The 144,179-nt window shown below is 42.6% G+C and overlaps 2 long non-coding RNA genes across 9 annotated transcripts; one reads left to right on the top strand and one right to left on the bottom strand.

Moving 5' to 3' along the window:
• Nucleotides 1-51,298: 51,298 nt before the first annotated feature.
• On the bottom strand, nt 51,299-135,521 carry LOC311516134. 8 transcript variants are annotated; one of them, XR_014710339.1, is made up of 5 exons: nt 85,961-86,164; nt 70,829-70,864; nt 70,328-70,465; nt 68,614-68,794; nt 51,299-51,383 (listed from the first exon to the last, which is right to left on the bottom strand). It is a non-coding gene; the product is annotated as an uncharacterized lncRNA (long non-coding RNA). The 8 variants fall into 8 exon arrangements; XR_014710337.1 differs by lacking the exons at nt 51,299-51,383; nt 85,961-86,164 and adding exons at nt 105,338-105,466; nt 135,378-135,521 and having other exon boundaries at nt 66,813-68,794; XR_014710338.1 differs by lacking the exons at nt 51,299-51,383; nt 70,829-70,864; nt 85,961-86,164 and adding exons at nt 105,338-105,466; nt 135,378-135,520 and having other exon boundaries at nt 66,813-68,794.
• On the top strand, nt 91,775-110,423 carry LOC311516136. The gene is made up of 2 exons (XR_014710345.1): nt 91,775-91,904; nt 110,225-110,423. It is a non-coding gene; the product is annotated as an uncharacterized lncRNA (long non-coding RNA).
• Nucleotides 135,522-144,179: the final 8,658 nt, after the last annotated feature.

Below are 144,179 nucleotides of genomic sequence, written 5' to 3'. Positions count from 1 at the left end.
GAATTGTATCTAGGTTTCTCATGACCCATTGCTGGCACCCAAACCACTGGACCGTCCCTCCTCATCTTTGTTTGGTGGTGGTGTTTTTTATGTAGGTGTATGTATGTATGTTTAAGTAATAACTTTGGGAATTTATAGTACAGCAATGTACTGATATTGTGTGCTGAGGGTGAGGCTCACAATATATATATTCTGCATTACAAACACGTGTATCTGGCCTAAAATCCTACCCTGAGGTGCTGATACTAGACACCATATCAAACATTAGAGTGATCTGGTGCCAGCAGAAAATCACAGGAAAAGGAGATTCCAAAGCGAGGAGGAAGTGTTAGATAGCATGGCTGGCTCTAATCTGACAGCTCTGTTTCCACTGGATTTCAAGATGTATTTCCTTCCTTGAGGTGTGGCTCAAGTCTCCTCCCTCGGGTTTGCTAATCAGAGTGGCTTCTTCCCCTTGCTCATATGGGTTGGGTCCTAGGTATTTGTTGCAGCTCCTGGGGTCTCCACCCAAGGTGGCTCCACTCTGTGCCTGGGACAGCTGGGTTGCTGTCCCCTGGGGAAAAGACTAACCCTACTGTCACCAGGGTCTAATGGGGGTCACAACTGTGAGTGGTATATTATATCATTAGATTTAACCAAACCAGCAATGCATGTGTGCTGCTGGATCTCTTTATTAGCTCACCATAAAGCCACTGACAGTCCCCTTAGCGCTCCAGTCTGATTTACCACCTAGACCCACTGGACTACTGTGAGGAAAGGTTGTGTCAAAAGTCACCACACACTAGGTTACTCCCAATCTCAAAGAACTGTTCACTCACCCCAGGTCACCAGATGCTCAGGATCTCACCAGAGATAACGCTGCCAGCCAGTGACTTCAGTATCTAACTAAAGTTTATTAGCTAAGAAAGAAATGAGAGTTATTCATAGGTTTAAAGCAGGTAAGTTACACTACAAGTGAATTAAAGCTTGTAAATCCAAAATGTCAGCCGGGATGTTATATCTGCTTGTTTTTACAAATCGCTCTGGGTTTGCCCAAAGAGCATTGCAGACCTCAGTCCTTTATTCAAAATTGTCCTTGTCAAAGTTTATCAGTTCTGAGATGAGGTATGAAAGGTAATCAGGGGGACTTTGTTCTTGCCTTTTATATCTTGACCCCTTTTCTGGAAAAATCCTGACGGTGTCCTCATTGTGTACATGCAGGGTTACATACAGGGTTGCCAACCCTCCAGGATTGTCCTGGAGTCTCCAGGAATTAAAGATTAATCTTTCATTAAAGATATGTCATGTGATGAAGCCTCCAGAAATTCATCCAACCAAAGCTGGCAACTCTAGTTACACGGCTTCAAAGTCTGCATGCTTTTCCACCAGCCCCTCCATTTGAATTGCAAATCTTTGCCAGCCTATTCTACATGGAACAGCGATGTAGTGAGGTGTCTCTGGGACTGACAAGCAGGAGCATTTGTTTATAGTTCTTTTGTTACTCCTGAAATGCTAACCTGTGGGCATTTCCCAGACTCACAATAGGTTTGAGTTACAACCGCATAGGAAAATTTCAAAACTCTACGCTGATACACACATTATAATAATCCCTTGTGGGGATCAGAGACCCATAAACTGTTCTGCTTCTCTCAGCTCCAGACTCAAAAGTTCCCATAGCAAAACTAAACCTAGTGCATGAGTCAGGCTGTCCTCTTTCACCAAGGGACTAAGTAAGCCTGGCTCATCTTTGACACACAAACTGCCTATATAAATCACCCTGTGACCACATCAGAACCCCCATCTCTACTGGCTGTTCTAGAAGTTTCTAGTCTACTCTGTCTCTGCACCAAATTCTAGGCAGGCTCGGAAATGCTGTATGGAGGCTCTGAAACCATAGTAGCTGTAGTCCATCGAGCAGGTCCCCTAGAAGCTCAGTCCAGCGTTCCAGGAACTGACAAACTCCACATGGGGTTACAAAGAAAAATAATGTATTTTTTCCCCAGGAAGAGTTTATAAATGTGATATAAGGGCATGAGAATACTTTGAGACACAAGCTTAAGTTTCAGCAGAGAGGTTTTTTTTATACAATTAAAATAAAAAGTTTGGAAGTAATTTACTGGCTTGAAACACAAAACAAGCTAAAGAAAAGTCTCTCTATTGTAACAAGAAAGACAGACAGTCAACAATGTCTAGGTTCACATCAGAGTCAAGTAAGTGTATGCTCTGGTCATGAATTTCAATAGTTTGAGTACTGGGCTTTTTTAAATCTCTAAGAAAATACAAAAAAATGTTTCTTAAAAAATATTTTCAGGAAGTGAATACAATATGGACATACTCTTCAGATTATCAGAGAGAGATGGAGAACCTTTCTGGTTTTGATAAAAAAGCCCTGCTAGATTTTTTTCTGTATCAAAACTTTCAGCATAAACTAACCAGTTAGAAAGAAAGAAAGAAAGAAAGAAAGAAAGAAAGAAAGAAAGAAAGAAAGAAAGAAAGAAAGAAAGAAAGAAAGAAAGAAAGAAAGAAAGAAAGAAACCTGAAATTCATGCTGCAGCCTCAATAATGCCAACAATGATTAATGTGCTAATTGATGTGGCATTTGTACATCTGCCCATGCTGGAAGCTCGATTCAGCATCATTCTACAGTGTCCAATGGATTGTTTTGTGGTGAGAAGAGTAGAACTGTTTCAGATTAACTGGTTTTTAAGAACAGGTTAGACAAACACTCATCAGGGATGGTCTAGTTATACTTAATCCTGCCTCAGCGCACTGGGGATGGATGAAATGTTCTGTTGAGGTCCCTTCCAGCCCCACATTTCTATTATTCTATTACTCTCCTTTAATTCTTTATTAATAGAATCCTGTAACAGCCATTTCATTATTTTGCCTGGGATCAATGTCAGGATGACCTGGGTCATCCTGTTTACACTTTTAAAATATTGGCTCATTAGCTTGCTTCCACTCTTCTGGAACTTTTCCTCAGCTTCAAGACATATTAAAAATCAGCATCAACAATTAAGAGAGAACCTCGGCCAGCTCTTTTAAAACTTTCTGATGCAAGTTATCTGACCCTGCTGATTTAAAAATGTCTAATTTCAGTAACTCCTGTTTAACATCCTCCTGAATTATTGTTGGAATGAAAAGTATTTTATCATGGTATGATATGTCTATATCATCTAGCTTTTTCCCAAAAATCAGAACAGAACTATTTATGGAAAACATCTGCATTTGCTGCATTATTATTGACAATTCTGCCATTTCCATCTAGCAATGAACCAATACCATTGCTAGGATTTTGTAAATACTTTAAAGAAGTATTAAAGTTTAACGTAAATGCTTTGAAAAAACTCCTGAAGACAAGCCGCGAGTGGAACTAACACTCAGGACTCTAGGCACTGGGTAAGTCTGGGCAGGAAATGCCTCACTGAATTTTCCTGCCTTGCTGGTTCCAGCCTGCATATTTCTCCAAATGGGAGGAGACAATCCTGCCTCTGGTTTCTGTGTATATAATTCTATTGGTTGTACATCCTTCCCTCCCCTATTTACTTTATGAAATAAAAATAAATAAATCAGGAAAAAAATAAAATATATTCTGTCTATTTTAGATATGCCTCTCTTTCTATATACATAGAGATACAACCACCAAGGAACACATTCCAGACCAGATCCTCTGCTACGGCTGGGGACTGCAGGGTGCAGATGGGCATCAGAGAGTACCAAGATAGTGTAAAGGTTCCCCATTGTACTGTCCTGATGGTGGAGCTGCCGTGTGCATGGCCAGTCCCCAGGGGGCCGAACAGCCAGAGGGTTCTTCTGACTTATACTGTCTGCTAACAGTGCCAAAGAGCTAAAACAGAACACAGGAATTAGCATTGAGAAGAGTCATCCCAGCCAAGTCGCCCTTTCTTAGGGCCACATCCTCCACACAAGCAGCAGGAAGAGGTCTGGTATAAGGCCCCTAGCTCATCTGTGCCCCTTGCACTGGGGTGATTCTCCTGGGGCAGAACAGGACAAAGATGGAAATTGCTGGCAGCATGGCTATGCTGCATCCCAGGATGTAGCCCTTTGTGTGCCTGGGAAATATAAGAATTTGACCTACCATTCAAAAAAGTAAAATGTATTTCTGCCAGGCTGTGTTTAGCCCACAGAGCACACAAAGTGACTCTTAAGCCTGCGCAATTTGCAGGTCGCATTCCTATAAGGATAGAACTTGCCTAGAGGCCAGCATGCAGACATCTACTGCAATCATGTATCATCTTTACTGTTAGAAATGCTCCTTCTCATTATGCAGTCTCTAGAGGAACTTGACAGGGCCCAGGCTTATTCCCAAAGAGATAAAAGTTAAAAGGTCACACGTCTGGGTCACAGGTTAAAAGGCAGATAAAACATCCTGCCTTCAGAAGCAAAATCCAAGGTAAATCAAACCAGCTCCCAAGAAATCAAATCAGGCCGAGCTCCAGCGACAGGACACAAATGCCCTTATTTTGAAACTCCTGGTTTCTTTTCTTTTTTTTCCCCCTTCAATGTTTTATTTTATTTTTTTCCAACACAGGTTAAACAAAACAAATCTAAGCATACACAGATAAAAAACAAAGGGACACAAAACTGTGACTGCCTTCCGATGTCTGAAAAAAACCTGGATTTAAATCTGGAAAGATACAATTCTTTATAAAAATTATTACTGTAACCAGATAGGGACACAATTGGTCGACCAGATGGTAATTTTGAGGGGACTTGAAATAACAATGCAGGTAATGCCACGGCTCACTTGCACGTAATAGACCAAAGGCTGAGAAAAGCACCTCCTGCTGAATTTGGACCACATATTTTTACACACAAGATATTGAATAGATAGTATCAGACTCAGTCTCCCAGACAGAATTTCTGCAAATGGAGTGGCAGAGAGATATACACAAACACAGGGCCCAATCTCTTGGCAGATACTACCATGAGGAGCATGCCTACTTAGATCTTGCAAACCCACACCCATATGAGCAGTCCCATTGAGTAAGGACTTCTTGGTGTGATTAAGGGTTTGCAGAATCATCCTTCATTTTTCTCCAATGTGATGCTATGAGTAACACAGAAATACTAGTGCATGGTATACCAGGAGCATGCCTACTTGTGTTTGTGTCTAGCTCCTAAGGTGTTAAAAAAATTAAGAACCATTCCATCTTCAGTTTCATGCATATAGACCCAGCTCCTTTTCCCAATGACAACTATGAGTGTTTTGCCATTTCAGTTGCCTCTTTGCTAGTACTGCCTCTGTACGCAGTTGAACCTTAAGGCCCCAAGCTTTTCAGCACATTACTGATATTAGGAACCAGCCAATTCTGACCTGAACATTATTGAACAGGCGTATGGGAAAGAGTGAAAAAACCCAAATAACTCAAATAGGAATAAATAGGATAATAAAACAGGAATTCTACAGGGATGCCACAGGGGGTCAGTTTCTTTCCATGTGTTGCTCTGCTGGAGAGCACCTAGAAGGGCAGGAAAAAAGGCTTCCTTAAAGGTGAAGTGTAAATGACATTTACACTTTTAATTTACTTCTGCAAACCCACATGTGCTGACTGCTCCCTCTCATTAGACTGATGGTGGCATTCACCCAAATAATTAAGACTGACTTCTAAAACCACGTGGGCCAGCTCTGCTCTTTGATTACATCTTTATAGTGCTCCAGACTGGTTGCCAGCACCATAAGACTAGCATCAGGGTTAGAATGGAAACAAACAAAATCTCTCTACAGTATTTATATGGGCCCATTACAACAGTACCTGAAAATGCCTCACACTCTTTCAGGAGACAAGGTGGGTGAGGTATATCCTGGGACCAACTTGGCTACAACACCATGGCACACCACAGTCTTTAGTGTATGTATCTTCACAACACCCCTAGGAGGTAAACATGTACTGCTAGCCTCATTTTACAGAGGGGTAATTGGCGCACAGAGAGCCTAAGATCTGGATGCACAAAAGGAGCTAGGCATTGTGACGCTGAGCATCACAGTACCTAACCTAGAAAATCACTGGGCTTCACAAAGCCTGAGCTAGGCACTCAGGTTCCCTCTACAATGAATGGGGAAATATAGGCACTTTCTAAAGAGATCCACAGAAGCCACAAGGCTAGGCAGGGAGCCACCTAAACTAATCAATGGGGTGCGGGCTAAGTCCCGCCCACTCACAAAGATAGGCACCTACCTAAATCTAGGCTGCAGGGAGGAGCTTATTTTAGCAAATAATCTTCAACTGTGAACCCTCTCTTGGAGTCAAGTACCTGTGCAGTTTTCGCACAAAGCCAAGAAAGGTTGGGGAGGAGTAGGACCTCCCTCACAACTTTTAGCCCAGTGGATAGGGGACTGCCCTGGGATGTGGGCAAAGGGATTTAAACAGGGATCGAGCACATATCAAGTGTGCGCGCTAACCACTGAGAAACGGGATATTCTGATGTGAGGCTCCCTCAGTCTCTCCTGCTGAGGGAGGGTGGTTAGAGAGAGAATGACTCTATAGCCTGGTAGTTCAAGCACTCACCCAGGAGATGGGAGACCCAGAATCCAGTCCCCTTGCTCCAATGAATCTTTAATTATTTGTCCACAGCTTCACAGGGGACACTGGGGGAGGCCCTTCCCTACATCAGAATATCTCATACCCCTGTGGTTACGGCACTCATCTGAGAGGTGAACTGAGGATCTCCCACTGAGTACCCTAACCCCTGGGATAAACATTATGAGGGAGGTTCTCCTCCTCCTTCCCACCCCACCCCCGCTCCTCCCGCTGTTTTGTATGAATTCTTGCAGGGCTTGATCCAGTAAGCGTGGGCAGAGGATTCCTACTGGATCAGGCCCCACATGTTACTTAGGCAGCCAACGCCTCTCTTACTCTGGTTTGTGGATCATTCTGGGGCTTAGAACGGAAATAGGTGCCTGGACACCTAGAGTGCACATACCCAGAGGCACAAACATAGGCACCTAGGGTACTTTTACTGCAAAAACCTAGGCACCAAGTGAGTTTAGGCATCTACAGGTTCAGCGGGAGAACTATGCATTGCAGTGGAATGAAAACTGGGACTTAGGCATCTCACTCTTTTTGTGCATCTAGGCCTAAATGACTTGCCCAAGATCACACAGGACGTCTATGGCAGAGCAGGGGAGCAAATCCTGGACTCCCAAGTCCCAGGCTACCAAGCTACCCACTGGGTTATTTTTTTTTTTTCCTAACAAAAGGAAGAAAAAAATATCTCAAGAGTTTTACGGAATAAGAGTAATGTATGTTTGTTAAAACACAAAACTTGCTACAAAATTAATTGTTCAGTATTTTAACATAAAAATAAGTTTTCTTTTCCAAATGTTTCCCTTACAAAGAGAGAAGCACCAGCCAGTCTGGGATGTTAAAAGAACATCTAATGTATAGATCTTCAAAAATAAGACTATATTTTGGCTCATGGTAAATGTCGATTAGAAGCAAAACCAACAAATGATTAAAGTTTTTAATCTAGCAGTAGATATTGTGTCCTGGAAATCATTACTATTACAGAACAAGTCCTTTGAGATTCATTTTTGGCTTAAAGATTATCATTAAGCACATTTTAAGACCCTTGAAGTTAGTCTGAAGTTAAATCAATATCTAGTTCGACTTGATTGCAGGCCTTTGTTTAAAATTTCCAAGGGATGCAGCCCAGTTTTCAAATGCCAGGAATTCTTGGGCTGGTTTTAACTAAAGAGTCTTCATTCTGAATTTTGGAATATTGGAATATTCTGGGAAAGCTCCAGAAATGATTCTGCCAGGAATTGAGCAAACAGTTACATAACCGTCCCTTCTAATCTCGGATGTTGACCTAGCTATTCATTCCTTGTTTGCTGTGGTGAGTTCTGTAAATCTAGTTTCCATGGCAGCCATAATCCATGAATAGAGCTGGCTCCATCGGTGGTCAGTTACAACATGCTTTGTCCTTTCTGTGTCCTGTAACTGACTGAATTAAGAGACAGAAAACAAGTGCCTTCAGTAAACATGACCTAATGAGGTCCACAGCTTTCAGCTAATGGGGGCCTAATGGCTTGAAAGGGAATGTAGCTAAACTGCAATATGCTGGGACACTGGCATCTGCTGAAGTGTCATTTTCCACAGAGGTCTCACAAAGGTTTTTAGTTATTTATTTCGATTATTTTATTTACACTAAACTTCCATTCACTTCCTGGATTTTTTAGAGATACATTTATAATTGTGTAAATATGGTATAGTACAAAGGGAGGGATTGAAAGCATTGGTCAGAGCTAAGTATAGTGTGTTCAAGTGCTATCCAGGGTCCCCCCACAATTTTGCAACTCCCCTTTGTTATTGGAAGTTCTAAGCCTCTACAGAACAGAAACTCACCCATTTTATGAAATTGTGCTATGGATCCTTGAGAGACTCCTTGATTCTTGAAAGATATCTTCAAAGGACTCGGATGAGAACCCCACATTTATGTTCATTTGTTAACCAATCAACAGCTGAACCCACTTTTCCAGAGGTCAAAAGAGCAGCATGTTAACTCATTGTTACTAAACTAGCCCCATGTTTCTAAAATCTATTAGCAAAAGGTTTCTGCTGATGATTTTCAAACAAAATTAAACTCTACAAAGAGAAAGAGATGTTCCACTAATTACAAGCAACTTCTTTCATTTCATGCTGAACGATCACATCAATTCATTTCAGTATTAAAATGATTGCTTTATTTGTACTCTCTCATGGCATTTCACAACCATTTAAGAGGATGAAGGTCAAACATTTCCAAAAGCATTTCAAGTCATTAAAACCCTTAGGAAAAAAGTGGCACTATATAAAATTCAATATGTGAAGTGCTTTAAAGTAGACATGTGAAGGGTACTTTGAAGTATAAAAACTGGACGCTAAAATACTTCTTTAAAATACCACCTTTTCTCAGTACATCCACGTCTATTTCCTTCTGATTTGAGGTTTTAAAGTCTTGCTGACGTTTTTCTTTTTCTTATATTAAATATGTTAGATACAATATACAGAAAAACATGCCGTACCGTGTATGAACATTTTGTGAAAACCCCACAAAGTCATTTATTTTGCCATTCAGGATAGAACTGATCCTGTGTTGGTGTTATTTCAATTTTGCAGATCTAACAGAAATCTGGATTGTCTTCATAATAAAGTGTCATTCAAAATGAAGATCTGATTAATAACTCCAAGACCTACAAATAAAATGTGTAGTCTACAAATGGACAAATCCTGCAGTCCTTACTTAGGTAAAACTCTCACTGACTTTATGTAATAAATATTTTACCCACAATTAGCAGATACAGTAGATAGATTTATAGGAATTCCTCTAAAATGGAAAACACAGGCAGACTAATGGAATCTAAAAGAAAGAAAGGAAAGTAACTTTGGACATGGCATGCTTCCCATAAACCCCTGACTGGATAGCTAAAGGAACCTATGGCCCAAAGCCCGGTTGATTACCTTAATTTTAACCAAGAGGCAGCGATAACTAAATACTCTACAAAAATGTTTCCTAACATTGCCATTGAAAAAAAAAAAGTCTTTAACCCTGCCTCCTCAGACACAGGTCTAGTCCTGGACAAATTGCGTTATATATGGAGTAACATATAAACATAAAAGACATACCCTCCAGTGAAAAACTTGCACAACTTTCCAGAATGAGTAGAATTAATCATAAGGAATAATTACAGTTCTAAACTAGAATATTTATGACATTACATAAACCCCATTAAAACAAACTGAATGGCAATAATTTTTAGAAAGGGGAAAGGAGGAAGTGAGGCGGGGGAAAGAAAGCCAATCAAAGTTTATAGTCGAAAAGATAAAAGTCCCTGTGTGTCCGTCATCTTGGAAATCATTACTTCAACCAGCATTTGGGTCTTGTTTATCTCCCTTCCCCAAAACAGGGAGAAAAAGAATATTGCTTATAGAGCTGGTGAACATTTTTTTTTTGTTTGAAAGATTTTTTTTTTTACTAAAAAGTGAGTTCCTTGTGGTGTTCAGAGCAAGACACCCATCAAATACATTCAGGTTGTCCTACCTCCTTTGTGTCCAGTCTGTACCCTCAGAGTTTCTTGTGCACCTCTAGTAATGAGAGACCTCAGCCCACCCTGGCCCTGCCAGTAATGATATGGCCATGCCAGTTTTACCAGCCTACAGCACTAAGAGGCAGCATTTTCTAAAGAGGCCTCACAAAAGTACCTTGTACCAAAATAAATCAGTCTGTTTGGATGATGAGCCACAGGGTTCTAACTTGCTATTTTGGGGTCAAAAATACATTGTTGCACTTGTGGGATGTCCCATTGCATCTTCTCTGCCCAGCGATCTGAGCAGGAGAATGATGGATCATATCTCGTGGCAGATCCTGATATTACTTTGATCATCACTGAACTTCAGTTATTTAAGCTGACCCTCTAAACTCAAAGCATTTCCTAACAGATAATCAAAGTGGGATTCGCTGCCCACTTGTAGCCAAGAATCAGAAGCCAGCAAAGAGGGAGAAAATCCCCTTTAAGCATCCCCTCTTTACAGAAGAGGCTGCTGAATGATGTAGGCCAGTTGTTTTTTGAGCAAACCACTGGCCAGAAGGTAGATTCATAAGCCAAAAAGAGAGATGAAGCCTTTACAAGGGTAAGGTAGGACCTAATGGTAGGAAGAAATCTTTTGCTTAGTTTTGTGATGTAGAAGACAGTGAAATACAGTGTGGAGTAATGTGAGCTACTAAGCAATGAGGATGGATATGGGGGACATCAAGTACTTTCATTCAGGGACAAGAAAATGAGATCCAACTTCTTAGAAATGGAATACTAATGCCTAATAAGTGAACTTTGCAGCATGTGACTCTGTAACAATACTGTGCTCCTTCGTGGCTGTGGGCAGGATGATAGCTATGAAGTCCAAAGCCAGATTTTCAGTTACATGCACACCAATTCTATGTGTAGCTAGCTGATGTGCACAAACAGTAGATAACGTGCCAGAAAATCAGACACAATTACTGGGATCCATCACAGTATTCAATAAAAAAGTCGTACTTTCATGCTACAGAAGCCAGAAGAAAACCCAAAACAATTTTCCACTCTGCCACACAGACTCAGTCAGCCAGAAGCTTGTAAAAGTACACGGGACATCATAAACAGTTTGGATATAGTTGAAAGTGTGTGCTACAAGCATCCATGAAATGCTACACAATCTGCATCAGAATTCCTCTTCTGCAACACTGAAGTGCTTCACTTTACAGATTAGTTAAATCGTCAATAAACTTCTGTTTAGAAAACCTTTTACCCTCTAGCCAGGCACATTCCACGCTTCTTTATGCACCCTGGAAACTAGAGAAAGTTGGGCCTCATGACCAAATATGGGCAGTCACATGGGAAACTGTTTGTTGCACCTTCCTTTTTCATTTTCACCATACACCTAGTGGCAGGCGGCTGTGCACCGTGCTGGATACTTTTCTGCTGCACTGATTTACTCATCTAGGTGTCTGGTAGAGCTTTGCTTTACTAACTTCAGTAGTCAGGCAGTATTTCCTGAACCAGAATGATGGTTTAAGCGAGGTCCTTCCACTGACCTCCCCGTGACACCATACTCATGAATAACCAGGTCTGTTGCTACCCCTCATGCTTAATTTTCTCTGAGGAAATCTTCTGTTAAGGGGCAACAGTTTTCCATTTCAGTGTGAAGCACTACCCAGCTGCTTGTTATTTCACTTGGCTGAGCCTGACAAGCTAATGGTATGTTTGATTTGCACTACAAGTTCCTGCTATAGACATCATTACTTTTATTACAGACGTGGTTCTTGTTAGAGACTCGGCTGTCCATACAAGAAGAAAAATGCACATTTATTTCAGTCAACTTAATGTTTAACTCATTATTTGCAAGTACAGCTCTGGCATGGAGCACAGACTCGGCTTCATTTCTTTTTATTGTATTTCGCTGTCATTTGGGTGGCACACAGGGAAATCATTTTTGCACCTCTGGATATCTGCTTAGGTACTCATTTCTTTAACCTGCCTAAATCCATTGAGAATGATCACATTCCTGATAGCTGGGACTCTCATTACAAGATGCAGTATAATACAGCACAGCTAAACTTCGCTAGATGGTTGATAAATAAAATCTTCTTGATGTAGAAGAAGTAATGGCACCATATTTAACTGAACAGAGTTCAGGATGGACTTTTCCTGATGGTTTGCTTGCTCAGCCGGGTTAAAGGTATTGGATGCCAGACCTGAGAACATATATTTCTGCTGTCTTCTTGCATTGTCAAAAATAGCATCATATTTAAAACCAATATACAGAAAAAAAGGAAACGATTTTTAAAAGACCAAAAGATAATGTAGTCCTCTTAGCTGTTGAAATAGAAGATGGCAGTTTAAATGGCCTGCTGGGTAACCTGGGGCAAGTCACTTCACGGCTCTGTGCCACAGTTTCCCTATCTGTAAAATGGGGATATGTTACTGACTTCCTTTGTGAAGTGCTTTGAGATCTATGAGTGAAAAGCACTACATCAGAGCTAGGAATTATTACTATTATTATTTGTATTTAAAAGTTTGATTGAGCCACAACATCTGAGTGTACTCTTGAGTTCTATTCCTGGCTCTATATTCGATTCATCTTATGAACTTGGGCAAATCATTTGCCCCCACAAGTTCAAATGTGCTTACTGATTTGGGGTGCCCAGTTTGACATACCTGCAATGTCTCACTTTGGACACCCCCAAATAGAAGTGCCCAAAATCAGGGATCACTTATGTTGGCCTTAGCCTCCTTCTGTCTCAATTTTTTCATCTGTAAAATGGGGATAACACTTACCCACAGTATCACACAGGGGCTTTGGGACTTACTATGTAAAAAGTACTTAGATAAAATGCAGCATAGAAAAGCAAAAAATAAATAGGTAAATGTTGCCTAATTTTCCTTTCAGATGGCTGTTGAACTGCTGGGGTGCAAGACGTTAATTCTCAATGTTAGCAAAAGACTGTTGATTTCTCATGCAGAATTTTCTTTAATAAGCATTTTAAGGCCATTGATCTCTTGATCCTGAATACAGCCAGTGTAGGGAGTGTTTCTGCCAGACTGAGTGCTTTGAAGTTCTAAAACTCATAAACCTGGCCATTGCTGGTTGTGGGCTTGTTTTATTTCCATATCTCTCATCTCACTTTAGGACTAGACAGAAGATGACATTATTAATAGGCTGCTCACAAGCACCTAATAGTTTAGGGGAAGGCTTTATATTTCTTCTTTCAAGCAGAGATGAAAGATTGTTAAAAACTCTCTTTTTTTTCCTTGGGGAATTACAGCTCACAAAAGTTCTTGTAACTCTTCACAGCAGCTAGTTTACTACTGGAGGAGGATATTTACTGGGTCGGTTTCTTCCTGCAGCAGGCCTCGGCTTTAATAAACGGTGTCTGTGAGCTACTTTATGCTCGTCATACTTTATTTTGATCTAGCTGTGTGTTTAAGGAGCTGAGGAGAGTGTGTTTTGATGAACTACTTGCACCAGATCTCTGCTTTAGGCCAAAATGTAGACGGGGGTTGTTTTTCTGGTACACTGAAATTTGAAAAGGGGGCAAGTTGCCAAGGCAGTCTGTTAGCTTCTGCTCATTCTGCATTCACATCTGTCTTCACTAAGTTGTTACTGGACCCCCTGGTATATTGTACAGAGCAAGCTCAGGAGAAATGTATAGAAGTCAGAGTTCCTAACAAGGGGGTAGGGAGAGCCAAGAACCTTCAGAACTGGTAGCAGTTTGTTCAGTCAGATTAAGACAGCACCTTGTTCTGGAAATTTTTTTCACATATTTGTCAGCACTAATGCAAAGCTGCTAATAGACAAAGATGAAAAAAGAGAACCTGCCAAGAGGAACTTCCAAATGAATTCCATCGTGAAATCCACATCCCGTTCAAGACGTGCCATAAAACATAGCACAGCTTTTTCTTCTTCCAAACAAAAATTCAAAAACTAATTTAGTACATGATTTAAACTCAGACCACTCTTTTTTCTGTGAGGTCAATTAGCATGAAGCCCCTGTTGAGGTCTGTGATTCTTGCAGTGCAGAGCACAGTTTCAACACACACACAAATCGACATTGGTGTGCATCTCCATGATGTGGTTTCATGGTGCTTAATCATAATCTTAGGGCCCACAAGTGAATCATTTTGCACACATATGTAGTCCCATTAATCTCAATGGGTGAAATTCATCTCACTACACACAGCTTGCACAAGATCTATGCATTAAGTCCTACATAAACCCCATTTGGAGAGCTTGCCTGGGACTTAAGTGGTGCACAGATCTTGTGCTAGCCTTCAGTAGAGAGGTGAGTTTTACACATTGAGACTATGGACTTATCTACGCTACCCGCCGGATTGGCAGGCAGCGATCGATCCAGCGGGGGTCGATTTATCATGTTTAGTATAAATAGTATAGATAGGGCTCTCCCGTCGACTCCGGTTCTCCACCAGAACAAGAAGCGCAAGCGGAGTCGACGGGAGAGCATCAGCTGTCAACTTACTGAAGTGAAGATACCACGGTAAGTAGATCTAAGTATGTCGACTTCAGCTACACTATTCACATAGCTGAAGTTGCGTATCTTAGATCAACCTCACACGGTAGTGTAGACAAGCCTATGTGTTTGAATAAAGTTACTTGCACGTGTAAGTGATTGCAAAATGAAGAACCAGATCTCATTCTGTAGTATATACAGGACTCACAATATCAGTGCTTAGCAAATAACTCCCCTTTGGAGGTGCCATTTTTAAATATACATCTTCACACCCTAGACGCAGATCCAGCTTTCCACAAATGGACAAATTTCCAATTCCTTCTTTGTGTGCTACCTATGCTTGTATGCCCACTATAGAACCAGCAGTGCCAAGGTTTATGGGTTTATTAACTGTGACCAGACACAGGCTAAGTAAGTAAACAGATTAATATGTATTATACAGCATTTGTTCAAAGTTCAGAACTTGTACACACACGTAAAAGTGGTATTTATCCCATGCTCCTACCATGGGAGCTGATTAAAAACAGGATCGTACAAGGTAAGCAGGGCTGTAAAAGACAGCATTAAAGCTTTTTTTTTTTCTGAAGTATCCTGAATAATTGTTACCGGATTTAATGGCTCAGCAACCCATAACTTGCACATAATCTTGAAGGGTTCGGTGGTTTTATGTTGCAACTTGTATTTTATGCCGCAAGAAATGTAAGTGCTTACAAAATTGTTTCTATATTGTATCCAAGACTAAGTATGGCAAGGAGAAGTACTACTGCGCTGTCTATATAGTAAACAAATGGACAGCAAAGAGGTAGTGGCAAGTTAATAATCACATTCTCATGAAGGAGTGTTCTCAAAACTAAGACTCTGATGGTCACTGAAAATATGACACCAGACATGAATTTTGTAGCTTGTAACCTATTTTCTATCTAAACATAGGGGACAGCACGCTATTTTATAATAGCAATATAAAGCTCCAGGTGTTTGTTAATACCATCAGACCTGCCAGTGTTAAGTACTACTGTAAGGCCTGACAGTTTACCACAGTCAAAGTGATGTCAAACAAATTATATTGGCAAAGCTCTTTGGGGATCAAGAACAAGGACCCACCATCACTGTGGGTCACACTTTAAAAAGAGCTGAGAGCCAGATTTCAGAGAACTCAGCATAGCTGGCCAGAAAATGAAAATCCCTTCCTAAAAAATCCCTTCCACAGTTTTGACAAATTTTTCATCCTGAATCAGGATGAAAAGTTAAAAACATGAACATTGTCACAGAAAGGGTTTGGGGGGAACCCAAATGGAATTTTTCAGCTTGCTGACTGCCCAACCTGCAGGTTCTTGTCAATGTCACTTTCTCTGCTCAATCTGAAAGTGACATTGACAAGAACATTGAAGGTTGGCTGCCAAAGACTGAGCACTCAGGCTCTCTGCCTCTCCTGCCCCCGCCCCCATCCCACAGCTGTCTTTCCAGCTCTCTAACTGACCCACCGACCTGATGCATCTCTAGTAGCCAGGCTGAGGGGTGAGAGAGAGGTGGGGAGGTTGAGCTATAATTCTATAGGATGCTCCAAAAAGGCCAATACAAAAATTATTACTTTCCATTAAATTCTCTACTCGTTTCCCATAAGGGTACAGTTTTAATTAAAATGAATATATTTGTTATTTTAAAGGCACATGTCTTCTGTTAATAGTGGTTGGTACTTTTCAGGACTAATTTCACCTTTAAAGTTTTGCATTAGCTTCAAACAGTTTCTCTGAGCATGCTCAATGGAGCAGTAAATGTTCCTTTTCTTGAATCCCTTCCTTTTAAATAAAGAATCCATGACAGTAGCCACATTGCAAGGGCATGACTTGCACAAACATGTAATGCTTTGTTTGTTTGTTTTCTTGCAAGACCACCATGCTTTTTGATAACAGTGCTGTGCCTCACCTCTGACTGATAGCTCGCACGATATTCAAGTTCTGCGTCTTGTCTGAGTAGTAATTGCTGATCACACTGAGCTGTGAAAATGAAAATGTGGTGGAAGTTTGGCCAAGGCTAAACACCCTAACTCTAGAAAAATTGCTTATGAGAGTAGGCACTGAGATATCATGATGATGAGCATGTGACAAACAAATGTGCTCCTCCAGCGACACGGTGCTTGCTATTAACCCATAGAAGCATTGATCCAATATGCATTCAGAGAGAAGAGCAGCACCCAGTGAACACTTCCTTTAAGCAGCTGGGCTTTCCTTGGCGATCTCCCACCCACTTACTGACCACTAGTCCCAAACCCTTTTAGACAGAGATCTGACACAAACACAGCCCAAGATGGAATGGCTGAATTGCCACCTGGAAATACCAAGCAGCATTTTGCAGTAACTCCATAAATGCCCTGTGACACCACTGTAGCTGCTTGGCTGTCACTTACAATTAAAACTATTGCGGGGTTTCCCAAGGGAAATATTAATCATTTAGAAAAGGAAATACTAACAAACACTAAATACACTCCAGCCCATCTGTTTAAATAGCTATCATTTCCAGTGGGGTCACACAATCCAGCTTTTTTTAGAATTTAAAAAAAAGAAGAAAGAAAAAAAAAAGGGCAAAGCAGCTACACTGATGTCAAACCTTCTCCTCAAACACAATTTTATGTTTTTCTTTGACTTACCCTATAAATATTTTTACTACAACATTCAACATTTATGAGATCACCAAGACTTGTAAAAAGGTGAGTAACTGAAAACCAAAGGCTAATACCTACCACAGGGATGCAGGGCTTTTTCTTTCTTTATTTATTTTAAAACAACCCAGTTTATTCTATTAAAATTAGCCAATTGTATTTTATCTGTGATCTATTTACAAAACTGGGTATATATTTTTCCTTTTAATTTCACAACAAATGGCGACCAGAAATTGCATCCAAGCTATTTGTTGGTGCTGTTTCGGAGCACTGTTCTCAAGTTAGATTACTGTGGCTTTTGCCCTGCAGCCAAGCTTCTACAGATTAAATACTCTGGAGCCCAAGTGTGACTCAGGAGCTACAAATCACAGTATTATTGAATCACGGGAATTAGTGGAGTTGGGTAAATTATTTGTTGTGAATAGACCTGACAAGTTTCGTCCTTTTTCTTGTTTGTGACTCACTTGAAAACAGACTTTATCTTTACTAATTTATTCACCCTTCGTATTGCTTGTGCAATCATTTATACATACAGACCTCAGCTTGGGAATTGTTAAGGACATAAGAAGGGCCATATTGGGTCAGAGCAATGGTCTGTCTAGCCCAGAATCATTCTTCCAACAGTGGCCAATGCCAAATGCTTCAGAGGGAATGAACAGAACAGGCAATCAGCAAGTGATCCATCCCTTCCCAGCTTCTGGCAAACAGAGGCTAGCAACACTCTGACCATGCAGTTGCATCCCTGACCATCTTGGCTAATAACCATTGATGGACCTATCCGCCATGTTCATTTCAACCTGATCCACACAACAAAGTGTGACAATGTCTAAACACAGTGGTTAACAGGCATGTCACCAGAGATGAGGTTAAACATAATATGACCAAGTCACCACTAAATAGTGTTCAGCCTCATGTCCGCTATCACAGATGTTAACCACTGCATGCCTTTGGTTAATTTGCTGTTCACTATGCTTGATGAGAAATTGGTCACTTAAGACACATGGGATTTTTCTGCTCTCTGATCAGATAACAATCTTTTTAACGAGTGATGAAAAGCTATTTCCCCAAAGATTGTACAAACAAAAAGCTTTCTACACAAACATTCATGACTAACAAATAAAGAGAGAACTGTGGTGCAATTGAACAGATATCCAGATTATTCACAAACATTGGTTTTAACATATGCAGCTGCTTCTGGAAAAGATCTATTAGGTCAAGTCCACCTGCGTAAGATTGTGGTTCTCTGCAGTATATTTTCTAGTACCTTTTCCAGACTAGCTGTAAATGCTTAAAGTCATGGGAATTCCATCACTCCCTTCTAATCTTACGAGACTGCTCCACAGTCCCAATAGCTGTCAGTGGCCCTGATCCAAAGGCCAATGAAGTCAGCGGGAGTCTTTCCACTGATTTCAGTTAGCTTGGGATCAAGTCCACTGTCTGGGAGATTATCCCAATATTCAGCTCAGATTTTCTTTCTTAATTTCACCCCATTAGGCCTAGGTATCTCGGAACACTCTCAAGAACCCCTTTCCATATTTGCTATTTACACCTTTGAAATATTGTAGAGAGAGCTCTGTCTCTTCGCTCAACATTCTACATTTAGCATCTTTTAATTAGCCTCCTAAATCAATACCTCTAGATCTTTAATCAGCTTTGTTGCTGGTCTCCAAACTCTCTGTAGTTTTAGATATTGAGGTGCCCAGAAATGAATGTAATGCATTATTTTTAAAATATGCTCTTTACCATCTCTCAGGGCACAAAATGCCTCTCCACATTAACTACCCAAGAGCAGAGGTTTGTGGGAGAGATCCATTTAGACGCCTTGCCACCCAGTGGTATCCACAGCCATAATTAAGCAGCCAGGCCCAAATCCACTGAATTCTCCAGAAGTTAGGAATCTAAATACCAGGTGGCTCTGGGCCCCAGGATACCTGTACAATGTGTGGTGAGAGTTGAGTGCCTAAGAATGGAATCCACAAAAGCCAGCACACTGAGCAGAGAGCTGCCTAGACTAGCCAATAGCAAATGCCAAGGGAGCTGAGGGCCTGTCTCTGCTTGGGATTCTCCACTGTGAACCTTTTCCTGGAGTTATGTGCCCACGTTGTGGCAGGGGGGTTGCAAGAAATGAAGGAGGAGGCAGCCAATTCCCTTATAACCTTTAGCCCCGTAGTTAGGGCACATACCCAGATGATGGGAGACCCCAGTTCAATTCCCTCCTCTCTCTGATGTGTAGAAAGGATTTGAACATGGGTCTCTCCCCCAGCCCGAGCATCCTGCCCTAGCCACTGGACGACAGAATCACTCTCACGGTGTCTCTCTGACCCCATGCATATGTAATTATTTATACACTGTTTCAACAGGAGAGCACGAGAGAGACTTACCCCACAGTCCAGTGGTTAGGGCACTCACCTGAGAAGGGATGGGGAACAGAGCACAAATCACTGCTCTACATCAGCCAAAGGGGGGAACTGAACTGCGGTCACCCAGCTCCCAGGTGAGTACCCTAGCCACTGGGCTAAAGATCATAAAGAAGGTTTCCTAATCGTCCCCTTGGCCATTTAGGGTATGTCTACACTGCAATTAAAACCCCACGGCTGGCCCATGCCAGCTGACTCGGGCTCCAGCTAATGGGCTGTTTAATTGTGGTGGAGACATTCAGGCTCAGGCTGGAGCCTGGGGTCTTCGTCCCTGCAAGGTGGGATGGTTCCAGAGCTCAGGCTGCCGCCTGAGCCCAAATGTCTACACTGCAATTAAACAGCCCCTTAGCCCGAGTCCCACGAGCCCGAGTCAGCTGGCACAGGCCAGCTGTGGGTGTCTAACTGCAGTGTAGTCAGACCCTTGGGGTGGGTTTAGGTGTGCTCAGAGAACCCCTCCCAGAGCAGGCCCCACAGGTGGGGGAGGGGCAAGAAGACTAGCTTGAAAATCCCACTGGGGCTTAGGTGTGAGCTAGGTGCCCAGGCACCTAGACTGAGGTGGCTATGCACATGCTCACTGGCGCCTGAGGGACTTTAGTGGTGGAAACTCAGTCACTGTGGGATTGTAGGGAACACCTGGCTTAGGTGGCAGCTGAGCAGGGGGTTCGAGGATTTCAGTGGAGCCCGCACACTGGACTGAGGAGCTAAAGTGGCAGGCGGGTGCCTACATTCTTTTGTGGATCGGGGCCTTGAGGCTCTGGCAACACTATCTAGCTCACAGCACAAAATGTCCCTTCCTCGATCCCACATGCAGAAACTGCTCGAACTCTAACAACCTGCTGCCTTTATCTTTTGTAGCTTTTCTTTTTTCTATTTGGTGTCATTAGATCTCCTTTGCCATGTAAAATATACAACCTACATTTTCAACTACCACACTGGACTGATGCTGCATGGCTCCCTTTAAAGTCAGTGGGAGATGTCCCAGCAGAACTCTGCACAATTCCACAAGTAGAGTACGCTAACGTATGCTAAGATGACTGTAAGCATGAATATGTAACTGTAAATAGTTGCATTTATTCTCAATGGAACTTACAACATAGCCTGTAAGTTACTTGGGAGAAATCCCTGACATCACACTTACATTCCCCTTCACTCGTAGCACAGACTATATGTCCCGTTTTGGCTGGGACAGTCCCCTTTTTCAGCTCTGCCCCAGCCGTCCCTATTTTTTCACCAAAACTGCGCATTTGTTCCAGCTGCAAGGCAGAGTGAAGAGCAGTGGCTGCTTCCCACGGGGTCAGCTGAAGGCAGTGCTGCCCGGCAGCAGGAGAGCGGAGAAATTTGCTGCTGGCAGGCAGTGCTGCCTTCAGAGCTGACCCCCGCCCCTAGGTGGCGAGGTTAGCCCCAGCCCTGCTGCGGGCAGCACAGAGCTCGACAAGTCAGCCCTAGCCGTAGCCGTAGCCCTAGCCCCATCCCCAGCTGCAGGTGGCACGGGGCTCCAGAACTCAGCCCCAGGTGTGGGCGGTGCAAGCCTTGGCAGGTCAGCCCCAGTCCTGGGCGGCGTGGAGCTCAGGGGGTCAGCCCCAGTCCTGGGTGGCTCTTGCAAACCCTGTGAAGGGGGTGGTGACTTGGGTGAGCCTCAGGCTGTCCTGTTTTTATTTTAAGAAATATGGTCACCCTAGCTAGAAGCCCATGAGCCTGTAAATAGAGGCACTCTCAGTTTACATAGGAATGAAGCGTTCTCTTTAAAAGGTGTTGAATCAAGCCAAAAGGTGAATGACATTTTTATGTGAACCTCCTGCTGTTTCACCCTCCCTTCATTCAAATGCCATTGGGGAAAACAGGGAAGCCCCATTTTCTGGCTGAAATGAAAATCAGTATTCAAGGGATAGGAAAGGAAACAAGAAACTGACATTCACTATAAAACACCTACGTTAGAAAGAGTTACGTTGTGGAACTGGAAAAATCCATCTTGTTTTTCTGCATATTGACTCTAACAGTGGTACATTGATTTGGGGGAATGTTTCCTAAGCACATCCCAGGGGAATATGGCTATGTCAAGAGAGGGTTCTCTGACACTAGAGGAGAAGGGAGAAGTGCTGTTCCTCACTTCGTTGCTCTAAGCAAGAAGCAGCCCTAACTGCCATTATACTGAGAGAGAAACTTTGTTCAGCTGATGATATAAATAACATTTACCATTTGGTAACACATGTATTGGCCCTTCCTAGCAGCGCCTTTATCATAGTAACATTTATTTATGAATTATTTGTTTTGTGATTTTCTCTTTTATGCTCTATCCTCAAAAGTCAGCTCCTACATAAGAACATAAGAATAGCCATACTGGGTCAGACCAAAGGTCCATCTAGCCCAGTATCCTGTCTTCCAACAGTGGCCAATGCCAGGTGCTTCCGAGGAAATGAACAGAACAGGCAATCATCAAGTGATCCATCCCCTGTTGCCCATTCCCAGCTTCTGGCAAACAGAGGTTAGGGACACCATCCCCGCCCATCCTGGCTATTAGCCATTGATGGACCTATCCTCCATGAACTTATCCAGTTCTTTTTTTAACCCTTTTATAGTCTGGGCCTTCACAACATCCTTTGGCAAGGAGTTCCACAGTTGACTGTGCATTGTGTGAAAAAATACTTTCCTGCTGCCTATTAATTTCATTTGGTGACCCCTAGTTCTTGTGTTATGCGAAGGAGTAAACAACACTTCCTTATTTACTTTCTCCACACCAGTCATGATTTTACAGACCTCTATCATATCCCCCCTTAATTGTCTCTTTTCCAAGCTGAAAAGTCAGTCTTATTAATCTCTCCTCATATAGCAGCTGTTCCATACCCCTCATAATTTTTGTTGCCCTTTTCTGAACCTTTTCCAATTCCAATATATCTTTTTTGAGATATATTGGATATATTGAATAGGACTGGTCCCAGTACAGACCCCCCCCAGGGGACACCACTATTTACCTCTCTCCATTCTGAAAACTGATCATTTATTCCTACTCTTTGTTTCCTATCTTTTAATCAGTTACCAATCCATGAGAGGACCTTCCCTCTTATCCCATGACAGCTTACATAAGTCACTTTGTAATGGTTGTATTGACTACTAGAGGGGACTGTCAGTATCTGGGGCCATAGGGAGATATTAACTGAGTGATAATTTTTAAGCAGGAGATAGGCAACATTACAGACTAAGGAAATACAACCTAGATGGAGCTACTATAAAGTGGGTGCATACCTGGTTGGAAAACTGTTCCCAGAGAGTAGTTATCAGTAATTCACAGTCAAACTGGAAGAGCATACTGAGTGGGGTCCTGCAGGGATCAGTTCTGGGTCCGGTTCTGTTCAATATCTTCATCAATGATTTAGATAATGTCATAGCAAGTACACTTATAAAGTTTGCTGATGATACCAAGATGGGAGGGGTTGCAAGTACTTTGGAGGATAGGATTAAAATTCAAAATCATCTGGACAAACCAGAGAAATGGTCTGAAGTAAATAGGATGAAATTCAATAAAGATAAATGCAAAAAATGCAAACAGTTCTGTACAAGGACTGTGCCTGCATCTTGTGGGTGCAGAAAGGGAAGCCGGGCTTTACAGACTGAACTAATAAATTTCATTGTTTTTTGTTAGTCAACATTATGTATAAGATTAACCAAATCTCAGAACCAGCCAAAAGTAACTCAGAGATGAGTGGTGATTGCTGATACAGGCAAGTGTAGACTGGCTGATGGGATGTACAGCATTGCTCATTGCTCCCCCTAGTTTTAACAGAGGGAGAGCAACCAGTGAGCAGGGAAGAGGGAAAGAGAAGGAAGAACTAAAATAACCTTAATTATGGAAGGGCCTGATAAGGTCGTGTGGCAAGTGGGGAATGTGAGCATTATTGGTCTGGCATTGCTAGACCTGCTGCTTGTTTGGGAGCATGTTACATCTGGCAAGATCGTAATGAGAACATCATGATCTGAAGGTGTGATCTCTCCATCTCTGAGGGCATCAGTGTTGCCAACTCTCAGGATTTTATCATGAGTTTTGCAATATTTGGTGTTTTTCTTAAAGGTCCAGCTCATGAATTCAAGTGATTACATGAGAATCTCTACTTTCATTTTAAAAAACTAAGTTTTCTAGCCTTCATGGTTGCAGAGAAAAGATTGTAAGATGCAACCCAAGTGCACCCTAAAGGCTCAAAACGGAGAAGGCAAATAAAAAAGAAGCCAACATTTATTCTTTTATAAAATCTCATGATGTTTGAAAACTTGGGGTTGGCTAATGCTGTAGAAATAAACAGGAAAAGCTGGAATCTCTGCTTTCCATGGAAAGAAATGCATGCATAGGATCCATGGGATATTAGACCTTAAGCATTTCACTAGTCCCTCCAATTAACAGTGCTTTTTGGCATTGGCTCAGAATTAAATATAGCAAATCCTGGACCTCAGACCAGTGGTCATTTTCTGTCCTTGTTCCAACTTCTCTCTCTGCTCACAGAACACAGCTTTCCTCAGAACGGTCCCTGTGGGTAGAGTCAGAGAGTGTGCCTGCACTGCCAAGGAAGAGGACCAGTTTCAGCTCCTCGTTCTAATCTCTCGCCCTGCAGCTGAAAGTGTTGCAGAAGCAGTGGACTCAGCCACAGGAAGATTCAGTACCTTACATCACACAACAGTGACCCCTGTACCCAGCCGAGGAATGGTACCGATTCATTCCAAAGGCAACATTATCTAGTTCCACTCCTTGACTGCAGGAATGGTCACTGCTTTGCAGAGACATGAGAGGATGGCTAGAAAATTTGGTGGGTTTTTAGGAGCTCCTGAGCAATGTGGTGGAATTTCCACTCTGCCCCTCCCTGAAAATAAAGTTAATTTAATATTACTGACCCAGGGTGGAGGCTCGGTTAATACAATGTGGGATGCTGACTTGTACGATGTTTCCAGAAAAGAGTAGTCCAGGATCACTCTTCATCAATTTAGTTCTTTTCCTGTCTTGTTGAAGGAAGACAATCCCCAGTTGATGAAGTTGTTTTTACCATGTTCTGAACAATACACAATTCAAGGAGCAACTTCCAGCTGAGACAATGTTCGCACAGCTCCAACTGCCTCACCCAGGAAAAGGCTCAGTTTTGGCTCACTTGGCAAGAGATGATGCCTGTGGAACACAGGGTCCCATTTTGAGTCTGGAGTGTGGCAAGACCATGAGGACACGAATGTTTAGCCCAGTGTTAGGAGGCAGGCAACTCCATTAAGTGACTTAGTGTCTGGACCCTACTTAAGAGACACAACCAGGTCAGCATCTCTCACTGACGCCTTACAAAATGGAGTGGGCTAGTTTGGTGCTTCTTGGCTGGTTCCACATCCTACAGTGCTGGATGTTTCCCTGTGCTCTCCCCAGAGTTCTTCTGATTTTCTTAATCTATTAGAGCTTACATGATGGCTAGTCAAATTAATAAAATTCACTGGACTTTCATCAGAATACATCCTTCCTTTGTCAATTATTGTAGCTCATTGGGAAGAATCTAATGCCAGAACGAGCCCTATGGCAGGCTGCAGTGACAGATGTCATCTCCACTTCTCCAGCAATCATAAATAACCACCTTGGGCAAGAAAGGCCATCTTGAAGTTTAGCAGGGGTAGGATGTGCGAAATGCACCAGCTGTCTTGTGTTTTCAGCCAGGCCATGTTAAGTCTCTTCTCAACAGAGTACTTGCCAAGTGTGGGGAAAATGCACCCCGGCACAAAGTCACCACTTACTTTTATATGCCCTGCGTTCACTCTGCATGGAGAGGATGGCTTGATCCAAGAAGCAGTGGATTCCTCATCCCATCCATGCCCCTCCTATTTACCCCCTCGGCACAGTATCCAGGGATCCCCAGCTGAGCTGAATTATTTGCCCTTTCTTCCTAATCCTACCAGCTTGCATGGCAAAACCAAGTCTACAGAGGTAGGGAGCAGCATTTATCCCTTAAAGAATATAGTTAACAAGTGGTATAAAGAGACAGCCCCAAACCAAAGGCCTGCATCTGAACATTCCAAAGCTTTGGGGAAGTTTGCTCCTGCATTTTGCAGGAAACCCCTATTTCTATAATGGGCTGAACCAGAAGCCTGGATTCAAACACGCTAGAGCTTTGGGAGAGTTTGGATTTAGGTCCAGTCTGTGCACATCATCAACTCAACTTGGAATGATGGTGCTGTAACCATGGCTGCTTAGTTAAGGTTGTGGCCAGCTCTATATTCTAAGCCTGAGGTCAAACACTGTCTAACCTTGCCACCAAGCATAAAAATCAAAAATCTACTTTCAGTTTGAAGTTCTTTATGCATAATCTGAGCCAAGGAGAAATTTTTTTTTTTGGAAGTTCAAAAAAAATCATTGGCAAATCATCCAAGTGAATGTGAAGTTAAAGGGCAGTTGAAACCAGACACATTTCTGACTTTCCTAAAAATACTGTTTCTAGAGAGGAGTGGATTTCAGCAGGTTCATGACAACCTCACCTGGAATACTGTGTGCAGTTCTGGTCTCCTATGCTTAAGAAGGATGAATTCAAACTGGAACAGGTACATAGAAGGGCTACTAGGATGATCCGAGGAATGGAAAACCTGTCTTATGAAAGGAGACTCAAGGAGCTTGGCTTGTTTAGCCTAACTAAAAGAAGGTTGAGGGGAGATATGATTGCTCTCTATAAATATATCAGAGGGATAAATACCGGAGAGGAAGAGGAATTATTTAAGCCCAGTACCAGTGTGGACACAAGAACAAATGGATATAAACTGGTCATTGGAAAGTTTAGATTTGAAATTAGACAAAGGTTTCTAACCATCAGAGGAGTGAAGTTTTGGAATAGCCTTCCAAGGGAAGCAGTGGGGGCAAAAGACCGATCTGGCTTTAAGATTAAACTTGATAAGTTTATGGAGGAGATGGTATGATGGGATAACATGATTTTGGTAATTAATTGATCTTTAAATATTCATGGTAAATAGGCCCAATGGCCTGTGATGGGATGTTAGATGGGGTGGGATCTGAGTTACTACAGAAAATTCTTTCCTGGTTATCTGTCTGGTGAATCTTGCCCATTTGCTCAGGGTTTAGCTGATCGCCACATTTGGGGTTGGGAAGAAATTTTCCTCCAGGGCAGATTGGAAGAGGCCCTGGAGGTTTTTTGCCTTCCTCTGTAGCACGGGTCACGGGTCACTTGCTGGAGGATTCTCTGCTCCTTGAAGTCTTTAAACCACGATTTGAGGACTTCAATAGCTCAGACATAGGGAAGAGGTTTTTCACAGGAGTAGGTGGGTGAGATTCTGTGGCCTGCGTTATGCAGGAGGTCGGACTAGATGATCATAATGGTCCCTTCTGACCTTAGTATCTATGAATCTATGAAATTCAGTGATCCTGTGAAGAGAACATCAAGTCTCAGAGGGAATATTTTAGGTTTTGATTTGCAAACAAGTTAGCTGTCCAATGAGACCCCTACTTTGCTCATATGGTCATCACATTCGGGCATGCAAATTGCTAACTGTGGTAATTTGCACACACATTTACTGGATATGTGCATATAGCCACAGTAATCATGTCTAAAAATTAGGGGTGCACCTCTAAGCAAAGGGCCTGCAAAATGCCTATCCACCACTTATGTTCCACGTCAGTCCTCAGAATAGAGCTTATGTGGGATTTGAAAGGGACAGTGGAGCCTATTCCAGCACTTCCTATGTAGTAAGGTTCTGCTTTATGTAAAACCTCTGCAGCTGGGTGAGACTCATAGCACCAAATCCTGTCCTCATTTACACCCATTAAAACCTATGGATTTAATTCAGTGCAACTGAGATCATAATTTGACCTATTACTTAAAACTACAGTAGGGTTTGGGTTCCATACAAGGCACAGAATACTCCATGCTATAGCAGTGGGTCCCCTGAACACCCTGGTTCAGAGTGACATGATGTGATCATATTAGAACTGGATGAAATTTTTTCGACAAAACTCTTTTCAGTGAAAAATGCAGATTTGGTGACACCAAAATATTACCCTAATTTCACTTTTCCCAAATTGTTTATTTGGGGGTAGTGGGGAATTAAAATCAAAACATTTCTCTTCAACATTTTTTAAATGAAACATTTCCATTCAAAACCACTTTTTGTTTCAAAATTTCCTTTAATTTTATGTTTTAAATATTCAAAACCATTAAAAAATGTTTAAAATCAATATGAAAAATTTAGTTTGACCTGAAATAAAATTGTTTTTCCACTTTTTGAAATTTCCAACTAACCAAAAAATCCATAATTCTCCCAGTGGTAGCTTAGCCCACATCAATATAGTATAAGATGTGGAGGTTCATAAAAGAATACAGACTGCAAAGCAAAAATGAAAATTGAATTAGCCACTGATTTTGGTGCGTGAGGTCAAGTTCTGGGAGATCTTAGGCAAAGCAGGAAATTTCAAGAGAATTTCACAGAGGGAAAGCTTGTTTCTGTGCTGTCTCCCTCACCTACACAGCCTGAGTAAAGAGGCGTTCAGTATACACACCTATACATAAATTTTTGGTTTTGCTTTCCAGTGCACAGTTAAAGATAAGCTCTCAACTAGAGGCAAGATGATAAAAGATTAGTGCAAGAGCTTGAAGTACATGTTCATTGAACTTCTCTCAGACTGGCAAAAGCTTATATTTAGGCAACAACTCCTGACAAGCTTTTAGTATTTCATACAACTAACTCAGGCATGATCTCTAATAGCAAATCATGTATTAGTATCCAGAACACGTTTCCAGTTCCAATAGATATGAAATAGAGATCTGATCTGGTTTCCAATGAACTCAATGGCAAAATTCTTATTCACTTCAATGGGAGGTGGATTGGGCCCTAAAGAAGTAAATAGCACTGATAACGTAAAGCACAGAAATTACTAATCAGGAAATTTTAAATGTATTTAATAACTAATTATGGCATAACATGAAAGGTGACCTTTGGGGGGTTGTGCAGTTGTAAATAGGAGCAGAATTTAGTTGTGTATGTACATTGCATTTACTACTATTCCAGATTCAATATTTGTAACTATTTCAGTGTTAAACATAAGCATACTCCAGGATGTCTAATATTTTAGATTGCATCTTAAGAATTGCCGAGTGAAACTTGTTTTGCTGTATTGAAATAATTCAGTTCCACAAGTCACCTTTGAAAACCCTGATTCTAACTTAGATTTTCCTAACCAAACGGAATTGGTTTATTTAATTTTTTAAACGTGTAAAAATCTACTTTACAAACGTAGCCACTCTGCTCTCCTGCAGCCACCTTGTTTGGAGGGGCACAAAACAATCTAGTGATGTACTGAGTGTGGATCCCGCTCTGGAACGCAACTTCTGTCTTTCAGAGAATGCTGCCCCTCAAGGTAGTAGTGAAGGGGTTATGGCTTTAGCTGACATTCTCAAAAGAAAATACATATGTTTCAAAACCAGATTTACATGGTGGGTAAAATCCTGGTCCCACTGATACCCAGGGCCAAACTCCAATGGGGCCAGGATTTCACCTTCTGTCTTTAAGGGGTCCCCATATTCTCAGGTGCTGCAGCACAGTGGGTTAATCAGGTAGGATTCGGTGAGTTCTGAAATAGCAGCACAGAACAGTGCAAGTTCCGGATGCAGTTTCTTCAGAGAGGGTGTGTGGGCTAGTGCCTACACCCAGGAATTGGCACGCTGAACTGGATCTGCTCAGACCTTGCAGCAAGATCTGGTTTGTGCTGGTGTTCACAGACCAAATCTGGGGACTCGTTCTGTGAAGGGTGGCCATGAACTAGTCCCTTTGTGTTCTCTTGGAAGCAAAATTTCAACAGACCAAAAGAACTGGTCACTTAGAATATCAGGGTTGGAAGGGACCTCAGGAGGTCGTCTAGTCCAACCCCCTGCTCAAAGCAGGACCAATCCCCAATTTTTGCCCCAGATCCCTAAATGGCCCCCTCAAGGATTGAACTCACAATCCTGGGTTTAGCAGGCCAATTCTCAAACCACTAAGCTATCCCTCCCAGGACTTTTTCCTGTTCCAACCCCTATGTGCCCTAGGTGCCTCAGATATCACATTACAAATACCTAGAAGGCTCCCAAGTGCTAGAATGAGCCTCTATTTATTGTTGAACCTTTACTGATCGTTGGTATTGTCAAGGACAGGGTAGTGTCCTGTTTCTCTGTCTTCTATCTTGACAGTGCCAGACAGGGCCACTGTGCTTCCCAAATAACCTAGAGTCTCCTGAAGGCCCTGATTCCCCCCTGCAACCACTTTAGCCAGAGGGAGGGACAGGTGCTACTTCCGCGGCTGCCGCTAAGACTCTGTACCATGCAGCGTGCCATAAAGCTTAGCACAGTAGCAGGGAACCTTGAGTGGTTCCCTAGCAACTGCAGATTAAGCAACAAAGCCCTATAATGTGTAACACATATTATAGCTATGAGGGAACTCCTAGGCTATGGCTGCACTACGAGCAAGAGGTGTGATTGCCCTGCTGGTGTATACATATTCATGCTACACATGCCATGGCTACACTGCTATTTATACTCACACTAGCTTGATGAGAGCTAGCATGGCTATATGTACATGAGGAAGGAAATCACATCCCTAGCTCGCAGTGTAGACATAGCCTTATTAGGAGATTCCATAAGCCTCCAGAGGGGAAACCTGCTTTTACTATTACTTTTTTCCTGTTTGGTTTCTTTGCAATGATCTGAATGGGAAGCTATGAGGTTCTGTAATACTGTTCTTCCTCCACGGTGGATATGTAACAGATAAACTGGATGGGTAAGTTTCTGTTGGGAACTGTAAACCCTTAGCCGCTTTCTGATCAATGAAAGTGTCAAGTTAAAAAGTGGAACAACATAGTAAGGAATAATATTTCCACCAAATCTTCTCGTTCAGTTTGCACTGAAATCAGGCCAGTTTACTTCAGCAGATTTTGGATTCAAAAGTTTCTACAAAATATTTTAAAAGTAATAATTGATACAACAACTAGCATAACCTCTCCCTGTTAGTCCCATTGGAGTTAGATGTAACAGGTCATGGCAGGCTAGACTGGCAGCTTTTATTTACAATAAATATTGTTTAAAACTCCTATGTAAAACTCCAGAGAAGTGCACAGACCTGCTCTGACATTTGGGAAAGAGGTGAAGTCAGGACCCAACTTTAATAAGTGAAAGTGAAAGTACTTTGTTTAAAAAGCTGAAGGTGCACTGATTTGGGGACCTAATTAGCAGTCAGTGATGACCATTATGTTGAGGGGGAGGGAATAACCATTCATACACATTCTTACTTGTGTGGAGATTTGGTACCATGTGAAGATCTTGTATCACACAATTTACATATTCACTACATGAAAAGCTATTTTCAGATATTTGGAACCTCGCTCTCACTGCAAATAAGATCATTGGATATCTTGGACGAATTCATCTCTGTTGTTACTGCACTGTAGACCATGAAGTTATACTCTTATATCAGGTATTCTTTAAAAAGTCTGTATTACATCCTACCAGCCAAATTCGCCTAGCATAATCCCAGTGGAGACAACAATATACTTTATTTTAGCAGACCTTTTGCTTTTTTAGTAGGTGTATTTGCTTAAGTGAGTCCACCTCATCTGTGGAATCTTCTCTTCAGTTCCTTTGGGTTTAACAAGTCATAGGAAATTGGACACTGACAAAAACAAATATCTTCTGGATAGCCATACAGAGGGATATAAAACCACATCCTAATGACAGATATACACTGAACACCAACCGTACCAAAGGGGATCTCAAAAAGTCATTCAAGTAATAGTTGGAATGAATGTCTGCCTACGTCAGAGTCCATTTCTAAGCCTGAAAATAATCAAGAAGGCCCATCTCCAATCACCTACCTTCTCAAATAACCTTTTGATAGCTGCTACTTGTTTTCAAAGGGTAACTGAATAGGAGTTATTGATATAATACTTCAAGATTTCATACGATTCTGTCATTAAAATGAGATCTGGCCCTGGGAAAAATGCCTCCTGCCAAGAACAGGACCGTGAGGAGACAATGGCCATATCTGTGCAGTATATGTCAGCACGCTGCCTTGCCATTTGTCAAAGAAGAGAACATAACCAATTAGGCCCAAACAAAAAGGTGAAACAAACGAGTCAATTTTCTGAAGCTGTTCATATTTAAGAGAGGGGAGGGAAAAGTATGAATTTTATTTTACTTGTCTATAACCAAAGTTTTCAAGTTTTCAAGTCCAGAATCTTTTATTAGCTTGGCAACTCTGCTAAAGGGGAAAAAAGAGAGACATGAATCCGCGACAGGAATTTAAACAAAAAACATTCTTTGCCATTAGCATTTCTTTGATGGTCCTTTGGGTTTATTGTTGTGTGTTAACTTCTGTATAATCACATAATTGCTACAACATTCTTATAAATAATGCATTTGAAAGAGAAAATAAACAGTGTGTCATGTTCTATTCTCCAGTGGATTCTGTGTGGCCTTCTTTGTAGCCCCTTTCTAGCCAGGTCCCTCTTGGTTTTAATTTCATACAAGCCACTTGTGCAGGTGGACATTTCAATGAGCCCATGGTCTGCCAGCTGTTATTGTGCACTACATCAACATAATTCCCAAGTACAATCCCTTCTGTTTTCTCTCCCTTTCAAACACTTAAGAAGTTAAAAAACAAAAGCCCTCAGTATTTGACACAATTTCAGTTCCAAGATCTAAAGCCAGTATTGAGTACAGGTAGAATAAAGAAAACTGCATTTGGATATAAAAACCTGGGATTTTACCCACGTGCCTTTGCCTGGATCTCAACAGTGTTTTATAAACTGTCATTTTTCAGACTTATCTTACTGGATTCTCCTCTTCTGTCAGGGCCTCTGGGTCTGTGCTGGTCTCTTCTGAGTGCAAGTTACCAGGAAACATACTGTATTCAGAGTGTAGCTATAATAAACAGTGGTAAAAAAAGAATAAAAATATAGATCCAAAGGTGTCAGAATCTCTTATTTAGTAAGATAGGGTTATGGGTCTGCTAGTATTTTGACTTCTTCCTCAGGCACATTGATTTACGTTATATTGCTAGAAGTCTCTCACACACAAAGGCCTGCAGCTCACACACTGGTGCTCCAATGAATGCGAAGAGAAAACACAAATCTGAGCTGTCAAGGCTTAGCACTGGACAGTCTGGACACGTGGTTGCTGATCCAGCTGACAGCCTGCGGTCCAACCCAATCCTGTAACTCAGAGACTCATTTGGACCCTGGGTCCAAGGTGTGGCCATATACTACCACTCATGAAGTTGTAAAACTCCCTTCCCTGGATACCAGGGAGGTGTCATCAGTGAAGCATTGCATGCACTGAGTTCTTCACTCAGGTGTCTTCCTCAGTCAGGAAGGGGATGATCTCAGCTGACAGTTCCGAAATGGAGCTGTTGCTTGGGAGAGGCAAATATTAACTCTGTGTGTCCTTTCCTTGTAATATACCATCCTATCACCCTCTCCCATCAGCTGTCCCACCTTCCTTTTCTACCCACCTACTGACAGGGTTCTTTATACACTGGGGATATATCCTGGCCTTCCACTCATTCCTCACATAGTCATTTCATGGGGCTTATTGAGCCCCCAGGCAGCAGTAGCTGCAATGGTCCCTATGTGGCCAAGTGAGACCACTCTCTATGGAGTGGTGCTGGGGGCTGCTCAGGATATGAGGATCTATATTACATGAGGTCCCTGCTCCCTCAAGCAGTTCTGCAGGTCCCAACCATGAAATGACCATCAAGGAACTCCCTTCTCCTGGCACTCTGAGCCTGACTGACCTAACATTTTACAGTCTCACGGCATGTTACACAGACACCATATCTGGAGAAGATACACTATATTCTTTATGCAACAAAAGGAGTTGAAACCCTGCTTTGAGTGCAAAACAGAACCCAACCAGAACACAGAGGTACTACTGTGGCTCCATAATCTCGTTGATGTATAAAACTATAGAGTAAGTCAATTCATAGGCTTGTCTACTCTAGACTTTTTTTTCCCCACCACTGAGGCTACTGGTTCTGCTCCAATAGTGGTAACAAAGATGGAAGCACCAGCAGCTTCCCATGTTTTCACCTAGACCTGCTCTGAACAGAACAGTGTGCTTAAAATGCCAGCAAATCCTTGGAGTTCTCACTACACTTGTGCTTCCGCTGTTGTTACCACCGGTAGAACTGAACCAGTGGTAGCAAGGGTGGGAAACTTGTAGCAAAAAAGCCTGGAGTAGACACAACCTGTGAATGTATAGCTGTAAACAGATCATCTCATATTTCTGAAATCCTCTTCATTGTGAGAAAACCTTTGTCTCTCGAGCCATCATATCAACAGCCTTTCTGTTTCCATGAAAACAGACGTGTGTTTTCTGTTGTCTTTGGGTGATAAGATCAGGCTTTGAACTTCGATCCGCTGATATATAGCAATGTCTGGTAATTCCCTGTTCTAAAAGGAATAAGGGGCACAATAAGAAACGCAGCATTAGTTTTGCCTACATTTGCTTCCTCCGTGACTCATTAGGCACTTAGCCAGTAACTCGTCAGGTGCAAAGGAGCAAGGACCTAAATATGGGCCTCAATGGACCCATATTCCATCTGTAAGGGGTAAGTGTGAACTGCAAGCCAAATTCATTTAGTTCCCTTTACATAATTGTCAGCTTCACTCAAAGCAGTTTCTTCTCCTTGATTGCAAGGAAAGACAGTCAATTGTTGTTCTATTCACTTCATCACATAAACACATCTGACAGGCATGACAGCAACTGCTTGCTAATTATGAGGCAAAATTTGCAGTGCAAGGTTTGTTGTGTCAACGGTCCCTGGAACAATCCTGTGATTGTTTTATGAGAAGATTGGGCAGTCAGGGTTGAGCACTTTCACTTCAATTATCCCCATTTGCTGTCATGGCTTGGAGCTGTTCTAGTGGAATGAAGAGAACAAAATAATGAGCTCTGCTCCCACCCCTGGGAGCAGTATCTGAACCCTGAAGAACTTGGCTGGTCGTATCTTTGCTAGCCACTATTAAAAATATTGTTAGAGTGGTGCCCAGTAGCAGTATTGAAGCTAGCGGTCTGTTAGCACTTCCATGTTATTTCCAGGGTCTTATAACTCAGCTGCAAAGATTTGTGCCAGGGTGAAATTTGACATAAAATCTCAGTCTGGGAAGAGTTCTATTTATTTTACAAAGGATCAACTAATCTAAAAAATAACAGTGTGGAGATTACTAGTTGGTTCATCTGTTTGTTCAAGAATTGCATTTTTTCTAATTATTCTTTCAGGCTATTAAGACAAAATAATTTCTCACACTTGGGAGGGGAAAAAAAACAAGGACAGAATTATTTCATTTAGAAAATGGGATAATTTGAATGTGCATTTGGTACACCAAAAGGATGTTCTTGTCGCTAAAGCACAAGACTGGGACTCAGGAGATTAATAGGTTTTTAAGGCCAGAAGAGATCATTATGATCCTCTAGTCTGACCTGTATATCACAAGCCATAGAATTTTATCAACTCCTGATTATGATTCCTGCCCCAAGCCCATAGTTTCCACTTTAGCTAGAGCATATCTCATAGAGACATGCAGTCTTGATTTAGTTTCTCCAAGTGATATAAATTCCACTATTTCCCCAGGTAAATTGATCCAATGATTAATAACCCTTAATTTAAAAAGTGCACCTTATATCAGATCTCTATTCGTCTGTCTTCAGCTTCCAACTCTTGTTTTGCCTTTGTCTGATCAATTAGACCCCCTTACTATCAGATATTTTCTTACCAATTCCAGAGATCTTGATTCTATTCCCAGCTCTGCCAGAGGCTTCCTGAGTGACATTGGACAAGCCACTTTAATCTCTATGCCTCAATTCCCTCCTCTCTAAAATGGGGATTATAATATTTCCTCGCTTCACAGTGATTTTGGGAGACTAAACCCACTATGGGCCCAATCCTGTAAACGGCTGCGTGCTAATTTCCCATTAGAGTTACCACCTCAGAGGTCTGGGCCATGTGTGGGCCTTGGCAATCCTCAAATGGAAGTTCAAAGCATTATTGTTTTCTGCTCACATCTCATGAAGATTTTCAGTATGTGGACTGAGTGCACTCATTTTGCTGCTGTCCTGGCATAGCAACTCAGAGTATATTGAAACAGCTAAACCTTCCCCAAGTGCACCTTGACACACTAGAAACACTGTAGTCTTTTCTCCTCTATACAGAATCTATGCATATGTACAGATTTAAAAGGTAGACAACTACACTGCAGGAAGCAGGGTATGTCAATAGTCCACATAAATTACCTGAAGTCCCCTCACCGCACTTGGATATTCTAAAATAGATATTAGTGACAAGTACCCATGTCCATGATAGTCTATAAAGACTTTATTGTCAGTGATTCATGTACTGAGGTATATTCTAAGTGCTCATTGACAGATTGTGTCTTTTCTCCTTCCACAGAGATTGCGGGAGCTTTGACTGAAAAAACTCTTAGGTTTATAGATGGGAGGAGAACTAGGGAAAATGTGAGGTTTTGCCAAAGCTCTAGAATATCTAAGCGAGTTCTGTTTATTTTGCATAAACATTTCAGAAGGGTTTTCCCCCCCAAAAAAATAAAAAAAATATTTCTTTCCCCCCTCATCCTTGCTCTACGCCAGGGGTCAGCAACCTTTCAGAAGTGGTGGGCCGAGTCTTTATTTATTCACTTTAATTTAAGGTTTCGCGTGCCAATACTACATTTTAACATTTTTTAGATGGTCTCTCTCTAGAAGTCTATATATTATATAACTAAACTATTGTCGTATGTAAACAAGGTTTTCAAAATGTTTAAGAAGCTTCATTTAAAATTAAATAAAAATGCTGATCTTACGCCGCCGGCCCACTCAGCCCGCTGCCGGCCTGGGGTTCTGTTCACCTAGGCCAGCAGTGGGCTGAGCGGGGCCTGCAGCCAGGACCCCGGCTGGCAAGGAGCTGGCAGCCAGAACCCCAGACCGGCAGTGGGCTGAGCGGGGCCTGTGGCTGGGACCCCAGACCAGCAGTGGGCTGAGAGGCTCAGCCTGCTGCCGTTCTGGGGTTCTGTCCACCAGCTCCTGCCAGCCAGGGTCCCGGCTGCCGGCCCCGCTCAGCCCGCTGCCAGTCTGGGGTCCCAGCCAGTGGTGAGCTGGAGCCGGTTCCCACCGGTTCGCTAGAACCGGTTGTTAAATTTAGAAGCCCTTTTAGAACCAGTTGTTCCGCGAGGGCTTCTAAATTTAACCTGCCAAAAGTGGCACCTTAGGCGCCAACTCCATGGGTGCTCTAGCCCTAGAGCACCCAAGGGGAAAATTTGGTGGGTGCAGAGCACACACTGGCAGCTCCCCTCCCCACCCCACCCCTGGCACGGCCCCGGCCCCGGCCCCAGCTCACCTCCACTCTGCCTCCGCCTCCTCCCCTGAACACACCGTCCCGCTCTGCTTCTTTGCCCCCCCACCCCAGGCTTCCCGCGAATCAGCTGTTCGTGCGGGAAGCCGGGGCGGGCTGAGAAGCAGGCCGCGGCTTCCCACTCAGGCCCAAGGAGGCAGAGGTGAGCTGGGGTGGAGGGGGCGCAAGGAGGGCCGCCCGTGCCACAGCAGGTAATCCGGGGGTGGAGGGTGCGCAGGGGAACCACTCCCCGCCCCAGCTCACCTCTGCCACCCTCGGCCTGAGCGGGAAGCCGCCGCCTGCTTCTCAGCCCTCCTCGGCTTTCCGCCAAACAGCTGATTTGCGGGAAGCCGGGGGGCAGAGAAGCAGAGCAGGGCGGTGCGCTCAGGGGAGGAGGCAGAGCGGAGGTGAGGTGAGCTGGGGCCGGGCGTGGGGCGGGGAGCTGCCGGTGGGTGCTCTGCACCTACCAAATTTTCCCTGTGGGTGCTCCAGCCCCGGAGCACCCAGGGAGTCGGTGCCTAAGGCGCCACTTTTGATGTGATCAGTGCGGGGAGCGGCCGCTCCCCCCCAGCTACACTCCCCCGCCCCTAAGAGCCAGAGGGACCTGCTGGATGCTTCCTGGGAGCTGCCCCAGGTAAGCACCTCCAGGACTCCCCACCTTGCCCCTTGGCAGGTGCCTCTGGCTCTTAGGGGTGGGGTGGGCACCCACTACGGTGGCCCACGAGACCCTCCTGCCCGGTTCTGGGGGAAGTCAGGGGACAGGGGAGGGAGATGGATGGGGCAGGGGGGCATCAAGGAACACGGGGGGGTTGGATGGGGCAGGAGTCCCTGGGGGTGGGGGTGGGCATCGACCCCCTCGTGGGGTGAGGAGGAAACCCGTTGTTAAGATTTTGGCAGCTCATCACTGGTCCCAGCCCTGTCCGCATAGACTAGGTACCTACTTTCTCCCTGGTTCTGGCCCATTCTCTTCCTCTCTCTGCACTGAGATGAGGGTGGGAGTGTGCTGAGAACAGGTCTGGGGGTGAAGGAGCAGGCTGGGGGTTGGGGTGCAGGGTCTGGCCAGGAGCTAGAATGAGGGAGGGGGCTCAGGGTTGGGGCAGGAGGTTTGGGTGTGGAGCGCTTACCTGGGCAGCTCCCATTTGGTGCAAGGGGTGCAGGTGGGAATGTGGGGGGAGGGAGGTGTGCAGGAGCTCCCATTTGGTGCTCAGGGTGGGGGTGGGGATGTGGAGGGTGCAGGAGTCAGGGCAGGGGGCTGGAGGTGTGTGAGGAGGGTGCAGAAGTCAGGCCAGGGAGTTGGAGGGGGCTGGGTATGTGTCGGGGGTGCTGGAGTCAGGGCTGGGGTTGTAGGGGGGTGCAACGGTCTGGGCATGGGGCTGGGGTGTGTGGGGGTGCAGGGGTGAGGGCAGAGGGCTGGGTGTGTGTGAGGAGGGTTCAGAGGTCAGGGCAGAGGGCTGGGGCTGTGGGGAGGTTCAGAGTCAGGGCAGAGGGCTGGGAGGGTGTGAGGGGGGTGCAGGAGTCAGGGCAAAAGGCTGGGGGTGTGGGCTGGGGTCGTGGGGATACTCCCAGCTCCCTGCCCTCAGCGGCTCACGGCAGGGGGCTGGAGGGGATATGCCGATTCCATCCCCTTCCCCAAGGTCCCCGGAGCAGAGAGCGCACAGCAGCTCCGCTTTTCCCTCTCCTGCTCCGTAGCAAGGGCCGTCAGCTGATCGGCCGCAGGGAGGGAGACGAGGATGGGCAGGAACCGCATGCTGGGGGAAAAGGCCGGGGGGAGGTGGAAGCTTGCCTGCCCTGCAAGGAGAGAGCGGTGGGCAGGGGCGGAGAAGAGTGCGCCAGGCCGGGCAGGATTTTTAATGGTACGCTGCTATCCCCGGCAGACAGCAGCGTGCCATTAAAAATTGGCTCGCGTGCCATCTTTGGCACGCGTGCCATAGGTTGCTGACCCCTGCTCTACGCCCCTTAAAGTTCACTGAGGGTTCGATTTCCTCAAGCCAAGAACTTCTAAGGGTTAGAAATGATAGGTTCTCCTATCTATCTGCCAAAGGGGTGCAGGATCAGACAAGGACAGGGGAAGGGAGAGGGGATGGAAATAGAGCAAACAGCGACTCTGAAAACAGTAGGTGTGCAATGTCAGTATTAACCTCAGGGGATGCTAATTCCATGCATCTTACTGTGCAAAGAAAGGGAGAGGCATAGGAGGGCATAGGCATTCAGAGAGGGCATAGGAGTCCCCAGCTGAATGCCTACACATTGGGGCCTAGATTTTCTTGCACCAGTCCTGTTCCTATTTATAATTATAGAAAATAATACACTTCCTTTATTTGTTCATATTTATTTTTAATTTTTAATTTAATATATCATTGTGGTCTTTAGTTGTTTTACACAGCCCACTAAACGAATGTGAAGAATTATCTGAAAATCATTTATACCACCTAACACCTGAATACTAACAGTTTATTTCCCATGATGTGCAAACGCAGTTACAGTCCACATATGAATCCAATTAACAACACAGGCATTTGCATAGTAGATACAACTTCCCAAGGGATTTAAATACCTACATAGGGAGAGGATTTGGCAGTCAAGCGCTCTTTAGTCTAGCAGACAAAGGCATGATGAAAATCAATAGCCGGAAGCTGAAGCTAGATAAATTCAGGCTAGAAATAAGGCATTAATTTTTTAAACAGTGAGAATAACAAATCAGTTCTAAAAGACATGTTGCAGTTCAACCAGGAGTTATGGCCTTGATACAGGAATTGCTGGACAAAATTCTGTGGTTTGTATCTATGCAGGTCAGGCAACCATAGTGGTCTCTTCTGGTTGTAAAATCTATGAGCCATTTGACAGAAAAAAGAGCGTTTGCAAAATTCACACTGAGCCTCAGTCTCTGAATTATCTCAAAGTTCAAGGGTGTTTGTGCCAGAGGATTTGATTTAGGCCCATCTGCAACAGGAACCCTTCACTGCTTTTCAGGTGTAGCTCTTAAATTATTTTACCATTGAGGTAAGGTAACTTAACTTTACAAGGCTAGTTTAGGCCACAGGGCATGTCTAAACTAGGATCAAAGGTGTATTTGTCCAACATCAGTTAAATTACCTTGTGTCCTATTCTAGACACACCCTTAGGCACAGACCCAAGGTAAGCAGTCGTACAGAATCACATCATCCCAAGGGGAGCATTGGGAGGCATTCTCCAGGCATTCCCAGTGGTGCACCTATTATACCTTTTTGTAAGTTGCTCCAGTATGAGTTACTCACTGTGCAGCTGAGCAGCTCCATTGGGTGGGATCATAAGCTAACAGTAAAAAGAAAAGGAGGACTTGTGGCACCTTAGAGACTAACCAATTTATCTGAGCATAAGCTTTCGTGAGCTACAGCTTACTTCATCGGATGCATCACTTGCATCCGATGAAGTGAGCTGTAGCTCACGAAAGCTTATGCTCAGATAAATTGGTTAGTCTCTAAGGTGCCACAAGTCCTCCTTTTCTTTTTGCGAATACAGACTAACACGGCTGTTACTCTGAAAGCTAACAGTAGAGACAGGTTTGAATGCATAAGCCAGTAGTCACAGAGATTGCAGTAGTCAAACATTGTCACCAGCCAATCCGATGCCAGACAGTAGATGTCAGGAACTAGGGGCTGCAGTTGAGCCTGTGACTTAGCTAGCAGATTAATGAACCCAGATGGGCTACAGCAGAACCGCCCGATTGGCTGACCTGCCTGATTGGTTGAAGGGAGCCACTAGGCATGCTCTTAAGCACATCAGCATCAGCAGGTCACCAGCTGATCAAAGCTCACTCCTGCAGCTATGATTGCTCCTGTGGCTGCTTTGTTCCCAGCCTTGCTCCTGACCTGTTCCAGTCCTCTCCAGCCCTGTTCCCCTGCTTGGGTCCTCACTCCAGCTCTGACCACTAGGCCTGACTGTCCACCACTCCAACCACTAGGGCTGACCACTCACGCCGCAGTCTTGACAGTTTCAGCAACCTAAACAAATATGAGAAGGGACAGATTCTACTACTGAGATGGACCCCACTAAAGATAACATCTCCTTATCAGGGCTAGTGGTTGCTTTGCAGAACCTATAGACCCAGATCAATGCCCTGCAGGCACAAGCCACACCATCAATGAGAACCAAAGATTCCACGGCTGGACAAGTTCAATGATGACCATGGAAAGTTCCGTGGATTTTTAAACCAGCTCCATCTCCTGTTCTCATTGCACCCACAGACATATCCTACTGACCAGTCCACAGTGGGACTTATCAGTCTGCTGACTAGGGAGGGATTGGCCTCTCCACTTCTAGAGAAATCTAGTCTCCTGCTGAGCCAGTTCAAGGATTTTGTCCAAGTCATGGCAGTGATTTTCAATGACCCAAGTCATATGCACACAACAGAAGCTGCGCTCGAGGGACTGAAGCAGAGATGCTGGCTAGTCAGTAATTATACCACTGAATTGTGGTGCCTGATGGCAGATGCTGCACGGAATGAGGCCACACAGCACTGTCACTTCCAGCTTGGTTAAACAATGAGTTCAAATATGAGCTGACCTTGGTGGAAACCCTCACCAGTCTGTATTCCCTGATCAACCTATGTATCAAGACTGACAAATGCCTATTGGAATATCATCAAGAAAGTAGGATGGCTTCTCAATCCACACCTGTCTCAATGGCACTGGCCTGCCAATCTCCCTCTCCCAGGCTAGAATCTGAACTCATGTAGCTTGGCACAGCACAGCCCCGCTTCTCTGAGGTGGAGAGCAACCAATGCCAGGTGTCAAGGTAACTATGTCTGTACTGAGAGGAACCTGGACATTTTGCCATGAGCTGCCCTTCAAAGGCCCATCTGTATCTTGGTCAGAAAACACGAGGCACCAGTCCCAATAGAGGGGTCTGGGTTGGGCTGGCATTCCATCCCTCGCTCTTGCCTGCAACTCAGGCACTTGTCGATTGATTCTCTGGCCACATGAATTAGTACTCTGGCAACATCTAATCAGTGCCTGATGGACCTTCAACTTCTGCTTCACCTACAGCACCTCACCATATCAGGGGTCAGCCTGGAAGCACTAGTAGACTCCAGAACCTTCAGTAATTTTATGGATTTGGAGATCACATGAGTGCATAAGATTCCAATGCAGAGCAAGATTTTCCCATGGAGCCCATTGACAGATCCCTCCTTTCATCAGGGCCAGTCATGTAAGTCCTTCAGGGACATTGTGAAAACCTTTAGTTTGGTTTGGTCCACACCCAACATTTCTCAGTTAGTCTCAGCATCACCTGGCTTACCACACATGATCCACACATAAGTTGGAGAGCACGCACGGTGCACTTTAGTTCACCATATTATCAGCAGTCTTGTCTCCCTGAACCCAGTGCCAGATCAGAAGTTCTCTGGAATTTGACCCCAGTTATGCCCTCTGCCCCGGGCTTGTTAGCTCCCACAGCCTCCCTAGCAGTATCAGCTATGCCAAAGAACTTCCAAGACTTTTCTCATGGTTTTGATAAGATGGCTGACATCTTGTCACCTCATCATTGCTATGGCTGTCCCATTGAGCTCAGCCTAAAACTGAGGTTCCCCTTGGCTGTATTCCCTCTCATCACCTGAGTTGCAGATGCTCTGAAAGAACCTGGAAAAGTGGTTCACTCATCCCTCCATGTTCCTCCGTCTTCTTTGTGACTAAGAAAGACAGCTCCCTCCAGCCTTGTGTGGATTACCCGGTATTGAACAAGGTAACTATCAGGAATCAGTACCCCCTACGGCTCATCAATTTGCTCTTTAACAGACTTCACTCCACCAAAAGTCTTCACTGAGCTACACCTCTGTGGGACCTAAAATGTAGTCCAGACATGGGAAAGAGACGAGTAAAAGACTGCATTCCACTCCCAATATGAGCACTTTGAGTACCTATTGATGCCTTTTGGGCTGTGCAACAGTCCAACGACATTCCAACAATTAATTAATGATATCTTTATGGACATATTGGATCAGTTTATTGTTACTTAACTTGACAAAATCCTCAATTTTTCCAAGAACCAGGCCCTTCATGACCAACATAGTGCTGAGTCTTGGAGATGCTCCACCAGAACCACCTCTCCATGAAACTCAAGAAGAGAAAATTTGAACAGAACAAGATTGAGTTCCTTGGATATACTGTTTCTCTCAAAGGGCTAACTATGCATCTGTGCAAGGTAACTGCCATCTCCAACTGGGTGGCTCTGACAGACACACAAGGGGTACAGCAATTCTGGGTTTCGCCAACTTTTACTGGCATTTTGTCCAGGAGTTTTCACATATGGTATCCACAATGACAGTGCTCCTTCGGAAGGGAATCTGATTCATCTGGTCCTCGGAGGCCCAGTGCACCCTCAACCAACTGAAAAAGGCTTTTACCTCAGTCACCATCCTATTCATCCAGACCCACCAGGCCCTTTAGAGTAGAAACCATGCATCTTACTATGCCATTGGAGCAGTGTTATTTCAGCATACAGGTCTCAGCATAACCAACTTCACCTGTTAGCAATTAAGGCAGCTTTTGAAGAATGGCATCACCATCTGGAAGGGGCTCGGTTCCTACTTCACGACCACAAAAACCTAGACTATCTCTGCACAGCCAGACACCTCAATCAGCACCAGATCTGTATCTCCCTCTTTTTTGCCCGATTCAACTTTGTGGTGGCCTTCAGCCTGGGGGCAAGAAATGGAAAAGTAAATGTGCTGTCCCTTAAGAATGAATGGCTGAACCTGGCACTGAACCTTTTTTCACAGTTCCCAAATCATCCAAATTTGTTAGTGTAACAGTAGATAGTTGTCTGATGCTTTCCATTCAGTCCCTGTTGCCTCAAGATCCATTTGCCACCAGATCTGTCAGACATTGGGTAATGCAGATACCCAGGTAAACTTAGCATTCCAGCTGCAGGATAGGATCCTCTATCACAAGGAGTGTATTACATCCCAGAAGGGCAGCCTAGACTTAAGATTCTAAAACTGTGTCATGACACACCACTTGCGGGTCAGTGAATCTAAAATGCTTGGCTTGGTTTCATGGAATTTCTGGCGGCCAAACCTATGCTCTGATGTCAAGAAATATGTAAATTCTTGTGACCTTTGTTCTTGATCCAAGACCCCATGTTCAAAGCTGCTCAGTCTCCTCCAGCCCTTGCCCATTACTCCCCAACCCCAGTCCATCACGTCTCTAGACTTCATTGTGAAGCTGCCCTGTTCTCATGGGTGCACAGTGCTGCTGCTCACAGTCGACCTCCTGAGCAAGATGGAGCATTTTGTTCCTAGCTGCATAATCTCTACTGCCCAGCAAACTAGGCCGTCTTTTTTTTTTAAAATCTCTTCCAGTTGCACGGATTGCCAACTGCTATCGTGTCCAACTCAGGTCCATGGTTAATTTGCCACTTTTGGCATAAGTTTTTCAAGCTCCTGGATGTGGAGCTCCTTACCTCATTGGCGTATCACTGAGAGACCAACAGGCAGATGGAATGCGTCAATCATATCCTTGAACAGTATCTCTGTTGTTTGCTGACTTACCATCACGACAACTGGGTCCCAAGGCTACCATATGCAGAGTTTGCCTACAATAATTAAACCCAGGCCTCCACCCAACAAAGCCCATTCTACACCAATTATGGCTTCCATCCATGCTTTCACCCAGCCCCGGGGTTCCCCAGTACCTGCAGCCACAGATCTGGTTACCCAACTGCACCAAGTACAACACGAACTCAAAGAACATTTGAGGCCTGCTAAAGAAGCTTATAAGTGCCAGGCCAACCAGGATCACCAGGCTGTACCCAACCTTTTAGTAGGGGACAAGTCTGGTTATCAACACGGAACCTCAAATCAATCCACCCATCAGCCAAGTCGGATCACCAATACTTAGGCCCATTCACAATCCTGGAAAAAACTAACCCAGTGACATTTAAGTGCAGCTACCTGAGTCACTGAAGATTCATCCAGTATTCCACGCTTCCCTCTTTAAATTATACACAGAGAACCCACCCCCTATAACCATCCAAGGGCAAAAAGAATACCTTGTCCTGCAAATTCTCTAATCCAGCTGAGTTTGGGGTAAACTCCAGTACCTGGTGAAATGGGAAGGCAATAGCCCAGAAGCTCAAGCCTGGGAATCAGTGGAGAATATCCAAGAGTTGGACCTGCAAAGGAAATTCCACCAAACTCATCCCAAGAAGCCAGGTCTGGGGGGCACTAGAAGGCACCCTTGAAGAGGGGGTATTGTCAGGAATGCTGGCTTGCAGCTGAGCCTGGGACTAACTAGTTCAGTCTCCCAGCAGAGCTCAGGTGTGCTATAGCAGAACAGCCTGATTGGCTGACCTACCTGATTGGTTGAAGGGAAGAAGTAGGCATGCTCTCAAGCCCAACAGCACCAGCAGGTCACCAGATGCTCAGTGCTTATGCCTGCAACTGCAGTTGCTCCTGTGTCTGCCTTGTTCCCAGCTTTGCTCCTGTCCACTCCATCCTTGCTCCCCAGTTTGGTTCCTGATTTTGGCTCTGACCCTCAGCCCTGTCCCTGGCCGCTGACTCCAGCTCCAACCACTAGGCCTGACAGCCCACCATTCCAACCACTTTGCATGACGGCCCATGCCTTGGTCCTAACAGTAGTGATTTATAGGCATCATGTCAAATATTGGTTTTAAGGAAAGGAGAGATTTAAAAGAAAACAAAGTGGTGGCTTTTCCAGTTTTGCCAGGAAGTTCTCCTCAATGGTAAGGTAAGCCTGGAGAAAGCATAAAAGAGCTTGTGGGGAACAGAAGGCAAGTTAAACCTGTATCAGTGCAGAGTGAAGGTGGAAGCTGATGTCATGATAAGAAATGGGATTTGAAAGTTAGGGTGGAGCGAAATGATTGATGTTCTTAAAGATGAGGATAAGAATTTTGTGTAGGGTGCAATGGAGAAAAGGAAGGCAGTGGAGAGACACAAAGAGGATGGAAGTGGGCAAAACAACAGGCCAGAAAGAAGCTCATGAGTAGCATTTTGAATGTACATGAGGGAGCCACAGATGGAGTCAGCAAAGCCAGAGAGGGGGAGATTACAGTAATCAAGATAGCAGATAAAGGCCTGAGTAAGAGTTAAGCAAATAACATGTTGCAAGGAATTTATTCAATACATTTAATCTCCTTTTCTGTTTGTTAATTGTCTGAACAGCTTATAGTTTTCACATAGTTAATTCCTTATTCAAAGTTCATTGTGGAATTAATTCCATGAGTAATTCTTGGCCCGATAATCATTCACAAGCAGGTCATTGCAAGCAATTGATATTTGAAATTCAAGATGAGATGATTCATTTTGCTTTTACATGTAACTGTGTCACACACAAAAAAGTGATCTTTATTGCCTGACACAAGTCATGTGACACAGACCTTGGTTACAAAAGGCTGTGCTTTATCACATGGTAGGGGTTGTACCCACTGACTCTAGTGGCTACTGTTACAGTATCGTGTCACTTCCCTGATTACATGAGTGTAACCTTTAGCATCAAGCAGCAGGTTGTGTGCATACTTGCATTTACAAATTCAAAATTAGATTTCAATGGGTATTCTTCCTTACAGGTCACTGCCAGTAAATTTGTTTGCTAGATTATCTATGGAACATGAACACAAGAAAGGGCCATGAACAGAGCAAAATGACTTCAATTTTTTAGTTGAGTGAAGGCTCAGGGAACAAGTGTGCTGGCAGAAACACTTAGGGAATTACTGAAGGATTTTTAAAGTATTTGCTGAGCTCTACTCAAGAGGTGAGGACAGTTCAGAACTGATTCAGATAAGGATCTACATTTTAGGTGCTAGTGCAAACTGCATTGAAAAGTTAACTAGCCTTTCATTAAGTGAAACTCTGCCTATTACAGCACATAGACAAATCATAGCCAATGGCCCCAATCTCACAGAAATGGGGGTATTAACATTAATCAAAGATAACACAACTTTAACGTATGGTACAGTACAAAGAAAATCAAGCACCCTACTCTGTTAGTGCGCGCTCCTTGCAGCTCCTGTCACCAATGCCATGCTTTATTTTGAAGTGCCATCTCACACATGCCTCAGCTATGAAATGTATCCTGCTTTCTGCACATGGAAACAAATCAAAAGAGCAGAGTTTCAAAGCCAGGGCATCAAGATGAACAATAAACTGACTGAATGAAGAACAATCTCCAGCGTAAACAATAGGTTTTGTTTTAGAGGCAACTTTTATGATTGCTATTCTTTGAAGAAGTGCCTCATTTCAAGTCTCAAGAGCACCCTGAAATCCGGAAAGCAGCCCAAAAGCTGTTCCATTTCAGTGAACTACACGTCTTAACATGACAACTTTATTGCATTTCCTATCCTGGTGGGGATCACTGGAGACTGGAAAATGCATGCTGTCTATGAGGGATCATTAGGAAAGCATTTGGAAGTTGCACAATATCCTCAGAGTTGTATCATTAATAGTTTCCTTTGTGGTCATTCTGAGGAAAAACAGGTTTTCTTAAGCAAATATAAAACTGTTTGAACAAATATCCCCTCCAGCAGTGGACAGGCAGACCCTTGGGAATTCTGAAAGCTCCTTTCTCCCTCCTCCCTCCCAAGAGGAGTTTTTCTAGATTTTTATAGGTAGCAGCATGACGTCTGGTGGTGGCAGAGCCCAGGGGTGGTTGCATGAAAACAAATAGAAACTAACTGGCACCACTTAAACAGATTTCCAGTCTTCCCAGTTACTGTCCTGTTATTAAGTCTGCTACCTCTGGGCTTATTCCCTATCTGCTAGCTAGTGTCCAGTCCTATCTACTCACACCTCTATGCTCCTCCAAGGGTGGTGAGTGAACAACTTTTCATTGCTTTGTGGTGGTTGGCTGGTTGTTTTAGTCATCTCCTGTTATGCTCTGCATGCAAGGAGCCTGTCTACACTCTGGTTGAAGCCCAGCTAGAAATAACCGTAGGTTTGGCAAGATTTCCATAAGCAGTGTGGGAAAGGATTTTGTTTTCTCGAGATCCTTCTGTGCCAAACCATGCTATTCACACTCCCTTGGTAACCTGCTATATGATTTCCGAGAAGGGAGCGATCTGTATCCACATGGATCGGGGAACCGTCCTAGACCCATGCTATAAGCACAAAATAATAATAAAGAAATCCTCCATTGCTTCTCTTTCCCCTTGTGTTTCCATGTTGTCCACATAGATTGTAAGCTCCGAGAGACAGAGACCTGTCTTATTTTCTGTCTGAAAAGCTTAGTGCACTTTGGGGCATTGTATAAATAAAATTCATAAATAAAAATATATACTAATATTATTATTGGTAATAATGAGAATTGATTTGCTCATATGGTTTCAGACACAGTGTGAACAAAGCTTAACCAGCATGACAGCACAGTTTAGCAGTTATTAAAATAAAGTACTATTAATAGATTTTTAAGGCCAGAAAGGACCATTATAATGTCTAATCTGACCTCCTGCATAGCATAAGCCAGGGAATTTCATCCAGTATTCAACAGTGATGTTCCAGGGCATGTCAGAAGCAGTAAATATATATTTTAAACAAAAGGTGCACCAAAAGGAGCTCTGTAGTCTGAAAGCTCCTATCCAAAGCTCATTAAAACCAATTGGAATCTGTCCATTGACTTCCATGGGCTTTGGAGCAGGCCACTGGGGAGACACATTTCTCACTATTTACCAGAGATCATCTTAATTTGAAAGAGTTTTTAAAATTAAATCTCCATTGACTCTTTTGGGTGGTCCCTGCGCTGTTGAATTGGGACCTCATCGAAGCCACAGGGCCAGCTTAGAAACTCTGTGCCAGGTGCCTCCCTGCAATTAGAAGACTAACTTTACATTTACACCTGAAACCAAAACAGGCCTTTGCCTTTGACAGTTTATTCGTGGTCAGAAACGCTTCCCGCCACAATGCTGCCTGGGTTTAGGGAGCTGAGTGAAGCTTTCTCCTGCCACAATATGTGAAAAATCTACCAGTGTTAAAGCTCCATAAATCCTTTGACACCATCACCCCCTGCCATAGTGTGAAAGGCACAAAAATATCCCCCTAACACTTACTAGTACAATCAACACAGGCAGCAAAACACTCTTTGCTAGAGAATCCCAATACACTATAAAACCCACAATCAGTGGCATGGTCTGAATCTATCCCTGTGAGGAATCGCAGTCTTTCTTCAGGATGGAGGTACAGGCTTTACAGTCCACATTTACCTATGTGCAGTGGAAAAAATACCACTGACCAACAAATTGCCAAAAGCATGAGGTAACAAAACCCCGACTTAAATATTTGCAGGTGGCAGACTGAAAGATGCCAGCCTGTAAGCTTGTCATGACTTTTATTTCTGGCAAACTTCAAATATAGTTCTAATAATAACTATTGGCACGTAGTATGAGTCAAAAAGGGGAGGGAGGGATACTGATTAGTTAAAAATTAGATCAACCTGGCTACAGCATTCAGGGCTGTGAAAAATTTCACTCCCTGAGCACCGTAGTTAGGTTGACCTGACTCCCGGGGTAGACAAGGCTAATTCAGGAGAATAATTCTCCACTTCTCGGGAGGATGGATTAACTACCTCAACGGGAAAACCCTTACGTCAGTACAGGAAGCATCTACACTACTGCGCTACAGCTGTGCTACCGTAGAGGCTATAGTGTAGACGTGCGCGTCTTTCCAACAGCGGGTGAGGCCAAAGGAGGCAGGGAACATTCTAAGGAGTGTGCATCCAGGTGCAAAGAAAAGGCTGCAATAATGGGGCACTGGAAATACATGGCAACATTGCTAAAAGGGATGGACAAAGTCCTGGCTGCTACATCCAGTAGTTCAGCCAGATTAAAAAGGCTATACTGATAACATGATTTCTGGAAGAAAGGGACCTTGCTGAACATTTTCCATGTAGAACTGCAGGGCTCCAGATATGTGATAAGACCCAGTATATTCCTCCCAGCACCCAGAGGCATTATGGGCCTGGCTTTGAGCCATTGCAATGCTCACTGACTTCAGTGTTCAGCACCTTTGAAACTCAGACCGTATGCTCCACCCAGGCACTGAACCTTTCTCTCCCCTCCACTGGTGATTTGAGCTGTATCTTGGCCATAAATGGATTGCAGCAAGGCTTTCCAAGCTTTCACCATGAATGAGAAAGTGGTTAAACTGTATTCATACGACACACCAGGAACCACAAATCGTACAACAATTTCAGAAGAGCTTTTCCAGAAATGTTAGCAAGCAGCCACAGAATCCTTTGGGTTGGAGGAAACCCCGCTCTGCCCCTACACTCCATAATGTAGTGTGCACAAAGCAATGGCGTAGGAGTGATCTCACTATTCCTAAACCCTGGAGTTGAAAGCCAAGGAGAGCCAGTGTTCAGGGGCGGGGACAGCTCTGCCTCCTCTTCTAAAATCACAGGGATAACTCACCCTCCTTTCTCTGTCCTGGGACAGCAGCATCCCCTGACAGCTCCTCCTACTTAGCATTTGAAGTGAGAACTCCACCACTTGTTAGGATCTCATTTAACCACCACCGAAACTGCCCTCATTAGATAGCTGTCTCGGCTGGCGTTGCCTACCCAATGCTTAATTTGTAATGAAAGAGGTGCCGGGTTTCAAGCAATTAGATGCTGGGGCTTAAGCAATTTTTTTACTTTCATAACTGACACAGCAAGCCCAGAGGTGCCGGGGCTATGAACTGCCAAGCCTAGAGGTGCTGGTGCTCAGCCCTGGCAAGCCATGGTACAAATTAAACACTGTGCCTATCCCCATTAATGTCTGTACATACACACCCTCCTTAGCAGCTCAGTCCATTGTTTGCCTATTTCCCTAGTTATAGAATTCTTCTTAATATTTCACATACATTTCCCCAGCAACGACACTCCTGTCAGATTTTTAACATTAATTACACAGACAGCACGCTGCAGTCCAGTAATTTCTATATGCTCTTTATGCTCATGTCCCAGAGACCTCTTTGGGGTTAATTTCTTTTATTACCTGAAAAAATATATATAGTATATGACATAGCACAAATAAAGTGGCTGTGAATATGCCAGTACACGCCATTTACAATACAGCTTACTAGTAAACTCACTATCACCAGATTCCTGTTTGGACATTTGTGCAAAGTTTATCTGAACTTGCCCGCATTTCTCTCATCTAGGAATGTGGCTAGAACTATATGAGGAAGTATTTCTTGAAATGTCTGATCTCTTCTGCTTCTGAGCTGGAAATCCCATACAGGGCACCTTTCCCACAGTATGTCGCTATTTGCCTTCCAGGCCTAGCAATACAAAAGGTGGTACAGAAATGGGAGGGTATCGAAGGGTGTGGGAACTGACTCATTGCTTAAAGGTTCGTTTACATTGTTTAACTGAAAATCAAACCCAAATCCAGATTTTAAGCAAAATTTCAGGTTAAACTTTATTTCCTGCCAATGTTGCATTGTCCTCACTTGGGGCCAGGCGCAGTCGAGTCTGCAGTGGTCAGCCTAACATCCCCTGCAAGTGAAAGATAAAATATCATAATAATTATTGCAATGATTTGCTACACTGGAAGGAAGTGGTCTCAGCTGAAATGCATGGATGCTGCATAATACTGCTCTGTCTGGGTCTTTATGTGCCCTCTTTCCCACATCATCCTTTATTTAAGCTACTTACAAATATAAATGCAATTTATTCTCACAACACACTGGTGGGGTAGGGAACTGTGATCCTCATGTGGCTGGTGGGTGGCACAGAGCTGGTCAAAAAGGGAAAATGAAACCCAGGCAAAATTTTATATGAAATGTCCATATTTCATCAAAATTTCAAATTATTTCACCAGCCATGCGGGAGCTGAGGCACAGAGGGGGAAAATTTCAAAAGCAACTAAATGACAAACCCAAATCCCATCTTCGAAAGTGACTTATATGTCTTGGGCGCCATTGAAAATTTTACGCCCAGAGATTGAGTAATTTGCACGAAGTCACAGAGGATATTTGTGGCAAGAATCAAAGCCAGGTCTTCCCAGTTCCAGTCTCCTTTCTACACCAGAAGAGTCTACTTCCACAGGATGCATGCCTGCATAGTTTGCATGCAGCTTTGCCATTCAAAATATTCTGTATCTAATGAGATTGTTTTAAACCAGTGGTTTGTTAAAGCAGCAAAACAAGATACACAGTATTAATTCTAATTGTCATAAGATTGGATGCATGTAACTCTCTATATGAACCAGAGGACGCATTGTTTGAACTTTATGGTCCTTATATTCAGTAGTTTAACCTTCAAGTCACTCATTTACATCACTATGAATACAGACTAGATCTCCCCACCTACCTACAGCAAAACGAAGCTATATCTAATCCCAAATATTCCAAATATAGACAAATATGAACTGGAACAAGAACAGTTCAGCATGGTGCAATATCAGTGGTACAAAAACAATAACATAAGAAGTGTTTTCCATTTTTACTGCTCAGGTTAAACAGGACACAGGGCTAATGTGGTGCCTTCTCATTTCAGCATTCCCAGGTATGAGTTTATGAACTTGGAATGGAAACAAAATCAGTTCTACCTGGGTTTTGTTCAATTTAGCTATTTAAGGGTGAGCGTGTCAAAGGAACCTAGGGGAGTTAGGTACCCAAATGCCACTCAATTTCATTGGATTTGGGCACCGCACTTCTTTAAGCTACTTCAAAAATCCCAGTTTAAGCAGCTAATTTTTTCTAGTTGCTGTTATACCCATCCCACCTTTGAACATCTCTTACCTGGTATCTTTACATGGGAAATGTTTGGGGCTTGAATGTTATAAACACACATTGATTAATGACCTACAATTGTTTTTGAAACATCCATTTATCTACACGTGTATGCACTCCATGGATATGTCTACATTACAGCCGCTGTACCTCTGTATTGCTGTAGAGTAGATGCTTCCTACATTGACAGAAGAGGCTTTTCGGTTGATGTAGTTAATTCACCTCTCCAAGAGGCAGTAGCTAGGCAGATGGAAGAATTCTTCTGTCCAGCTAGCCACATCTACATTGGGAGTTAGGTTGACCTAACCATGGCTCTCAGAGCTCAACATTTTTCACAATCCTGAGGGTCGCAGTTAGATTGATCTAATTTTTAAGGTTAGACCAGGTCTATATATTAGTTAACAAACTTATCAGCACAAATTTAAGATATCGGGGGCGGGGGGGAACGCAATGTGCCAATGGAACAACAGATATTTTTTCAGCCTGCTTTCCGAGCGAAGCCTCTGAAATCTAAAATGTTAATGAACTCATTTGATTGTATCCATGCCAACAAAGAGATAGAAACAGCTTTAATCATTGTTTCATATCGCTTTTGACCCCCTGCTTGCCTTCATTATTCTCCTTTTAGCCACATCAAGGCATAACACTCCAACTAAATCATTCAGCCAGTTTGTGAAGACCTGTCCATGTAACAAGATTATTTTTTTTAATCACCCCATGTTTTCTTTGCACTGCTGTTTAATAAACAGCAGGCAAGCTGGGTGTTAGTTTGAATGAAGCATCTAGGTAAGGAATTAGTGCACAATAGCTCTTACTTGGTACCATTGTTTCCAGCTGAATTTCTAAACCTGTTGCCTTAAACTAACTGATCCCCACAGGGATAATGAATAGGTTGCTAAGCGTTTGGTGATCTGCTATATTGTCAGTAACATTACTGAAGAGCGAACAAAACACTAAAGTAAAGGAAAAAGGACGTGTTAACAGTTTGATTTGCACAGTAAGTGCCAGCTTGCTTAAGCTAATAATATCAGACAACAATTCTCTATAATCTAAAATGTCCCATTGTTCTCCTACAGAGTTTCAAGTACTTCATGATCAGTCAACCGTGCTGTAATGACACACGCTCTTGTAGAGTTTAAATGTTTGAAATATTAAAGCTTTTCTCTAATGCATGCTAACAGTGGACTAGTCTGCTACCCATCCACTAATGAATTTGGCTGTCTCTTGATCAACATAACAAGGGCATAAGCCAACAACACTTAAAAAAATCAAAAATAAGAGTGTATTGAGTGTACCAAATGTGACACAAAACTACTTGTGCAAAAGGTCATTGAGGACTGAAGTAGGATTGCATGAAGAAAATATTGTAACCTCATCAAAAGTAGGTCATTTCTTTCCTCTCTTAATAGACTCAGGAAATTCCTTATACACACTAATCATTTCTGCTCTTGAATGAAAATTGCCAAAAGTTTATAAGAAACATATTCATTCCTCTTGTTACTGGTGTGGAAAAGACAACATCACTCACAGGACCCTGGGGAAATACCACTAGACCCAAATGAGTCTAATCTCTCTTTGATACCAACTTTTATCTCCCATTAGGAGTTAGAAGAGCACACCAAGTGACGAATAAATGCCAGTGACCTCTGACTTTTATTACAATGGGTTCATATTTCCCCTCAGAAATTTACCTCATTAATCTTTTGAGCTGTTTTAGTGGATCCTTTATTTTCTAGCAGAGTCATAGTTTAGGACTCGGTTGTGGCTTTTCCACCCCCATGGAGGAGGTCGTATGGAGCAGAACCAGCCCAGTGAGAGCTACAAGAGGCACTGATTCCGAATGTACCATAGTGTCTCTCCGAGCTCAGGTGAGCATTGCTACTGAGCAAGCCTTTCAAAGAACAACTTAGTCCCTAAAGCCTAGAACCAGCTCTGCTGGCCGTCTGGTGTGCGTACTAGCCTCTCTGTCTGCCCCTTTTAAGATCCATGGGATGAAAAGTGCTGTATACAGTTAACATTACCAAGGAGATGTATTTCACACTCCTCCGGTATGTCTACATTACAAGCCGTACAGCAGCGCAATTTCCTCTACACGGTTGTAGCACTGTGGATAAACAACTGCTACAGCGACAGAAGGGGCGTTTCTATTGCTGTAGTAAATCTACCCCCTCAAGATGTGGTAACTAGGTTGACAGAAGAATTCTGCGGTCGTCTTAATGGCGTCTACACCATGGTTTAGGTCAGCTTAACTCCATCTCGTAAGGGTAAGAATGTTTCATCTAAATTTGACCTAAATTTTAGATGTAGATCAGGCCTTACTCAGGCAAAACCTCACTGAGGTCATTAGTAATAATAGCCATTACTACCAATAATTACTTGTACTGTGGTAGCACTTAGGAATCCCGGCCACAGACCAGGGCCACAGTGTGCTAGGTGTTCAGCAAACACAAAACAAAAAAATATTATAATTCATCATCATCATGAGGCAGTTGGAGAGTGAATGGAACATTTAGAGCCTTTTGCTATTTAGACTTTTAGCATTTTATTAAATCCTTTATTGGTTTGCTGTTAGAAAATTTCCCATTGAGGGTTCATTGAAAAAATGTTTTCCCTGCATATATAATTCGCAGTTGCAGCTGAACCAGAAATGTAGGCGCTAAAGCTCCATTGTTAAGATTTAATCTGTTGCTGGAAAAATGCTTAATCAGGAGGTTATTACATTTCTGATCAAATATTTTAGCTAAAGAGTAAAATGCAACATGGGACTTTGTTGACTGGCTTTGCTGACTGGAAATGAAAGCCACAAGAACACTGAATACCTAACCAGAGTACAATGTGATTAGCAGAATCTAACATGCATGCACATCCTGCATTCCCCTTGGATGCTCTTAATGAAAAGTTCATCTTTTATGTATTTTGCATCCGAGCAGCAGAGAACATACACAGTCATCTCACAGGGCACAGTAAATCAGAATCTATGGGGATTTTTCATATTAAGGATCTGATGCTGAGAGGTGCTGAGCATCCACCATTGAGTTCAGTAGAAGTTGTGGATGCTTAATATTACTCAGGATCAGATATGAATGGGAGATTTTCCTAACAAACAATTTTTGATGTGGACTACACCTTTTGAGGGGGAGGAGGGAAAATAGAGGAGGTATCGTTCCCTTTCCATTTTTGTGGAGGAAGCAGACCGCTGATTAATCTTCCTTTTCTCCCCTTCACATGGCAGTGGGAAAGAAACTGGATCTCAGCCGTTCAGAATAGCTAAGGTCTCCAAGAACTGAAGAGGCTGCTATCTCCTAGTATCTTCCATTTAAAAAGAAGAAATGGAGCCTTCCCAGAGAAAGTCTCCCTCTGAAATGATACAGTCGTAACTAAGGATTTCAGTCCACAGGTCTCACAGAAACTCAGTTTCATCACGTACCAGCCAGCACAATACACCCAAGTTGTATAAATAGGAAACCCAAAGGCAGTGGCATTTTTGGGACTTCTATTGGCTAATGGAACAGCCAGAGCCCTACCTTTTCAGCCTTTAAAAATAGCCTATTGCACAGTTTGGTGTAGCATGACCTGTAATGGCCTGGCAACCATATTTAGAGCATGACTTAAAGTCTGTGGTGGCCAAAATGGGACTCTAATGTGGTTTGATCATTCAGTATGTATGAGGCTAAACTATGTTAGAACAGTATTCAAGAAAACATGCTCTAGACTAAAGCCAACACTTTCAAACATGGGTGCGTAAAATCAAGTACCTAGGGGACCTAATTTTCAGAGGTTCCGAGCATTTGCAGCTCTCACTGACTTCTTTGAAAGTTGCAAGTGCTCAGCAACTCTGAAAATCAGGCCATTTTATTTAGGTCCCTCCGTATGGACCTTTTGCTTAAATTAGGGCATCCAAGTTTGGAAATTTTAGCCCACATTCCTTCAAATTCAAGCTAGAGCACAGTCATTTTAATATATTTTGGCCCCATTGCACTGGACAGCAAACCAAATTAGAACTCCTTTTGTCCCCAACTTATTTAAGCTGTTCTTAATTGTGATTTTTAAACTGTTGTAAAGTCAGTATAGATTGGGCCAAACTGCTTATGACTGTTATTTCCTGGAACTGCTGTTGAGGCAGTGCACAGCCACCCCACCCTCAGTTCAAGGCATAAGCAAAGTTCATATGTATTGCAATATGGGTTTGAACTTGCATCCAGATCCAAGCTTTCTTATATTTTGTGTGGTTTGGATCTAGAGTTTTGGTTCAGGCCTATCTCTACTGTAATGTTCATTCAAGAAAGCCTCATATTTCTTCAACAGAAATATTTATAACCATATGAGAAATTTCCTAGCTCAGTATGTTCGTAACTTCATAGTTATAAACACCACAACAGTATTTCTGAGAACATTATTACAGGCATACAAGTCCCGATTAGAAGACACCATTCCAGAACAACGTGCTGAATGCTATTGATGTTTAAAAGCTGTGCCACTTTGAAATAATGTTGAACTTTGATTTTACAACAGGGAAACTACCAGCTTTTGTCTAATCTCCATGCTGCCATCCCTCAGGGAGTGAACATATTGCAAACATGTCTGGCTTAATGAAATTCTTTTTATTTCCCTGTTTTGGTGTCAGATTTATTTTTATCCATCACACAAAAAACATTTCAGATTCATGGCAAGCTTCAGTTCTACCCCAGGCAAAGCAAGTAGAGTAGAACAGAGCCAAGGCAATCTGTAATACTACTGAAGTATTAGCTAGATTAAACATTAATAATGACTTCTTTCTGCTTTTGATCAGTGAAGTAGCAATGAAGTGGCAGAAGGAAAGTCTAAGATGTTGACGTATGTTTTTATTATCTTGTGGTCAACTCATTTTTGAAGTCTTGGGAACTAACTCCACAAATACTTCCCAGGTCAAAGGCAGCAAGAGGGGGAGAGAGAGAGAGAGAATTATGTTATTTAATTTCAGCAGTTAGGAGGTTGTGTAGTTTATAAATATCTAGTCAAAAGTTAAGCTTTCAATTGTTATCAAGAAACCAGTCAAATAAAAATTGCAATAATCATTCTTTTAAAAAAAAATTAAGCCCAATTTAAGTTTTGCTAATTTAGGGTTACAGACATTTAGAGGAGTTCAAATATCATTACCCCAACCAACTTTTCAGCACCAAAATTGAACAGAACCTTTCAGCTGTATTTTATTTGAACCTCACTTTTCTTTTCCATTTTTAAGCATCTCTTCAGATTCTGGTTTTGCCAGGACTGGAAGCAAAGTCTCCTTAATAAAAAGTTGTGATAAAAAGTTCCTCTCCTTTCAATTCAACAGACCACATGAAAGTATCAAAGAAATCTCACAAGAAAGCCATATCCTCACAAGATTTCCAGCTCAGTTTTGCAGGACTTGAGGTATAGATAAACTTCAGAAAAGCAACTGAACTTTGTAGTGCTTATCTGGAACAAACCTGATATCTAAACCTTTTGAGATTTCCCCGTCATTAGTAATGGCTGCAACAGACATGTTTCTGGCTGCAAACTTATTTTTGACAGGTTTTTTTGTTTGTTTGTTTGTTTAGGGGTGGGGGGGTTGTTTTTTGCTAAACAGAAATTTTTTCAGTTTTAGTCAAAATTTTCCAATTTGCTGATAAAAATCTGAAAAAATTCCAGGTTCATGTGTTTGTTTGTTTGTGGTTTTGGTTCCCCTGAGAAATCTTTCATTTTGTTTTTTTAAAAAATGAAAAATTCCATGACGGTTTTTTGTGGGGGAAATTTCATGGAAACATATAGCAGTTTTAGAACAGTTCTAGTTAGAACTATGAAATGCAGAGGTTTAAATAAATGATAAATGGGAGGGGAGAAGAGGGGAAATGTATCCATTTTTTTTCCAAATCTCAAAGCAGACGACACATAGAGGCAATACTAAATTCTTTCCTCTTTTGCACTGAAAAACAGAGTGATGTCTGAGAATGATCTGCTCTTAAGTGGTGTCTAGTAATGTGTCTGTAGACTGCAGGAACCACTGAACTACTCAAGTAGCACTAAACTACTACTGAACTGCTCTATTAGTACTTATATGGAAATTCAGTATTTCCTGTCAACCATAAACGTATTCCTAGAGACCAGTTAATAGCAGCTCTTTATACTGAGAAGCATGTCAGTTTCTGGGGGGTCGGGGGGTTTCTTTCTTCAAAGTACAAAAAAATAAACTGAAAGAAAGAAAGAACAAACATTTATCAAAGAGTGTCATACTGCTTCAACATCTCCCCTGGTCAATAACATCCTTGAACAAATCCTTGCAGAACAAAATCCCAGACATGTCCTATGACACAGATTGTTGACCGTGGATAATGAATGATCAGCATGTGAACAACTCAGTGACGCTCTGGATAGACTTGACCCATGCATGGAGTTTCCACAAACTTTAATTTTTCCCCTTCCTATTTTTCACATTTATATAGTGTACAAAGACTACTTTATAATTATGTTTTATTTTCTATACCCTCAGGGCAGCAGTTTATCCTGGTAGAGTTATGGGACAGCAAAATGTGAATAATTCATAAAAATATAAAGACCCTATTTAAAAAGAAACACAAGGCGGCTTTAATATCCTGGGACCCACAGGCTCAGGATTTTACAAAACAGTAATGAAAATTACAATACAATTGTGATACAGAGGCTTCCTGTTAGCATCAGTGACTTCCAGCTCATGCTTTTTAGACTCCTGTGCAACCAGCCTTGAGTGCTGCTAACACAACCGTTAGAGAGCACGCTCACACTTGCACCACCACCAGTGGATGTAGAGCCTCTCTGGTGCCAGGGATTACTGAGCAAAGTAGCTATCATCATCATCATAACTCAAGGCTCCAAACCACAGCCAAGACTTGGTGTTGTCACTGATCTCAAATAGTTCCTGAGGAGTGAAAGATGTTGACGGGGGCACTGCATCAGGCAATATTCAAGTGTTTGCCTAAGCTCGCCACTTTCATATTTGGGCTCATTCCTCAGCTTCCACTTGGTCATATTGTCACTGGTCTTTGCCACCCCAGCTCTCACGCAATTTACAGTACTCCAGTATTTTGGTTCGAGGCTAGTGCCTGGAGACAATTGTTCTGAAGGAACCAAGTCTTCAAGATCATCAGCATTTCCCACCATTTAGTTACTCTGTAGCCTTCCCCAGTGGTATTTGCGGCTAAGAGATTTTCATAGGTAAGGCTCTTTCTGGACTTCAGCTGTTTGGGTGGTACAATGTGTTCATGCAGTGGATAGCTTGGACCAGGCACCTGTTGTTGTCTTTCCCTGTTACTGAAGGCTCCCAGCCTCAATGACGGTGGTGTAATCCCAGGGAGGCAGTATTGAGACAGTGTGGTATCCGTTTCACAGTCCCTGTGATGATCCTACAGGACTGACTGAGTTCAGTATCAAATGTGTGTGTGTGGCTCGAGATGACCATACCGGGGCACAGTACTCTGCAGATGAGTACCTCAGGGTAAGCCAGGTTCCTTGGAGTGTCTTGGAGCCAGAATCGCTAGTATGGATACCAGTGAGGGGAGTTCATTCTTCATTATTATTCTTTAATTTATATTCCAATAGTGCATGCAGGCTCCTGTCCCATTCTGCTAGGTGCTCATCCCTGCCCTGAATATTTCACAATCTAAATCAGTGGTGCTGGAACTAGGGGTGCTGTCACACCCTTTGGCTGGAAGTAGGACTAACACACGCCAAATAAATGGTTCTACAAAGATTGTTTCAGCACCCCGGTCTAAATAGATTAAAAGTGGGGAAAGAAAGGAGCTATATCTCCATTTTAACAGATGGGGAACTGAAGCACAAAGATGAGGTGGCTTGCCCAGGATTGCACAGAATATACCCGGTAGAGCCAGGAACTGAAGACAGATCTCCCAAATCCTAGTCTAAAGCCTGAACCTTGACACCACCCTTTCTCTTGATTCTTCACATGCTCTAAAACTATAATATTCTAACTCTCTCTCCATCGCCTCTCATGTAGCAGCAATTTCTGGAGGGGGCTTGTGGTGCGGAGGTTATCTCCCAGCTCTGCTTCCCCCTTTCCTCATTGGCAGGAGCTGATTCAGCATTTGAGAAGTGGCCTTTCCCTATGAATGGGAGTTGGTTCACATGGTAGGAATTAACCTCTCTGTGCACAGGAGCTTGGCTGAGGGAGGGGAAGAGAACTGTTCGGGGATGAGGGGAGGTTGGTCACCTGCCATTGAAACCACAGAAGCGCCCACTCTTCCAAAGTCACTTAGGGACTGACATGTTTTCTAACCTCAGTGTTAATGGTGCTCAGGGTTGGTGGCAGAGCAGTCAAAGGAATATGGGAAGTAGGGCTGTGATGCCACTGGAAGCTAGCATCAAATTCTGGGTCACTTTCTACCGAAAGGCGTCAAGATCAGGTGGATTTGGGTTTGCATCTTCACTTTGTCTTAATTGGGTTTGAGGCCACGTCCTCCACTTTCTCCGAAGAGCTTCAAACCTCTCCCACTTGAAGGAGAAAGCAACCTGAACTCAGGGTTAAGCTTGTTGAATTTTATTACCTTTCTGTGGCTTGCTCCACAGAAGAGGAAAATACAGCCCATACCAATTACGTTCCACAGGAACATGGGATTCACCCTTCTTGTCCATTCTGCCACCAATGGCACACAACCCTTTATCTAATGCCTTTTTATGACCCATTTTAGTGTTGGTAACTTTAACACCATCAATTTAAAAGCAGTCTAGATCTAAGTAGCAAAAGGACTTTATTTCAGAGTAACAGCCGTGTTAGTCTGTATTCGCAAAAAGAAAAGGAGTACTTGTGGCACCTTAGAGACTAACCAATTTATTTGAGCATGAGCTTTCGTGAGCTACAGCTCACTTCATCAGATGCGTACCGTTAATCACTTTCCTTAAAATAAAGTGAAGAGTGCTGACAATTTATGCTGTCAATGAAATTAGAAGGATAAGCCACTCCTTCTCCAAGCAAAATGATGAACACAGACAGCCTTGTGAAAAGAGAATATGTGAGTCTACATTATTAAAAGAGAGCTACTGTGTGACCTTTATCTGAGCACAGTCCATTTACAGCAAGGGGAGACAGGAAGCTCTTCTTATACATCTGTCGTTCCACAGATGCCAGCTCCAGTAGTGTCATCACTCTGTTGTCTGCTGAATTACCGATAATTTCATGTAATTGCTGTAACCAAGTTCCCTATTTGCTTTTGATGTAAAGTGTTTTTGGCACACAGCCCTGTTATAAAATAGAAGAGGGAGGCAGAAGAGAGGCTCATGTGCAGGTACTGGATACCCCAAAGTCCTATATATGCAGTTCACAATCCATTCATGCTCTCACACTTTCACAAACAACAATAATAATTATATTCTGCATTTTATTTACTGTAAAAAAGATCTTTGCTACTGTAGGAAAATGGCAAAATTTATATTGACAAGCTGGCCATTCAATGTACCCATAGAAGGCACTGGTATAATAAAACAAACCGAATGCAGGCACTCATTACCTGGAATTGCATGGCTCATTATCACTGTGAAAAATTAATTTCATTTGCTTTTATCACATATCATCATGAGATTTGGGGACTGTGCGGACAGTTCCTTTAAGCAGTGCATACAGCATGCAGAAAAAGGCAATGGAATAAGGCCAGCACATTGTTAGTTGCATCCTAAGTAAACAAGGTTGATTTCAGTCGGTACCAAGTGTCTATGACAAGATAAGAGGCCAGGCTTTTAAGAAGAATTAAAAACTTTTGAGTGCGCAAGAAAGCAAGGGACCAGGCATAGCAGTGAAGATTCTATGCAAGGTTCCACCCGCAGCTGATTCACCCCATAATAATCACTATTATTTCAGCAGCTGGCTTCTGTGGAATGGAGACAGGCAATCATGTGGAGATGATTTAACTGGGAATTGGTCCTGCTTCGAGCAGGGGGTTGGACTAGATGACCTTCAGGGGTCCCTTCCAACCCTGATATTCTATGATTCTATGATTCTACGATTTTGTGATGAGAACTAGGATAAAACCTTATTTTTCACTTGTACCCAACACTAGGATTTTAATTCCAGTGCCCATCCCAGTTACTCATGCAGTAATACATTATAGTTATTCTTTCATAAAGGAAAAAGGAATAGCAAATATTCCATAGGTGGCACTTTCAAAAGCACTCAGCATAGGCCTAACATTGCTCCCATCCTGACTTCAATGGGAATAGATTTAGGATAGCACTGAATGCTTTTGAAAAATCCCACACCAACCATACAATGTAGCTAAGTAAATGTTGCTGGACAAACCTTAACAATTAGTATTTCCTCACACTTTCCACACACAGAGAATTAATTGTGGCTTACAGTTGCCAGCCAAGCACTATAAACCCTGATTCAGGAAAGTATCTCTGTTCAGGATAGCATTTACACAAATGCTTAACTATAGGCATGTGCTTAAGTAATGTTCTGAATAGGGATGAATTTAAGCATGTGCTTAAGTGATTTCCTCTACGGAGGCCATAATTTTGTATTAATGCTAGTTTTTGTATTTACATTTTCTCTTTTATTTAATCTGTGCAGTTTGGCCTGTAAATTCCTTGTGCCATACTTTGGTTATTCAGCTCACACACTTTACAAACTTAAGATTTAAGTTCCTTTTGCCATGATTCTTCATCTTGCACTGGCAAAGCAGTGAGCTTCTTTGAACCAACAACTACACATGTACATTTATTTAGCTGCCCCCTCAGGAGTCTACCTTTAGGAATCTATTTTTATTTAAAACTTGGCCTAGGAGCTGAAACTGGGGAATCCAAAAACTAATACACCCAAAATTAGAGGCCAGTAATGAAACTCTGGGCTTTGACATCTCTCCCTCATTTTCCCTATCTGTAACATGCAGATCGTAATAATTATTTACCACACATGGGTGCAGTGAACATGAATTAGTTAATAATTCCAGTGCCTCCCAGTTGTAACTTCATTGCTTTCAGTAATGAAACTGGTCCAAAATCACTGAAGTACTTTGAAGTTGGAAAGTGCAATACCAATGTATAGCATTAAAGTACGACAGCTTGGGTCAGCCTTCCATGAACCCAAGGAAAAATAATTTACTTTTGAGACAGTACATGACTAGATTAGTGCTATTCATAAAATTCTGATGGAATCATAGCATAAACAAACGTGTGAAACTGCCCAGCAGTGACCAAAGCACAACTCAGATTAATTATAGTCTCATATTTGTAGCAAACATCTATAGTTTTTTTCCACAGAAATAATAAAACTTTCAACACAACATGCTCATTTTATTCCTATTCACTTTTATGTTGGATATAAATTAATTTCATAGGGGACAAAAGCTCAGGAACAACAAAGCAATTTGCTCATAAGAGCAAGGGTCTATGGCTATGTCTACACTTGCATCCATTACTGAGTACTGGATCATGTTCATGCTCCCCATATTCACACCCCTGGGTCCAGGCATAATGCTGTGTACATGCCTAAACCTGAATCCACACTGTCGCTCTAGGTATATGTTATTAGTGCGACTGTTTCAGGGGTGGTACCCAGGTTTCTGTGCATCACAGGGAGACATGCTATGAATCACTTTGTTGTGTGTTCTTCGTAGCATTCCCTGCGTTTACACTTTGCCAATGGCACTTCCTGATCATGTTGCCCCTCACTTCTATTCCCTACAGAACTGGATCAAAGTAAGAGATCAATTGGATGATCAGTTCTTGCTCCTTTTTGTGGGAGAAATATTTATGCAGTGGATGAGTTGCTCGGTGAGAGAATGGATGGAATTTGGGCAGAATTTGCTGTCATGTCTGAGATGACTGACCTTGACAGATGTGTAGAATGCCGGCATTGGCACAGTATGCTTTTTGGTTGACTGTCAGTTCTGGAGAACCAGCACAGTGTGGCACAATCACATTGTCTCAGAAACCTGGGATAGTGTCACGTTCCAGGGTGCAATCCACATCAGAGAGGGGGTGTGTCACCACCTGTCCTGTAACCTTGAGGGACTCACAGTGCTTTGTTATAGCTCCCAACATGGGCCACTTACAAATAGCCAAACAGCATGCAAACCACACCCTGAGCATATGTGTATAGCTGTAGCCCTGGTCCAGAAGTTCAGACCTCAGCAGCCCGCAGCAACACACCAGTCACACTCTGGCTTCCACTAGCCTTGGTTACTACTTACAGGTTGATCCCCAACAAACTTCCAGTCCCAAATTTTCCCAAAATGTGTGTTCTGCACTGTCCAGCCCTCTCCTGGACTTTTCAGATATTCAAGGTCCATTGCCCCTGTGAGGGGTCAATATCCAACAGTTTGCTACTTTAACTGGAGTTACCAAACAGTGGTAAACATAACACTGGGTTGGTTTAGATTAAAAATAAAACAAATGTGTTTAACTACAAAGAGACAGGTTTTAAATGACTATAAGTAAAAGGCATTAAAGTCAGAAATGGTTACAAGAAAAATAAAGATTAAATGCTTCCTAGTAGCTAAAACTTAACAAGCTAGATTTGGTTCAAGGTAAAATCCTTACCACAAGTTCCCAGCAACAGGACTGACCAAATTCAAATGGCTAGTTCCTTTGTCTTCTTAGGTAAAAGAGAGACACTGAGAGAGAGAGAGAGAATACCTGGGGTGTTTTAACCCCTTACTTTTATAGTGCAGCCATGCTTTGGAATGCATTTTCTTAAGGGTTACCCCTGGATAAAGTTCATTGCAGTTGTGAGGATGGAGACATGGAGTCTTGTGATGTAAGATGTTCCATGTTTGCTAAAATGCAGATTGATCTGTTCCTGCCCCCTCTTAATTCCCAAAGAATGGCCACCTGACAGGCGATTGCCAATCAACTTTGATGGCCCCTGCCTAGAGGCATCAGTGTGTCCTTTGTCTTTGAGAAACCAGTTTACCCACTCCCCAGACTTGTCCGGTAAACACACTGTAGTCAATTTCATCATATGTTCATAAGTCTTAATTCACATTTTGTACATACATTACACAAGAATATAGATCATCAGGGTGTTATTAGTTTTTAAATTATACCTCAAGGCATATTTTGCACAAAGATTATTATAATAATGTGTAGGGTGTGAATACAGGGGTGCTTTCAGTCACACATGGAGAGCAGCAGCTTCAGAACTGCCGCATGAGGAAATAGACTTGCATGGAGTTGTGTGAGGAGCTGGCACCAACTCTTCAGGACAAGAACACCCAGATAAGGAAAGCCACACCAGTTCAGACATGGGTTGCTATTGCCTTGTGGAACCTGGCTACCCCAGACAACTATAGGTCCATTCCAAACAGTTTGGGGGTGAAAGTCCTCCGTTGGGGTCATGGTTGTGAAGTGATTAACTTTGTGGTTTACCCACAGGAGGTTGGCATAAGAAAGTTCAAGAACGTATGGCTGATTTTCAAAGGATGACATTTCCAAACTGTGCAAGAGCCACTGATGGCACCTGCATACTTATCCACAAGGGGCAACTGAGTAAGCGACCTGAAGAGGTTAGTATTCCATCATTCTGCAAGGCTTAGTGGACCACAGAGGCAGATTCATGAATACTAACATGGGGAACACTGGAAAGATTCATGATGCCCAGGTGCTAAGGAGACTGAGATTGTACTGGAAGGTGGGAGAAGGAGCTTTATTTCCTAGAAACAATGTAGCTCTGTACCATGTACCTGTGCCAACTGTTATTTTAGGGAACTCCATTTATCTGCTCCTGCCTTGGCTCATGAACCTGTATCCTGACATCAACCGTGTTGCTGAAGACGGGCAAAATGGTCATGGAATGTGCATTCGGTTTACCGAAGGCTCCTTAACGCTACCTATGCACACCTCTGGATGCCATTGTGGCAAACGCCATTCATATGATCATTGCCTGTTGCACCCTGCACATTTGTGAGGGTAGAGGTGAGAGTTTTGAGTGGGCTCAGGACAAGACTAGTTCACAAACTCTGTACAGGCAGATGGATCCCATGCACGTGTATGCTGGGCCTGGGTCCCAGCAGGCAAGGGAAATTAGAGATACCATATACAAGGGATTTTCAAACTGGGGGTCATGACCCCTCAGGGGGTTGTGAGGTTATTACGTGGGGGTTGCAAGCTGTCAGCCTCTAGCTCCAAATCCTGCTTCGCCTCCAGCATTTATAATAGTATTTAATATAAAAAATTGTGTTTTGAATTTATAAGGCGGGGGGTCGCATTCAGATGCTTGCTGTGTGAAAGGGATCATCAGTACAAAAGTCTGAGAATCACTGCCACATACGCACACACACTGGTACAGCACGGAGGCAAAGAATGACCTCTGCCTTGCATTTTTGCCAAGGGACATATTCACATCCCTTCTGTGAGACTGTTTGGCGTGTACATGAGGTAATACGCCCACATACTTAAGAGACTTCATAGCTTTTTAAGGGTTTTGTTCCTCTTTGATGTGCTGGAGCTGAAGTGCATTACCCCTTCCTGCATGTCACATTGTACATATTAAAGCCTATTCCAGGGCACCTACGCTGTGTTAAGAGTTTGGGGTTGGGTTTCTACTATGGAAGGTGGGGGCCATATTATGCATTCAGTGTTTTTGTCCTTCTCACTAATCACACCTGAATGTAAGCCAGTTCATCAGTTGTGACTCGGTTTTGAAAAGTAATGGGGTGGGTCTAATGATAGCAACAGTTTCAGGCATTGTTACACATGAGTTGGTTTTTATTTTGCATCTCCTTACTCCCCTTTACAACTGTATGGGGAGCCCAACTTGACACAACGGTTTCCGGTTTCGCTTTGGTGGGTGAAGAACCCGTTTGTACTTTTCTGAATACTGGGTTGCAAAGTATTGTACTGAACAGCACAATTCACTGCTGGACTGAACCCATAACATCAACCTTTTGAGACATGTTTAAGGTGTGGGATTTTCCCAGTGATGGAGAGAAATGACATCACCGTGTGCCTGAATAACTATTTAATGCCTCAACAGCCTGGCACAGTTAACTCATCTTTAGAAACCCCTATTACCACACGCAGTTAAATGTTTTTAAAATGTTTATGAGGGTTTCCTGTGTGGGTGGGTGTGTTGCAGCCACTGTGTTCAGTAACTTAAAATGGTCACTAGTGCCAAGTACATTTCACAGTTGTTAGAAACCACTAATTCCCCGGTCTGCTTGAAAATGCTAAAGGTTTTGGGGATGGATAGGGGGCAGGTTGTACAGGGTACTGGCAGATGCTGTGTGATTGCTGGTATGTTCCCTTTTTTGTTGTTGGCTTTGGTTTTTCATTTTCAACACATTCAACAAATGCATTAAGACAGACATTGATCAACCCTATGCAAGGCACCTGCTATGTTGAAAAGCATCTATAACATACACTTCACTTTCCCCAACCCTGCTCTGTATCCCTGGGACTTCAGATATTTTTTAATTTTGTGGGAGACTCAGAAATATTTCCATAGTCATAGCACCAGAATTTTATACATCATTTGTTTACACAAGGTAGGAAGCTTGAGGTCCATTCCCAAATCAAAAAACACCCTCAGTTCATCATACTTAGGAAGGAGGTGCCAGATACAACTGAACAAAACGTAACATGTAATAAAGATTTTAAGGAAGTATTCTCAAAACAGAACATATTTTTTTTAAATTAACAGCTCACAACCAAGAATAGCACCCACAGTTTAATATCTTTGCACCTGTCTCCCATCAGAAGGGGTGAATGATAAGAGATAATGACTCACAGTGAAAATAAGGGACATCTCTTCTGACGGGCTTTAGGGGCCAGTACATGGTGGCATTCGGGAATTCCTGCACGCCCAGCATTGTTCTCCTGGGTGGTCATTGGAACAGGACCTACAGGCTCAGCAGCACCCTGGGTGGCAACCAGAGAAGGCAGCAGTAATGGTAGCTGATGGGCTGGTTCTGGGGCCTCAGCAGCAGACAGATGCTGCAGTCTGTCAGCCACCAGTCCTCGAAGCCTCTCCATTAGGGAATGTTCCTGTTCCCTAGGGCGTAGCTCACCTCCATCTCCAGAGGTCTCTTCTCCTGCTGAAGACACTGCTCCTCCCTTGCTTTAAGGAACTCAAATTGCTCCTGGCTTCTCCTGTCCATCCCTATCCCCTTCTCCGTCTACCCCTGCACTCTCTGGGGTGCTGCTCCTGCCCTCTTGGGGGCATGGTTTCCCTCTCAGGAGCGCAAGGCCCTGCAAATTCAAAGACAAAAAGAAAATTATATTTTTGGCCTTTGGAGCAAACTGAGAAATTCCCCCACCCCCATAACTTTGCTGCTGAAGGCCACGATTTTGATACTTCTGAGCATTCCAGGAAAGTAACTGTCTCAACATCCTTGCTTCACATAAATATGCTGCCACCCCATGAGGCTGGAGCAGAGTCACACTCCTTTTCTTATTGGGGAGAAACATTTAGTAGTGTTTGTAACCATTGGAAATGTTCATTCTGTCTGAAGAGGTAGCAGAGAAGTGGGGAAATTCCTTTCCAGAGCTATATTACATGTGTACAATTTCTTCCTTTAAGGCTGGCCAACATCTGGAGAAAACAGCAATTTTCAACGTACCAGAATGGAAAAGAGAAGTGGCTTTCCTGTCCTCCCAAGGAGATCCAGCAATCTACACCAGAGAGATGTTTTTGCTAATAGTCACACCTCCACTGAATGGAGGGTTTTGGTCAGCTATGCAGGTGGACCAAGCAGATTTCCACTGCTGGTGAACCTCAAGAACCAGCAGGAGTTTTTGCTTCAACAGAAGTCTGCTGAAATTATGCTTGCAGGATTGGGAAGAAATTTGAACAGAAATTGACAACATTCTCAGCTAGGATGTGGAGATTTCATGCAACAGGAGATGTGAACCACGAACCACACACACATACCCCAGCTGTAGCTGAAAATCCTGGCCCTGTGCCTGCCTAATGATGGTGAAATGGGCAGGGAAAGAAAGAGACACACTGCAACTTCATTAAGTTTCCTGAAAATCAAACTCAGCACCACAACCCCTCACATCAGACAACTGGAAAGGGACATAGCACTGTTCTTCTATGACCATGGGGGTGGAACATCCCCTTTCTCCCCTCCCCTCCCATCCCACTTTATGCAGCATGGCTCTCTGTAGGGAGAGGGCAGAGACCAGGAACAGAGACTTGGAGTCTGCAAACTTCCAAGGAAGAAAAGAGTGTTTCCACTAACTTTTCCTTGCACAACCAACCATACATTTTCTTCAACTGTGTTCCTTCCCCCTAGGGAGACCTCAATACACACACACACACACACACACACACACACACACACACACACCCCTCAGCCCTCGCTGCCTGACAGGTGGCTGAGAACTGCAGGAACAGGGGCATACTGATCATTACTTTTTAAAAGTATTTGAAAAATTAGCTTTAGAAGTCAAGGCACAGGCACTAATTGTGGTTCTTCAAAATCAATTAAATCATTGATTTATAACTCTGCCTTGCTTGAGGCCAATTTTCAGGTGGAGCAGGGCAGGAGCTGAATGGAGGGAAAAAGCTTGAGAAGTTTGGTAAGGAGATGGAGCATGATAATGGCATGGCTACAGCACTGCAGTTCACACACAGACACAGAGCAATGCATGGTATGTTTTCCAGAGAGGAACAATAAGTGCACATTACTTCAAATGCCCTTGAAATTAAAATTGGGAATTTAGTACCAGTGCAAGAGAGATATTGGTGGGAAGCTAGGGGGAGCCACTCTAACTTACCAGCCGGGGGTTCTGGTTCCTGCACCATATCAAAGTCTTCCTCAGGTTCATCATCAAAGTCTTCTTCAACTTGTACTTCTGGGTAGACACACAATCACCTCTTCCTTGTTTCAAGCAATTAGAATACCCAGGACAGACCTGACATTAGAATAATGGTCTTGTGTCATTTTAGTGTAGATGTGGGATGCATAAATGTCCCACATTGGCGATCAAGTGGTATTATGCGGTCATGCCATTGACAGATACACTATTATATATGTTGTCCCTGGCAAAACTCAGAACTTTAGAAGGGAAACCCTCCCTGCCCAAGTTTCTTGTAGTGGGGAGGGACACCAAAGGAGTTTCACCCTATCCTGTTGACCTATTCCCTTCCCTCAAGACCAAGTGATGACAATTAAAGTCCCACTCACCATCATGTCATCAAATTGGATGGTACTTTATTCTCCCAGACAGTTCACCCACCACTAAGATGGAGAAGCGCTAACCCTTTTGCGTGTTTACCTTGTGACTGAAGATCCACTGAAATTTGCACCAAACCTAGTGAAGACAAAGATGGTGCTTAGAGGCTACCCTGAAATGACACCGTGTTCTGTGTTCATTCATACAAATCAGCAGTATAGTATTGTCTCTAACAGATTTAGTAAATTTATGGCTATTACCATTTTATATTCAAGCTCTAAACAACATGTCTATGAGTAAATTAAAAACAAACAAACAAGGCCACCAATTCAGCAAGGTACTTTAACACATGCCTGTCATAAATATAAAGGGAAGGGTAAACCCCTTTGAAATCCCTCCTGGCCAGGGGAAAGCTCCTCTCACCTGTAAAGGGTTAAGAAGCTAAAGGTAACCTTGCTGGCACCTGACCAAAATGACCAATGAGGAGACAAGATACTTTCAAAAGCTGGGAGGAGGGAGAGAAACAAAGGGTCTGTGTCTGTCTGTATTGACAGGTTTCAGAGTAACAGCCGTGTTAGTCTGTATTCGCAAAAAGAAAAGGAGTACTTGTGGCACCTTAGAGACTAACCAATTTATTAGAGCATAAGCTTTCGTGAGCTACAGCTCACTTCATCTGATGAAGTGAGCTGTAGCTCACGAAAGCTTATGCTCTAATAAATTGGTTAGTCTCTAAGGTGCCACAAGTACTCCTTTTCTTTTTGTCTGTCTGTAGTCGTCTTGGCCGGGGATAGACCAGGAATGGAGTCTTAGAACTTTTAGTAAGTAATCTAGCTAGGTATGTGTTAGATTATGATTTCTTTAAATGGCTGAGAAAAGAATTGTGCTGAATAGAATAACTATTTCTGTCTGTGTATCTTTTTTGTAACTTAAGGTTTTGCCTAGAGGGGTTCTCTATGTTTTTGAATCTAATTACCCTGTAAGATATCTACCATCCTGATTTTACAGGGGGGATTTCTTGATTTCTATTTACTTCTATTTTTTATTAAAAGTCTTCTTGTAAAAAACTGAATGCTTTTTCATTGTTCTCAGATCCAAGGGTTTGGGTCTGTGGTCACCTATGCAAATTGGTGAGGCTTTTTATCCAACATTTCCCAGGAAAGGGGGGGTGCAAGTGTTGGGAGGATTGTTCATTGTTCTTAAGATCCAAGGGTCTGGGTCTGTAGTCACCTAGGCAAATTGGTGAGGCCTTTTACCAAACCTTGTCCAGGAAGTGGGGTGCAAGGTTTTGGGAAGTATTTTGGGGGGAAGGACGCGTCCAAACTGCTCTTCCCCAGTAACCAGTATTAGTTTGGTGGTGGTAGCGGCCAGTCCAAGGATAACGGGTGTAATATTTTGTACCTTGGGGAAGTTTTGACCTAAGCTGGTAAAGATAAGCTTAGGAGGGTTTTCATGCAGGTCCCCACATCTGTACCCTAGAGTTCAGAGTGGGGGAGGAACCTTGACAATGCCTAACTAAGCATATAAGTAGTTCTATTAATTTTAGTGGGACTTCTTACATGCTTAGGATGAGCTGCTCAGCCCTGCTCCAGCCCCTGTAAACCATGTAAAAGGGCTGTCACAGCATAAGGTGGATCAAAAACCCTAGTTCCACCGTGAGCAGATTCTTGTGGTGCAAGCACTGCAGAAGACAGCTGCAGGCTGGCCTTCCGAGGACTCCTTTACAAACTCCTTAACAGGGGACATGCTGGGAGTGGGTGTTTTGGGGGCAGGGCAGCCTAAGGTTTTTAATAGATTTATGGGAAGAGATCAATAATATAAGACATTTCCAGATTTTTCTTGATGATTTGTCCTATTTCTTTGTAGCATTACTATTTGTTTATGTCTTAGGTATGTGAAATACAGAAGACAGGCCTCTTTTGTTTCCTTTGCCTTTTTATTGACAGCATCCACTGTATCTCGGGTGTTTTTAAGAACACAGTTAGACAACATATGTTACATGACACAACAATATCTTTGGGGGGAAGGGGATTAATTAACTGAGGTCAAGCAATATTTTGAGGTAACAATTATGATATTATAAATAAACAAACAAAACAAAGACATGACTGGTCCCACATCAACTTTTAGTAACTCTTTACACATCTGCTGCTTTTCACTTTTATTATTCAGCAGTCCTTGATTTAAAGGACTATTTTGTTCATTTAACAACAAAAAAAAAACAAAAAACAAAAAAAGGGGAAGGGGGTTTAAGGTTGTGGCTGCTAATGTATTATTCTAGACAGAATATATAGGCCCAAAGAGTCACAGGTGTTAACATGGTCCTGTCACTATCCAACATTAAACAGTGTTAAACAAGGTTTGTGATATAGTATACAGAGAGCTCAGCCTGCTTAGCACTATGACAAACATTAAACATCATTTTAACCTTTTATTAGAGATACAGAAAAGAAGGGGAAACAGTTAAAGTACTCTAAATGTAAAGCATGAAGTAAGGCTTTCATTTTAACAACATCACTTGTTCCCTTTCCCTTTAGGCAGAAAGAGTCTTTAGAAAGGGGAAAAAAAACCACCCCTTGTCTGGCAGTCTTTTAAAAGGTATCAATGATGGTAACAGCTGTCCTTTTGGGGGAAAAGAGATGAAGTTAATTGAGATGGGCTGGAGCTGTTGTTAAAGTCTGATCCTGTTTCCTAAAAGACAAAACAACACACACAAGAGAGGAGAGAAAAGAACAGCAAAGACAGAAAATGCAGCTTCTGTCTCTGGTGTTGACTTTCACTTGCACTCTCGCTGCTGGAAAAACACAGGCACAGTATATGATCTTATCAGCCACTCCGAGATCTGGCAAACTTATACCAGTGTTAGCCTGTTTAGGGTATTGCATTTAGCTGCCTCTTCTGGTCACAGAATTACAGCGGTGTTGTAAAATATGCAGTCTTGGCTGGTTAAGACAGATTCTTATTAGGCAGAAAGGAAAGGGAGCAAGATAAGAAATAACGTGGGGAAGGAAAAGGACACATCTGTGGAGGAGAGGGGAGAAAATCTCATCACATTACATGTGGTGTTTGGGATTTACTCAGAGCCAACGGAGGTGGCGGAGTCTTCTGGGCCCTCTCTCTGGCCCAGTTTGGCTAGGACTTCTCTCAGGATTAGGACAATGAAGACACACTGGTGTCACACTGAACCCCAGGCTCCTAGGAAGTGGTGGGGGTGTCAACCCTGATATGAAGCTCACTCTATTCCCTTCTTTCAGGCAGCAATTGTTGTGCTCGCTTCCATCTGTCTGTATTTTTCCCCCAAGTCTCTCTGGGTTTTTTAGGGACCCCCAAAAGGGAGTGATCAGTGGAATAGACCATTCCCTCATTATTTTGTTCTTCCATTAAGACTAATTTCCAAAACACCAATATTGGTCCATTGATTTCCAGTCCCAAACTTGTCTTGTTTACCAGGCACAGTCTTGACACAGGCCTTGAGATTTAGCAGTAGGCCTTCTATTTTAGACTAATTGAGTCTGTCTCCCTTTTGCACCTTTTCAACATTTGTTATTGTGATGTTTTGTGATGTTTTGTTTTGTTTTTGTTTTTTGTTTGTTGATGTTTTGTTTTTGTTTGTGATGTTTTGTGATGTTTTATGAACTTTTGCTCACTTTTCACACTTGAGCTCACAATTAAGGTAAATTTGTAGGCCCAATTATCACAACTATCAAGTCACTAAAAATCGGAGATAGAAAATAATAAGTTCAGAAAAAATCTTGGAAAAGCCAGCTCACACAACAGAGACTTTGCAATTATTTAGCCAAATAAATGTCATTTATCCAGAATTTACCAAGTTCTCAGCCAATCTATCCCCAAAATTGTTTGTGTTTATTAAAAGGAGAATGCACAAGAGTAGGAAAGACGACAAGGAATCTTTTCTATATAATAAATCTAATCCCACAGTATATTTATACCAGGTGATCTGTATTACTTGAGGGCATTGTTTTATAGGTAGTGGTGGTGTTTCCTGAGTTAAGGACTACAGGATTTAGCCCTGTAGGTGATGCTATATATAAAAACATGCACATCATATAAAATATTCATATTTTTAAAGATATAAACCAGTTAATACATGTATAACAGATCATCAAGTGTCCTCTTTCCAGTATATTAATTACTACTGGCTACTTTTAGCCAATAGGAGGACAGGATTTTCATAGCCCATGTTATAATGGGGAATAATCTTCTACATTTGGTTCTGGATCATTTACAGAGAATGAAAAGATGGGAGAGGGATTTGGATAAAAACTGATCTGGATGTGTGGGTCTTTAAACGGGAAAGGGGATATACATCCTCAATTTGTGCAGTTCATAAAGAAGATTTTTATAAAATTACCATACAGATGGCTCCAGTTAAGATCCACCATATTTTTGCTACTAGGGAGGCACTCTGCTGGAGGGGTTGTGAGGAAAGGGGAACATACTTGCACATATGGTAGTTGTGTCCAGGAATTAGATGGTTTTGGAAGGGAATTATTAAAGAACTGCATTTTATGACAAAATTTAGTTTCCTAGAGGTCCCTGACCTACTTTCTGAATGCTCCAAAACAGGATCTACATTTTTAACAGGATGACAAATTAATTTCTTTTGTATTTTATCTTTTTTAAGGTCTTTCTTTTTAGCAGCAATACTTTGTATTGCACATTACTGAAAAAATGTGACTTCTCTTCCTATGGAATCTTGGTATAGTAAAATACGGACCATCCTTATAATGGAAAAACTTTCACACCAAGTATGTACACAAGAGAAGGGCCAAAAATAGGTATTTAGAAATGTGATCACTCTTTCTATCATACTCAGAGGAGGAGGACTCCCCAGCCATCAAGCCAGGGTCTTTAGCCAGGTTCTTTGAATGTTAACCTGATCCTGAATAAGTAATAAGTAAAGTATGATGTAGTATTGTAACATTTTATTGCCACGTTACCTTAATAAAAAAAGTTTCAAAGAATAAGTTAATTACATAGTTCCAAAGGGCAGCCACAAAGGAAACAGCCAAAAATCCTGTGCAGCATCACAGACCTGTCGCGATAAAAACCGGAGACGAACTGGGGAAAATAACTCCCTCAATTTCAGTACACTAAGGGACAATGACCAATCTGTACAGTAAAGTGTGTGAGTCACAGTATACACTAGTCTTACACCAAAAAAATGGAAGTAGAATAATGCGTTTATATTTAAAAAACAGGAATTTTTGCATCTGTAATTAAGTTAGACTTATCTTCAATTTAATTTTCCTGTTCAACCTCCAGCAGCATTTTAACTGTAAACTGTCCTGAATAAATACACTGTCACAGGAAAATATGGTACTACTTTATGAATTAAGGGGTTATTTTTAAGAATGGGTATAAATGCTTCCATGTGTTGACATGTTCCTGCTAGTAGTTTACTATGTCCCACTGCTAACTCCAGTAGCTGAAGAGACTAGAAACAATTGGAAAAAGAGAGCTCCATCTTTAACAAGGTATAGCACCAATTGAGTATCATACTGTTCTTTGTTTGCCTAGCCTGAGCAGGTGTTCTTTAGCAATTAACTTCACGCATTTATAGCTGTGAAATGCAGGAATGACAGCATCAGACCAAAGCTGTCATCTTTCCAAAGAGCTCTAAAAGTTCAGACCACAAAATATTGGAACGGATCGGGTGCTGCTCATTGAAAATTTTCCAGTGATATTTGATAAAGCCAGGAAGCAGCTGGTGGAAAGAGGGAGGGAGGAAAAAGAAGAGAAGAAAATAGGAAGTTTAAAGGAGAATTTTGGGGGTGCAAGGCAGCGCTTCTTGCACCACAGAGATAGGTGAACTATCTCATCACAATGCAGCAATGGAATAAGGCAACCAATTATATTTAATGTATCCACGCTGCAATCATGCTGATCAGAGACAAGAGTTCCAAGTCGGGTTATATATATTGTACCCTGGAACTTTGCACTAAGCTCCCATTGACTAAAATGAGAGCTCCCTGCCTGGTGCAAATGTACAGCATTTCTCCATATCACTGAGGCTGCAGCTTCAAGAACAAGGAATCCAGAGACAGCACGAAGTCCAGGACTGTGCTTAACCCTTGCATGGGAGTATTACCACTCATCCCAAAAGTATTCAGAGCTTCAAACCTATGGGAGCTGCACAGCTGCACCCAAGAGAAGATCTGATCCTAAGGAGATTACATCTTTTGTACCTGTAATTACACTCTTTAATCCCAACTGTCCATAAAATCATGGTTGCCTTAAAAATCTTGAGGGTTTTTTAAAAAACAACATGAGACTTAATAAATTTTAGAGTGCTTTTTATTTGCCTTCTGGGTTTTGAGCTGTTAGGGTTCATGTAATCAAGTTTTTCTGTGAAGTCCTGAGGGCTATAAAGCTTACTTTTTTAAAAAAATGAAAGCTGAAATTTTGACACAATCACATGACTCCAGGAGCTGGGGCTTTAAGAAAAAACAGTAAATATCACAAGACTCATAAAAACAGAAAGTTGGAAACTAATCAGCAAGTAAAAGGCTCCATTTTTTAGAGCTGTTAGACAGAGGCCAAGATAAGTTGCTGTGGTGCTGTGGTTTACACTGATGCAGCAGGTCTACACCAGGGGTTTTCACCAGGACAGCTTTATGGCTGCAGCTACACCGATGGCAACCCTTCCCACCACCACCCAGTATAGATAGGTCTCACAGGATAGCTTTCAGAGTGAAAACCTGCACATAATTCCACTGATTTCTCACTACCCTTATAGCTCCTTTTCAAATACCTTGCAAAGCCTAAGAGCAAGCCTTGTGGCCTTTCTGGAACGGAATAAGAACCCCATCTCTGTAATGGGGAGGGAAGTCTTACAGAGGAGATGCAGAGTCCCAGCTGCAGATTGTACCATGGATCTAGACCTACATTAGAGAAGAAACCTGCCAGGAGATATCCCCCCATTCCTTGCCTTTTAACACAGAAAGGGAACTAACAGTATATACTATAGAATTGAATTTGACCAGTGGAAACAAAAAGCAGCAACAGCAGTACGGCAAGAAATTTTAGAATTAACCTAATTGAGTCTTTGAATCTACCCCATTTCCTGTGACACACAGAGAGAAAGAAACTAACACCTAAGAAGCAGCATGACAGTTTTTAAGGCCATGAGGCCTCACACTTATACTACCAAATCCTCACCAGTGGCTGCCTTGTCCCCCTCCTCAATTACGATGTTCTGCTGCACTAAAACATCCCTATCAAAAATATGGAGGACCACCGCTTCTCCTCTCTCCTGTTCTCCCTCATTTCTTTTCCTTCCTCACTGCTTCCCTCCCCAACTCATGTTTTTCATCATTATTCCCCTCTTCCTTTCTTAGTGTCCCCTTTTTATTTTGTTCCCTTGTTTCTGAATTTCTCTATGGTCTGGAAAAACTGAAGGCACACAGCCAGTTTTGCCTCCAGTATATATTGGTGGAGCCAAAAGAATGAAATGTAAATTTGCTTTAAAAGAAAAGAAGATTTCATTTAGTATCATGACTGTCTGGCATTTGAAAATACTCTCTTGAGACATATCCTGGAGATTCTGCAGAAGGGTTATATTTTATTCATTTGAAACTGCTATATGGTATATTTAATAATACCTTTTAAATACTTTGCAAAAGTAACATACATTAGCTCCTTTTCTGTAACTTGGAACTGGCACACAAAAATAACCTTTGCTCCAAAACAACTGACAGTAAAGTTTAGAGCCAAAGCCAGCATATTTTCTAAGCTCCATGTTAATTTCCTTTTGCTCATGTCAGCTTCTGTTTCAATATAAAATGAGTTTCTAGGACTTGAGGATTTTTTTTTAAAAGTCAGATATCCAAAATCTTATATAATTTTGCATCTGAAACAAGGGGACTACAAGAAAAAGAAAAGGAACATGTTTTAGGACTAGTAGGCTGCAATACATTTAGAGGTTAGTGAGCTGTTTCCTTGAGTAACAGCATAACAGGTAATATTCATACAATGGAATCATGTTTGTCTCAAAAAGGCACAAATTCCAGAATACACCATAACTAAGTTGTCAGGGTGATGCAGCTGGGCACTAGTTTTAGGCTAGTTACAAACAGTAGCCACATATAAGCTGGTGGAGTAGGGTGACCAGACAGCAAATGTGAAAAATCAGGATGGGGGTGGGTGGTAATAGGAGCCTATATAAGAAAAAGACCCAAAAATTGGGACTGTCCCTATAAAATGAGGACATCTGGTCACCCTGTGGTGGAGCAACAACGTCCCCACCCCTGCCCGACCAAGTCTCTTCCCCTCCTCAAGGTTTGACTCCTGAAGATTAGAGCGGTCCTGTACAACAACAAAATAGTTTCACATACCAGAAAAGCTTCATAGCTTGACGTACAACACACATGTGATCACTGGAGCATTACCTCTTCAAAGGGCAGGATTCATCCTGCAAGGGCAGGTTCAGCTGGGGGAAGTGGGGGCAGGTCAGGGCAGTCCTGAGGGCTGCCTTGTCTTGCACTCAGCTGCCCATAGGCCTTGAGGCAGCCAGAATGCAGGACTGCTCTGGCCACATACCCTCAGACTCCCCCTGCGGCAGGACTGGTGCAAGGGCTTCAGAAAGTATTTTGTGACATGAGCATTCTGGGAGGCACAGTGTGGGGCTGGGAAGATATATTAGCCAAAATGAGTCACAGGACAACCATGAACCAGGCCCACATACATTGCCCATTCTGATGACCACAGAGCTGCTTTTGTCTAGTTCCCGATATTCCCTCTGAGAGCCTGACTGGGCCTTCAGGCCTGCCTCATTATTCCACCCTGTACGCCTCCGTAGGCAAGGATAAAATAAGCAGGGGCATTTCACACAACAGTATATTGGAGATGGAACAATCTGGGCCTAAGTGACTTGCCTAAGACGACCTAGAATATCTGTAGTAGAGCAGGAGCTGAAGTCAGGCCTTCCACCATCTAGGCTAACAGTTCTATCCCTTGGCCTATTCTTCCTCTCAAAATCTCACCCTTTCCCTGACAAACTACTGAGCCATTATATATTGTTTGGAATTAGAAGTGTTTCCCCCTCTACTGATTCCTTTTGTTCCCAAATGTTCTGTTTGCTTTACACTTCCAGCATCTTTATTTGTGATCCTCCAAGCTGATTTTCTATCTATGGCAATCATCTAAGTATGGATTTAAAAGACTAAGCTAGAAATCCCAACATGGAAATATAAACAAAAATATATTGTCGGCTTAGACAGACCACTTGGAGAGACCATTTCTTGCATTTAATAGTTAAAGTTAATAATCTGACAAGTTTAGTTCTTTTTCCTCTTCAAGAACAAACGAATTCGCAAGTCATAACTCAAGCAGAGCCTGATCTAGGGCTCACAGAAGTTAATGAAAAGATTCCCATTGACTTCAGTGGGTGCTGGATCAAGCCCTAACTGCCATCCTATGAGTAATATGCTAACTGTTCACTTAACTATTTACCATTCACGGTATGTAATTGCTCATCTAAGACACATGACATTGTCAGTGAAGTCCTGCCAACAGTTTAACAGGGCGCTTTTACCAAGGAGTGTGTGTTCTTGCAGAATGGGAGAGATAAGGAAAAACGAGGGAATTCATTAAGTTGTTTTCTCATGTAAACAAAAAATGCTTTTTATAAACATAACCAAGGAAGCAGGCTGCACCATTAGAAAAACAAGCAGATTAAAATGCACTTGGCTGGAAATGTTTATCCTCCCTCCCCCCCCCCCACCCCGAACAATGATGTACTGATGGTATCACACTGTATTCAATGTGGGCAATCTGAACAGTATGGGAGGGGGTTTGAAGATTTCTTTAGGGATATCTGGAAATATTCTCATCTAGGACTTTTCCAGAAAACAGCTGGCATTTGCTGCTTTCTTCTTTATTCCAAAGGGGAAAACATTGCTCTTTATAAGTATTTTGCTGAGCTGCAGGGTTAAAAGAACTCCAGAGAGCATGTGCCTCCATCACCGACAGGGAAATCATTCCTTTAAATCCAGTGGCTCTGGATTGGGAGCTGTTTGCTTTGTTTTCAAGCCAAATTAAATTAGAGAAAATTCCACATTTGGGGGAAAAAGGAGGAAACATTTCTCTGGCAAGTTTTTAGAAAGTGTCCGAAACTGCTCAGACATGGTGTTGCACACTGATCTTCAGATCAATTATCTGATTCACGGCAGTTTGTGAAAATATAAGAACATTATTGTTAGTAGCAAATATATTAGTCAGATAGGGTGACCAGACATCCCAATATTATTGGGACCATCCTAATACTAGGGGCTTTCTCTTATAGACACAACTATACACCTCCCCCCTCAAAAAAAAAAAGTGTTCCGATTTTTCACACTTGCTATCTGATCACCCTATGGCCAGAGTCCCCAGTCAAGCTCAGTATCCCTTTGTGCTATGGTATCTTTAAAATAACTATATTTCCTTAATCATATATATTTAGATTATGGAAATATTGATATTTAAGGTAAGTATACCTTTGTTACTATCTCATGTTTACAGATTTACATCACTATATTTTATTATAGTATTCTTGTGAGCAGGGCCGGCTCCAGGCACCAGCGTTCCAAGCAGGTGCGTGGGGCGTCAGTTCGAAAGGGGCGTCAGTTCCTCCGGCCGCAGCGGCAATTCAGCGGCAGCGTCTTCCGATTGCCGTCTGCGGCGGCAGTTTTTTCCACTGGTTGGGGCGGCCAAAACTGTAAAGCCGGCCCTGCTTGTGAATATATTTCTCTTGTATAAGCTTCCTTGTTTACACAAAAATATTCTAGCAGCACAATTGGGCTCTGATCCTGATAGAGGGCCCTGGACCCTACAATAATGCACACATCCACAACCATATTTACGCATGACTGACTCTATCCATACACATATGCGCACGCACACACACACACTTTAGAAAGGTACCATCTCAGTTAATCTGAGCAGTTGCTTTTCCTTTGAAGCACTGGTTTTAAAGGGATGTGGTATCAGTAATCTTGACAAACATTTCAGTTTACCCACTGACATCCAGCGACTGTGCATACAAGTTTGCTTTTACTAACCTCAGAAATACAAGCAGAACAGAATTACAGTAGGTATACAAACAATGAGGTCACAAGGTTAATGTCTGACTAATACTAATGACTTTTTTTCAACCACTCACAAAACACGGTATCAGAAAGAATTCACTAACAACAAAGTGAAGATAAACAATGAAATGATCACAACCAACTCCTTTATACACCAGTCTCTGAAGCTGTATAAAAGATTTAAATTACAAAATAAAAATATCCTAGTTTTATAATAGATGTAACTTTATTCCTTTCCTCTCCAATATATTTGCAATAAGCTGTTCCCAGGTGCCAATAAATATGTCAGAGAAACTTATTGGTTCATATATATTTGGAAGGAATAGAAACTGTTGCTTAAATAATCACTGTACGGAGAAAAAAATAATCTCCCGAAGAATCTATAAACCTGGGTTATTGAACTAATCAGAAAAAAAACCTCACACTCCCCACCCCAATTTGTATGACTTCTCTTGAGTTTAAAACAAAAACAAAACTTTCCTATAAGATCATGAATGCAGTTTCATTTGGACAAAAGTTAAGTTGCTTGCTTACAGTAATATTTCCAAACTGTAACAAAGCTAGTTTGGACCCTTTGGTTAACTTTCCAAGTGATATGAAATATAACAACTTTATTACTGCTAATAAAAATCTCCTGTCCAAAAAAAAACAAAAAAAACCAACGTACTGAAAGGAGCCCTAGAGCTCAGTAAGCAAGTCCAAAATGTAGTGCATGTGGTTTACAAAAGATACAAGTGCTGGCAGTAAATAGCTTCACATTTCTTCTCACAGATAAATGCAAACCCTTATCAGAAAGTTGTTATATGCCCAGAATTTTTTTTTTTTTTCAGTTTCAGAACAGTTTACTTTGGCAGCTCATTCAGTTTTGCATCTGTAATTAAATGATGATGTTGAGACAATGTGGCTCTGGAGAGATCATAGGAAACCCAATCTTATCTATTTGCCTTTTATTTACATAGCTCTTCATATTTTGGCCTCCCTCATGATTTTTCATTAAAGCAGGAAGGCAAGTTTAACCCACACCCTTATTCTTCAGTCCACTCAGGAAGTAGTACACAAATCCCAAATTCAGCACTTTCTATTGCTCCAACTCACCACCAGCTTTTTAATTATTCACCCCTACTGTGAAGAATGATAGCTACTTCTCCTAGCAGCACTACAGGCTGGGAATAGCAGTCAAACCTGGCAATAAGCAGGCAGACTTGGTTTCCACCCTCCCAGCTCTGCAGAACTGGATTTTAATAAGCGCCCAAATGGTCCTTGAAAGTAGTCTCTAATTCAGAGTTACATCAATGACTGTAATATGAATGTGTAGCTTCAAACATCATAATACTATGCACTTCAACAGCACCTCCCAGCTGAGGTACCCACAGTGTTTGTACACAATATGTAAGTCTCACACTCCTGTGAGATGCTGTTAACCCCCTTTTGCAGACCATGGAGACTGAGTGACTTGCCCAAGGTCCCATAATCAGCCAAGAAGCCGTGCTAGGAATAACACTGCTGCAGTGTGCTGAGGAGTGGAGGGGCACTTATTTCCCATCTTCCACCAAAGATTATCTGAGCTAGAGGGGAGTGCTGGCTAGGTAGTAGCTGGCCCTGAGTCCTGCTCTCCCTAGGAAGACACCACCAGGTTGGGATGGTGGCAGTTGTAAGTGCCTATATATTGTGATGCTGGGCACAATACAAACACTTAGCTAGAGAGATAACTTTTAGGCGATAGTCAGTCTCAGAGCCTGTTGGGGGAGAGAATTATGAGAAGAGACGGGACCCGGCTGGCTCCACAGCCTTGAACATTCCAGATTTAGAACCCAGTACTCTTGGCTGCTCATATGAGCCAAACGCCAAACCTTTTTGAGTTTTCCCATCACTAGGTGTAACATTTGGTTTTGCTATTTTGAAGATTTTGCATGGCAAGGGTGGTCTGTAATTCATAGATTCCGAGGCCAGAAGGAACCAATTTTGATCATCTAGTCTGCCTTGTGTAACACAGACCATAGAATTTCTCCAAAACTATTCCTACAGCAGATCTTTTAGAAAAACATCCAGTCTTGATTTAAAAATTGCTATCAATGGAGAAACCCCCATGACCCTTGATAAATTGTTCGCATAGCTAATTACTCTCACTGTTAAAAAGTGGCAGAAAATCTTCAAAACTGTAAGTGTGAGTATTGAAGAGGAATTGACAATGAGCAGCTACAAAAGCAATGGGAAACAGATTCTACTATGCCCTAAATCGCTGCTGCAGAATCAACAAGATCCTTTGTAATATCATAAGTGGGCAGGGGGATGGGGAGAGGAAATGTCTGCCAATAAGACATTGATTTTTTTCTAAGTAAGCAAAGACATGTTTTTAAAAGAACCAAGGTTTGGTTTCCTACCCTTCTCAAGCCAACCTAGTAGTGCATGTGAAAGTTTTGTTATATTCAGTATAGCCGCCCTTTAAACTGTGTTTCTTGGCCAAAGTGATGTTTTCTCCTAGATTTCTCCTCCTGTGTTCCCGCTGCCTTAAAGTTATCATGGGGATTTGAAAATGTTTGTATTTTGCGGCCCAGAAGCATCTCAGGCACCACAAAATCCAAATCTAATGAGGGGAAACTTCTTCATAAATTTTGTGTGTGTGTGTGTGTGTGTGTGTGTGTGTGTGAGAGAGAGAAAGAGAGACTCAGTTAGCATTAACCATTGAATAAATAGGCCATCAGTCATAAAATACATTTAGTTTACACAACACAGAGAAACCCAAAAAGCCATAAAATGATAGAAACAGGCTTCAAAGGATGGAGGTGAACTACTTCAATTTACACTGGTGAAAGTCTGCCTGCAGATCACCACTGGCGACAAGCCCAACTGGGGGCTAAGGGGAATTACAGCAGCACAATCTCCTCACAACCATCTGCTACACCAGGAGATGGCACTGGCTAGAACACAAGGATGGCCTATGTGTTGAGAGGCGCATCTCCCAATCAGCTCCTCCAGCAAGGCTCCCATGCTTCTCTTCCCTGGCAGAACCCAGGAGAAAGGCATGGGTAAAAATCCCTGGGAATAAATCTTTCCTGGAGTGCAGCTGCTCCGCAGAGCCAGCAGGCTGCACTAACAAGAATTTATCTCACGCCTAATATGAAAAATATTTGCAGAAAAGAAGCAAATTTCTGTGGTTTGTTCTCAGGGTCTATTATCCAGTAAGTAGCTCCCTACCCCATAGGAGCAATGTGGCTTACCTTTGCTCTGGGATAGGCCACTATACATCTGAAACTTAGCTAGCAAGCATGAGTAAGCTGGGGAATAGTCCCGCTATTGTGGCTTCTGCACTACGCCAGTGAAGTGGGCTAGCGAAAGGATCTGAGTCCTCCCTCCCACTTCCTTTACCCAGTGACCTCCCTGTCCTTGAGGGCTCCCCCCCTTCCACTCTCCTGTCCGGCAGAGCCCTCGTAACCCCAACAAGGCTGGGCCCAGGATTCCTGGGGGCTCGACCCCCAATCCTGCTGTGGTCACCTAGGACAGGGGCTAGGGTGTCCCCACTCTGGGGTAATCTCTCTGCCCTGGGCACTTCTCTGACCCACTGATCGTTACATACAATTTGAAGCAAATGCAAGTTATTTAATCAACAATTAATTTTAAAAAGAATAAGGGAAAATGGGAAAGGTTAAAGGAAACACATCAGCCCACTCTGTGGCAGGGAACATCACAAACAGTGTCTCTGGAATGTCAGGGCAGTTCACAGTCTGTTCCTTGTAAGTCCCAGGCCTTCTTCTCCGGCCCTGGCTGTGCTGCAGGGATGTTGTGGGTTGGACACTCGCTCTGGTGGTGGCCACACACCCTCAGGCTCTAGGTGGCAGGGCCCTTCTTCCCAGTGTTGCCCCCGCCCTGTCAGGGTTACCAATCCCCCCACAAGTCTGGCCTGCAGAGCCTCCTGGCTGAGGCATCCCTGTGCTGCCCAAGGTTCCCCCTCTCTCCCCCCAGGGCCCACCGCACCCAGCTCCAGACAGCTCCAGCCCCAGCTCCACCACTCTGTCTCAGCATGGCTGCTGCTCTGCCTCCAGCTCCCTGGGCTGCTTCTTTGGCCCCTCTGCCTCTAGTTGCTACAGCTCTGCTCCCAGGACAGGTCTGCTCTGCAGGCTGCTTCTGTGACTCTGTTCCCAGCACTGACCTGCTTCGTGGGCTGCTTTTCTGGCCCCTCTGGCTCTGGTTCCTACAGCTCTGCTCCCAGGGCAAGTCTGCTCTCTCTGGGCTGTGCCTCTGGCTTTGGGGCTGCAGCTCTGCTCCCAGGACAGGGTCTGCTCTCTCTGGATCTGGCACAGCTCTGCTCCCCAGCTCAGCTCAGGCCCCTGCTTTCTCCTTAGCTCGGCCCCACTCTGTCTGACCCAGGCAAATCCAGCTCACACAGAGGACGGGACCTCCCTGGCCTGCTGACTCCCTGATTAGCTGCCCACCCCATCATTCAGGCTGACTTAAAGCATTGGCCTCTCCCCATTGCTCCTAGGGACTGTCAGTCTCAGAGTCCTGATTCCCCATCGACCCTTCCCTCTTTTACTACTGGGAGCTAGCAACTAAAACACCCCCACTGAATGTTAGTAAGCGGGCAACAGTCCACATGCACAGGAGTAGGCTTTTCTAAAAAAACCAAAGGGCATGTCTGCATTTTGCCATTGTTATCTAAGATGTGTCCGGTTTATTAATTTTGCTACAATACTGAAGCCAATTGACTGAAATAAATTCAAACCAAAAAAGAATTCAATTATTTTTAAATGTACATTAAACTAATAAGACTGAGAAACAGACACTGTCATATTGTCTCTGATTTAGAGCTGAGCCAATCCCCCGAAGAGCTGAGTGAAGCCAGGGGCTAGAGGTAGTATAAGGGGAGCACCATCTCCCCCTTGGGTTGGCATTTCCAACTTTCCTTTGCTTTTAATTTTAAAAAAGTAGTTAAAATTGCCTCCAGTCAAAACAATTTTTTGTTTCCAGCAAGAAAACCAAAAAAAATTAATTTTGCATCAATCCAAAATGAATCTTTTTTGCTTTACTCAGTGAACCAAAAAACTCCAAAAAGCAAATATACACACAGCATTTACCACAAGTATACAAGAAAGTTTCAAAGTGAATTTGGTTCAGCCATGTTCATGGCCCTTTTATATCCTCTTCACTCATCCCACATGCTTGTGGAAATCAGCCGTTTAGCTCACACACTCAAGTATTCCCAACAGGAGTGGTATATGTTGCATGGGTTGGGATGCTCCTTGATGCAGCAAGAAGACTGCATTCCCACCATTCCTTGCCAGAGGCAATCAAATGAGACAGAGAAGGGTCTGACCACATCCTTCACAGCCCTACCCACGCAGAGCTCTCGTTTGATTGTGATGACAAGACAAAACTCAAACTTCGCATCCAGGCAGTAAGTCTCACAATAGTCTAATTTTTTAAAGAACAAGGCCTTGGGCCAAGCATATGTGGCCCAGAAAGACAAACAGTTAAAACTCTAAACTCTTTAGAACTCTTTAGTTCTTTTCTAAAACTCTCTAGTTGCTACTGCACCTCTCTCTAAACTGATACCTCTCCCTGACAGTTTGAAAGACTGGTCTATATTCTCAGCCTTCCTCCTGCCCCGTACAACTCCAGCAGTAGGGCTGAATTTGGCTCAGCTGGTCCGTCCCTTGGGTGAGGGAATCCATGAACTCACTCCACTCAACTGATACGCCACCAGCTGACAGACACAGAAGTGCACAAGCCAAGCTAAATTAACTTTCCATTATTTGCCTGTACTTACATTGTATACTGTATACCTTAGTATAACATGAATTGCCTTTAAAATTCAAGACACGGTTCTGTTGCGTAGCAACGAATTAAAGCGCCTGATGTTGGTGGATATGTCCCGTTAAAGCATATTTGTAAATATTCATAAGACATAGATTGTGTCTAGCCCTACCCAGATGGGCAAGATAGAACATAACAGCTCCTACCTCTTCCTAAAAAGAAAAGGAGTACTTGTGGCACCTTAGAGACTAACCAATTTATTTGAGCATGAGCTTTCGTGAGCTACAGCTCACTTCATCGGATGCATACCGTGGAAACTGCAGCAGACATTATATACACACAGAGAATATGAAACAATACCTCCTCCCACCCCACTGTCCTGCTGGTAATAGCTTATCTAAAGTGATCATCAGGTTGGCCCATTTCCAGCACAAATCCAGGTTTTCTCACCCTCCACCCCCCCACACAAATTCACTCTCCTGCTGGTGATAGCCCATCCAAAGTGACAACTCTTTACAGGCTCTGACCTCCTCCTAACCCCCAGGATAGGCTGTGGTGTGGACGCAAAGCCTAGGGACCCTCTGGTAATCCCCAGCTGCTGGAATGGTTGCTTGGACAGTCCTGAGGTCACAATAAATTTCACCAGGTGACCAGATGCATCTGCACGGTGATCCACCTCTGCACCCCTGGTTGAGCTGTGATGTGTAAAGCTCTGGTGTGACCGACAACCTGGCCCACTCTGTATCTCTAGGTGTCTGTACCTACCTCACTACATTTCAGGCCATTTTCAAGTGACAGTGTCCAATGATTCTCAGGTGTGCTGAGAGGTTGCAAAAAACAAAACTGCCACCGATAAGTGTGTTTTGATGAGTATTCAAGGCAATGTGAGCTGCTGAAGAAGGTATAAGTTATTTGTTGCAAAGATTTAAACATTGCTGGTCGTGCAGCACTTTGAAAATGTGCTGACTGTGTTTTAATGAGCCTCTGAAGTTTTATAGTTAAAGATCATTAACATGTTGTACAACTGTGTGATAAAACTTTGTTTCCTACACTGCCTAAGTCGATAGGAATGGATATTACAAGACATCAGAAACAAGAAGACCTCTCACTTACACAGTACCTTCCAAAAGAGGATCTCAAGGCTTTTTGCACACACTAAATAATGTGACACAGGCATTATCCCCATTTTACAGATGGGGAAATGGAAGCACAAAGAGGATAAAGGCCCAGAGCCTCAAAGTTATTTAGGTGCCTAACACCCATTGAAATCTACTGAAGTCTAAGTGACTTGCCCAAAGTCTGTGGTGGAGCAGGGTACAGAGTTCTGATCTGACTCCTCAGACCTACATATTAACCACTCTGCTATCTTTCCTCTCTCTCCAGCATTCCTCACCCCTTTCTCCAAGCTGTTTACTGACTGTAGCGGGGTCATATTGGAAAAACCCGGGAAGTGGGCGGGCACAAGCCCACCCACTGCTAAAGGCCCCTAGTGGGAGGGACCACTGGAACCAGAGACCAACTGATTGCGGGGGACAACTAATGAAAAACAGGGATCAGAGTGAAGGTCAAAGGTTCAAAATGAGGATACTGGATGGGGACACCAAGCAGAGAACCCTGGACAGCACACACTGCTCCTCAAAGCTGTCGAGGGAGCCAGCGGACGCTGCCCAGTGGAACTCTGCCCAGATGCGTGAAACTAGGGAGGAACAGAAATAGGTCGCACAGTCGCAGAGCACCCCCTCGTCCAACATCCTCCTCCTGGTATTGTAGATGGAGACGTTGGCCAGAGCCAGGAGGAGGTTGACGAGGAGGTCTCGCGACTTTGCGGGGCCACGGATAGGGTGTGCAAAAAGGAACAAGTGTGGGGAAAAGTGCAGCCAGAACCTCAACAAGAGGTTCTGGAGGAGCCGGAATAGGGGCTGCAACCTGGCGCATTTGAGATAGGCATGTGCCAGGTTCTCCCTCACGCCGCAAAAGGGGCAGGCCTCAGGTGTAGGGGTGAACCGCGCCAGGTGCAAGCCCATGCTTACAGCTCCATGAAGGAGCCACCAACTAATGTCCCCAGCGGGCCGTGGGACCGGGGCTCCTCACCCTCGTTAGGTAGAAGATAGTCCATTTGGTGTCGGGGCGGGACACGATGGGGAGGAAATGCAATGTATGGAGCACGAGCGTGTACAGATGGTTTCTGGGCATGGTTCGAAACCAGACCAGCTGCAGGGAATGCAGCCGGCTCAAAGTGTGGGAGCGGGGAGGCTGGGGGAGCTCGCGGAACAGGGGCCCAAGAAAAATGTCCGGAGGCACAGGGGTGAGGGGTGGGCGGGGAACGCCCTCTCGAAGGGCTCGCCGCAGGAAAGCGAGAGAATCGGGTGACAAGGCGGTCTTCACCTCCTGTGCCTAGGGGTCGGAAGGGTGGAAACTGTAGCAGGCTTGTCACCCGCTCCAGCCTTAAAGGGCTTAAAACAACCCAGGAGAGGGCTGTGGCTGGGAGCAAGCAGTTCCCAGGCTGACTGGGGAAGTAGGCTCAGCTGTGGCCATGCCCCAATCAGGGCTCAGCTGGCCCTTATAAGAGGGCAGTGGGCCAGGAATAGACAGTTTTCTTTAGCTGTGGAGGGAGATGGGCCTGGCTGCTGGGGAGTGTACCAGAGTACCTGAGGTGGAACAGAGCTGGGAGACAGCCAAGGGAGCTGGGGAGCTCCGGCCTGGAAAACCCCCAGGCTGCAGGCCTAGTGTAAGGGGGCAGTCCTAAGATAGGCCGAGGCAGCAGGTCCAAACCCCCCTTGCCTGGGATGATTGGCTTATACGCTGCAGTCCGCCCCAGTGTGCAGGGGCTCAATGGTGATGGGCAGTAGCCAAAAACTGAGGCAAGGTGGGGATAGGGGGTGAGGGTTCCCCAGGGAGGAGAGACCCAGAGACTGTGGGGGTACTGCCAGGGGCAGCATCCTGGGTAAAAGGGGCACCGGAGTCCGGGAGGGACACAGGGGCCAGCGGCAAGCAGGACACCGGCCTGCAGAGGGCGCTCCAGAGTCTGGAAGAGCTAATTCTGTGGGAGACCAGGTGGAGGCGCTGCAGGGCTGAGTCTTGCACCATGACACTGACAAATGACAGATTTTTCTCCTTTTTAGTGATCTCAGATTTTAGTAGCTCCGGAGCGTTCAAAGAATGGCTCATATTTTTATAATTGTTTTTACAAGATGCTTAAGCATACTACATAATTTACTTCATAAACATCACAGTATCACGATACAAACTTAGTTAAGCTTCAGTGATAAGTAACTACATTGTCAAGTAAATGCATTATTAAGAAAATGGCAACCAACTTGGTTCTTGGCTCCTGTACCTTAGAATTAGATTACTATAAATATACATGATCCTATGCACTGCCAATACTGTACTTCAATGTTTGTTCATAAAATGTAATTTGAAATGCATGTAGGATGGTACAGGCTTTTGTAAAAGGAAGTTATTATCTGTGATAAAAGCAGTTGTTGACATTAGAAATACAGAGTTGAAGATCCAGACGGGAAATTTAATAAAAAGAAAACAAATGTAGAAGGGAAAAGGGAGGTTAACAATATTGCAAAGCAAAGCCAGATGTAGCAGTAAATATCTGCCCACAGGCAAAACCTGGGCGACTACCTTTCAGACTGGCGATGCAGCTGGTTTGCTTATTACATTGGACATGGAAGATTGTCAGACAAAGGGGGAGCATACATTTCAGCTGAAGAACTGCAAGGTTCATTACATGTTTTGTTCTGATTGTACCATGTCAACTCAAAAGAGGGAAGGGCCATTCAAAGATGTAGCAGGCACGTTTTTCAGCTTGTGTGGCAGGATTCGTGTAATCCCTCCCCACAATTTACATGGCTTCCCCTCCTCTCCCTTTTCAAAGGGCCTTTGAACCCAAGGTTTGAAAAGGCAGACTCCTACCACGCAGTAGTTTGTTGAAATGGTTTTAATTATATATCCTCCAATCCAGAATAAAATATACCTCTCCAGCACAAGAATAGCATTTAAGTGTATTTTATTTGGCTAAAATAAACACAGTTAGACATAAAATGTTCTAAATAATAACAAAATATATACTAGAATGTTTTAATACTGGCAATAATATTGAATGGGCATAGAAAATGAATTACCCTCTCGTTCCTAGAGGGGACCTGCAGCAGGGACTCTGCAGCACCAGAGCAGCCAGCTGGCTGCAATCTGAGCCTTCCCCCAGCAGCGGTATCCGCTGTGCAGTTTGCCCAGCATTGGAGACATGCAGGGGCCCTGCTTGGGGAGAAGGGCCGGAGCTGCTGAGACGCAAGAGGCCTCTGGAGCTGAAGCTGCCTGATGCCCAGGTAAAGCCATTCACTTCCAGACCAGACGAGTGCCCTACCCACTAGATTATTGGCGATTACAGGGTGCGCGCTCGCTCTCTCTGGTTTTGTTGCAAATAATTTTGAAAGGTCTTGTTTTCATTTTTCATTGGAACAAAAACAAATGTCAAACCCTCCAAATTTTTCGCAAAACAGAATTCTTGTTTTCTGGCCAGACTTAGTTCTAATCGAACACTTCTGGCTTCCTTAGGCATTTATTTTATTATAGGATCAGGATATACTAAAGTTAAGCCTATTAAGGTCTAAAATAATTATGCACAAAAGGAGAAGTCTACAGCGGTACTTCAGACATCCACTTTTTAGGAAGATGGCATGTGAACCAGAAAATTGTGGGAATTGCTGCTCTAGAGCACAGTCCAGAGAGGGGTTGGCAGCTACCAGAAGTCCGGCTACTAAAATACCCGTGAAAATTACTGTCCCACACCCAGGAGGAACAGGGTGTTGCACTGCAGGCACCACAGTGGCTAGGTGGGAAAGGCAGAGCATGGGCTGAGGTTGAAATGGCAGAGCACTCATCTTTCCAGTCCAGATTCTGTCGGCAAAATATAACCAAATGCTAGTAGGCTCCATGCACTAGGTGACTTAGGCTATGTCTGTACTTCACACTGTATTAACAGCTTCTTCACTAAGCAAGGTTACATCTAATGCACAAAGGGCCTGATCCAGAGTTCACAGATTTTCAGTGGGAACCTTCCCTTTGATTCCAGAGGGTTTTGATAAGGCCCTAAATTCACTTTGTATGCTACGTTTTTTTTTAATACTCTATGGGACAAATTCTGCTTTCAGATGAGATTTCTAAAGGGAGTTGCGCATGTGTATCAGAGATCAGAATTTGCCTTGCCTCTTTAACTCAGCCTTAAGCTTCGGTGCAGTTCTGCTCAGTGGCTAGAATATTATCCCTGCATTATGTTAGTGGCAAACCTGCACCTTTTCAAAGAACTTGTGCCTACATTTTTTTCCATTTGAAAAATCATAGCTTTGCACTGGTTTTGAGTTGCACCTCTAGGGACTGTCTCTTGCTCTGTGTTTGTACAAATCCTAGCAGAATGGTGTCCTGAACTTAGTGTGGGCCTCTTGGTGTGCCATAATACAATATTTAATTATAATACTACTTGCATTGAAAATAGCTCACCTTTGAGAGTTAATGCGTTATGGGTGCTTTCATGAAGATCTTAGCTTTGTCCTTTCTTATTTTATTGTTCTACAAATAGAATGATCATTCTAACAGAAAATACGTTGCCGCTCTTTGTCGGTAGACAGACAAAACAAGGAGAAACATTTTTGTATTTCAAGTCCTGTTCGTTACAATAGAGCTTTTCATCAATATCCATGGCTGAGGCCTTGACTACTCTAGAAAGTGTTTATTGATATAGCTATGCCAGCAAACCCTCCTAATAGAGATGCAGTTTATACCAGCACAAGAGTCTCTTGCTTAGATAGCTTATACCAGTTCTTTCAACAAAATAAGTTATACCAACGAAAGGGCTTTTTTGCAGGTATAACTGCAGCTACCATGGGATGTTTGCCACTATTGCTATGTCACTTGGAGTGTGTTTTTTCACACTTCTAACTGACATAGCTATGTCAATAAACATTTTAAGTGTAGACCAGCCCTGACTAGGTCAATGGTGTTATACCACTGAACACTTCTTAGTCCTGACCAGACTCCCATTCAGTGAATAATAACCTTTATATATTCAAAGTAATTTACTAATTATATAATTACTCCTCTCACCATCTTTCTGAGATAGGTAAGAAAGAAACTGAGCACAATACAATTCAGTTAAGTCAACTGAAGTCTCCCACTGGGAGTTGCATTGAACCTTAAGTGACTTCCTAGTGCCACAGAAGTTGGTTTTTAGATTCCAGGAGTTCATTATTCCCATAACTGAATTCAGACCACACCCCACTTAATAAAGTTAGTATCCCACCTATGCACACCCCAGGCTATAGCATTGCTCACCAGCTGATCATCCTTTTTTCCGTTTTCCCTATTGCTCTGTGAGCATAGAGCATCAGACAGCATGCACGCAATCAGGAACTGCTTTGGAATCCTTCAGAACAAAAACCATTATATACATTCAATACAACCTCACCACATACCATGGGGGACATTAAAAGATTCAGATAACTATGATTTCAGATTTTAATCAAGGGAATTTTCAATGCAATTAAAGTTGGGGAATATAACCCTGTTTTGCATAATAGGAAGTTTTGGATAATCTAGGTTGTATTGTAGGACTTTTCAGCATTAAAAAAACACCAAGAGGGTGTTACCAGCAACAGACAAGTTGATACACAGCACAATCTGATTTGCATTACTCTCCCCTAACTTTGTACATATTTGCATATAGTATTGCAGAGTTATATCAGTACGTAGCAACAACCTGCTGAGCGACAAGGTTTTATGGTACTTTACTGTGGTTCTTGGAGTGTTTTTGTTAGTTAGCTGCCATTGCAGAGTTGGCGAACTTTTCATTCCAGCTTTTAGAGTACACATTTTCTGCTTTATTTTTTAGTTTTCCAGTGACAAGTGTGTTAAAAGTGCAAAGTGCAGGGGGAGGGAAGTGGTATTTGGAATCCAAAGCTTCCATCTGCACTATATTATAACACTTCTTAGGTAAGCCTGCTTTATTCCAGCAAACTACTTACCATGTTCCTTTAATTATTGGAAAAGCAATAATAATGTGTGTTTGTCAATCAAAAGCCTGAAGCAGAAACAGCCTCAGCAGAAAGCTAAACTTCAACCTTTAAGAACAAAGATGTATAGAATGAATCCGGACCGTAGATGCAATATTGCCTAGAGGATAGAGCATAGGACTGGGACTTAGACCTATGTTCCATTTCCAGCTTGACCAATGCCCTGTTGGGTGATCTTGGGCAAGTCACTTCCCTCCCTGTACCTCAGTTTCCCCATCTGCAAAATGGGGATAATGACTTCTTTTGTAAAGTGCTTTGAGATCTGCTGATGAAAAGTGCTAGGTGTCATTACTCACAGGTAACCAGTTCATCTCTGAAAGCTATGTAGCTTTTTAAAAAAAATTGCAAGGCAAAGTTACAATAAAGTATTAACACACTACATCATACATTACTTGTTCAGGATCAGGGTAATATTCAAAGAATCTAGCTTAAAAATTCTGGCTTGCCAGGTGGGAAGCTCTCTTCTGCCAAATACGCTAGAAAGGGTAACCACATTTGTAAATACCTAACCTCTTTTTGGTGCTTCTCTTGTGTACATACTTGGTGTGAAAGCTTCTCCATTACAAGAGAAGTCCATAGTTTACTGTACTGCAACTCCATAGGACGAGGGGGTCACTCATTCCAATAATATGCAATACGGAGTCTAGATGCTCACAATAAAAAAGAAATTAATTTGTCATTCTGTTTAAAATGTAGGTCCTTATTATTAGTAGGTAACTGAAACATCTTTGAAACCTATTTAATTGCTAAGGTTTTGTTGTTGTTTGTTTTTTTAATTAACCAATTTTTTTTTAAAAAAGCCCACAAAAAAAATCCATAGAAAGAAATATGTCCCTGTCTCCATGACAATGTCCAGCCTCTGGTCGTTCATCTGTGAGCTGAGTTGAAGTGTACAGTGTTTAGGATAATTTCTCAGCAGATAAGTGTGGAGATTCATATCCAAGTGGCAACGGTAAAACTAACTAGTTGAATAAAATGTAACTTTCATGTATATTTTGAGAGGAACCTATGTGTTAGGAAGCACAGCAAGAAAGTAGGCTACACTGAACAGAGGCATTGGACCAACTTCAGGAGGGGAAGTCTTGTATAGCAATTATGTTGGTTAGTTTAGTATTTATTTGTCAGATAAGGTACTAATAGGAATAGAGGTTGGGGGGAAGAGAGAGTGAATATGAACTAAAAGGGGATATGCAGCATGTTCACTTTTGCTATTATGTACAAATGCTAAATAAAGAGGATCAGAAAAGGGAAAGAGCAGAAGTGAAATGAAAATGCACGTGGAAGTGGCATTAACGCCAGTGAATCAGCATTCCTAGTGCAGGTATTTCCAGGGAATGGCTGGGAGAGATGTAAGTTACACAATCTAGCACTAAGCAGTTGCAATAAATGGTTTCCATCCTGCTTGTTACCCAGATTTTTGAAGTGTGCGCAAGGAAGGTCAGGTGACTTGTCCAAGGTCACCCAGTGAGTTCTAATCTCTCAACACGATTAGACCCTTTCTAGCTCCCAGTCCTTTCAGTTGACAGTGATACTGTGCTTCAGAAGCAATATTCAAAATGTCTGTGCACCCTGAATGATGAGAGAGGCTGGAAAGTAAAGGTGTGAAGAAGTTTGGGGTTCTGTTCCTTATTATAGAGGGTTGAGAAGTCTGACTTGCCTCTAAATCTTAAGGTTTTATTTATTTGTTTTATTTAGAGAATAGATTTATCCACACCAAGCAAAAATCAGAGAGAAAAAGATGTTATATCTATAGAAAGTAATGAGGAGAAGAGGAACGGAGCAACGAGGCCTCCAGAAGACCATATGCCTCAATGGCTTTGGGGTATTTAGGTGGGCCTTGGCCTTTTCTTTATTATTGTTTGTATGTAGCTAGCACTGTGCAATGGCTTTCTAAATTTAGTCTGAGGTCCCAGAGTCTTTCTAGCTGCTAGAAACGCTTTTGAATTCATGAGGATTTACCAGACAGAGAAAAATCAGTTGTTTTACAGTTGTACATTGCAGTGCCAACTGCGATTGGGAACCCTATAGACCTAGTGAGAGAGAGTGCCAGCTCTAACAAGCTTGCAGTCTAAATAGGCAGGACAGACAAAAGTGGGAAGAGAAACAGAAGCACAGAGAGGTGATGTAACTTGCCTATGGTCACAACAGGTCAGTGGCAGTGCTGAAGAGAAGTCATGTCTCATGCAAGCCCACTCAGTGCCCTATTCAAAAGACTACACTACTTAAAATGTACACAGTGGACAGCTGAGGCTATAATAAAAGAGGAGGGTTCCTCAGATAATGGCAGTCCACCAGGCTTACAAATATGCCTCCTTTGGCTGTGAAAACTAGCTCTTCCTCTCTGGATTTGTCAAACCCAGATCTATGCTCTTCATCACCAGCAATCTTACATCAGGACCTATTTTTTAACTTGTGGAGCTTCAGCTCAATCAGAATTCTGAGGTTTTCTCTTGTCTCTCAATCCAAAATATATTTAGCAAGGGAAATAAGAAATGGAGAAAACATGAAATAGTGACTCAGGTTCTAATCATGCCCCTTTATCTGCATATGAAGGGGACTCTGTGCATGAGTCTCCCCTCCTGCATAGAAAGTGTGGGACAGGGAAGGTCAGCTGGCCCTGTAGTAGTGTTCCCATTCTTTCCCTGAAAACCTTGTGCTGGGTTCTCCCTGTGTGGAGTTGCACTGGGGTCAGTGGAGAAGTGGGCTGGGTGGGGGGCACACAGACACGCGCACACACTTTCTTTCCACTGAGCCAGCAGACATTCCCCTAGAAATGTAGGGTTATCCTTTAAAGGAGAGTCCTGGAAGCATCGGGCTCCCATTGGCCAGGAGGTGGGAGAGGGTATGGCTGCTAGCTGGTGAGAGTACACAGGGCTTCTGACAGATGGATCTGGTCTCCTGTGGATCCCTTGGGATTCATGCACTTTGAGTTGGGTGGCCTGTTTCACAGGGTGGCAAACACCACTAAGAGAGCCTTGTAGGTGACTGGCTGCGTCTCAGGAGGGTTGATCAGCTTCTCAGAGATATTTGGAGTCTTCATCATGGTAGTGACAAAGCTCACATTTCAGGGCTGAATTTTTTTGGCCCAGAGGAAGTTACCAGCCATATCTAAGCTAAACGAACTAGGGGATTTATATTGTGGATACAGCCAAGGACACCAAATAAAGAAAACAGATTTGTTTTGATTTGTGAAGGAACATGTAAAAAGTTTTGAATTATCCAGCACAAATTGCCTTACGTAATTCCATCAAAGCCCTGCCTAGTTTTGCTTTGGACTCCAAACACATATTATGAGAGCTGCTACTTCAGGAAATGCCATTTCTACTTTGAGTGGAGGTATCAGTCATGTCAATGGTATCAGTGAGAGCAGACTCAAGACCCCCGTAGCTTGTGCATTTGGTGTATGTTTTAGGTAAATCTGCCCCAGTCTAAAGTATCCAGGTTGGCTGCTGTAAATATTTACTTATAAAAGAAAGTCCTTGTTTGTTTCTGGTGCATTTTCTTAACATTCTGAAGGTTCACGAAGCAGGGGAAACAACCTACTAAAACAACTTAAGTTGCAGAAAATAAACTTGTTCCATTTTGTATACAAGTGTTTACTGTACAAACTTTTAATGACTCAGACGTGAAATATGGTTCAGGTTTATTATGTTTTTGTTTCATTTTTTAACTCTGCTTTAGAGATCATAGGCCACATTTCAGGCTGACTTACATCCTGTCAAAGGGATTCATGGGGTGCACAATAAGATCTTGATCCTGTGAATGTCTAATTCATGCATGAGTGGGCCTGCATTAGATGGGCCCACTTGTGTGTGTTATCATTTTCAGGATGATTATCATTATCATGCCTTAAGGCACAGCATGGAATTTGGGTCCACAGGTTTATTTGGGATTGGAATTGTCACATGACTTTGACACAAAATTGTATGATTTAAAGAATCACTCTCCAACTCATGCAGCATTTTTCAGTGTACAATAATGTAATTTAAGAAATCCCTAGGAAACTGTCACTCTCCCATCATTTCCTTTCCTGTCATTGCCAATCACCAGTAAACAGAAGCTGTCCCCTTTCTTGTTAGCCGGCTTCTCCAACACAACTTTTTTCTATTGTCACATTTCAATTTGTGCCAACAAAATCGCTTCTATGATAATGGCTTGTGTTGTCAAGACACTAGATCTTGGCATTAGTGACTGAATCAAGCAGAAGATGCCTATGTACTTACAGGTATCTGCAAACTACATAATAAAAAATTAGTTTGTTTCTTGCCTAGAAATATAAGGTATGAATTCTGGTCTTCCTTACTTTTGCTGGAGCACCTATGAGAAATCTCAAGGAAGTTTAATATGAGCTCTAACTCCTTAAATTAAGGTGTGAGGGTGTTAAACCTTTAACAAAGACTTCCCTTATTCTCAAGCATTGATTCGTCATTGAGGGTAAATAGCATGTTATTAAAAAACACCAAAAGCAAAGAGTTTTCAATGGTCTGAAAGAAACCCCCCCTTTCCTTCTCAGTTGCTCAGCTTTCTTAGGGCTTGTCTACACTTGAAACACTACAGCGGCCCTGCTGAAGTGCTGCAGCTGTGCCACGGTAACATTTCAGTGTAGACAGTACCTATGCCAGAAGGAGGGGTTCTCCCATCAGCATAGGTTATCTGCCTCCCTGAGAGACAGGGTACATAGCTGGGCAGAAGAATTGTGCCATCAACCTAGCACTGTCTACAGTGGGGACTAGGTCGGCTTAACTACATCACACAGGGGTGTGGATTTTTCATACCCCTAACCAGGGTTTAAATTCTCAGAGACTATTTCCCAGAGACCCCCATATACAAACACCCATCTGGGGCTCCAATCTTCAGCTGCGGTGCAGGGGGTCTCAGGGCTTTAGACTTGAAGGAGAGGGGTGTAGGGGCTTGGTGCTTCAGCCCCGTGGTGCATGCTGGGGTTACCATGGTTTTGAAAATTATTTACTAGAGCTCCACTCCAGTGCGCTCCTGCTGAATTCAAGCCTTGTCCCTAAGTGATGTCAATGAGTCAAACTAACTTTCTAGTGAGACCAGGCCCCAGGCTATGTCTCCACTGGACAGCCTATGCCAGCATAACTATGCTGACATAGTGCCCTAGCTTAGACACAGCAGACACTGACGGGGGTGGTTCTGATGCTGTAGGAACACCACCTCCTCAAACAATCTTAATTATGCTGACAGAAGCACTCTTTTAATAACATAGTTGTATCTATACTGGGGTTTTTATCAGTATAGCTATGTCATTCAGGGGTGTGAAAGTCACCTCCAACTGACACAGGTATGCCAGTATAAATTTTAAATATAGATCACGCCTTAGATTTGGTGGGGTCATTGTTTCACTAGTTCCTTAGTCACCATAGAGTCTTCCAACCTAGACAGGACCTGAATTTCTAATGTAAAAATAAACAAATAAAAGAAAACTTAGAAAACAAAAACAAAGAAAGGAAGAGAAGGGAAAGAAAAGAGAGAGAGAGAAAGCACAAGTTCAACATTTTTCCCCCTTTGCAGGTCACCTTTCAGTAAGAAAGCTTGTATTACACACAAGTATGTTGGTGACTTATACTGTTGGGAAAAGAAATTCATGAGAACTACAAACCAGTTTCATAGGGTCTTGGTAAAATGTTGTTTAATGTTTGCCTGTGTAGCAGTGGCTCTTGAAAGCAGATGATATCTGATTTACAGTATGAATGATACGAGGGTCTGTCTTTTAAAAAATTGCAGATGTACCCACTGTGCATATAAACCCTATTTTAATGCACAGGAAAAGGTATTCGTGCACACAAAATTGGCAGTTATGCTTATACTGGTGCACAGCAGTTTCAAGCCAATTTTGCTGATGCAGCTTTGGCATGATCTTGGCAAACATTATTGGATTATTGTATTACTCTTTCCTATATAGGTGTGTTAACATAGTGAGTTAACAGAGTAAATATATAGGAAAGAGTAACACACCTGTTGTGAATGACTCAGCACTAGCATATGTAAAAGTCACAATCCAAAAATATGTCCTGGGATAAATTTAAAAGCCATTTTCATAAATGAGAAAACATAAGATCTAATAGGATACTGTACTGTTGCAAACAGGACTTCTATGTCACCACTGTATAGACTCAAAGATTAAAGTCAGAAGGGACAATTATATCACCTAAAATGACCTCATGTATATTAAATTTCACTGAGTTACCCCTGTAGTAAGCCCAATATATAATATAAATCAATTTTATACTATACTACTGTATACGTTTATATTATATAACTTCACTTTAAGGGCTACTGGCCCTTTTGTTTTGTTAAGCTACACAGAGACATGTATTAGATTCATAGTTAATCATCTAATACTTCTAACACCAGAAAAAAATTGACTAATTTGCTGATGTACTAGGTAGTCTAATAATAACAAATACCGTTTGTTCTGTTTACATATTAACTTTGTAACCATGGGTGCAGGGGAATTTTCCAGCATATAACAAAGCTAATTTTGCATATGACTTAAATTTTGCAATCAGAAAGGAATATTTTAAAGAAACCTGCAAAATCCCAATACCGTATGGTAAGACTTTACAATATTTGGTATTACAACTTGGTATTATTTTAAAATCTAGACAAATATTGAGATGCACTATCTACTACAAATCAAAGTCTGACAAAAGGAAAGTACCAAAAATACTACAAGGGACATATCATCTGGGGAAAATTTTCATCTGCCCAAATTAGTCCATGCTGAGTCTGCATTTGTGATGGCTGCCATCTTGGCTGGCATACGGGGGACTGAACTGGGAACCTCCTGATCTAAAAACATGAACATCTATAGGCTCTCTAACTAGGGACTGTAATAATACAGACCCTCTATTGATCAGCACAGAGGAAGACCTCTAACACACTCACCAGTGGGTTACATATCTGCAAACCTCAAATTGCACACGCTCGGGCTTGTGTGAGCAACTTGGACATTTGAAAAATCTATCCCATAGATCTAATATGTACATTCTAATCCCACAACAATTCAGAGCATAAAAGATCAAATACATTTAATTAATGCTTTATTTTAATGGAATTCCAGCAGGAAGGAATGTTTTTTCCACAGGAACATGGCATGAAAATGTTTCAGGGGAGATGTCATTATCAAGAATACCAAATCAGTTATTTAAGTACACGTCTTTTTCTAACTAATGTTGAAAATCAACATAAAGTGGGATGGGGATTAATGCTGCCATTTGCATACATGGGTCTACATTATACACAAATTTTGGATTTGGTGGAGGGATTGCGTGGGTTTTTTAAATATTTCAGCACCTTTCCAAAAGCAGGTCGATCATCCAAAAATGCAGCTAAGCTTTCCACTTTACAGTCATGCACGATGAATAGTCTAACGCAATGATTCTTAACTGTGAAACTGGGATCCCAGGTGAGACAACAACTTCAAATGGGATGGCTGTATCTAGTGGTCCCCCACAGGACTTAGTCCTGGGTCCAGTACTATTCAATATTTTCTTTATTTGGAAAATGGAGAGGAGAATATACTTTAAAATTGTGCAAATGACACCAAATTGGGAGGGGTTGCAAGTACTTTGGAGCACACGATTAAAATTCAAAATGACCTTGACAAATTAGAGAATTGGCCTGAAATCAACATGATGAAATTCAATAAAAGATAAGTGCAAAGTATTACACTCAGGAAGGAAAAAATCAAATGCACAACTACAAAGTGGGGAATAACTGGCTAGGTGGTAGTACTGCTGAAAAGGCACTGTGGGGTATAATGGATCACAAACTGAAGATGAGTTAACAATGTGGTCCAGTTGTGAGAAAAAGTTAATATGTATTAACAGGAGTGCTGTATGTAAGATGCAGGAGGTAATTGTCCCTTTCTACTTGGCACTGATGAGGCCTCAGCTGGAATTCTCTGGCCAGTTCTGGGCACCACGTTTTAGAAAAGATGAGTTTAAATTAGACAGTCCTGAGGAGAGCAACAAAAAAACCATAAAAGGTTTAGAAAACATGACCTATGAGGAAAAGTTTTTTAAAAATTGGCATGTTTAGTCTTGAGAAAAAATGTGGGGGGTTGGGATTTGATAACACTCTTCAAATATGTTAATAGCTGTGATAGAGTGGAGTGTGATCAATTGTTCCCCATAACAACTGGCGGTAGGAGAGAAGTAATTGGCTTAATCTGCAGCAAGGGAGATTTAGGTTAGATATAAGGGAAAACTTTTTAACTATAAGCAGAGGTGATGCATAACTGTTGATAGTGGGGGGCACAATTTAAAGGTTCTGGTGGTATGCAATGGGGTTCAGAGCAGGGCATAACAACCCTGCCAGAAATCGGGGGGGGGGGGTCACGTGACCCCATGTGCCAGTCCCTGCATTACCTCAGGGTAGGTAAGCTCTGCCATAGGCTTCCAAGGAAGGTTGTGGAATCCAGTGGTGGTTTTTAAGAACAGATTGGACAAACATCTGACAGGGATGGTCTAGGTCCTGTCACAACGCAGGGGGCTGGACTTGATGACTCTGAGGTCCCTCAAGCCCTATATTTCTATGATTCTTCCAGAGGAGACCCAAAAAAGCTCACGGAAGAAGGGTGTGGAAGGAAGAAGACTTGTTTTCATTGTTACTAGGACTAAACCAGAACCTGGTAGTGTTCATTGATTAGTCCAAACAGAACTGTAAGAATCCAGTCCTAGGATGAGTACTGCACAAGCTAATATCTATAGCAAAATGGAAGTCAATAGGGCTCTGTACAGATACAGGGGTTTGCTCCCATGTAGCTCAATGCATCACCACATCTTAAATATTATACACACAAACTCACCAAGAATACACAATTCTCTATTCGCTGAGCCCCATGTGAAAATGCCTCAGCCAAAAAAGAAAAATTAACAGGCTGCCTTGTACATTACTTTAAAATATACTTCCACCATTTTAAATATAACTTTTCAAGGAAGAGCCTCTGCCTGCTCTCTTCTTCTCACCCCCAGCTTGCATCTCATTTTTAAAAACATTCTTCGATTGGAAGGCCAACATACTGTCTCTTCTTGGGGCTATGACAAAGTAAGAGATCTGAACAAAGTCTAACAGACAAAGGTTGAGAGGGGCTAAAAAAAGTCTTTGAGCTGAGTCATGGTAGACTGGGTCAGTTATAAACATGTATAACCCGGAAGAAAGAAAAATGTCATTGGTTTACTAATTTAGCTGGATTAAATGGACTCATGCCTGATGATGATGGTTAATAACTATGGCTAAAATTTTTAAAAGCAATTTGTGATTTTGGGTGCCTCCATTTTTAATTTTCCAGCATGAGACATTTTAGAGAGTCCTACTTTCAGAAAACAGGTGCTCCATCCTTCTGAAAAATCAGATCCTTTTTTGGTCTTTCAAGATGCGCACCAAATTTGTGCTACCCAAAATCACTGATCAGTTTTGAAAATCTTGGCTTAGCATTCTTTTGGGGAATGAAGGATAAAGCAGCAGAAAGAGATCAGATCAGATACACCCTTTGACCATTCACAGTATAGTCCACAAATGAATTCTATCCATGTCAGCTGAAGGTACCGGTAATTGAAGATTTTCACAAAATGCCTACAGCAAGCATTTGGCTGACTTTCCACAGAAAGTTCACCTCTTACACAAACATTTTGGACATCTCATTTACAGAAGTACAAATTCCACAAAGAGCACAGAAATAAATGTTACATCTTAAAGAACCAAGATTAAAAAAAAACAGAACTCGTTAGCCAGAGTGGTGATTTCTCATCTGCTCACAAGTTGCTAAGAATATTTTAATCAAAAAGAAAAGAACCATCTCCCTGAGATTGCTGTCTCCTTGATAATCTTGAATGGGAGTTAAAAACTGCCTCTCAAATGCGCCCATGCTTTCAATCCAAGCAATAGTTTTGGCAGCTGTAAGCCCAGAGTGGGTCCATTTAAGATGATCAGAGGAAACAGGCTGACAGTGAGCTGATTAGAAAGCTCTTAGAGCCCCCGCCGCTGAAGAGGGAAAGGAGTATAACTTGCTTCATGTGCTGTCAGAGTGACACCCCGGAGCGCTGTTAGTTTGACTTGATATCCTTGGTGAGCTCGTGTGTATATATATATTAAAAAAGGCCATTTAAAAAGCACAAACAGAAACCACACGGCAGCCAGCCCCTTGCCAGCCTTCCTGTTCCTGTCAGCTTTTGCTTTGAAGGAATGTTTGAAGATAACAAGGGAGGAAATAATGAAACAATATGGCAAAGGCTAGCTGAATTTGAAGGGACAACTGCAAGCTGTTTCCTGACCTCAGCCTTATCTAAGGACGCCCAGAAAATAACCCTTGCTCAGTGTTCTATAAATAACTCATTATGATCAGGGTGAAGAATTTAATTTTATTTTCTCAGTCAAGCGCTGGGAAATGGGACAAACTCTCCACATGGATGAAGGCTAGTTTTATTTCTAGTTGCATGCATGGGATGATGGAGAGGAGTTCAGTACAGAGTCCTTTGAAATATTTTCACAGAGAAGCAGCATTTAAACACATTTTAAAGTACTGAAGTATGAAAATACAGGTTTGCGGTGGGAAGGGAGCGTTAGAAGGCAAGAGTCCGAAAGCCTGGTAGAGAATTTTGAATGTACAAAGCAACAGGCATTAAAACAAATTCAGCTGCAAAATAAAAATAAATAGAGAGGGAAGTTACCTTGCTGTATCCTGAGCAGCTCTTACCAGCAGAAAAGCTTTGGGCCCAAGATTTTCTTTCCAAAATGGCAGAAGACAGCTGACCTTCACTCACAGGGAAAGTGAGAGGACAGAGGGGGAAGGCTCAGATCTGGGGAGAAACGAAAAGGTACTTCATAGATTTTAAGGCCAGAAGGCACCATTATGGTCATCTGGCTTGACTTCCTGCATAACACAGGCCAAAGATTTCTGCATCAACTTCTGTTTGAGCTAGAGCATCTCTTGTCTGGGCTGCTGCCCAGCTGTCCCTTTACATACAGTAGTTTAGATTCAGACCCTGAAGCTGACAAGAAACTTCATACATCACCATAGTTTGAACAAATATTGCTCTACAGGCTACAACCAAGAGTGACTGTAGAGCTGCTAAGGACATGAGTACAAGTCAGCCACTATAGAGGTTTTCCTTTCATTCAAAGGTCTGCTGAATGGCTGATTTCAAAATTACAATTCCCCACTATTTTTGTTGGTTCTGTGTTTTTATTAAACTTTTTAACAACTTTCCATAAGTATGACCATAGATCGCAGTGAAACTTGGGCAAGAGTCCACTCTTAATAGGCATCTGCCTGCCTTAAAAGACCACCCCATGGTATCCTCAAATGTTCTGGGTACAATTCTGTTCCCCTTCATTTAGAAAACCACTCTGTGCAACAGTGGATTTTTTCTGGTCTCTTGAGTGGTCACTTAAGGCAGTTTCCACTGCAATTCATTGCTGCTATTTTTATAAAGCAAAATAATAAATAATAAAAAAATAATTAATAATATTACCAGTTCAGAAGCCTTTCACAAGCACAAAAAATCCAGTTAGGCACAACCCAGCTCAGCCTTACAATGGTATCTAAAAACCTGCCACCTTAGATAAGATTTTTCTGTAGAGTGAAATAAGTGGGAATAATACTCATAAAATCTTTGGTTGAGTTTTCCGGGGTCTGAGAGGCATCTGGGAGAATTATGGGTGGGATAGTGTATATGGTAGCCAGGCTAAGAGCAGTCCTAATTTATAGCCCCATTCTTAACCGTTAAACTTAGCCCAAAGCAGATACTGAAACAGAATTACATAAACAAGTAGAGAGCATTCCAGTTCCAGTTTAGCCATCTCAAAGCATGTGGCTAGGACAAATAAATGATTGTACATTAGCTGCTGTTCTTGAGGATTCATGATTTGGATATTGTATTTCTTTTTCTATAGTCTTTTTTTAAACAGGGGCAGTGTGAGCAAGAATACCACTTACGAAGGTTGCCTTGGGGACATTCACTTTTTTGAAAGTCATTCTGTCTTCAGTTGTATGTACAATTTTAAATAGGATACTGCAGCTGTGCCATGAAGAGGCCACATTAGATAAGGCTTAACCATTTATATATCCAGGATAAACAAGACAAATGGAGAAGAAAGGAAGGCCTTGTGGTTGAGCTACTGGGACTTGGGAGATAGGGGTTCAGCTCTTCTACACACTTCCTGTGTGACCTTGCAAAAGTCACGTTTACAAAATGGAGATAATAATACTTCTGTACATCACAGCAGTGACTGAAGTTCTCTGATTCTACAGTGAAGTGGGACATTTAATAGAAGAAGAGAGAGGGGGGGCCGAACAGGCCCTTCTCCCCAATTCAAAGCATCACAACTATGCCTTATTTCAAAGGCTTACTTTTTTCTAGTTTGGCTGGTTTTACAAATATCACAGCTTTGTGGGTGAACTGTCCTTTGCTTGCTTTCTCATATATGTGAAATATTGTGTATCATGTAGTCAGCCCAGTAGTCAGAGGTGACACTCTAACTGTTTTATTTTCCAGTCTGTCTGAAAATCATGTCCATAGTTATAGTCACTTTCTCCAACATGTGATGAACAACGTATTGTCAAGGAACTGTGTACATTTAGGGTATGTCTGCACAGCACAAGCTGTGCATGGGCTAGCCTTTGTGTGACTCCAGCTAGTGCAAGAAACAATAGTAGTAAAGACAATGTAATGCAGGCTTCAGCATTAGTGGCATGAGGATGTACTCGGAAAAGTTACTCTGAAGATGTTGTTTTCCATTAGTTGCCACATATGATTAATAAACAGGTTTTAATGTTACCATAACAGAGTTCTGTTGAAAGATCTTCCAGGTTTTAAACACAGATCCTGGAAGAAGTCAGGAAGAAGGAGAATACTTCATCAATATAGATGGACACATTTTTGTGGAGGGACCTGACCAGTTTCTCATAAACCATTAGTGGAATACTGGAATAGTATTAGTATAGTATAGAATAGTAATAGTGGAATAGTCAATACTGGAATTTTCTCAGTATTCCCAATGAATTTATATGCCTGTATTGACTTCCCATAAAATGCTGTGGGGTGTCTGATCTCAGGGTAAATTTCCTTATAAAAAAAGAATCAAATAACAGAAGTCAGGCGGAATGCTTCAGAATACAACATGTAGCTAGTCAGAGATTGGCCAAGCTTTGAGGTTCTGTGCCAGAGACTGTAGACTTGGTTTGATCAGTCACGTGGTTAAAACATAGAGCAGAGCTTCTCCATTTGGGTAGGTCAAATCAGATAGAATCATAGAATCATAGAATATCAGGGTTGGAAGGGACCCCAGAAGGTCATCTAGTCCAACCCCCTGCTCGAAGCAGGACCAATTCCCAGTTAAATCATCCCAGCCAGGCCTTTGTCAAGCCTGACCTTAAAAACCTCTAAGGAAGGAGATTCTACCACCTCCCTAGGTAACGCATTCCAGTGTTTCACCACCCTCTTAGTGAAAAAGTTTTTCCTAATATCCAATCTAAACCTCCCCCACTGCAACTTGAGACCATTACTCCTCGTTCTGTCATCTGCTACCATTGAGAACAGTCTAGAGCCATCCTCTTTGGAACCCCCTTTCAGGTAGTTGAAAGCAGCTATCAAATCCCCCCTCATTCTTCTCTTCTGCAGGCTAAACAATCCCAGCTCCCTCAGCCTCTCCTCATAAGTCATGTGTTCCAGACCCCTAATCATTTTTGTTGCCCTTCGCTGGACTCTCTCCAATTTATCCACATCCTTCTTGAAGTGTGGGGCCCAAAACTGGACACAGTACTCCAGATGAGGCCTCACCAATGTCGAATAGAGGGGAATGATCACGTCCCTCGATCTGCTCGCTATGCCCCTACTTATACATCCCAAAATGCCATTGGCCTTCTTGGCAACAAGGGCACACTGCTGACTCATATCCAGCTTCTCGTCCACTGTCACCCCTAGGTCCTTTTCCGCAGAACTGCTGCCTAGCCATTCGGTCCCTAGTCTGTAGCTGTGCATTGGGTTCTTCCATCCTATGCATTGGGTTCTTCCGTCCTAACACCGGTTAGGACCTAACACCTAACAGATATGTAACACCGATTGTCTTATGTGACTGGTGAAAAAGTTCTATAAAAATGACTAAGACAAAAAGGATGCATCCGATGAAGTGAGCTGTAGCTCACGAAAGCTTATGCTCAAATAAATTGGTTGGTCTCTAAGGTGCCACCAGTACTCCTTTTATTTTTGCGAATACAGACTAACACGGCTGCTACTCTGAAATAAGACAAAAAGGAAGGATGCTGTCTTAAGAGCCATTACATAACTAAAGCACCAGACTCCTTTGTAATATGCAACCAAAGTTCTTAAACCAGAAACCCATTTAATATTGGTTTCTTGAGCCAGTTTAACTAGCTCAAGGGGAGTGCCACAGGGTTCTCTAATCACCACTAGGCACCTCCTTAGGGCTGCATCTGAGGAATAGCTCCACCCAAACTGACACCCCCTCCAGTCTCTTGTTTATGCATGGCCTCTTTCACACTCCAAGAGTTGCAGTGCTTCCTCTTTGTGACTTGGTCCTCTGGCCAGGTCACTGTACAGTCTTCCCCTTCTGGGGTAACAGAGTCTCACTGAACCAGCTGTCTGGGTGCCATTCCAGGCAGTCTTCCAACTCAGGAATGTGCCACTTTCCCAATGGCTGGTAAGGGAACCTGGGCCTGCCCACTATTCTGCGTTCCAGCCCAGGGACCCTACAATCAGCAGCCAATGTCTGCATCATCTCAACCCTTGCTGCTGCTTCCCTGGGCTTCTTCCTGATTCACCCTCTTTAGGCTTTCTCCACCACCCCTCAGAATAAACTCTCTCCCTCAGGGTCAGGATCCCAGAGCTTGGGCTCCTCAGGGGTTTCCTACTTCTCTCCTCACTAGGCCCAGAGACTGATTGCAGAACTCAACACTACAGCACCTTCTGTTCTCAGTTTCTGGCTTTATACAAGCCCCTGCCTACTGCCTATTTGGGCTCTATCTTCAATTAGTGCTTGTCAGTCAAGCCTAAATCTTCCCCCTTGTGCAACCTCCCAGGTTAATTAGCCCTTTCTGAGCCATATTAACACCTTCAGGGGTGATTTGGGGTGAACACCCCATCACAGGCAGTCTTAACAAATTCTGTAAAAGTGGAAAGGAATTTAAATATTTGATACTTCATTGGATCTTACCAAAGTCCCAACTTCCCAGTCAGCACATATGTCCAGACTTTCATATTTTAAAATATATGAGTTTAGCTGAAGGTATACCAAAGTCTGGCCATGATGAGGTTGAAGCTAGCACAAGTGATAACCACATGAGAGAGATGTGAGTGACACTAAATATAAATAAACGTCCAGGTATTTTTAACTCATGTCTATTGCTGTAATTCCTCCAAATGGAGGAATGATGGGCCCAGTTATACAAACTCTTACTTATTCAATCCTATAAACTTAAATGAGAAATAGGCAGCACTTGCTTAAAGGTTTTCCCAGGTGGGGCCCAAAGATATTAAACCTTAAATCAGCCTGAAAAGCCATGTAATTAAAGGGCCTGATTCTCTTCCCTCTTACAGACTGATGTCAATGGAACTCTTACAGATTCACACCAGTGTACGTGAGAAGAGTTTCAGGCCACAGTTGTGTAACTATGCTACATGCTTCCTGAATTATCCCAACAGGCAGAGAAAGAGAACCAACTATGTATCAGGCCTTGCTATTGTCTGAAATGTTGCTGTTTATTCATGAAATGTAAATAAAAACACTATAAAAATCTCCCCTGATGTCTGAATAAATTATTCAGCAATAATAGTGAAGCAAGACACTGAACATTTTCAATCTACAGCTGAAAAAGGATTGGATTTTTTTCCTAAAAGGCCCACAGGCTACCCAGCTCTTAGAAACAAGAGGATAATACTGCAAAGTGAAAAATACTGCAAAGTGTACTTGTAGGAAGTAGGTAGAATATTGTTTGCTAAATGTTATTGGTTTGTGGAAATCAGAAGGCAAAATCTATTACAGAAAGCACTAAACTGGTGATGAGCAAAGCTCAAAAGGTTTGGTTTGAATACTTTACCCAACATTATCTGAACAAGCCTCCCAGGTCCTGAGCCAGCAGTCTCTCAAAGGCAGACACTTATGAGATTCACAGGACTTCCTGCTTCTGGCTGGGTTGGAAACACTGAAAGGGAACTTCTCTCATCATTTTTGGTACATCTACTTCCGCTCCTAGTAGAAACTAGAAAGCGCAGTGGTCATCAACAACCCATAGGACCCTCACTGTGGAGGAACTACACATTGTGTAATCGCCTGAAAGTCCCAATTATTTTTATATTGGTATATATTTTATTAATAATAATAATAATTTATTTGTATGATGGCAGCACCTAAGAGCCCTACTCATGCACCAGGGTCCCAATGTGCTAGGTGCTGTACAAACAGAACAAAAAGACAGTCCCTGCCAGGAGAGCTTACAATTAATATAAAAGATGAGGGAATGGCTACCACCAATCTCTGAAGACTCGTCAGGTAGTAGAAGCTTGTAGGTGGCTATTAATGGCCTTCCCTGCAAAGAAGGAAACAATAAGTTGGGTTGGTCCTGGTGGTTAGTGGAAGGGGTGGGTGATGGAGCCCCTGTTCTGCATGGCAAGAGATGCCCATGGAGGTTTGGCTTAGCAGTTTCAAACCTAGGCATGAATCGGAAGGGGCTGGTTTGCAAACCCAACCATAACAAGTGCTAGTGAGAAATGGACATGCAGAATTCACATAGGATTCTAAATACAGAACCAGGTCTCATCATCGCGGATAAGAGATTTAGGGTATGTTCACACTCAAAATGCTAGAGTGACACTGTAGCACTTCAATATAGACACAACCTACATCAAGGGCAGGGGTTCTCCCATTGGCATAGGTAATCAACTTCCCTGATAGGCGGTAGATAGGTTGATGGAAGAATATTTCCATCAACGTAGCACTGTCTACACTGAGGGATAGGTTGGTTTAGCTACATCTTTCAGGGATGGATGTTTTTCACACTCCTGAGAGACGTAGCTATACCGATTAAGTTTCTACTGTAGACCAGCCCTTAATTAGAAAAGTAGGAAATGTGTGTTCAATGGCACCCGCAACTTTCTTGTTTGCCTGATGTTACAACACCACCAGACAAAAAGTGGCTTGTGTTTTATGAGCCACCCTCATTTAAAACATCCAGAAACCTGAGAAACGGGCTGCTTCCAGAATGGTAAAAAAGGAGAGGCAGAGTGGTAGACAGGAGGCACTGTCTCGGACATGGAGTCTAAAGATTTTTTTTTAAAGAGGCATTGAATATACATTTAGTAACAAGCAAAAGAAAATCATTCATTCACCAACTTTTTATGGTGAAAATTACTTCAAGATTTATTCCATGTCAGTGTGCAGAGCGTACTCCTGATATAAACTTTCACAGCAACACACACACACACAGAGGATCGAGAGGACATGCAGCTGGATGCATTCCAACAGTGGCACTAAATAACTTATGAAAATGATTAGCTATGTTTTAGCTGGAACTAAAACTAAATCTGGAGGTGAAAAGACAATCAACAAAGCCACAATGTTGAGACTCCTGAAATAGAAAACATCTGTCTCTAGAGGAAGCATTGGCTGGCCTTATACTTTGAGGTAGTGTGAAGAAGCAAATACTCCAACTCAAATTCTCAGTAGAAGTTCAGAATTAATGAGCATAGGGAGAGATACTCATCTAAATAGGCAGGTTAGCAGTGGTGCATGCAGGAGGACTTCCCCATATCTCGTTTAAAACAATAATCGCCCCTTCTTTGGTGCTGGTCTTAAGTCCTCATCAAGTCAATATAGGATGCACTTTGTCCCACATGTCAACAATTATCATGCAAAGCATCATACACTGTGGCACAAATGTATGATTTTTATATTGTGCAGCACAAGCATAATATTGTGGGGTGCTCTGCTATACAAGTAAATGTTGGCTTGTATTTTTCGTACTGTTGTTCTTTATTTCTGTGTAGCATAGCAAATAACCATAAGTGCAGGAGAGTGGATGACCCAAGATGTGAGAAGAATCATGCTTGCACTGTTGGAATGATGTAAACAAAGTCCTAGTATGCAGTATGGGAAAGTGTTTTTGGTATTTGGTTGCGGTGACTCTTAAGGGCTTGGGAGGAATCAATATGGTTCCAGCTAGACTGGCAAAGAAATCTGGTCAGCAATGAATGACTCTTTAGTACTGTATATTGTGACCAGCTGGAGAAACTGTTCAGCTGAAATTCACAAGGTTTGGATGGCTCTCAGTTAAGATTTAAACATTTCCAAGTCTAGTTAAAGTTCTAAAAATATAAAATACAGAAAAATCATAAAACATAGACAAAGCGACCAGGGGAATATGCTATAGAACACACAAACACAAAGCCTGAGCAGAAGGAATGAAGAAATTTGTGAGTGTTACTTTTGACTGTATATTTTATTGTCAAGACAGGATACCACACAGGCATGCTACAAAAATCAAAGCTGAATGATACTACTAGCAAAGTCCTCTAAATTTTAAGAGAGTTTTGCAAGATACACAAACACAAGAATGACAAGCCTTGTACACACTGCAATCCTGGCCTAACTTAAGACTAAAAAGACAATTACCATATAAAGATACACATCACAAAAGAACTTCGAGATAACGAAGTGAAGTAGAGTATTGTAGGATCCCATGACTTCATTCATTTCTGAATTCAAGAACCAAATTCTGTCCATATAGTCACATAACTCAATGGGAGCTGTACATAATTATCTGAGGGCAGAAACTGTCCCATAATGCACAAGAAAATTGTGCTTTTTAAAGCCAGTAATTGTTTCCTATGGTTTCATAGAGCTGTGCCGATTAAGAAGAGCTTCTTATGTTATAATAGAGGGTCACGGAAACCATAGTAAAGGAGAAAAATGCAGGAAGATTACATGTTGTGAGAAGACTCAGAGGCAGTAAAGACGAACATTAAAAGAAAAACTGAATACAGATCTAGAATTTCTAAATTACCGTTAGCCCAAATGTCTGGCTTACCACTGAAATAGTGTAATTATAAAGCTGGCATAAAACAGGCCATGGATCTAGTTACTAATTTCTTAGTAGCAATAGCAGCAAAACAGTTTCTGCCAGTAGCGGGTCTCTTGACAAAAACCTTGTGTCTTACACATGATGTGACCTATAGGGAAAACTGTTTTTAATCAGGCAAATCTATAAATGGCATGCAGTTGTGGTTTCTCGTCTCAGATGTCAAAAGGAACTGAGAAGAAAGTGGGGGATGAAATCTTCAGTGTAATTTTTGTTTTAAAAACTTAACTTTGTCTTTAAAAACCCGTGTATTTCGAATGCAATTTTTGAGTTACCTTTGTTAACTAGTTTAATTACAACCGTAGTATCTCAGAAATATGCATGAAAAGCTTCCCAGTAGACTTATGTTAGCCCCAATTACGTTTTGAGTCCAAATGAAGGGTTTTTTTTCATCGTGGTAAGCCAGTCACTAAGGACTTCATACTCCAAAATACTTAACACTCCAATTCACACCAGCAAAGTACATAAACACACATTTACCTTTAAGCACATGAATATGATCCCACTGAAGTCACAGGACTATTCTCCAAGTTAAGCGTGTGCTTAAGTGCGTTGCTGGATCTGCCCACAGTGCTCACAACCATGGAGCATCAAGCCCTAAATAATCTTAAACTGAAGGTGTTTGTCATTTTTATTCCAGAGTAACAGCCGTGTTAGTCTGTATTCGCAAAAAGAAAAGGAGTACTTGTGGCACCTTAGAGACTAACCAATTTATTAGAGCATAAGCTCTAATTGGTTAGTCTCTAAGGTGCCACAAGTACTCCTTTTCATTTTTATTCGTGACTATCGCAGTGAATGCGCTAGCATCACTGAATTATCATCTAGGAATCTGGAAGCATGTGCCTATTGAGTAGAGCTGGTCAAAAAGTTTCGGTGCAAACCATTTTGGGATGTAAAACTGGATTTTTGACAAAACTAACTTTTTTGCCAGCTGTTCTGGCTTTCAACAGGGAAATTTGCATTTTTGATGAAAAACTGAAAACCCCAACATTGAAAAATTTTTGCTAAAACCCAAACATTTTTTGGCCAAAAATTTTCAATTTTTGGATGAAAAGTTGACATTTTCCACAGAATAAAACCCAATTCTCCAAGCAGCCCTGCTTCTGAACAATGTTCACTCCCTGAGGCAGCACATGATATTCCGATTTGAATGACCAAAACGTATTCCTACTGATATGAAACAACTGGCCTTAACTTTATAGCACTTTCAAATCTTCAACCTCTGCTTAAGATTTTAAATGCAGAAAACATGTGCTTTGTTTCTTCATAAATATTCCATCTGTCTATCCTAGATATATCTAAAGCACCTATCACCATGATATCTAAGGGCTGCTACAGTATTTAAATGTATGTTACATGTGGTTCATAGCCTGTCTGAAAGTCATCAAAAGTTGGGTGCAGAAGCAGGTCCCAGGGTAGCCAGTTTAGAGCCTTCAGGATGACTGTTGCAGTATAAAAATATTGTGAAATCTCACTTTTAAGTTCTTTTCAATATACAGCGACTATGTATAGTAATGAAGTCCATTGTAAATAGGCATTTTAAAGCACACACCTCGCAGTACTGAGAGTATTTATGGGCTCCCAGATTTCCTGCTAATGGTTTCCTGAGTAAAATTGCTACTTGTCATTGCAAGGGGGGAAAATGGTTGAGAGGGGACACACAAAGCTGGTAGCTAATTATTTTAAAAAACAAACAGAAACCTGCAAACTGAAGGAATACGTGGGTCTGTAAAAAAATTTATTAGCCACAAAGAGGTCAGAGTGACTTGTGCTTATAAAAACAGTTAAAAATACCATTCTGCTAGTCAGTGGAAAATGATGACCATTCCCTCCACTCAAGAGTGATCAAAGTGGAGAACGTTCTCTCCATAAATGTAGGTGTAACAGTTGCACAGATTATCTTGCAATGTGGTGTGATTTTCACGAGCAAGTGCAGCATGAAAACATAGCTAGGTTGGGACCAAGTATGGTGTGTATGGAACCTCACAATAACCCTTCAACTAGACACAAAAAGGTTATACCGAATAGTTAGTTGATTGCTGGGTTGTTATTTTGATTCTCTTTTGTATCATTGATCCCTTCTGAATTGCTACAATCCCTTAGGGACACATTCTGCCATATTTGTTTGTGTTGACTGGAAATTTACCGTTCAACTAGTCCCACTGGGTAAATTACTACTCAGCATGAGTTTGGGTGCCAGTGGACTCATTAGGACTACTTTGCAGAGTAAGGCATAATCTGGCACTGAATAGGTTTCTCCTGCATGACAATTTCTTCCCTCTTTTCTCCTTATGAGCTATTTTCTCAAAGCTGCAGTTTGTATAGGGCAGATATGTTTTCACCTCAGTTCCCTTCCTATTTTCCAGCCAAGTGTTTAATTCATGTGGTCAGAAAGACTAGAGCTGGTCAAAATATTTCAAACTAACAACTTTTTCAACAAAAAATTACCTTTTTTCTAAAAAAAAAAAAAAAATGTTCATGCAAAACTGTTGAATTTTTTTCTGTTAAAAATTGTGTACCTTTTTAAACAATATTTTATCAAAATTATTAAAAACATTTTCAATAAAAAAGTCCCAAAATGGATCCACTTTAGCAACTTCATTTTATTTTTAAACATAAACAGATTTTCTAAAGCGCGGCATAATAGTGCTTATCGATTTATTTGCTGTTATCTTTGAAATACACCAGTAAAAATAATCAGGCTCTAGAAATATTCTCTGTCAGGGCTGGAGAGAGGAGGGAGTTAAGTCCACCAAAAATAATGTTTGTTTCCACAGGCCTCAGCCTTTTATAACTTACACTCAATCTTCCTACTCCAATTATTATGTACATAAATTATAAGGTGAGCTAAAATATTTAGCTTTTCTTCTTTTTTTTTTTTTAAGAACAAGATGCTGGAGTTAGCTTACACTGAAAAATAAATTGTATCAATTATAGCTTTCTACTGGGTCTTGTTATTTTGACTTTTTTGACTCACTTTGCACTCAGATATATAAATTAGCAGCAGTCTATACAATGCACAACTGTATTTGTTCATGAGGAATGCCTTGGTTCTTTTGACTTTTTCCTTTCCACTTCCTAATGGTTTACAAGTAGAAGTATAACTTGAAAAATTACCTAACTTATACTGTGTTTAATGAGTACATACAAATCTTATCAGTTGATTACTTAACCTTTGTGGATAGGTTAAATATTTTCTATGGTGTTCAAATAAATATGATATTTGGTTTCAGGAGAAAAAATAATGAAAAGGAAGTTGTTTTAAAACTGAAATCACTGCTTTTCTTTTCACTTATTTTATCTGCATTTTTTTAAAAATGATCAAAGAAAAAATTTGCATAGCACATCTAAAATGTTAAAAGACAAATTAAGTATGAAAATATTCATTCTGCTGTAAATTTTTCTGGGGTGGAGGTTGCATACCTTCTGAAATCGAATTTGAGAATTTACCATCTGATGCAACTACAGAAAGTAACCTACAGTAGGCAATGATGAAGACAAAGTTCCATCCTCCCTTATAACAAATTTAATAAATGGAAAACAAGATTCATTATTTATCTAGATTTAAATAATAAGACACCTATACAAATACTCTAGTCACTCATTGCAACATAATATACCCAGCAGCAGGGAGGGTCTTTCTAGGTGGTGCCTCTGGGGCAGTCCCCACTGTAGAAAAGAGGCAGGGCCCGGATGAAATGTAGTTGTGAATGAATATAGATGACGTGACCATGTCCAGCCCCACCCTCCAATCTGGCTAGCACAAATGCTGCCCTCTGCAGTGGTTGCTGGCTGGCAGAGTGGACCCACACATTCTTGTTCAGGGAATGATGCAGCAAAGCAAGCCTCACAGTGTACCATCTCCAGTCTGTCCTGTGGAATCCTGCCCTGGCCAGCAGGATCCCTGTGGCACCTCGCACACAGAGTCGTATCCCTGCACCCCATCATCCCAATGGCCAGGGCAGATTTGGCCATTTACTGTGTACTTCTTTTTTCCCTCTAATAAAGAGTTTCTTATTTGACAGAAGGGCTCCCTGCCCCTGCCTCTAGACACACAATGCAAACTTCCAGCATTGCCAACTCTTGTGATTTTTATTAAGACTATTGATTTTTGGGGTGGTTTTTGACTAGGGTTCCAAGTTTTTATTCACACAAAACCGAACACCATTGCCCTGCCCCCACCCCTGCTCACTCCATCTCCTCCCCCACCCCGTCACTCACTCTCCACCATCCTCACTCACTCACTCATTTTCACCAGGCTGGCTCAGAGAGTTGAGGTGTGAGATGGTGAGGGCTCTGGCTGGGGGTGTGGGCTCTGGTGTGGGGCCGGAAATGAGGGATTTCGGGGGCAGGAGGGAGCTCTGAGCTGGGGGGGGGTTGGAGGGTGGGAGGGGGATCAGGGCTGGGGCAGAGGAGAGGGTCAGGAGTACAGGCTTTGGGCAGCACTTACCTCAGGCAGCTCCCAGAAGCAGCGGCATGTCCCCCCAATCCCAGGCACCACCCCTGCAGCTTCCATTGGCCTTGGTTCCTGGCCAATGGGAGCTGTGGAGCCAGCGCTTGGGGCGGGGGGGGGGCAGTGCACGGAGCCCCCTGGCTGCCCCGAAGGCTAGGAGCTGGAGGGGGGATATGACGCTGCTTCGGGGAGCCACACAGAGCCATGGCAGGCAGGGAGCCTGCCTTAGCCCCGCTGTGTCACCAACCAGACTTTTAATGGCCTGGTCAGCAGAGCTGACCGGAGCTGCCAGGGTCCCTTTTTGACTGGGCGTTCCAGTCACAAACCAGACACCTGGCAACCCTATTTTTGACCCTTCTCATAGAAACATGATGAAAGGCTACCATCTAACAAATTTTCCCTTATTTGAAATGGTCAACATCTCCCATTACTGTCAATAGGCTGCCATTTCCCTACAGTTTATTGGCATGTGGAAGTGAGAATGCCCTTAATAAAGTTGGCTGCCACCCCTCACTGTTTTCAATTTGATTTAAGCTAGCCTATAGGCAAAATGGCTGCCACTGTATGTTTCAGGGGGCTGGACAGGACATAGGGAGTGTGAGGAGCAGAAGAGACAATGTGAAGGTGGATGGGGAGAGTGACGGGAACAGGAGGCATATTTAGAGTGACAGGGGATTGGGGTGCTGGGGAGGTGGGGGGGACAAGGAGGAGTGGGGGTCCAGAGCAGCAGGAGGGGAGTGCTGCCCAGTCTCGGTCAGAGAGAGTGGGTAGGGTGAGGTAGAGCAAGGTTCAAGGAAATGTTGCTTCTTGCAAAAGTTTAAACCAATTCCATATTGTGTTTGCTGTGACACCGCTGCTTTTATGGATGATTGCTATATGTTTAAAAGTTCTTTAGTACGTATAGTCATAACTCATCACCCTAAAAAGGAATATAAATTCTATGTGCGAGTGTGAAGCATGATGCATTAATTAGGTCAGTGGTTCTCAAACTATTTACCATCCAGCCGTTCTTTTAAAAGGAAATAAACTAGGAGGGGAGAGAGTCAAGCCGGTAACAGGAAATGGATGGCAGTTATCCTCACCTTATCATAGCAGTGAGGAAAGTGAAGTCTCCATCTCAGCAGTCAGGCAACGGGACATATTTCTGTATGCATCAAAGGCTGACTTTTCAACCTACAATTATCTCATACATACTTGCAGAGGAGTATAAGGGAGTTAAACAGTCAAAAAACTAAAAGCCACATGATCTTATGGTTTTAAAATCTCATTATTTTGTGATTTTAGGGGTGGGAGGAAGAGGACTGACTTATGACTTTTGGTTGATATCTTGAGATTAACAATACTGAACTCCCTTTGACCACAGACAGAGGGTGAGAGTCCTCCCTTTGCTGAGGGTCAGCATAGAGTCTTCAGTGACTTTTGAGTGGTGACCTAAGCATGGGAGATGGGGGACTATTTCACCCAGAAAGTGCTACTTATTTTGGCATGCTATACCTATTCATTTTGATATGAGATTATTCCTGAGAATACTTAAAGGGTCAGATCTTTACCCCTGCTCCACCCACTCCTTTATGCCAGGTAAAAGGGCTGGAGTGGTGCAAAGAGACTAAAAGCCCCAATTTCAGCTGGGGAGGATTGTCCCAGTGCAAACACCACAGAAGACAGCCAGGAGCCCCAAATGTAGGGTGCATACAGAGGCAGGGCTGGAGGGGCATGTCAGGGACAGGGCCACAAAAGGCCTCGCTACAAAGATCTTGGGCAGCACTGGGCCCAAAGGAGGCCAGGGAGGCTGCTGTAACTGAGACTACATCTCATCATAAGTGCTACAGTGGCATAGCTGCAGCCAAACTGCTGTAGCATTTCTATTGTAGGTGTGACGGGCTGGATCACAGAAACCCCCTTGGGACTGCCACCTGATGTGTCAAGACTACTTCAGCCCCTGCTTTCCCTGCCAGCTTAGGACTCCAGCACCCTGTCTTGCTGAGCCGGACTACTCCAACTCAGACCCAGGGTCTGAACCAAGTCCCACAAACTGCAAGCTTATGTGAGAGCAACTTACAGAAGTGTGCCTGTCTTTAACACTCAGATGCCCAACTCCCAATGGGGTACAAACCCTAAATAAATCCGTTTTACCCTGCATAAAGCTTATACGGGGTAAACACATAAATTGTTTGCCCTCTATAACACTGATAGAGAGGTATGCACAGCTGTTTGCCCCTTCTCCCCCAGGTATTAATACATACTCTGGCTTAATTAATAAGTGAAAAGTGATTTTATAAAATACAGAAAGTAGGATTTAAGTGGTTCCAAGTAGTAACCGACAGAACAAAGTGAATTACCAAGCAAAATAAAATAAAATATGCAAATCTAAGCCTAATACAGTAATAAAACTGAATACAGATAAAAACATCACCAGTTCCAGTAATCTTTCTTTTACAGACTAGTCTCCTTCTAGTCTGGGTCCAGCAATCACTCACACTCCCTGTAGTTACTGTTCTTTGTTCCAGTTTCTTTCAGGTATCTTTGGGGGTGGAGAGGCTCTCTCTTTAGCCAGCTGAAGACAAAATGGAGGGGCCTCCCAGGGGTTTAAATAGACTTTCTCTTGTGTGTGGAGACCCCCTCCTCTCTCCTTTGCAAAGTCCAGCTACAAAGGGAGTTTTGAAGTCACCTGGGCAAGTGACATGTGCATGCATGACTGAGTTCCTTACCAGCCAAGCCACATTCCTGGGAAAGCCCAGATGTGGATTGGCATCTCCATGTTCATTGTTGGCTTAAGGGCTTCTTGACTGGGCACTTACTGAGAATAATCTTTTCTCAGGAAGCTGACCAACTGCTTCACTAAAACCTACTCAGAATCAAACAAGTATGCAGCCAATATTCATAACTTCAAATACAAAAATGATACATGCACACAAATAGGATGAATAGATTCAGTAGATCATAACCTTTACAGAGATATGTTACATGGCATATGTAGCATGAAACACATTCTAGTTATGTCAGTATACATTCATAAGTATATTTCCATAAAGCCTTATGGGGGGCACCATCACTGTAGGCACTTCTGACATCAGCAGAAAGGGGTTTTCTAACACTATAGTTAATCCAGCTCTCCAAGAGGTGGTAGGTAGGTTGACAGAAAAATTCTTCCATTGGCCTACCTGCATCCACACTGGGTGTTAGTTCAACCTAACCACAGCACTCAGGGCTTGAAATTTTTTACAGGCTTGAACACCACAGCTAGGTCAATCTAATTTTTGAGTGTAGACCAGGCCTGAGACTAGAACAGAGGACTATTATACAGAGAGCTCTCCAGTCCTTAGCTCCCTCTGGGCTGTGAATTCTGTACCGTGTCTCAGAGGCACCACACAGAATCTCACTCAAAAGTGTCCAAGACATTAAGGGACAAATTTTCATCTCAACTCCCATTTAGGCACCAAAATAAGTGATCAGGTTTTCAAAAGAGCCAGGTGCATGTTGGATGCCAGATTCATTTGAAAATCTGTGATAAAAAGGTCACAACAGTAGCTACTGTGAGGCTGACCACTTCTGAAATCCAGCTTTTATTTATTTAAATTAAATAAATGGGAGCTAACCTCCCAAACAACAGAGTAAAAGAGGCAGTTAGAGACAAAGACTTTTAAAAATGGGAAGTCAAATCCTACTGAGGAAAAGAGAAAGAGAGAAACTCTGGCAAGTCAAGTCAAGTATAGAAGTATAATTAGGCAGGCCAAAAAAAAAGAATTTAAAGAGCAACTAGCAAAAGACACAAAAATTAAACAGCAAAAATTTTAAGTACATCAGAAGCAGGAAACCAGCCAAACAATCAGGGAGGCCACTGGACAATCAAGGTGCTAAGGGAGCATTCAAGGATTACAAGGCTAAATGTATTTTCTGCATCAATCCTCACTACAGAGGAAGTGAGGGAGATTTCCACACCTGAGACATTCTTTTTAGGTCACAGATCCAAGGAACTGTCCCAGACTGACGTGTCAGTAGAGAAGGTTTTTGAACAAATTGATAAATTAAACAGTAATATGTCACCAGGACCAGTTAGTATTTACCCATGTGTTCTGAAGGAACTCAAATATGAAATTACAGAACTACTAACTGTGGTATGTAACCTATAGCTTAAATCAGCCTCTGTCTAGATGACTGTCAGATAGCTAATGTAATGCCAATTTTTTTAAAAGGCTCCAGAGGCAATCCTGACAATTACAGTCTGGTAAGCCTGATTTCGATACCAGGCAAATTGCTTGAAACAAACATGTGGACAAAGGTGATCCAGTGATGATATCCAGTAATATAGTGATCTAGACAGAGGCTGGACTTTCAGAAGTCCCTCACTTGGTCCCTCACCAAAGAGTCTTAAGCAAAGTAAGCAGTCATGGGATAAGGAAGGCCCTCTCATGGATCAGTAACTGGTTAAAGGATAAGGGGGAGAAGGGTAGGAATAAATGGCCAGTTTTCAGAATGCAGAGAGATAAATAGTGGGGCTCTCCAAGGATCTCTACTGGGACCAGTGCTGTTCAACATATTCATAAATGATCCCAAAAAAGGGATAACAATGAGGTGGCAACATTTGCAGATGATACGGTATTACTCAAGATAGTTAAGTCCAAAGCTGACTTCAAAGAGTTACAAAGGGCTCTCTCAAAACTGGGTGACGGGGCAAGAAAATGACAGATGAAATTCAATATTGATAAATGCAAAGTAATGCACACTGGAAAACAGAATTTCAGCTATACATATAAAATGATGGGATCTAAATTAGCTGTTACTACTCAAGAAAGATCTTGGAGTCATTGTGAATAGTTTTCTGAAAACATCTGCTCAATGTGCGTCGGCAATCAAAAAAACTAACAAAGTTAGGAACCATTAGAAAAGGGATAGATAATAAGGCAGAAAATATCATAATGCCACTCTATAAATCCATGGTATACCCACACCTTGAAATTGTGTTCAGTTCTGATCACTCCGTCTCAAAAAAGATATATTAGACTAGGACAAAGTACAGAGAAAGGCAACAAATATGATTGGAGGTATGGGACAGCTTCCATACGAGGAGAGATTAAAAAGACTAGGACTGTTCAAGCTTAGAAAAGAGACGACTAAGGGGGGAAATATGTAGAAATCTATAAAAGTCATGAATGATGTGGAGAGAGTGAATAAGGAAGTGAAATGTTCTTTACCCCTTCGCATAACACAAAAACCAGGGGTCACCCAATGAAATTAATAGGCAGCAGGTTTAAAACAAACAAAAGGAAGTACTTCCTCATAACGCATGATCAACCTACGGAACTTGTTGACAGGAGAAGCTGTGAAGGCTAAAAGTATAACTGGGTTCAAAAAAGAATTACATAAGTTCATGGAGGCTAGGTCCATCTGTGGCTATTAGCCAAGATGGTCAGGGATGCAACTCTATGCTCTGGGTGTTCCTAAACCTCTGACTGTCAGAAGCTGGGACTGGATGACAGGGGATGGATTATTCAATAAATTGCCCTGTTCTGTTAATTCCCTTTGAAGCATGCGGCTCTGGCCACTGTAGGAAGACAGGATACTAGGCTAGATGGAGCATTTGTCTGAGTAGTATGGCCATTCTTATGAGCTATTTTGAAAAGCTGGTGCTTATTTGAGACGTTTAAGAGTATTTGACACATGCCAGCACAGCACAGAGGATTCTTAAAAGCAATTAAGGTCTGTACATACAATTGTATGGAAGCTATTCCATATATTATCTCATAACATAACAACTGCAAACAACCACTAAAGTACTTTTCTTTCAGAATTAAATTTAAATGAATGTTTAAGTATTAATATCTCGATTCAATTTTAAAAAGTCACATGGGCAGACAGAGATCTTTTCTGCAAGACAAAATAGGCACAGCGCATGAATGATCAATGAGCAGGGGCTAGTAGATACAGCTGTTTGGAAAGCAGCCTTTGCATTCTGTGGGAAATTTCAACTTTTTGACATATGTTCCTGTTCTGAACTGGAACAAAAAGTTGAAATGTCAAAATTTCTCAGAATAGAAATTTTGAAAAAAAATTATTTGGAACCATTAAAATGTTGTGATAATGTAAAAACCTTTCATTGTGATTATATAGAAACAATATTATATATAACCATAATATTAAGTTTATTATAACATACAAGTCAAAGTGAAATAAAATGATAATGTTGAAACAAAACATTTTACGCTATCAAAATGAAATATGTTTATATCAAACAGACAAGAAAGCTGAAATGACTCGTTTTGACACTTTTCTGTGGAAAATGTCTACAAAATCTTGCAAAACATTTAAATTTTGACAAAACTGCAGTTTCCAACAGAAAACTGTTCCGTGAAAAATGTTTTGAACAGCCCTACTGGCGGTTTGGCCTCCACCAGAGAGGTCGGGCCCCTTCACCTGACTCTAAAAGAAGTTCATGGAGCACTGCCTTCCCCAGGACAGTCAATGTGTCAGTCCAGCATGCTCCCAACTGGAGTTCGGAAGGAACTGTATCAGAGTCTGGTTCACAGAGATGCTAAGCACTTGCAGCTCTCCTTGACTCCAATGTTATGGGTGCTGAGCACTTTTTGAAAATCAGTGCCTATGTATTCAACTGTGGATTCATGCATTTTTACAAATGGCCAAGTGCGAAAAGACTCCATTTACATGGAGCAACCACATGGACAGTGACAGCTTCATCCAGAAACTATACGTAGATCTATATTGCAAGTAGAAGTTGTTTGTGGGGTAATTACCACCTTCTTGCCTGCTCTGTGCTTACATGTGACTGGGTGATGCCAGAAGATGGAGGTGAAAAAAATCTCTCTTCCCCCCAGCATTTTTTTTTTCAAATTTATTTTTACTTAGCACTCATAGCTCTCACTCCTGGAATCAGCAGTCACATACATCAATGTCACGTTCTGGGTTGCAATCCAGACAAGTAAGGAGTTGTGTCACCATCCATCCCTCAATCTTGGGTACTTCAGAATGCTTTGCTCTTGTAGCTCCCAGCCTGGGCCGCTCACAGCCTACCAGCATGCAGGTCAGACCCTAAATGTCCGTGTATAGCTGCAGCCCTGGTCCAACAACTCTCACCCCAGCAGTCTGCAGCAACACACCAGTCACACTCTGCCTTCCATCAGCCTTGGTTACTACTTGCAGAGTGACCCCAACATACTCTCAATCCCGAATTTTCCCCAAAAGTGTGTTCTGCATTGTCCAACCCTCTCCTGGACAGTTCAAATAGTCAAGGTTAATTGCCCCTGTAAAGGGTCAATACTCAACAATATTTAACTGAAGTTACCAAACAGTTCACTTTAAACACAGCACTGGGTTGGTTTTGATTAAAAAATATAACAAAACAAAAGAAGATAGAACTTTAGGTAAACTCAAGTATAAGAAATAAAGTTAGAAATGGTTATAAGCAAATAAAAGTGAAAACACATGTCTAGAAGTCTAAAACTTTATCTACCAAGTGTCGGTTCAAGGCTTTTTTTAAGATGGCCTTTCTCACCCAGAGTCTTCCAGCAACATGGTAATTGACATTTTCCTTGGTCAGGATCTCTTCCAGAAGCCTGAGGGCACTGGTGCCTTTGTCTTCTTAGGTGAAAGAGAGATATTGGAGTTCTCTGCCCCTTTCTATTATAGTACAGTGAACCTTTGAAGTGGATTCTTCTGAGGGTTACCTTTTGAAGTAAAGTTTATATAAGCAGTAAAGAAGGCAATATGGAATCTGGTGGTGAAGGAGGCTTCATGCTCTTTCTTTCCTCACTTGTGTTTGCTGAAATGTAAATTTGCTTTGTCTCCTGACATTTCCTCCTACTACTGTCCTGATGACCCTGTTTGCTACTTATATGTAAACTGAGGTAAACACATATTTCTTTGTTTAGGATAGACCTGTTTAATAACTTTTGCCTAAGCAGGGCTGTGTAGTTTTGAACATGTGCTGATAACTTCATACATGAGGATTTCATAACTTTACACATAATCTGCTTCATATATTTCACCATATTATTAACCAGAGAGTTATTAGTTTTCAAATGATACCTCACAAGGCATATTTTTTACAAAGATTATTACAATAGAGCGTCAGGTGTGAATACAGGAGTGCTTTTGGTCACAATCAGACCCGCATTTATGTTCCTTTAGTTATAGAACAACATTAATCCCTTCAGTCACACAGCAGATATCCATCATTCCAAAATCTGTCTCCAGCAAGATTTCTCATGACTCCAGCTACAACACTAACTTTAAATTATTCATTTGGCATGAAAATCAGACATGGATGAAATGACAAAAGCAGAGAGACACAGAGCCCCATGAATGAGAGCATGTGATAGGCTGGGCCTTTTTCTGAGAGTCACATTGGGGCAGCTTCAGAGTCTATTCGCCTTCCAGAGTCCTTTCCCCACTTGGGAACCTTACTCCATCCTCTCCGGTTCTCAGGTGTGTGGTGGGGAGTGGGGCGATCTTCCGCTTAAGGAAATGTTCAGTCTCTGAGTCTCTTATAAAAGTGTAGTTTGTTTATGGAGGGTCCAGCATAGGTGGACCCCAAGTCAGGGTTTATCTTCTTTAACCCCTGTCCCACAGTGATAATTTTGTCCCAGGTCTATTAAGTCCTTGTGGGTGGTGGAGGCTCGTCAATTTAGCTGTTTTTCTCTCAGCAACTCTGTAGCAAGTCAGCTTTCCTCCTTTCCTTCTGAGGCCAGCAGCTTTCCTCCTGGTTGCCACTCCTTCCTGTGTCAAGCTCTCCTTTTTAAGCTTGGCCCTCCAGCTGGTTATTTAGTACTCGTTTAACCCAGAGGAGCTCATTAGTCTTCTCCTGATTGTGATGGGGGCATGCCCCATCCCAGGGTATAATCACAACACGGTTTGTCACATACCACAGTAGGGCAACAATCATCTAATGTTTTAGGCCCAGATAAATGGCATTGACAATTAAATAAAATATTTAACCATAAAATGTAGGGAAGGTTGGGGACATTTTTGTGCAATGACATGATGTTAATACCTAATTTCATGTTTGTGAGTCACTGCTCTTAGTCAGGTCCCGGGGACCAGCTCAAAAAACATCATGTAATTGACATCCTTGCCCTTCCAGCAGAAAGCTCACCAACTATATGAACATGGACAATGAACAGCCATCTCACTGAAACAGGTCAGAATTGAGGCACCTGGATGAACCTCTGATGCTACCACTGCCCATGCTAGTGTATCTATTCTGTAGCTATGCAGACAGCATCATTTTCTAGTCGTGTCGGTAAACCCTAGCATAAGACAACAAACTCACAAAGAACATTAAACAAGTCGTGTGGCATTCCAAAACAAAAAAACATGTAAGGTGGGTGCTGAGCACCAGGCAGTATAGGGACATGAACAACACTGGAGAAATTTCACACATTTTGGCATCAATAACAGTCTGAACATGGAGGGCATTTGGTGCAGTCACAAATATGTGCAAGAATTCAGGAGTAAAGGAAAACAAGTTCATACAAATTGGGTAGTTGGATCATGTTAAATTCCATCATCACTGGGCCACATTACTGCAAGAGACTGTAAATTAAGAGTAATTCCAGTGAAATCAGTGGAATTAATCTGGAATTATATCAACACAACTAAGAGGAGATTATGACCTGTATCTTATAAAGGTGAAGATACTGATCAATAACTAAAAGTAATTGTGACCAAAAGTGAAAATCAAGCTATGAAGAAACAAGACCCAAAAACCAAAAGCAGTGTATAATCAACAATATATAAGCATAACGAGGAAGAGACAGCACAAGAAAGTAGCACTGTAATACACAAACGGAGAAAGTGAATGGAAGAATCTTGGATTTTACACTGGGAAGGGATGGGAAGGAAGGGATGGGAAAATGAAAAAGGCATTGACATCCTGAAAGAAAAAGAAGGATGAAGATGTCAAGGAGTCTCTTAAACAGAAATGTGAGCATAAGAAATGAAGAGATGCACAAGAATAGATTACGGGAAATTGTATAAATAAATAGCTGAATGGCACAAACAAAAGGAATTGACAGCAGTGTGAGCAGAGCCTTACTCTAGAGAGAGTTCTTTCATCATTAAAGATAAGAATAGGAAGCAAAACAACGTGACAAGTGAAAAAAAATCAGCGAGTTGGGAGTGCTGTCTGAAACCGTGGTGTGTATTCATCCCATGTCTCACATACACCATTTCATTTATAAGACAGACAGCAATGAGGTGACTCAAAAAGTAGCTAAGATAGCTTGTTAATAGTGGACGTAGCTATTAGCAGTGGATGTCATCTCAGGTCAGATGCTGAAAACAAGAGACTACAGTCTAGTGACATGGTCTTATTAATTTTGCTTAACTCTTGCACGTTAACTTCATCTACACAGATGGACTTATGTTCTTACCCTACTCTTGGCAGACATGTAGAAACATCAAGGAACAGGTTTGTATCCTTTTTAAGCAAGGTATCTTTTTATTTTAGGTTATATAATGATGTCCATTTAGAACAACAACTTTTTTTAAAAACCTGCACACCGAGAGCAGAAAGAGACTGATGTTCTAGCAGTGCATCTGAGAGAGAGCACGTTACACCAGTGGTCTGTAGTTTACACTCACTCACTGGGTGTAGGGCAAGAAGTGGATGTTAACCTGTAAGCCGGGGGACCTGGCTATCTTAGAGACTACCTCCTCATGGGATTTTTCACCTCACTGTAGGCAAGTCGAAGGGAATATCCCATACATGGTTGTGACAAATGTTATGGCTCTCCTGCAAGCTGATGTCGCTTTCTGTCTGAATTTGGAGATAATACATGCTGTCTGGTGATATGTTTTACTATTGCTCTGCTCTTTGATCAGAGCTCTCTAGCTGACCTCCACTCATTAACTTACTTACACACACACACACACACACACACCATGGTCACATTATGGGGGTTCTAGTGACACCCCTAGTCTGCACTTCTGTATCCAGAGTGATCAAAACAAAAATTTGCTCATAAACTGTTAAAAAGCCACTTCTGTATCTAGTATGGCTAAAATGGACATATTCAAAAGAAAATATACAATTTTCATTTTTCTTTACAAAGGAGATTTATAAAGGGAATTTCTCCAGTAAACTCTGGCAATTAATTTGAAATGGGGCCTAGGACAGATAAACTTCAGAAGGCATATCTCACATTTTCCATAAATCTCTCACTGGTAATTGTAAAAACAGACCAAGATAAATTGGGCAGACACCTAATAAGTCCCATAATACTTCTGAGCGTCTCATAGTTATTCTCCTATAGAGAGATAGCTGCATATCCTCCTAATCAGCTTCAGCTTTGCATGTTCTTACATTTACCCAGGTCATAGCTATTAGTTCTTCTCATATCATTATTTGAAGTAGCTGCAATTCTTTTTTAGACTAAGATATGTACAGATCATCCCCTGCTCTCCTGTCAAATTTCCCCAGTGCTTCCAAACAACTACACATACAATTAAGAACTCCAGCTTTCTGACATGCAGAGGATCCCTCCCCATTCCAGGGAGGAAAGGTCACATTTTTTCTGTTGTGTAACCAAAAGTTATAGATTTGTTCATTCCTGAGGAACTGACATACAAATAGATTAAGCTGCCAGAACTAACTTCCCCCTAATCATTCCACTGCCATATCTCACTGGTCCTGGCTCTCAGAGGTTACTTTATTATTTGTTTCTACTTGCATTCTGTGACAGGGTCTGTCTCTGTGGTACTCCTCGTGGTGCAGTGTGGCACTGCTTATCCTGTCTCAGGGTCTCCAGTGGCCAATCCCCACCTCTGTCCAGTCCACTGGTGCTTCAGCCCTCCAGCTAAGACATGTATCAGTCCCATCCTTTCCACGGTATTCAAGTCCAAAGTACAAGAAAACTAAGAACTCAAAACAAAGTCCTCCAATATGTCTTCAGTGAGACCCCACCCTCCTGCTAAGGGCCTGTCTTCAAATAGCCACTTCTTTGGTTGGTCTCCCTGCACCCGAGCATCCTATGCACCAGGAGACTAGGCCAGCCAGCAAGCAGTCTTCGAGCCTTGGCTATAACCAGGTATCTCTCACTGAGAGAGAAGCAGAGCTCTCCTCTCCTTCCCAGTCAGTCCTGAACTGTGCTAGGCCTTCTCCTTTTAACTCCCCTCTCCACACTTGACATCTGCTGCAGCTGTAGCAGGGTGGGGCTAACTGGGGTCAAAGGCCCTCATTAACCTTCTCCTTGCCAGTGTAGGGCCTATATGCCCAATCACACACGCACAGTACACAGCACTATACAGATGCCCCCCACAAAAAAAGGCTCAGTCCCTCCCCCAAGAACTTACAGGCATGTGGTAACCTATCCAGCCAAATCACACACAATGAATAATTGCCTAGTTGTTCAAAGATAAGCGATTAATTTCCCATAATACCCAGGCCCTTGGCTGAGACACCTGATGCTTCACCTTCTAAGCCTGGAGTGCACAAGGAGGAAAGAAAGTTGCATCTAATTTTCTGCAGGTCAATATTTTGATTAGAAGAATTTCCTGGGTGAGAGAAATCATTTTATCATACACTCAGCAAGAATCATAGAATACCAGGGTTGGAAGGGACCTCAGGAGGTCATCTAGTCCAACCCCCTGCTCAAAGCAGGACCAATCCCCAATTTTTGCCCCAGATCCCAAATGGCCCCTTCAAGGGCTGAACTCACAACCCTGGGTTTAGGTGGCCAATGCTCAAACCACTGAGCTATCCCTCCCTACAAATCTTTTGTATTTAAAATCAAAGGTCCTGGTTCTCCGTTCAGTTAGAACAAATTTACAATAGTGAGACAGGGGAATCGCACGCCAAATTTTAAATTAAAAGGAGCATTCTTATCAGCCTCCTACATTGCAGTCACCAGAGCATAGAAAAGTGATATTTAGGCCACTGCCTTTATTGTGAGTACATTTCAGAAGCTGCCAGCCTTTCTCCGTCCTCTTATAAAATCTACCAGGAGAAAAGTGCTATTTGACACTCATAGAAGAAATTTTCCCCCGTCATTGGGCAGCGACGGGTGTAGTCAGATATTTCCTATGTATGCTGCAGTTACCATTTTTAATTTCCTAGAGGCAATGTACCCTTTTCCCTCATGCCCAAGTTGCCTGCATGGCCAGGTGATGGGTTGTTGCCATGCCACCTACCAGCCACTGATCTTTTTTGAGACCAAATATGTACTATGATTGATTATCTTTAATATGAAGATTAAACTAGCGATGCCATTTATCCACATGCCAGGCATGGACCATACAGCTTATCCATGCTCCCTTTTGTTGACATTAGCCTGACCATATTCTCAAGAACTGCTCAGCTTCGCCTTAGCCAAGACTGGCACACAAGAAAATCACACTTTATTCACTATAAGCCTTGGGATCTCAGCTCTCTGAAACGGTAACTTTTTAATGTTTTCCCTAGGTTTCCTGTAAATTTTCCTATTCTAACATTACAGAAACAACTGTATGAAAGCAGGCAAGATCCGGAATCTTCCGCAACCACTGGAACCTTTAGCAACCACAGTATCTATCTATCTAGGGGATTATATGACCTGATCAATGCAGCATGTGCCTGACCAAGAGTCTTGAGGTTGTAGAGTCTTTCCACTGACTTCACTAGGCTTTGGATCTGAGTAGTGTACAATATTAGTGACTGTATCCTCAATACTCCAGAGGAGTAAAAAGCATTATTAAGTTTATACAATATACACCTTTATACCAGTATAGTTGCAGCCACACTAGGGACTTGTACTGCTTTAATTATATCTGGTTCTAAACTATATAGTTATAGTGGTACATAAACTGTGTGTAGACAAGCTCTTAAGCTGTAATGTTTTTGAGGCAGAGACTGTGTCTTCCTATTCCCAGGAACAGTGCTTATGTCTGTGGGTGCTACCATAATACAGACAAGTAAAAATGGTCCTTTCCACTCTCTCACCCTTTTGGGAGGCTGGGAAGCTCTTGGGTGGGAGGCAAATACAGAAAGCAGAATTGGCACTAGGACCACTCTTCCTCTGTCTCCCTTCCTTCAGCCTCCATTAGCCTCTCACAAAAGTCTCTGCTGGCACCTCTTTCTGCCCTGGCTCCCAGAATGGCTCTCTTCCACTGTAGCCAATAAAATGACTCTTGGCTCCAAAGACACGGTGGGTGAGGTAATAGCTTTGATTGTCTCTCTTACCAACAGCAGTTGGTCCAATCTTTTGAGCTACATAGAGCTCTTCTTCAGATCTGGGAAACTTACTCAGTGTCACAGCTAAATATAAGTTTAACTACTTATGCTAAACAAACAATATGTTCCACCTGGTGACACTAGCTGTGGCACTTTGAGTTGGTCCAATCATAGATATTACCTCACCCGCCTTGTCTCTCTAATATCCTGGGACTGACACAGCTACAACAGTCTGGCCTCCAGACTATGGGTGGGAGGTAATGGAGCCTGGGGGAGGCTGAGCTCCACTAATGCTCCCCGCCACAGCCCCAGGGCTGGACCGCGGCAGGGTTCAGAGCTCCTCTGGCCGACTGGGTCTCGGGGCTCCTTTGAGCGGCTCCAGGGGCCAGCGAGCCAGCCCGGGGTTTGGGGCCACTCTGGCGGGCCAGCCAGCAAGAGCAGTCGGGGGAAGAAGGAGAGTGGGAGTGGGGAGAAGGGGCGGGACCTCAGGCAGAAAAGGCAGAGCATGGGAGCTAGCCTCCCTGACCTGGGGGTGCACGCGCCACCCATGGTCCAGCCCCAAGGGCTTTGTCCTTTTTTTGTCAGAGTGGTTCACCACTTCCATTCAGATGGGTCTCTTCTCCAGCTCCTGCAGCTCTTTTTCAGGGTGGGGAGAAAGGAGGCTACAGGCCAAATTTGAAAATGCACAGATGCAACTTCACAGCCAAGAAATACAAGATTCTCCCACGCTATGGATAACAACATAGTTAGCAATGGAATCCATGCATTGTCATAAAAGTGTGGGACGATGCTGTCACAGGTACTGGAACTGGGGTACCACTGAGCCCTCTCACCCACCAGCCTGGGCTTCCTCTCACACTGTGTTGCTGTGACAAGCTGCACAGCCCTCCAGTCTGCACTTTCACCAGCATACATACACGTAAGGACATACCCAGCTGCAGTTACATGCAGGCTCTCTGACCAGCTCCCGCATAGTGAGGCTACAGCTAAGGCAACTCTCAGCTACCCAAGCTCACACCCACCTCTGGAGTATAAATCCAAAATCATACCGTCTTGCACTGCACAGGGAAGTGTACAGTGTAAGCCAGCGATTCTCAATTTTGGGTCAGGACCTCAAAGTGGGTCATGATCCCTTTTTATTGGGGTTGCCAGGGCTGGCTTAGACTTAATGGGACCCGGGGCCAAATCCCAAGCCCAGGGGCTTCAGCCTGGTTGGTGGCATGGCTTCAGCCCTTGGCAGCATGGCTCAGGTTACAGCCCTGGCTTTGGCTTGGGGCTTGGTTCCCAGACCAGTCTGTGGAAAATACTGACATCCCAAGATGGAGTCAAGCGACATGTGGTATCATCACATGTCCTTGTAGAGTCATAGTAGCCATTACTTGGATGCTGTCTATAGTGTTCACAGAAAGGATCCCCAGGTGGGAGATAAGCTTCTGCTAAGGCCTATTGTTTTTTCCTAATGGCCCATTGCCCTGAATGGGCCCTTCCCCACCCACTAGCTAGACTGAAAGCATCTTATCTGGGCATTACTACATGTGAAATATGGATACATAGTCAATATTCATAACTTCAGATACAATAATGATACATACATACAAATAGGCTAATAATATTCAGCAAATCATAACTTTTCCAATGACACCTCACATGACTTATTTTGCATACAATACAATTATGTCACAATCCTAGCATCATAATATCACTGTGAAGAATATGGGTTGCAGTGTCACAGATGCACTTCTTTGACCAAGTCTTGCCACAGTAGCCCCACCAAAACCATACTTAAAACATAAACTGCATGCAGAGCAGTGAGAGGAGGAGAGATATAAAGGCATCGTCTTGTGTAAGGTGTCCCAATATCACAGTGATAGGTATGGGATAAGAACCAAAATAGATTAGATTGGGCAAAACAGATGGACCCTTTCTGGGTACTGCTGTAATAGAAGGACCAAGCATTCTCTTCCACACTGAAACACACTTGAAGCATTATTAGTTCCCACTAAGATTTCTGATCAGGAATCTGCAGGGTCAAATGATGCAGTGAAGGATGGCTAGTCCCCAATCTCAGCCCTTTATGCCCACACCAAAACCTGCAGACCTTCTTCCTCAGGACACCGCAGGACAGAGAGGCTTCCACAAGATTCTCATGAAGGGGAACAATACTGCAGATCTGCAGCTCCCCGTCTTCCGTGCCTTACAAGAGGAAGGCACTGGATTTCTGTCCCCTCCATTCACAGGAGTGAAGGGGACCATCCAGCCCCTAAATGCTAGAATTATAGGCAGCATCAATCCAATCCAAGAAGTTATTTATAACTCAAAACAAAATGACAAGGGGCATACATTGAAATGAAAGAAAGATTCAGAGCAGATTTCCAAAAGCTCTTTTCATGCAGATCAATATAAATGTGCAGAACAGCCTACAAGGCAGGACTGTGTTGTGTCTAGGGTGACCGGATGTCCCGATTTTACAGGGACAGTCCCAATTTTTGGGTCTTTTTCTTATATAGGCTCCGATTACCCTCCACCCCCGTCCCGATTTTTCACATTTGCTGTCTGGTCACCCTAGTTGTGTCAAACCATCGGGATCATATAATGACCGGTGTAACAGCATCATGCAGGCAACGGAGTAAGGAACAAAAGAGAGGAATGAATCTTGCTTGCTAGATTAGAAAGGAGGCTATTTGGGATGGGACCTAAGTCTTATTTCTACGATCTGTACAGCACTCAGCACATTTTCAACAAAACTACAACAGTAACAATCACTAGCACTGTCCGTCCTGCATTGTAAATTTCTCTGTGAAGAGGCTGTCACTTCTGCCAGTTACACTGGTGAATCCACTACATTCAGTCGCTCCATCTGCTACATATGCTAGATCCACCGGCTCTAACGTGTGCTCACATCACCCTTTGTTCTGGACCCCATTCCTCCATTGGCTGAAAATGCCACCTCTGCCAATTACACCAAACATTTGTTTCGTTACAAAATGACACTATTGCACATACTTGCTATATGAGGTGGAGCAGTTCTCCTAGTTCAATACGTGCTCCTTATGCTTCCAGTGTCTACAAGGAATCCAAAACTCTCCTTACTGTTGCTGTTACTGTGAGACCAGTTCCACAACAAATGCATGTTTCCAGTGCTGGAAGAGATGCACTTTGCACTTTGCCAGCAAGAGTTTTTAAACACTGCATGCATATAATTGTATTTAATGGAATTAAAGAGGCAGATCCTCTGCTGTTGTAAATTGGAGTAGGTCCACTGACGTCAACAGGGCGCACGCCGATTTGCACCAGCTGAAGCTCTGGCCCAGAGGGTTTATCAACGGGCATCTGAACACCATCCCATAAACCCAATACAAAACATGAAAACTAAGAGACCAGTTCCTACTAATACAAAGAATAAGGAAGGGAAGGGGGTGGCAAACAGTAAAACAAGAAAGCGAGGAGGTAGCTAAAACAAGGTCGAGGATAAGTCTGCTGAAATAAATGGGACTTGCCGCACTTTCTATAGACAGCCAACAAGAGACAGTGATGAAACTTCTCCGAGACCAAGGTTCATAACTAAGGATACTTGTCCAGTAAAATCCTGTTGTCAGCCTAGCCCCACCAATGCCAGTCAGTGAGAACAGGCCTGCCCTGACTGACCAGAATTGTCTCAGGCAAGATAAAGGGTGAGAGGTGATTGCTCAAGAACACTGGGCACAGACAGACTCTATGTACAGCTCAGGTATCCAGCACAAGGATCACTGAATCTTTTGCAAGGTGTAAACATTTGGTCGTGTTGGTTGTATGGTTTTAGGGCCTATTCCAAAGTTCAGTATAGTCAACGGAGGTCTTTCAGATAAAATTAGACATAATTTACAAATGTCCATACAATAGAATTGGAATCTTTTCAGGAGATTTGGAGAAGTTCCATTAATCTTGTGTTTCTTTAATTTTCATACTACTCTGCACTTCCCCTGTTATTCAGCTAGATACAGAGAAAGCAATTTTTTTCTAAAAAGCTGTTTGCAATTTAGACAAGGGATTACTGGGAATCTCACAAGGAAACTTGATCTTTCCCAACCAATTTCCAGACCAAAGAGGCTCAGATACCTTTATTCAAATTTGTTGGAAGATTCATCTAGTTTTGCAAATGTTCCCTTCCTCCTTCTAGTTGCGGGTTCTGTTCAAAACTAGGTAAACATGGCTGTTTCAGCTGAATTTGGTAGTTATTTCAAAGCCAAAGTGAAACTCACCAGACGTGAGCAAACCCAAACTGAAAGAAATAGAGGGCTAATCCTCCTGGCAAAGCAAAACTACAGAGCTGCATCCAAACCCTTTGAGGTTCACCCATCACTAGTGATAATGCAATCCAGTTTGAAGAAACATTCACAGGTTTGGGGGAGAAGGGATTTTAAAAATATATTACAATAAAGCAACTCTCCTCCATATACAGCTATGAATTTTTCAGATTCATATTGAATATTCATTACCCATAGGAAATGGTGTTTCCTGATTGGATAAAACCAATGGTAAGTACCAGATGTCTCAGAGGGGCCACAAGAAATCCCATAAAGGATAATTATGGTGCAAGCTATCTGTAGAGAAAGTTTCTTCCAAACCCCAGGTAGTTAATGGTTCACTTTTTCTCTAAGGTATGCAGGTTTATATCTCTTGTACATTTTTATTCTGTCTAATGTAACTGGATAGGGTCATTATTCATAGAAAACTCTAATCCTGTTTTGAATTCTTGGCCTCAATAATATCTTGTGACAGTGAGTTCCATGGGTTAAATATGAGTTTTGTAACAAAGTATTTCCTTTGTATCAGTTCTAAGTTTGTTGCTTTTCAAGTTCATTGAGTATCCCTTGCTCTAGTATTAAGAGAAAGGTTGAACAGGTGCTCTCCTGTCTTCTCTTTCTTCTCACGTGTAAATAGCAAGGTGAACAATGGGTAGCCTCTCAATTCTTCCTTGATCCCACACTCATGTTTAGAACCATCCACTACATTAATCATAATTCTTAGAATTACCATTTACTATTCCCAAATTACTGTTTCATAAATGAATATTTTACCAGAAGCAATTGTATACATATGAAAAATGAAACTGTTGCTTTAGCTGATTGCATGTTACAGCAGTTGTAAACATCAGTTACAAACACTTAACTGAAATACATGCTTTTGCTCACACGAAGAAGTTCCAATCCTCCAAAAAGACCCACTCAGGCAGACACTCGCACTTACATGGAGCCATCCTAAAGCCAATTGGACTCCATGTGAGTGAAAGGGTCTGCCCACATGGGTCTCTTTGCAGGATCAGGGACAAGGTCCAAGTAAGCATCTTGCTTTTCGTGGCAGGGGATAGTTGGGTAGGAAAATGTGGCCAAAATTGGCAACATCAGACAATTATCAAGCATGAGAAGGCTGGAGAGGATACATCTGTCTCAAGGCTTCTGCTTACTTTTAAAGTAGAGGGTTTCCTTTGATCTCCAGCTGGTGTTGTCCATAGTTCCTAGTAATTAATTAATAGATCTTTCCTGCTTATATCCCCATCAGTGGATTATCCCACTGATGCAGCTAAGGTATGTTTCTCAAACTCTCCTGCCATTCCTACTCTGTGCAGATCCTTCTTTTCTTGGAATAACAATTATTAAACTACTTCAGTGCCTTTTGTGGTTAATGATTGCCCTTATTTACCCTGATCCACCTTCTTGCTGAAGTTTGAACCTTAAACAGGGAATTCAGCATCTACACTTTCGTTCTCTAGTACAAATAGGGCTGTGAATGCCTTGTTACCGAATTACTGAAAATAGCAATTTAAGTTGCTTTCACATTTGTTGATCATTTATCAAAGTTTTTTTTAAAAAATCTGATATCTAATAGAAAGTTATCATTTTGACCTGGATTTCATATAATTGATTTGGGCATCTTTCCTCCTTTATTTATTTTATTTATTTTTACCAGTTAGCAGTTTGCAGAGTGGAGGATTCCCATGGAAATTTTATAACAGCACTGACATCTATCTTATTATTGCTGAAGCAGGGGAATAATATTCATATTGCTATAAATTATGCAATATTTTTGATTAAGTTATTCAACTACTATTTATTGCATTATTTTCACAGCTTAAAGTGTTCTGCAAGTAGCTTATGAATTATGTTCCCAAATGATTTCATGATTTTTTCTAATAAAATATTTCATTTTTTTCACTGCAGCTCCAACTCACATAGAAAGAGTCTTATCCTGCCATAAGTGTCACCTGTATAACATTACTGACTCCATTGGGACTGCACAGATATAACAGAGGGCACCATATTATCCAATATATCACAATAATATTGTTAAGTATTAAGGAAAAATAGCTATTTTTCAAAACTATGCCTGAGGTCTTGTCCACACACAGTGCTATTTTATTTATACTGGTATAGTTAAAGTGGTATGACCCCGCACTTCCCCAAGTGATGTGGACTAAGCTAAACCAGTATAAGCCACCTTTATACCAATATAGCTATGTCTGCACTAGGGATTGTGTGTTATTTCATTAAAATGAAAAAAACAGAGTTATATTCATGCAAATTTACAGTTCAAAGTACAGTTAACAATTTGAACAGAACAGAAGGTGGTACATTTGCTATTCTTCAACCTTTGAAGAAAATCCTATGTAATCAGACATTTGAAAAGCTGCTAATGGGGAAGATACACTTGGATACATTTTTGAGGATCTGGAGATGACTGGGAGTCTTGCTGTCAGCGGTATTTAAGGACAACGTGAATATGCTTTTCTCTTCGTTTGTTCATTTTGTTAATTGCACCCTTGTCGAGTGCTAACATGGGACTTCACTCTGAAGAAATTCTATGGCAAGAGAAATAGACGCTCATGCACACCATACCCTCTTTAGAAGAATTTCAGCCAGGTTGCTGCATGTTGTTATTTTTACTAAAGGAGGGCACAACTCCAGTAACCTTTTCTAGAACATAACCCTACCCTCCCATTAGCCATAGAAAACTTGTAGCACTGACTTCCCTGGGACTCTAGGTGGGCAAAAGGGTCTGGCCACATGGATCAGACTGTTGGCACATCAAACAAATAGGTGACTACTTCACTTTTTCATTTATGCTGAAATAACTCATTTCTGCTAATGTAGAATCATAGAAATGTAGGACTGAAAGGGACCTCAATAGCACCGCGGCAGGACTAAGTTTTATATAGACCATCCCTGGCAGGTGTTTGTCTAAACTCTTCTTAAAAACCTCCAATGATGGAGATTCCACAACCCCCTTAAGTAATTTGTTCCATTCTTTAACTACCCTTACAGTTAGGAAGTTTTTCCTAATGTCTAACCTAAATCTCCCTTCCTGCAATTTAAATGTATTACTTCTTGTTCTGTCCTCAGTTGCTAAAAAGAACAATTTTTCTCCCTCCTCCTTGTAACAACTGTTTATGTACTTGAAAACTGTTATGTCCCCTCTCGGTCTTCTCTTCTCCAGACTAAACAAACCCAATTTTTTCAATCTTCCCTCATAGGTCATGTTTTCTAGACCTTTAATCATTTTTGTTGCTCTCCTCTAGACTTTCTCCAACTTATCCACATCTTTCCTGAAGCGTGGTTGCCCAGAACTGGACATAGTACTCCTGTTGAGGTCTTATCAGTGCTGAAGAGAATGGAAGAATTACTTCTGGTGTCTTGCCTACAACACTCCTGCTAATACGTCCCAGCATGATGTTTGATTTTTCTGCAACAGTATTACACTGATGACTCATTTTTAGTTTGTGATATACTGTAACCCCCAGATCCTTTTCTGCAATACTCCTTCCTAGGGAGTCATTTCCCATTTTTTATTTGTACAATTAATTTTTCCTTTCTAACTGTAGTACTTTGCATTTGTCCTTATTGAATTTCATCCTATTTACATTTTCTCCAGTTTATCAAGATCATTTTGAATTCTAATCCTGTCATCCAAAGTTCTTGCAACCTCTCCAAGCTTGGTATGGTCCAAAAACCTTATGGTGTATTCTTTATGTTATTATCCAAATAATAATAATAGAACCTAGGGAGGTGGTGGAATCTCCTTCCTTAGAAGTTTTTAAGGTCAGGCTTGACAAAGCCCTGGCTGGGATGATTTAATTGGGGATGGGTCCTGCTTTTGAGCAGGGGGTTGGACTAAATGACCTACTGAGGTCCCTTCCAACCCTGATATTCTATGATTCTATAACCGGACCCAGGACAGATCTCTGCAGGACCCCTGTGGTATGCCCTTCCAACTTGACTGTTAACTACTCTCTGTGTATGGTTTTCCAAACACTTGTGCCCTCATGTTATACAGTAGAACCTCAGACTTATGGACACCAGAGTTACAAACTGACAGGTCAACTACACACTTCATTTGGAACCGGAAGTATGCAATCATGCAGCAGCAGAGACCAAAAAAATAAAAGTAATACTGTGTTAAATGTAAACTACTAAAAAAAAATAAAGGGAAAGCAGCATTTTTCTTCTTCACAGTAAAGTTTCAAAGCTGTATTAAGTCAATGTTCAGTTGTAAACTTTTGAAAGAACAACCATAACATTTTGTTTAGAATTACAAACATTTCAGAGTTATAAACAACCTCCATTTTCAAGGTGTTCATAACTCTAAGGTTCTACTGTAGTAAGTTTATCTAGGCTATATTCCCCTAGTTTGCTTTTGAGAAGGTCATGTGAGATAGTATCAAAAGCCTTACTGAAATCAAGATATATCACATCTACTGCTATCCCCTATCCACAAGACTTTCGTTACCCTGTCACATAAGGCTATTAGGTTGGTTTGACATGATTTGTTCCTGACAAATCAATGTTAACTGTTACTTGTCACCTCATTATCTTCTAGGTCCTTAAAATTCATTATTTGATTATTTAATCCATTATTTCTCTGGGTAACTGTAGTGAGGCGGTGTGGCTCCCTGTCGCCCTGGAGAGGGACGAGGCCATCTGGGTGCCAGAGTGGGCAGAGCTAGGGAGCTCTGAGCCTGCCCCTCAGAGGGTCAGGCGGTGACCCGGAAGTATAAAAGCTCTCCCTCAGAGCTCACTGGGGACCCAGCCGCCAGGGAGGCCAGACACCTCCAGCCTGGCCCCCAACTGGGAAGCCCCCAAGGCCGAAGGTGCACGCCAGGACTGGCCCCACTTGCCCTGAGGCTGCTACCTGGAGGAGTTGCCGGTCCTGCCCTGTGGCCACTACCCGGAGGAGTTGCTGGGCCTGCTGCTTGCCCGCTACCCTGAGGAACCCATGGTGCTGGATGCCCCAGAGGACACTGCCTGGCCCTGGTACCCCAAGATGGGGAATCAGGAAGTAGCCCAGGGGCAGCCAACCGTAGTTTGGCTGAGGCACTGCCAGAGCCTATGACAGTGTGTTGCGGCCAGGAGCCCCACTGACACAGCAGCGGGGCTTCTGCCGCTGCTAGGGCCCCAGGCTGGGATGCAGTGGAATGGGAGGGCCTGCGTACCCCCTGCCACCCAACTCGTGGGTGGCAGTCTCCTCCTCTTCCAGGTCGTTAGAGCAGTAATTTCCAAACTGGGGTGCACATACCCCAGGGGGTGTGCGAGATGATCCCTGGGGGTGCACGACAACAGGATCACCGCCGGATGGCATTCCACCATTTTTGTTCTTCAGCGGCAGCTCTGCACATCTATGGCTGGTGTTCCCCTCCGGCGGCCTGCCTGCGGCAGGACTTCCAGTCTTCTTCCATCGGCGGCACGCCTGCAGCAGGTCTTCCGGTCTTCACCCTGTGGGTGCGCTAGCCAAAAAAGTTTGGAGACCACTGCTTTAGAGGCCTGGGCCTGCTAACATTGGAGTGTTTCCTCAGCCCCTGCCTGAGGGCCGGAGCTACTGACTTGGTTGCCCCACCCTGACCCAGGGCTTGGGCCTATTTCTATATACTGTTTGCTACTGCTCAGCCCCTGCCAGAGGGCCTGAGGACCTGACTTATCGTTGCCCAGCCCTGACCTAGGTCCCATGCTAATGTGCTTGTTTCAGTTGCCACAAGGGCCGCCGAGGGAGACTCCCGCAGCCAGACTAATTTCTCCAAACATTATCTGTGTGTTGTGAGCCAGTGTGGCTCCCTGCCGCCCCGGAGAGGGTCGAGCCCCGGCTAGCCGCTTTACAGTACCAAAGTTAAGATGATTGGTCTATAATTCCCTGGGTGGTCTTTATTCCCCTTTTTGTGAATAGGTTCTATATTTGCCCTTTTCCAATCCTCTGGGATCTCTCCCATCCTCCACATACATATATACTTCCTCCATACATCTACAGATGTACCAGCGATATGGACTGAAGTCTAGTGTCCTTCCCCAAAATAAATTGAGCAAACGATATCTGGTATAATCATCAAGCTGAGAAGACATTTAATCATCAAGCTGTGATGTGACTAAATTGACCCCATGCCCCATCCTGCTTCCCACTTGGTGCAGCTCCAGTCCCCCTGTGCAGTGGCCCCAGCTGAGGCTGCAGCCGCACTGCCTGCCCTCCCAGCACTGGAAGCACTAGTCTGGGGCGGGAGGCGGCGGCCACAGTGTGGGGGCTCTGGACTCTGGCAGGGGGGTGGGGCCTTGGGCAGAAGGGGCGGGGCTGGGTCTAGCCTCCCCCAGCTGGCAGTTCACACACCGCCCCTGCCCGCCATACAGACTTAAATTATACCTGGAAGCCCATGACCCCTATGAACCTTTCGCACTCAGGGAATAGCTGGAACACAGGATGCCCTGGCCATGTCTCCCCAACCTGACACAGCCAATGGGGATCCTGCAGGGAGGCACCTGTCAGGTACGCCTGCTGCACAGCAGATATTCCCCCAAGGAGCTTTTCTGAGCCTTGACCGGCAAGAGGTGGCCTCAGCCCAGAGGTGAATTCCTGCCCCCATTCTGTAGCCAGTGGTTGTTTTGTTGTTGTTAAACATGTGATCTGGAGAAGGGGATTAGTGAGGGAAGGCTAGGTCCAAGCTTCATTCTGAAGACACAGACTCCTGACCATTCCACTCACTCGTATCATTTGAACATTGCGCTAGCAGAGAGACCCACTGAAATCACGTGGTGGGTGTTTGAAGCTCAGTGAGACAGTGTAGGCCGCAGCATCCTTTCACATACAAAACTTGCCCTTCTCTTCAGAAAACAGTCAGCTCAAGGAATAGCAACACAAAGCAAAGCTAACCAAAGCTGGCAACCACTCTCCGAATGCAAAGGGGTAGCAGCACAGAGGGAGGAATTAGCCCTTTGAGGAAAGCGTCTATCAACAAAACAAAAATCCTTCTGCTTCTTGTGAGGCACTCCTGCTATCAGTACAAGTATCACCTACTGTAAGTGAGAAATGCAAACAGGTATTTCTCCTACTGGGCTGAATGCCATCAGTTCATTCATTTTCCTAGCGGTTTAAGATTACATCATTTGAGAACTTTGACACTATGTTATTACAAAGAAATGGAAGTTTGAAATGGGAATTCAGTTTGTGAGTGGGGGTGTTTATGTATTAAGAGGCTAGTTACGCCTATCTTCTTAGAAGCTTGCACTTAGGAAAACTGTATTCTGTGGTACAGTAGGTTAAAGTACCACCGGACCAAACCCTGAATTCCTTATTCAGTTTCCTCTTGGTCCTCCTCCGACAAAACTCTTGTTATCTTCAATGAGAGTTTGCATGAGTAACTACTGGGTAAAAACTGACTAAAGACTTCAGGGTTTGGCTCAATAGTAATAATTTGTACCATTAATCTTTCACCTCTAGAGACTTGGGCTTCTAATATAAAAGTCACAATGAATCGGATATCAACTGGATTCCTAAAATAACAGTACCATCATCTGT

This window comes from Lepidochelys olivacea, assembly GCF_965140295.1.
Source record: "Lepidochelys olivacea isolate rLepOli2 genome assembly, chromosome: 2".
Taxonomy (NCBI): Eukaryota; Metazoa; Chordata; order Testudines; family Cheloniidae; genus Lepidochelys; species Lepidochelys olivacea.
Note: the sequence above shows the minus strand (reverse complement) of the source record. Positions and strands in the feature narration are given on the sequence as shown.